The following is a 144,179-nucleotide window of genomic DNA, read 5'->3' as shown; positions in this document are numbered from 1 at the left end:
CAACTTCAACAGAGCTATCTGTCGAGTAACATGCATCTTAGTTTGATGTTCATTCTAGCTCAGAGAAATTTTACATTTCTGTCATGTTCTATTCACAGGACATTCTGCATCCAGAAGTGTTTCAGCAAGCCGTACAGAGACCAAAATGAAGTTAGTGGGGTAAGTAGTACACAGACTAAACCCCTCCTCATGAGTGCCCAGGGAAGCATCAGCAGTGCATTAAGTGACTGGTCATCAGAAGCTTGGCTGTAACACCTACCCTGATGCTGTCCTATACCACACCAGTATGAGCTGCCTGTGCTGTGGCTTTTGAATTGGAGCACTTACAGTTTACATGCCTTTCCCCACCCGCCCCGCTTCAGGCTAATATGAATAAGGCCAAAAGAATTCAGGTAATATAGCCAGGCAATTCCTTTAATCACAATGAGACTGCTTGTGAGAGTTGGCAACACCTGAAGAGTGGGAGTAGAATATGTCCCCAACAATTGAATATACAACAGGCTGCAATGGGAAGAAACTACTAAAATTGAGAAGTGAGTGAATATTCATAAGTTCTCATTAAAACTAAGATCACCTTTAGCAGTCCCTTTTCATATCAGCAAGTACTTTATCAGCCCACACAAAACTTCAGTCTCAAGCTCTGCAAGTTACCTCAACAATGGATATTCATATGTTCTAGTAGGGTACTTCTTTTTTAGTCTTAAAAATATTACCTTTACCTGAGGAAAATCTCAAGACAGGTATTTTACTTTGTTACTTTAAAAAAAAAAAAAAAAAGCCACACACACACAAAAACCCACACACAAACAAAAACACAACACCACACAACCAAAAAAACCCCATGGATCAAATAACAGTCCTGAATGAGCTGATGAGATCTAACAGAAGCATGCAGAAAATAGGATGAAGGGAAACAGGAATATTGCCTGGGTATATAGGGATGGTCCTAAGGAAGCTGAAGCTCTTCTGGAGCCAAAATTAGTGAAAGATGCAAGAGGCAACAGCAAGGCCTTCTCCTGGTACAGAATCAGCAATAGCAATTAAAAAAAAAAAAAAAACCACAACACACCAACACAAAACAACCAGCAAACAACCCCCCAAAAAACCCCACAACCCACATGGTTCTCTTGCTGAATGGGCTGGGGTACTTGGGGGTAACAGAAGCAGAAGAGGCCTTTACTGGTAAGGCTGGCTCTCAGACCTTTTTTGTTCCTCTACCTAGTGGAAGAGTCCAGGAGAACAGACGGTCTGGTCCTATGGGCTCATGTGACAAGTGAGGGCAATGAGATTGCTGGCCAGCACCACTGAGAGGCCAGTCTCAAGCACCTTTAAAGGTCATGGCAATTTTGGGAGGGCCCCCATAACTATAAAAAGGCAAAAATGTCACATTCCTCTTCAAGAAGGATGATCTTGGGAAACCACAAACTTAATCACAGTCCCTGGAAAGACTGTGGAGCAAGTCTTCAAAGCCATTTCTAAGCACACTGAGGATGAGAAGGTCATGGGGAACTGGCAACAGGGAGTTACCAAAAGAAAATACTGCTTGACTGACCTGATCTCCTTCCACAAAGAGATGGGTGACTGAACGAAGGAAGAGCAATGGATATTTACTTTGACTCTAGCAAAGTTTTCAGTCTCCCTCAGTATTCAGATTAGCCAAGTCAGAGATATGGACTGAATGGGTGGCATGTAAGGGAAGTGGAGAACTGTTGATCATTTTGCTGAAAGGGTCAGTCATCAAAAGCCCTTGGCTCTCTTGGGGGATGGAGATCAAAATAAGGAGGGCCAAAAACTATACCAGGCCGCCCATGGAGGTTGTAGAATCTCAGTCCTTTGAGATATTCATAACTTGACTGATCAAGGCTCTAAGCAACTGTACACAACTTCAGAGCTGGCTCTGCTTTGAGCAGAGAGTTGGACCAGGCATCCTACAAGAGTTTGATTTAATGATCTTGAGTGCCAGGACCAGGCTGTTCTTGTCCAGGGAACAAGACACACAAGTAAAACCTCATGTGAAGTTACTTCTTCCCTCCTTTAGGTGAAAGAAACTTGCAGTAGGATTTTCAGAGGCACTCAGTTCCCCCTACTTTCCATTTACTTTTAAGATGGAAAATTCCAGTCTCTTGGAGATTCTGAGCAGAATCCACAAACAGGCATAAGAGATTATAAACTGCCAAGTTTAAAAAGTAAACTATACAAACTACAGAACAGCTTGAACTCTTAGCTTTCCAACATTACAGATGTCTGCATGGTCAGGCTCTAGTTGCTCTGTTGAGCCAGCTTTGCAGGAAGTACCTACACATAAGCAAACAATAATAGCAGGAGAGGCAAGAGCCCGCCTATCCTATCATTTCAATAAGATCACCTCAAGATGGTCTCAGAACTATTTATGTGCAAGCCAGTCAAACAAATCCTTAACTTAAAAAAAGCATTTCAAGGAGCAGGGAAGAGACTTTCTACTTTCAGAACAGTTCTTTCCTGTGTAGGACAGAAAGACACCATGGCCTCTCTTCATCTATAGCAATCCTCACACAGTAACATTATTACCAAGTGCTGTGGCATAAGGCAGGTGGCTGTTTCAGTTAATTATTGCTTCAAGCTGCTGATAAATAATTTCCCAAGAGAGAGAGTGGAGCCACTGCACCTGCATGAATTCTCACAGACTACTAACACCTCTTTCCAGAGTCTGCAGCATTAGCATACAGCTAACAGAAGTGAGAATAATCCCCTACTTTCTTTTCTAGTACATTGTCTGGAACTCTCTTACCTGTTCCAGTCTCCAAAGGACAAAAACTATGAATAGAAAGGCTTCGGCATTGTTTTCTAAGGCATTTTAAGTTTACGGTTCAAAAAAATTTGCTATAATATTCAAAACACAGTACACCCATTGGAATGGGTCTAATTTAGATGACAGCACTAGGAAGCCTTAGAAGCCAGAGGTGACCATATATTTTGTTTCATTACCAGTGAGCTATGGTTGCATCCCAGTTCTGAAGGATGCTGGTCTCACATGAGGCTACATGGCACACGAGCATCTGGTCACTATACTCTGATGTTCCTCCTACTTTCCATCATCCTGTATTCATCTCCTTCCTATTCATCTGGTTTAAATTGCAAGGCTGAGTATTGACATTTTGGTCTGTGTTTGCATAGCCCTTTGCACAATGATGTGCAGGTCCATAAATGGGTCCTAAGCACAACATTCATACAAATTAGACCTATTAGTAGATGTAACTGGACGTGTATTGCTCCCATTACAAGAGTTCAACATACTTTCTTCAGTGATTCTGATTTGTTGTATAGCAAGAGTAATCCAACTGCTGTCCCAATTCTAAGAAAGAAGTTACCAGCAATATATCATGAATTTGCAGTAAAATGATATTCCCACACTCTCACACTCTACAACTGAACTCCTCTGTCTAAAAAAAAAAAAAAACCCACAAAAAAACCCCACCAACCCACAGACTGGCCAACCAAGGACAAGGGATTTCAGAGTCAGGAATCCTTTCTAAGGAAAGCTAGTCTTAGCCTTTACTAACCTGAGAGTCCTTCTGTTTAACTGTCTCCATCAATGTCAGCCATGGTTGCTTGTTAGTATTCCCAGTGCTCAACAAATTTGGTTAATAGCCTGAAGCTCCACCTGTGACAGGCAGCATTTACTTAACAAGGAGATAGCCCACAGGCTTCAGTGGGATTGCTTATTTCTGCTCATGCTGTAGCAGGCCCCAGACACTTTATACTGATTGAAAGAAAGGAGATAGGATCTGGTCTTCCTTAGCTTACATGAGGGTGTCTTTCTGCTAAGAGGGAATGGAACAAAAATCTGAGTCAACACACACTGAAATAAGTGAGAAGCCTCCCATCCTTTTCTACCTACTTCCCCCACCCCCTTTCAAATTCAAGGCTTGATCCAAGCATATGCAAATAAGTTAAAACATATCTTTCACTTTTGGCTGTATACATTGACTCAGACCTAGAACTTAAGTTTTGGCTTCTTCAGTTTAATTCATTTTCTTTTCCAAACCAGAGCAAGGTGACAATCAGTTTAATAGCTTTTATCGCTTGGCTGTATGTAGGTATTTCAGACACCTAGCTCAAAAAAAAAAAAAAAAAAAAATAGAAACAATGACAAAACATTCTTCAAACAACACCTCCTCTACACAAACACACACTTTGTTCATAATATTTCCAAGTTTGTTGCAAGAAAGCATCTTCCAGCACAATAGATTTAAACTTTTACTTTTAAAGGGTCTTAGCTAAATTGAGACTGTTCACAAGAAAATACATATAGTTTTTAAGATAAACACATTCTTACTAGAACATCCAATTAGAGTGTTACGGTAGTAACAGTAGTACATGCTTGTACATCCCAGCTAAGAAAAAATAAGAGGTCGACTATCAGGCAAGTGCTGAAGCAAAGTTCTCTGATCACATCCAAAAAGAAGTGGTCACATCAGCTGAGGTGGTATCAGGCAGTATGACCGACATTTCAGTAACTCACTCTGGTTTTCATTAAGTAAGGAACGCTGATTCATATATGCAGCTGCCAGGTTTAGCCAGCTAAGCTACTGCAGAATCATTTCCTCAACTTAAAACTGCCTGTGCACACAGTGCTGGGCACCATTAGCAGTCATTTGCATCAGGCAGAGCAACTAGGAGTCCAAGGCATCAGTCCAGAGCCTGTTGCACTTAGAGATGTACAGAAAAGAAAATTGACTTCTGAGGCAATCTGAAGTTCATCAGCAAAGACATGATATACTTTTACCTGTTCATCTGAAGGAAACAGTAATTAAAGTTAACTGTTTTAAGTACACTGACCAAGGAAGAGTGCGAAGCCCACCATTTTCCTAAAATCCAGCTGCATTACCTAGTTTCTTTCAGGCTCCTTACTGGCCTCACCTGCCTTTGAAACACACAGTGCTTGCCCTTTCTAGGGAAGACCTGAGCTATTACAGCTGCCTAAGCCAGTCCTGCAATATTGCTGAAAGGACTTTGCCTGCACCATGCCCTGGCATGTGCCATAAAGTATATGGTATGGGGGGAGGTGGACACCCTTTCATCCCAGGTGTGCCAGAGCCACTCCAAGAGCATTCCAGTGAGTGATAATCGAGTTGGTCAACAAACAAGGCTTTGAGATAAGCATCAAGTCCACTGTACACAGCCAGGGAGGCAAGCAGTGACAGTGGAACAGTAACATCAAGACAGTAACAGCTCAAGGGACCAAATCTGTGTAGTCACCACCTATGGCAGATTACAGCTTAAGGATGCTGGAGAGGAAAGACCTAACTTCTTAGGCAGTAACAAAGACTTCTCCATACGTGCAAGTGGCTATAGCCATGCCAACAGACACACCCGTACTGGTCCCATACACCTTCACAAACTGTAGAAAGAGAATTCCAGATAAACATTTTGTTTCAAGCAGAAGTGACAATCTTTCCTTCAAAATTAAACTTTTCTAACTGTTTATCACCATTAGTTTATATTATCAGATTCAGATTAGGTAGAATGAGAAAGACCCACTCAGATCACAGACATACCCAAGGTAGACTAGTAAAACTGGAAGGTCCTTCCTTATCTGCAACTTCACATTATGAGCAAAAGCATTTGTTGTGGTATAATGCTTTAACTTCACTTACCTCACCAGCATAATTATACCAGCACAAGCACTTATTCTGTTGTGATCAAGTCTACAACACCAGTACACGTAACAACATTGCCAAGGTATCATCCCGCATCAGTGCTTTGCCAGGTAAGGTTTCAGAGATGGAAGCACAAATCCCAGTACATAAGAGAAAAAAGAACAGATACAGAGATGTAACTACATCCTTTTTGGATCTGCCTTTTTAATAGCCCATATCCCCCACCAAAAAATGATTGCTGCAGAAAAGATTACAAAAAGAACAGGTATATGAAATACGAACAGTGCAGCTATAGGACTAAGAGCTGGGGACAGCAAGCAGAGAAGTCTCCCACGAGAAGGGGTGAGGGAAATATTCCCAAAGGCAGTACTGATCCCTTACATTTGATCTTATCCCCTCATCACAATCTACACATTGTTTTTTGGCAAGATGACAGGTAGCTGGAGAACAAGTTAACTTCTCTATCAGTGGGATGGTTTGGCATGGTACAAGAAGCACGTATCCTTACAACTACAAAGTCAGAAGGCTTAGCAGAACCACCCTGTTTACTTAAAGTGACGTAAGCCATACAACCACGCAAGCATAGCCTTTGTTCTTTCCTCCAGCTATCCCTGTTTTTCCTCAATGCCCTCCCACTAATTTCAAGCCTAGCAAAGCAGCCTGTAAACCCTAAAGCGGGTACTGCATCTTTTTAACATCCACGTATGGTCTGAGTAAGCACCAAGAGAGTACCTAATCATGATAAACCTGAAAATAATTATTGGCAACTAGAATGTTCCTAGAAATTCTGTTTATATATATGTTTTACCATTAATAAATTTTGCTTTAGGACATGCTTTGAAGAAATGGTCATGCTTCACAAAGTATATATGAACATCTCTTTGTACTAAGGAGTTACCAAACAATTAACAGATGGTGTTACACTATCATAAGTCCAATTCTTTATAGCGGTATATATAAAGATGGTGAAGCCTTCCATTGATGTGCTTAAGACATGCTACTCGTGTGTGTAACAAGATTGTGGCATCTATTAATCAATTCTATTGAGGATAAATTCCTAATTTATAAAGTGTGACAGAAAAACAATTGCCTAATACAATAGCAGACTAAGCAGAGCATAGCTCAACTGAACGGCAAGATATTTGCCTGTATATCACAAGACAGGCAATTAGGATAATAAAGAGAATCATACCAGTTTTTATTATTATATCTTAAGTCTCAGAAGGCTTGTTTTCAGTCATTTCAAGATATTTTGTCATTTCACTATCCCAAAGAGACACAGAAATCACAATGAAGTTGGCCAGATTTAAAAGCAAGTCACATCCCTTGGCCAAGACCTTTTTCACTTTTGATAACTGTCATGGTTTAACCCCAGCTGGCAACTAAGCACCACACAGCCACTTGCTCACTCGAGTGGAAGAGTAAAAGTGAGAAAACTCATGGGTTGAGATAAAAACAGTTTAACAGCTAAAGCAAAAGCCGCACACTCAAGCAAAGCAAGACAAGGGCTTAATTCACTGTTTCCCATTGGCAGGCAGCTGTTCAGCCATCTCCAGGAAAGCAGGGCTCCATCACACATAATGGTTACTTGGGAAGATAAAACACCATCACTCTGAACGTCCCCCCTTCCTTCTTATTCCCCCAGGTTTATACGCTGAGCACGATGTCATATGGTGTGGGATATCCCTTTGGTCAGCTGGGGTCAGCTGTCCCAGCTGTGTCCCCTCCCAGCTTCTTGTGCACCCCCAGCCTGCTCGCTGGTGGGGTGGGGTGAGAGGCAGAAAAGGCCTTGACTCTGTGTAAGCACTGCTCAGCAGTAACTAAAACATCCCTGTATTTCCAAAGCTGTTTCCAGCACAAATCCAAAACACAGGCCCCTACTAGATACTATGAAGAAAACTAACTCTATCCCAGCTGAAACCAGCACTGTAATGCAGCAGAACTTCATAATCTATCTGGTTTTGTCTAAATAAATATACAAAAAGCAGGACTGGACAAAAGGCTATGAGGGACCAAATATGAATTGTGATTATTTGTATTGATTAAACAACAAACACATTATTACTATTTTCCACGTGCAAGCCCTGGTTTCCAGCATGATACAAGCAGCACCACAGGAGGCAAGGAGGTAAGACCCAAGCTGGGGTCTGGCTGGGCAGGGGAAAGAGGGATGCTGTGGGCTGCAGGCAGTTCCCCTGGCTGGCAGCACTGCCAGGGAGGCTGGGGGAGCCTGCGGCATCTGACAGAAACAGCCCAAGCTCCTAGTGGTGTCACAACAAGGTGTTAATTTAGGAGGGAGTGAAGAGGCTGAAACTGCCTTAAGTACACACGCCTCCTTTAAACGCTAATAAATCCACACACAGGAAGCCAGACGATGGTTTACCATGAAAGAGGGAGCTTGTCTGCTTAAGTTCCAGTTTACATTCCAGTTTACGTAGTCACCAGAGTTGGAGATGCCTCAGCAGCAAGTCATCGGTTCCCATGGGTCAGAGGTGACCAGCAGGACAGACAGCTGATCTCAGCCAGAGCACCTCCTCACGGCACAGGGAGGGCAACCAAACCATTGAAGGCACCTTACAGGCAGCTATTTGGCCTGTTCAGAAGCCAAGATGCAGTAGCCTTCCAGTACACAGATATTTCCCAGCCCTGAGAGCGGCCACTGCTGTCTCTTGCCTTTCAGGCTACCCAGCCAGCAGGGGAAGGGAGGGAATGGCAAGGCTGTTGTGCTAGGGGAGATCAATTTCATCCTTCTTCCCAGTGTTCCTAGGTAATCTAAGTACTAATCCAAGAATTTCACAGACTGACAGTAGCCAACTCTGCCATTACTGCATCTTTAAAAGAGTTATTTATATTCATCTCAAAAGAAGCTAGAGCTCACCTCCTTCTGAAATGAAAATTTGAGCCAACCAAAAAGTGTTCCATTTCAAACATTCAATTCAAAAACATAGTTAAACTGGTAGTAAAAGTGATATTTGCTTCACTATCATCACAAGCTTTCATACATGTCTAAAATTCTCTAGCAAGAACTGAGTTGACCAAGACAATTTGAGAAGCTGTCAGCGGACAATATTACTTGAAAAGTTGAATAGGAAATTTGAAGACATCAGAATTTAATATGCAATATTGCTTAATACTTAAGTCAGGTATTGCATATGTTGAACAACCCCATACTAACTGAAGAAACAAAGGTTAAAGATAAGGTACCTAGGAATTACTTAAGCAAGCATGACATTTCTAGTGTATCATATCTTCCGCTACAAAACTGTTGGGAGAAACAAGAAGAGGGAGTGGTACCTATGCTTTTTCCTTTAAGATCAAGGCCTGCCTTTCTTATGGACCACATCAAGAAACAGCCAAGCAGACCAAGGTACTGTAGTATGACCCTCGGAGCAGACAGTTCCTTGTCCTCAGCCACCATGAGATCTCCAGGCTTTATTTGCCAGCCTTCAGAGACAGATCAAGTTCTCATCCTTCTGTCCTTGCAAGTTAGAAGAAAAAAAAAAAACCAACACAAAACTTAAACCCACACAAAACCAGAAAACACCACAAAAAACCCCAAACTGTTTTCCATCTCTTTGACAGTCATCGCATTTTGTAATTTACCTCACACACTTCCTAGTACCCCAGAAATTATCAAATGTAATAAGGGTTTTCACCTTCCGATTGCACTTTTTGCTTGCCAGATAGTTGTTTTGAAGCTTAAAGCAGACTTATAACATTATAGCCTACAATGTTTCCATGTTCTTCAGAAACAAGCTTGTATTTTGATCAATGAATTAGAGAGTGGATCACCATAAATAAGTATAGCAATTACATACTTACAAAATTTTCAGAAACTTAGAATCCTTGCTTTGAGACGGAAAAAAAAAAAAAAGACATCCGTACACTGTACAGTGATGTAACAGATGTGAATGTGTCAGAAAAATATGAAAACTGCAATAATAAAAAACCTTTGTAGATTAGGGCAGACACTGTTAAGAACGCAAGTTCACCTCTTACTTTTGCTTAAAGCAACTTCAAGCTTTTTATTTTGGTGATGGCAGCCAGTGAGACCAATGACACCTATCTAGGAATACTTTGGAGTCTGCAATTTTTTTTTTTTCCCAGCTTTTCAAAACAAACAAAAAAGTACCATTTTATTGAATTATGTTTTGTGCATGTTGTTATCACTTTGCAAACATCAAGGGTCTGATTTCACAATCCAGAATTCTTCAGCAGCAACAGCACTAATTTAAGGTATTGCCACCATTCAACTCCATCTTTTGAATCTCTGTACAGCCCCTTCCAGTTGTGCTGGCATGCCAGTCCAGCCAGCTGCAGTTTGAACTGATAAACTGGAAGATAACCCAGAAATTTTACTGAAGCCAGATCAGCTCACTTTAAGGGCCATAATACAGCTGCACAGGCAACTGTGCCAGCACAACTACAGGATACAAGGCAACATTTTTACTGAACACTTCATACCATAAAGATACAGCCAAAAAATTTAGCAATTTTTTTCTTTTTTTAAATCTTCTGCTTCATCCCATGAATATGAGAGTCAGAGATATGAGTCAGAGATTCCACTTTTAAAACAAATTCCAGCCTTAATATTGGAAGAGAGCTTGGTAAATAAATAGATAAACCATAAGCCAAAAAGGTTGAATAAAAACTCAAAGATACTGTTAAGGATCCTTAAAACAACTGATAAGAAAATGCTAATACTGGAAATAACATTCATAAGAGACTGCAAACTTTGGCTACAGGAAAGCCTTTATCCAGACAACATTGCTCTGGGAGAAGCAGCACACCACCAGATTATATCCCTTTCACTTAATGACAGAGAAGAAATTTAGAAGTTGTTCATACCTGGAAGACATAGAAAAGTTGTTAAGAGGAGACACTGAAGGAGCTTGCCATAACAAGACCAGGCACACACTACAAGCCACAGAAATAGCACTGTGTTTTGTTAAAGCACTAGGAGACACCAGACACCCCACCCTCCCACCATGGACAGGTGGTAGGGAACAGCAGACCCATCTCCCCCTCTCTTCCAAAGGATTCTGAGGCAACATCACACCAGCTACGTGTCCAGGGCTTGCAGAAGAGGAGGCAGCAGCCCCCTGTGGAGCTGCAGCATGAAATTATTATGCGACCATAAGCTGCAATGGGACCCACTGTTCATGGCAAGTCTCAGGCTTGACCCATCTCTGCATTTCCACCAAAGGAAGTGGTTTACTCCCTATTGATTATCAGAAGAAAAAAAAATAAAGGCAAAACAAACAAAAAAAAAGGCTGGGCCCTGCCTTATGTCTTCATCTGAACCCTTCCCAAAGCAAGAACAATTTATTCTAGTTTGCAAACACCCCCAGTGTAAGACCTGCATGGGGCTACTCTCCAGCTGCGCCTACCAAGGCTGGGCAGAAGCATTATACACATCCACCATGTCCCCAGCTTGTTGCAGCCCCTCACAATTGGCAGTCTTATCTCAAAAGCCTGACAAGGGCTGAGTACACAGGCTGGCCTCTCCCGCCCCTCCTGAGGTAGGACTGCTCTACAGCAGCAGAGGACTTTGAACTGCAGGGCTGCCTCCTCAAGCTGCAGCTGCACATGACTGCATACCAAGGCTGCACTCCAGGTATGTTGGCACAAGACTGCCAGGAGACCTGAAGCCTTGCTGAGGAGAGGAGGAAGGCAGGAGAGCCTGCTGATGCTGGCACCTCTGGGATATACCCTAGGACAGGGCTGCACCTCCAGTCTAGTCACCCAGAGGCAGGGGCTTCCTGAAAGTCACCGCTCCCCACGCTTTGCACTCCTTGTCCCCAGAAGAGAGCATGCCCATCTGTAATCAAGAGCCTCTCCAAACACCTAGCAGCCTGATAGTCACCAGTGAAAGTATCCAAATAGAATACAAAAGAGACATTCACTGCTTTTTCCATGCCAGCTTCAGCAAAAGATAGATCATTTCACCAAACCAGCACAAACTGGAACAGAGCGCCACGGTGCACAGAAAGGTAAGCATCAGCACCTGCCGCTGGCAGTGGTAACCACCCCACCACCAGTCCTTCAAGGAGACAGAAACATTACACTCATGTTCAACTCTTATCATCATGCAATAGCCTATGTCAAAGTCACATTAATTGCTTCCCCCAGGAGAGGTTTTACGAGCAGCGCAGCACATTTTGGAGCCCGTGGAGGTCAGACAAAGCCTCTGGCTCATCATGGAGAGGAGGACAATGTGGATGGTATTGCTCTGCAGGCCCAGAGACACCAACACTGATGGTTTCTAGCTCTGGACGCCACTGACAACTGACCAAAGAAATGCAGCAAAGGGCTCTTCAAACACAGTAACAACAAATTAGTCATTAGTCTCCCTATCAAAATATTTCTCAAGAGATCTTATCCTGTTTTTGCATTCCTTATGGAAGAGTAGCAAGGTTATTGCAATACCCTCAGTGTTCTCTTTGAGCTCATTTAAAGGCTAGAAAGAGGGAGAAAATTAAGCAGTCTGCTTCGATACAGGATCATTTGATCCACATCAGGATTTAGAGCAAGCTTTTCAGAATCACAGTACAGGACGCAAGTGCGAACATGCTAGAGTCCAACACTATTGCTGCAGGGACAGGAGTCTGGGATATAAGGGTGAGAAATACACAGATCGGATCCCCATTCACACTGAACTGCTATTGGCACTGTGAGAGGTTTTTAGTGCATAGGAAATGCACTGTTTTGGGGATTCCCACCACCAAGCTGTGTAAGGCAGACTACCAGAGCCCAAGTGAGCCTTGAGCTGCTAGAGCTTGTTGAAAGGAGGGTTCTCAGCTGCTAGCACACAAACCCTGGCTTTGCAACAAAAGTAACCTAGTACCTGTACCAACTCAGCATGCTGAATAAAAGGAGCTCTCCCATGTTTGCTGCCTAGTTCACCAGCCCTGTTCCAGAGGGTGTTCTAGGGGCTTTGCTGCTACAGGCCACTGAACTGAACAGCTTGATAGAAGTACCAGCATAGTTCACTTTGCACAAAGAAAAAACCAAACCCAACACCCACACCCCAAAACCAACAAAAAACACCCCACAAAAGAAAAAAAAAAATCCACCTCAAACACCAAAACCCACACACACAACACCCTTTTAAGTATTACTATTACCAAACAAAACCTGGAGTCACTTGTTTACCGAAGTTCATTTATTAGAAGGCAGTTATTAGGGCCAAATAAACAGAGAAAATTTTCTATAATTAAGTTTAACTTGTCACCTACCAGCTAGCATTTACAACTATGTTCAATAGCATTTTTTTTTTTTAATAGCTTCCAAACATACTTGTATTTTCTTGCAGACTGCATTTTTGGGTTTTCTTTTGTTTGTTTAAGTCTTTGTTCATACATCTCTACATTTCCATGTTGAATAACAATCACAGCAGACAAAAAAAAAAAAAATCAATAGCCCAACAAATAACATTACACATGTTAAAAGGAGATGAACACTTGTCAGGTTCCCATCCCAGGAACATGGAAACTCCTAACCACTCTGCCCCAAACATCCAAACATAGCCCTGTCAGTCCTCTAGTCCTCTGCAGGATCATACCCCTGCACCACCCTCCCCTTTGTCAGGACTCAAAACTCTCTGAATCTCAGCAAACTCAGCGCTAGTAAGTGGTTGCACTATGCTATGCATTATTAATTCACTGCCACAGGCCTGAGAAGCAATAGGTAAATGCTTTCTCTGTACTTCTGCGGTGGAAGAGAGAAAGCAAGCTAACAAGCACAATGCAGCTTTTCTGCAACAGTCTCAGTTCCAGCTTAGAAGTCTTCACAACCCTGGTTTAATCCACATAATACACAGAGTGAACAGGATGTTTACAGAAACAGATAATATCTGCTTTGGAGTCTACGTACAGTTATTTTCTCACTAGAGATAACTGATAGGACATCATAGCACCTGGTTTCACAGCAGAGATAACAAACCTTCAGGAGGTACACCCTTACTGTGCTTTCACATGATGATATGGTGATATAGGGGATGCAGATCTCTCACCAAGTCTAGCTTTCTTTTAAGATCAAACAATACCTCAACAAAACAAAGTCTCACGCTTTTCCCCAAGACTACAGAAATGCACAATATGCTCAGTGTAGTCATTCACTAAACACCAAAGCTCATAGCACCATACCTTAAGACCTCTACATTCTAGGTCTCTTCCTTCCTCTACTACACCTCCTAGCATTTCAGTTTAGCTTCCTAAAGAAATAAATGATACGTAATTTCACAGCATTGGTTGTAGTGGCTTTTGAACCCCTTTGACCAACAAAAAGTTTGACCATAATAGATACTTTAAAAGAAGTATTAAAACATTACAATTTTCACAACACAGGGACAAGAGAGCACCCTTTCCATACCCCCCTCTAAGTTAGGGTTTTCTTATCAGAAAGACTACCAGTTACTCATACCTTGTTAGAAGGAAACCTGAAGACACTAGAGCAGTTCATAATTTCCTCTGCTTACAGAGCTCCTTACTCATACCTTGTTTCTCTGCTCAGGTCACCCCTAAGTACCATGTAGCAAACTTTCTTTTCATAAATCTCTTTCATCCTCTAACAATTTCAGCCTGATTGCTGGTAGTCTTTCTATAGTCACAGGAGAGTGATTGCAACTCCCAACACTTGCAGAAGCAGGCACAGGTGTTGCTAGACTCAATTGCAGTATCAATGAGTAGGTGAGGATTTACTTACATGTTCAAAAAAGAAACGTAGAAGTTTACTATCTAAAAACTTTTATAGATGGCAGTTTTGTTGCACAATTCTACAGCCTTATCTCACTCCCACTGAATTAAATGAAAAAGCTACCTTTGCATACACAAGTAGTTTGACTGAACCATAAAACACTGTAAGAGGAAGTAATTTGGTTTACTGATTTCTCTAGTGAGAATATCTGGACTGTGAAATGTCGCGTTCACTCTAAGTAAAAGCTTTCACTTCACTTTTCCTTAATATATATTATTTAACATACCGGTCTTTATATTTTTCTTCTATGAACGGTGTGGTCATTGACCAGCACTCAGAAGCACTGGGGTGGCTTTGCTAAGGAAAAGCACTGCAAGAGCCTCTCAGCTGCTGTAGATTGACACAGATTTCAAATGGCAGACACCTGCATTTTCCAGCAGAGTAGCTGGCACAGATTTGGGGCTATCATTTAGGATATAAATATAGACAGTTGGAATAAAAGGCAGGTGCCTATATTTGAGTTAATTGGCTTAGGATTTCTGTAGAGAAGAGAAAGAAACAAGCCACACCACAGGGCAATTTATCTGACCTGCCTTAGATACCACTCCCAAACTAAGATGAATCATACCCTACACAAACACATTTATTTCCATTAACTGTAAAAAGATCTAGAGATGCCTAAATTGGGCAAGAATGTCTGATTTTTAGAGGTCTAATATTAGGTAAAATGAACCCTGACTGTTGTGCCTGTATTATATTGAAAACCCACAGCACTACTCCTGGGAGGTCATGATAGATGTGGCAAACTTTCCTTAGGGAGGTAAATGAAAAAGGGAAATCAGGTTGAGTGGATCCCAAACTTGATCCCAAACACTTGAAGTGAGTAAGGATCTTCCAACACAAAATAGATAATTATGGCCATCCCACTGAAAGTGGGAGTAGCTATTAGAAAGGAAGGAAAGAGAGGGGGAAAAAAAAGAGTGGGTTTGTGGGTGGGTTTTTTTTTTTTTTTTTTTTGTCTACATAGGGTTTGTGCCTTCTATAAAGGTGGCCAGGCAAAGTCAGAGTGAAGAGCATGTCTAGTCTTCTGAGCAGATCAACACTCCTTGGTTAGGATGTGCAAGAGCTGCTTTGTGCAGGCATGTACACACAGCTAAAATGAATGCAAAGAGAGGATAAAATATTGCAGATTCAAACAGCCAGATTCTATACCCGCTGTGCAGAGGCTTAAGTGAATCCATAAGGAAAAAGCCAGAAGTGATTTAGGTCAGACTAAAGCCATTATTAATACAGGATCCCTGTGTTAGTTCTACCTTTAAGAAAAAATGCTCTTCTATGCAAGAAGATACTATGCCCAGGCAAGCTATGCCCTTAGTAACCCTCAGGATAATCTCAGGGTTATCTAGATGGGGTGAGCAAACATTAAAAGATTCAGCACTTCTACTGAGACTAGAGCCTTCTCCAATTTTTTTTTTTTTTTTTTTTTTGATGGTTTAGAAAACAGCCTGGAAATTTTACAAGCACTGGCTTTTCCACAAGATAGAGAAAACCCTACATTTGATTTACTTTTATACATCACCACTGCTAAGAAAATGTGCTTAGCAAATGAGAGGATTTGAAATTATATATTAAAGAAACTAAGGAAAGATATATCCATGTTTCTGTCCTCTGTATATATCCAATCCTACAACTCTAACCTCATAGGAATAGCTCTGCTGACACTGATGAGCTAACTTCACTTGCTGTGAGTGAGCTCTGCAAGTTTGTGTGATGTATGCGCATGTATGCGCAACAAAAATGAATGCAAAGGGAGGATAAAATATTGCAGATTCAAACAGCCAGATTCTACACCCCCTGTGCAGAGGCTTAAGTGGATCCATAAGGGAAAAGCCAGAAGTGATTTAGGTAGGTGATTTTGTGTAGGTCTGATTTGTAAACACTAATGATTGCAACTGTTAACTTAAGACAAAATTTTCAAAGATTTCCATTTGGAACTATGAGTTCACACCATTTCATTTCAGTAAATAAAATTAACTTTGAGATAGAAAAGGCAGCAAACCACAATAAGCTTATTTTTCTTTTATTTACATTCCCCTCTAATATACTTTTTTATTTAGTGTGGTAAAAGGCGAAGTTAATACAGATGCCAAGTTTCAGACAAGTGTGAAATTTCAAGGCTTATTAGGTTATTAATCTTCTGAAATAAGGACTTATATTTATAAAAGAAGTGCTGACACAACCTGAACTCCGAGCAGTGGTAATGCCACCACAACAGCACAGTTCATATGCAGTGTGAACAGCCCAGATTACCTTATCCTAATAAAGCGAAAGATTTAAAACAGAGGAAATTATTTCAAAGAATCATATTTCTAGTGCTGTCATGTTTGCAGTCACATTTGGGTTTAAATGATGGGAAAACATGAATCTATTTATATATTCTCAAGTTACACCCATAAAACAGGATCTTGGAGAAATTCTCACAAACAGGGTTTGCAGGAATACAACAGAATTTTGTGTAGGTAGGTGCGTGTGCCTAGATGGATTATGTATGAAATCAACATGTAAAGCTCCATAATGCTGAAAATAATAAATTGTTGTGAATGTGTAAGGGTGGAAAGTGCATTTTACATGGATTATCTGCCCTAGTTCCTGTTCTTATTTTTGGAAAGCAATCAGCTCTTCGTGAGAACTCAGCACCACGCTGAGCCACCCTGGGGCTTTTCATGGCCCAGCCCTTCACTTTGCATTATCATCTGTTAGCAGCCACATCCTGTGCAGACTGATTCATTGCAGCCAAGAAAGGCAGAGACAACAGGAGACCCTCTGAATCCTGAGGTCTGAAATCACTATAACATACTTCTTTCACTGTACTATATAAAATAAAGCTATCTTTTCAAAGGAATTTCCAGCCATTTTTGTTACTGACTATTCCAAATAAAAGCTTATTTTAAGATAATGTGTTATTTTAACTCGAGATCTTTGCAAATTGCCTTTACTTTAAAACTTTCATATGCCTGATTTGGAAGACCATATATTCATCCCAATTTAATTCAAACATAAAATGGACTAATTTTGACTACTTTTGCTTAATAGCTATGGTCACATGCAGACAAAAATCAGGTACAGATGATCCGGTTTATACATATTTATTCACTGATGAATATGAACTACATTATTATTTTCAACTATGGTAATATTTTTGTTGTCTATGAAGCTGAAGCTCATGGGGTCAGAGATAATACAGTATGTTGTATTTTTAAACTCTCAAATGCGTTACTTTTGAAATGGTATGATTTCCTGATGTCTGACTATTGAACACAAATACATTACAAGTCAATTGACAAATCCAAGTTACTGTTACAGTCTTTCTGTTCCTTTCATTACGCTGTATTTCTGTAATATCTTAATATCTCACAGCACTTTTAAGCATGAATTTAAATGTAAGAGCAACTAAGAGATTCTTGCTTTACACGTAGATTAAGAGACTTCAGGGATAAAATGACCAGCACTTAGTGGCTGGGCTGGATGTACCACTCATCAGTCTTCAACTTCCAGCTTTTTCAGCATTAACTCCTGTATGTTAAAACTAAATTACATAGTTTGATGTATTTCTTTTGAAGTTGCAGTGTACAGCTGAGGCTTTGTACAGAATTTTTTCAAACTGTCCCCTACCATGATTACAGCAATAGCAGGACATAAGCAAACATTGTATATAAGCAAGTTATATGACAGTGGCAGAAATACAGTTGCTGAACCATATAGAAATAGTTTGCTGATACCAGTGCTGCCATAGGACACCATGAGGGATGTGTATTGATGTGGCAATAGGAGATCTGTCAAAAAGAATCAGTGTGGGCTCAGTCCATGAATCCCATTTGTCTCCAGTGTAACATGACTGATTACAGCTGAATTACAGTGACTTTAAATGTACAAGTCAATTTTCTAAGCTAATTAAAATCAGGGAGGCTGGTATTTCTAAGGTTAGTACAATTCAGGTCTTATACGAAATACAGTAGAATCAAGAAAAATGAAATATAGGTCTCTGATTCAAATAGAAACTCAATAGCTGGAGTTCAAGGGAAACAGTGTTACTAATAATCTGTAGATTGCCATTTTACTGTATCACTTATAACAGGAACCAAATAGGAATAAACTGTGTTTTCAGAGACATTGATACAATGATCACAAAGAATCAAAAATCTCTTTGAGAAACAAGATCGACCCGCAGAAGCACCTCAGGTAGGCAGCTAAAAACATACATTATGGATACATAAGTTCAGTATTACCATTTAAAACTGTAGAGACCTTACACTGATGGCCTACAGGCTGTTGAAGGCATCTTAGAGATCATCACGTAACTGGTGTCAAAAAAAGAGCAGGAGCCCATGCCTACAACAGCATCCAATAATTATAAGACCAGCGGAGTTCAGCTTATGTTAGAAACAAGAAGATATTTTTAGAAAATCTCCCTCTTACAGGTCATCTTTGTCCATGTTAAGCCAGCTTTACAAAAAGACTGGTTTTAGCTAACCAAGTCACTGCAGCAGAGGTGCACACTCTTTCCTGACCCTCTTCACTCATGAACTCATGCTTGTGACACCCAACTCAATAATGTTCCAATATAAAAACCTGTTAAAGCTTTCAGGGCAAATGACATTGGAATGGGAAAGGGATGAAAATGTTAGGCTCCAAAGGAAATTATTCTTATTTATCATTCATAAAGTGGTAACAGAAGAGAAGCAGTTATAGGGTTGGTGGTACCTCTGGACTGTGTGTGGTGTCTGAGGTATCAGGCTTCACACCTTTACCTTGCCTGACCTAAATTCTACCATGCTGCTATTTTTAGAAAAGACCTTGAAGTGCAGCAGCTTGTGTGCCAGCCAGGAGCCCTCAGCGTGTTTAACAAGGCTCAACACCCCTGCTAACCTTCTCCTTTGTCAGTGGACCTGGAGATTAATGTGGCGATTAGGTAGCTTGCTTAAATGAGGTATTGTTTCATTTCAGCAATAGGAAAACTACAGTGCATAAAACAATAAAGATTTTAAACCAATTAAGCAGCCTAAAAGCATATCTATTTCCCTTAGGGCTCAATGTGTCTTGAAAAGCTAGGAAAACGCAACAGTTTCAAATCCTCTCTCCCTCCACACACCCCACAGCCAACAACTGTACTTGACCTTCTCCTTTCTAACTATCCTGTCATCTTCAGCTCTTAATTCTGGTGGAGCAGCTGTGTAAATATAGCTGGAACTAAGAAATCATAATCTTCACAGCTCAGGGATTATCATCTCTTACCTTCCTGAGCTGTTTGCAAGCAGGTATTTAGTCTGGAAGCACTGTCTGGCCTTCCTGCTTGCTTTTTCTCCTCAGATTTTGGGTTTGCTTTTGAATAAAATCAGTATGTGAATACTCAATGACCGTGCCATTTGCCGGGCCCCGCAGCGAGGAGGCAGACTGCAGGCAGCATCCCCCAGCCACCTCACAGGTGCCTCAGATCACTCACAGCCAGCGCCAATAAAACAGGACACTGACAGGGAGAAAATACAAGTCCTTCATTTGCTGCTTGGGATTTTTTTCAGCTAGGTCTTTGAAACTGCATGGTTTTTTGCTTCTTTACAGCTGGTTTAAGACGACTGACTAATGCTTTAAAGAAGGGCAAGGTACCAGTTATGTATCACCCCTTTATTTTTTTCTCAGATAGGTAGGATGGCTGGGGGAGCCCATATGACAACCCCAGGCGTCACCCCGCTGTGAAGTCAGGCTGCGTTATTTCCCTTCAGTTCAAAAACACACGCACGAGTTTATCCACACAGCTCTGCAGTCTTGTACTGCTCCTAAAAATAATCACAGCCTGCAGAGCAGCGTGAGAGGGGCAGGCCTTCACATACCTATGTCAGTCAGGATTAAAAAAAAAAAAAAAAAAAGCTTTCCTCCTCCCTTATACTGAACAAACAGGAGACAATGCCCATTCACAGCCCCCTACACATCCCTTCCAGCAGCAACAAGAGTTATTTTGGCTCAGGGACACGAGGCTGTCGGCTGTCAGAGCAGGGCTCTAAGCTGTGACCCTCTCAAAATATGAGTCACCCAACAGCAAAGTGAAAACGCTGATCCAAAAAGCACTGATTCATGCCTAGATTTCTCTCTCAAAAGAAGTTAAAGGAAGATAGCATTATGAGTACACATTTGCTAGCCTTCATGCACTGCAGTCTGCACAGCTGAATCAAGATTGCATGTTAAGGTTGGTGCCCTATATATAGCGTATACAGATTGCCTACATTTTCCACACTCAGCCTTACCAAGTCCTTCTTTGAAGTATCAACACAGTATCTGAATCCTCCTCCAATGCCAAGAATGACACTCTCACAAAAAGTTTCAGCCAGACACTAATTAACACCCTGCTATCTGTAAACGAACGATCCAAGATGCAGATAACTCCCCCAAGAAGGCAAAGGTGCCTTCATGCAGACCTGCGGGGGTCCAGAAGGGCTTGCTAGCCCCCACCCGACCAGATGGCTTTCAGGTCCTCACTGCTCTGTGACCACCGGGTCCCAGGTAATAAATTCCTGCAGGACCGAAGTGCTGTGTAAAGGGGTACAGAAGCACCTCTCTAAATCAGGCTGGGAACCATGGACTGGCTGTGGGCACTGCTTTCCGCACATGAAGGATCAACCAGGATAGTATAAAACATTAAAATTTGAAGAAAGGTTTCACCTATCACCTGGCTGAAAATGAATATTTATATTTTTTTCAAATCTAAATGCACATTCAGCGCAACACAAAAGTGATGTCAAGAACTTGAAGGAGTCTCACCATCCTACAGTACTTTTTCTGTCATAAGCTAATACACAGCCACACAGCCAGAAAACAGAGACCAGATCCTGAAGGCTGGTTAACTTTAAACGATTGCAGAGGCACAAACAGCTGAGGCAATGCCATACCAACTTTTGTAAGCTAAGACAACAGTGATAAGGTTACAAGACCTTGTGGTTTGTTCGTTTTTAACAGTGCTGCACTGATTTAAATGCAATTCCATACCTCTTTAAAGTAGCAGCAGTTCAAGATAGTTAACTTACCTAGTGCCTTGAAGAACAGTGCCGTTTGTAGCCCATTTTAGCAAAAATTATTTTGAATTTTAAGTTGTGTAATTCCAGCACTGTAACAAAATTACACCTGCTTATTCAGCTCCTCTAAAGATTTTCTTACACATACCAGCATTTAGGCCAGAACTGTCACTTCATCATATGGAAGAGAGCGATCCCAGGCTGACAGAACTACGCCAGCAGAAACTCAACCAGCTAAGACAACAAATGCTCTACTGCAATCACCATTTGTTTATAGTTGAAGACTTTTGTCATAGTAATAGAAAACACAGTTTCAGAGGTACAGCTACATTTGTGTATTTTACTCAGAACAGTTACTGTAACATTCCAGCAAAACAGTTCTAGTACAGATACAGGTATAGCTTGAACGTAAAACTCATCCCCCCCCTTAGTTTTCTACTTCCAAGTCAGTATTAAACACCACAAGGTAACAACCATGACATTTTAGAAACACTACTCTCCACCTACTCTCACTTCTTCCTCCAGAGAGCTAGAGTACAGATCAGTCATGCCTTTGTAGTTAAAATCATTCACTGAAGTTTTTATACACAGAAGAGTTTAGGGAGACTGTCACTAGATAAACGCGAGCATGTTTAATATGCAGAACAAAATATCGTTGATTTTTTCAAGCAGGGTGCCTTTTCAACTATTGCCAAGAGAAGCCTCATGAATACTCGAAGCAATTACTACTTGGTATTGAACAGTTTGTTTACTGGGTGCAGAGGCAGCCTGTCATCTCACCTTCCTCACCCTAGTAGTACTGTGCACCCGGTAAGAAGGAAAACGTTAGCCAGAATATACCAGCTACACCCTAAATTCACAGGGCTCAGCATCACTAATACAGCTTTTTCTCAAGACTGACTGTTAGTAACCTACATTTTGATGTGCCAATATAACATTTTGTTATAGTTACATAAACAGAAATGAAAATATCCAGTTTGAGACATAGGTTTGGATATTCTTGTTCAAACTTAGCAATTTTGATTTGCAGGCTAAATGAAGTTTGTTTTGCCTATGTTTGGGTCCTGAAACTAATTAGAAGCTTCCCTATCTCTTGCCACATTCTACTCACTGCCGTAAAATCCAAGGAGAAAATTCACCCGAGGCTTAAGTACACGTGAATCCCTCAGACAGCTTCAGATATATGAGCCTGAAGATACTAAATTAAGTACCACCTGTGAGTACATGTGATAAATGCCCAACATCGCCTATTAAACATTGCACGTAACACAAAATAGGTTCAGCTATATAAAAGTTTTTTCAAATTATGCAATATCCATCACTTCAAAAAGGAGTCACTGCAGTTAATATTTCTTCTGTGAACATACAGACGTGCCATTGATTTAAAGTTTTTAATGAGATACCTGCAATTTATAACACAGTGACATTTATGAGTCTCACCACATTTATAAGACTTTGGTTTTCAACAGAAATAGCTCTCCTGTTACTAGAATCAATACGTGCACAGAGGTTGATGAGAACATAGTGCTGCAGTACAAGAAGTCAGACACCTTCTCTCTGCAGGCTTGTTTTGAATTGTTTATTAAGGTTTAAGAAGTCATCAACAGTTCTATAAATATAGACATTACTTGAGTAAGTGACTTACAATGTCACCAGTGCAGGTACATATATAACCAACATACAAAAGCTCCACTGGAAGCTACTTCAGTTTATTCAAAAAGGACCAAGATGTCATAAAAAAACCCAGCTGTCACTTTCAGTTATTGAAGACACTAAAGTGCATTTTTGGTTACCTCCTGGACAAACAGCTGCTGGTTAAAAAGTTTGATTATTTTTTTTGAACATATCTAAGTTACATTGACTGACATTCAGGTTTGTAGCTGTCATCCTCCTGATACATGGCAGCAGGTAAGAAAAACATATTACTTTCCTGGTTGAGTAAAAGGAGGAAATAGATTTTGCTCTTTTTTTTTTTTTTACTTTTTTTTTTATCCAGTATTTCCAACAAAAGTTTAAAGAGAATCTAACATTCTGATGAATTTTTACAGCACCACTAAGTTAATCTTAAAAATCCAGGCTCTGTTTTAGCCCTTTTAATTGCTAGCCAAGTATCTAAAGAGTCACTTGAAGCTCTGTACCAGTAAGAAAAACTACCCTCCCTTTTCCGTCAAGCACTATCCTGCCCAGTTAACACTGTTTGCACACTCTGTAAACAAGAACAGCTTAAAGCATAATTAAAGCAGAACACAGGCCCATCTTGAAAATCTTCTTCCCCCACTTCCCCCCCCCTCCCCCGCCCCCGGTAGTGTCAAATGTTTTGAGTGTATAAAGCATTATTACATTCCTAACCACAAAATACTTTAAGAGTCACAATAAAAAAAGCATACATTGAAAGTGACATAGCAATACCACTTTAATAAAATGGGGTACTTTGGGGAGATACAAGATGTGCTCTGCTAATTTTAACTCCATCTTTACTTCATTATAATTTTGTTTTATTGCCAGAAAACTCACCAGTAGCGCGAAGAACGCTGTACTGGTTAGAACCACAACAGCCAGAGTTGTTCTTTACAGCTCCTTTACTGCAATTGATTTACTTTTAACTTGATAGTAGGAGGACATAATACTCATAATTCAGAAATAAATTACTAATTTTGAGTAATAGTTTAAACCTGATTTGCACTGTATAATGATGAATGGCTACTTCTAAAAAATAAAAACCTTGCATACCAAAAACATGCTATATGTTGGGAAACCACTTTTCCATGCTCCAGCGTGTTGTTTACATTTTTTACTTGTCAAAGTCTTTCTTTTATCAGTTGAAGAATCCACAGCACTTAAATTTCAAGTATTCGAACTGAACATGATTCAATTTCAAAAAGTGCCAAATTAAAAAAAACCTACACATGTAGCCAAGCTTTCATAGAAAACCCCAAACAAGATAAAAACCAGCCTCTCTAAATAATGGGTTACTAGCTTCATACATGTTTTTAAAGCTGTATAATGTTCACCTAAACACTCCACTTACGAGCATTAGAAGTTTAAAAACACAGAACACCTTCAATGCAAATTGCTTGCAGAGGGCACCCTCAAACATGAATACAACACTAAGCAGAAACCCCTTATTTTATTTGGCTATTTAGACATCCATGTCACATATACCCACCCATCCATTTCCTGATAGTATTACATCACATATTAGGGCTTCTGAAATAATGCAGAGCCGTAAAACTCAGAAGAGACTAAATAAAAAAAAAAGTTCCATAACTGCACAGCCTTCCACACGGCAAGGTTATGCAACTGATTGTTTAACGTAACTAAGCTTAACGGCATCCAAACAAGCAGGCCTGGGTTTGGAAGCTGTTTCATGTCAAATTTTGACCATGTAACTACTCTAAAATAGAAAGGTCAAAATAGAACTCATCTCTTCTTTTTCTGCTGCCTCAACATTTTCCTTCGCTTAATTATCATATCATGTAGTTTCTCCAGTCCCTCTTTGAGTCCATCTCCAATGATTGCACAGGTAGGCTGCAAATGCCAGGGAGTCGAAGAACTCAGCTCGCTCATTGCTAACATTTTCTCAATTTCAGAAAGGGAGAGAGAGTTCCTCAAGTCCTGCTTGTTAGCAATGATAAGGACAGGCACTCCTTGATTCTCAGATATCCTAGTAATTTTGTGAAGTTCTGTTTTGGCCTCCTCCATTCTCTCAACATCGACAGAGTCCACCACAAACACAATGCCATCGGTGCACCTTGTGTACGACTTCCACAGCGGCCTTAGCTTCTCCTGGCCGCCCACATCCCAGAAGTGGAAAGTGACCGTTTTCGAGTTGCCCAGCGTCACTTTGATTTTCTCCGTATTAAATCCTTTAGTGGGGACAGTGTTGACGAACTCATTGAACTGCAGCCTGTAGAGCACGGTCGTCTTCCCAGCAGAGTCCAGTCCCAAGATGACGATGTGGAAACTCTGGAAAGAAGGCAGGCTGGAGAGGATCGGCGTCTGGTCCGAGAGTCCATTCCCCATTGCCAGAAGGGAAGGTGACAGCAGGCTGCCACGAGCAGAGGCCGGCTCCCACGGCTACGCTCGCCGCCGCGCTAGGCTCGGATCCTGCCAACGACACGAGCGGCGTTAGCCCACGGCCGAGCCCCCTCCGCCTCGCCCGGGGGTTTCGCGGCCACAGCGCACCGGCCAGCGCCGCCGCCCCAACTGCGGAGGCGGCCCGCGGGCAGCGCGACGCACAACGCCACACGTCCCCCGCCCCGACCCAGCGGGCTCTGCCGCCCCGCGGCGCGGCGCGGCGGCCGCTACCGACACTGCAGCTCGCCGGGCACCTGCGCCCCTCACCGCCACCGCGGCGGCCGCCGCCCCGCCAACCGCCGCCCGCCAACCGCCGCCCCTCGCCTACCGCTCGGCGCCGCCGGCCGTCACGTCCCTCAGCGCGGGGAGGCGACAGCAGCCCGCGACCCCATGCCCGCGCGCCGCGTCCGCCGCACGCGCCGCCGCCGCTACCGCCACCAGCGCTGCCGCCGCCGCTGCGACTCCCCCGCATCTGGCGGCGGGGGCGCCTCCCAGCCCGCGCCTAGCCCCGCGCGCCCCGCCCCGCGCCCCCCATTGGCCCCGCCGCGCGGCGGGGGCGGGGAGGAGGGCGGCCTCCGCCGCGCCTATTGGCCGGCGGCACCGGCCACTCATCGCAGAACCCGATTTTTACCGTCCGCAGCCGAACGCCCGGGGCCGAGCGCCGCCGGGGGCGAGGCCGCGGCCTCCGCAAGGGTGGGGGCGCGCCCCGCTCTCCGCCCACGCCCTGCCTGGGCGACCCCACCCTCCGGCCGCCCCCCCCCCCTCCGCCCCGCGCGGGGCGGAGTCGCTGCCTCACGCGGCCCCCTCGGGGAAAGCCGCCGCGCCCTCCGCCCACGGCGCGCGAGCCCGTTGCCCCACGGGCGGGCGGCGCCGGCAGCCTCTCGCCCCCTGCGGCGGCAGCGCCCCGCCGGCCTTCAGCGCCCCGCCCCGTCGCCGGAGGCGCGCGCGCTCATTGGATGTGGGCGCTGTCACTCTGGCCCCGCCTCTTCCGGGCCTGGCAGGCGGCGCGGCGGCGCCTCGCAGCGCACCTGCGCCGCTGCCGGGGCTGCGCGGCCCGCGGGGGGGCCGGCGGCGACGCCCTGCTCCGGCCGCCCTTTCCCGCTGAACGCTGCCCCCCGGGAAAGCCTCCCGGTGCGGGGCGGGGCGGCGAGGGGGCGTCGGTGGGGCCGCTCCGCTCGCCCGGCCGTTGCGTCATCCCGCCCCTACCACCGGCCGCTCCCGTAGGCGCCGCGCGCCCTCCCGTCGCCTAGCAACGCCCTTGACAGCGGCAGCTCGCGGGCCGCCTTCCCCCGGCGGCGGCCCTGCCCACGTGACCCGCCGCGCCCCGCCCCCCGCCGCGCTGAGGGCCGCCGCTATGGCGGGCCGGGCTTCGCCGTGGGGCCCCGGGAGCCGCTCTGGGGAGGCCCGGGCGCGGAGCACGGCCCCGGGAGGCGGCGGTGCCGCAGTGCGGTCGGTGCTGCTGTCGGAGCCTGGGTGGATTGCCGTACAGCTCCTCAGCTGGGGGCGTGACGCAGCACGTATCCCAGGCTCTAGGCCAGCGCCCCGCCTGAGCGGCTGTGGATAAAGCCCGCGGGCTGCCTTGCCCCCGCCGCCTGGGACGGCTGCAGGCACTGACAGGGGCGAAGCTGGGAGGGGAGTGCTGCGAGCGGGGTTTCTCGCATAAATCGGAGCGGGCCAAGGTCCGAGGCCTGGCCCTGTGTTCCTCCCGTGCGCTTCTTGCCTTTCTCTCCTCCCCATAAAACAGGAGACAAACAGTCCGGGAGGAGCTGAGGATAAATGAGTGGATGCAAGCATCCTGTTAGATGTGTGGTACGGAGAGATGGCGGCAGTACTGAGGTCTGAATGAACATAAATGTCACCTTGCTTAGTTACCGGGAAGGTTTCCCACGGCGCAAGGATATGTTAAGTAATTCTGCATTTTAATATCTAAGCCTGATTTGAGCAGTGAAGTCTTTCAAAGTCAGAACTAATTACTAGCGTCTGATAAGACATTTTTGTATGGTACTGTTCCCAGAGCATACAGGTTTTAGAGGAGGCCTGGAGGAGTATTTCGTCTTGGATATTCTTGCTGTCTCTCCATCGTTCTGTGCCTTCCCACTGCTCTCTTCACTTACTGTGTTTGCCACTAGTTTTCATAGAGCTGTGGCGATGTAAATAGCTACTTCTGTCTGTGTTCAATGTACACCAGCTCAGTGTAAAGTACCGATGGCACACAAAAGCATCAGATGTGCTGCCTTCAGAGCAGGGCATACGAGAAAAGTCTTCATCTATAACCCTTAGTTAGATAAAAATTAGACAAATCAAGCCTTTTGATAAAAGCATATATTTAACTGCTAACTAAAGCTGTTGTGCTACTGAAGTCTGCTGTTCCAAGTGTATGTTTTCTCTACTTTGTACTACAATTAGCCAAGTCTTTGACCAGCTAGGCTCCAGTAAAAGAGAAAAGGAGGCTTTTTCAATATTGACCTTGCATTTTTTCTAGATCAAATTTCTTGATGTGACTGATGAAAAAGGGATGAATTTTTAAGAATATTCTGGCAATCATATTTCTTTTTTTTTTCCCTTGAAAGGATTGTACTTCATATTTTAAACCACAAAGAACTATGATGTATAAAAGAGAAGTATTTTAATAGTAAAAGGACATTGTGTAGCAACAAAAATTCCCCAGTGTGCTGTAGGCAAGGTTTCATGTTATTAATGTGTTAAGATACCCATGGTAGTCCTACTAAAAATAGCAAAATTCTCATTTGCTTATATCTGAGATTAATGTTTCACTGCTTTCATCTTTGTTAGTTATTTACATCCTGATCTTGCAGATGAGTCTCTTTGGAGGAAGTGGCCTACATCTGTGGAAAAGTAGGGGTAAGTTACTACCCCTAAGGCCAACTAGTAAGGTTTCTGATTTGGCAGTATTTTACACTACTTTTGCATAGTATGAAGAACTGCACAGCATACAATGTAATAGAAAAGCATTTACAGTGGTGGTAAAAGTGGGCCTTAACCTTAATTATTTCATAGATGGTTTTCAGTAATTTAAAATTGGTGGAAACCAGATAGAAATACCTTGTTAGGGAATATTACTAGAGATAATAGATTTGTTCATAAGACTTGACAGGCTGAAATAAATCAAATTGACCTTTATCTCCACCTACAAAATTATGTATTCCCTATTTTAATGGCAAAAATAATCCTATTAGATATTACAGTCTTCTAAACGTTAATGTCTGATGGTTACCAAGATCTGTTCGCACTTCAACGCAGCTTTATAATAACATATTTTACAATTAATTCCATAAGGAAGGATATGGGCTAGCTCCTACTTTTATTAGAGGTATTTTAATTTTAAACATAAAATGGGGAAAGATTGCCTTTATCTCTTGCTCTGCTGAAAAGCAGTCAACACATAATAACAGATTTCGGTGCCCTTGAAAAGCAAGGGGTATAGAAGTGACGATTTTCTGGGGTATAGCATATCCAACACATTAGGTGGAGAAGGAATCTCATAGATCATGTGTTTCTTTGGAAGAAGAGTTTTATGACATCAGGGAGATCATTTTAAGATTAGAGAGAAATGAACATCTTCAGAAAAATGAGCATATCTGTATTTGTAAATACATACATGAGAATGATCCACACTGTCTAGAAAATGCTTGGAGAAGTAGATTCTTCTCTTTCCCTCCCTACAGTTAATTTATCTCATCCACCTGTTGTAACTTGCTATAAAGTGAATTATGAACTCTCTGGGGCAGGGACTATTTTTCATTGTAAGTCTTCTTAGTGTTTAGCACCTTGATCTTAATTAATGCCTGTAGGCATTTCTGCAAAACAGCTATTAAATAACAATCCAAGTTGAAGAACTCCTCCCATGTACTTCATGCTACTTTAGAAGTCAAACGTGCACACTGGGCAGGTGTTCCAGGTGTTATGAAGGGAGTAATGGTATCTAAATTAGTGGGAGTGTAAGAAAGCTGACACATTCAACCTCTGATAATTGAAGGTAAGGGTGAAGCAAGGCTTTGATTATCCTGCAGAAGCCTTGAATGAAGGAGATGTACAGCAAAAAGTATACTTACTTTCTTTTTAAGTATGTAGCTGGGGGCGGGGCACGTGCCTGTTATTAGATCACAGGTGACAATAACTGCAAGATGCATGTATTAGGAAATTGAATGGAAAAAGCTTCGAGCCATGTGCAGACTTTGTAGTGCAAAATAAGGAGGTGCCTAATCTCTCTGTTGGGGTTGTTTCGCCTACTGGTGCTTTTCTCATCCAATTTGTCTACATTTCTGAGTTCTTTCTGGCTCATCATTCCTTACCTCATGAAAACAACTGCAACTTCAGCTTCTCTGGGCTAAAACCCTTTTCCCCTTTCTTTGATACCAATTTATCAGGGTAAATGGTAATATATTATTTTCTACACATATTTCACACATACAGTCTACCTGTATTTTCCACACAGAAAAGGTAGCCTGGGACAAACCTTTGTTCTTTCAAGAAAAAGAAGCGGCACCTGCATAACGTGTGGCTTCTTCATTATGGTAAAATAAGGGGGTTTTTTATTCCTAAATGGCCCAGGAACAATTTTGGTTCAGCGCAGGTTAAAGCTGCAGCCTTTAACTACCTCTGTGAAACATAGATAGCCCTTATTAGGGATGTGGACCATGAAACTGATAATGGCGAGAGAGGGGTTGTAATGTTGCCAAGAAAGAATCGGCAAAGAGTGGAAAGAGAAGACTCTTGGAAATTTTAATACTATTACCCAACAGAGACTTAGGTTACCTTTTAATACATACCATCTCATGGGCTGCTGGAGCTATCTCACAGTGCAAGAGATCATCAAACTTGCAAGGCTGCACATGTACTTCACAAGAAATTGTCTTTCTTATGGAAATGGCAATTCATGGAAATTAAAAGTTAGGGGTTCGTGAGAGTTTCACTGTAGCAAGTTATTAAATTAGAGCTTTCACTTAGTGCTGCTCATTTTAAAGATAAATTCCATTCAAGTAGAGATGACTGTTGCTATACAAGCACATCTAGGGACGCAGCAGATGAGAAATCCTTTCCAAAGCAAAGCCAGTGGGCTTGAATTTCCTTGGCCAGATAAGCACAATATTCCTTTTGTTTTGGCTAAATACTATCATTCTGTAGAACAGGCTAATGACATTTGTTATCCAGTTCAGTAGCTAATCACCTTTGCAGTTATTTTTCAATAACACCACGTCTTGTGAGTAGCATGCAAATCAAATGAAAAGTGAAACATAAAGACAAATGAACCAAATCCCATATACTGCAGATGCAGAGGTATATGGCCAGAGCTATAGAACAGTAAAGGACAGAAGCAAATATGAGCAAATGCAGAAGGAGGGAGAGGAAGAAACCAGCTGCATTGTGGAGCTGAATTAGCTGTAAACCACAAAGGAATGAAGTCATGAGGAGAATGAAATTACTGCAAGGATGATGCACTGCCAGCTACAGGTAGCTGGCATATAGTGGTGGGATCCCAACACCTCTGTCTTCATGAGACAGACGTTAGCCACCTCACACCAACAATTGTTGCTGCTCCGTGCAGAAACCGAGCAGATTTCTCAATGTATATAACAGAGAAAATCAATTGCATTTCAGTACAATGACATGGCAGACCTAGGCTAGGGTAATATGTATTAATGAATGTGTAATAATAATAACAATAATGTTTATTACAGTAACCAACTGTAGCTTGGTTGTACATTTAAAAATTGAAGTTAATCCTCTTCAACTGTACCCTAGATCTAAGATTAGGGCTAAAAAAGCATTGCCTTCAGATGATGTTACATGGTTCTAAAAGAAGACCAAGTTCCTACATAAAATACTAAATACTATAGCAGTTTCACCATGGATTTTGAGAACCCCCTTGAAAATAAGCAGTAACAATGAAATCGCTGACAAATAGCAACACGTGAAGTTTTGCTCTTAAGACCGTCTCTTAAATTGACATACAAAATGTTTTGCACAAAGAAGCCTTTTATCATCTTTGCTATGTCTGCTGAATTCCTTTATGATAACTTCCATGATGCATGAATTATTTTGCTTTGATTATTAAAAAGTAGTCGGTGGTAGAAAAATCTAATTTATTTCCTCACAGTAAATAACAAAGCTTAGAGCAGTAGGAGATGGAGTCACTGTGTGTTACAATTTAAGTTACCACTCTGATTAGACCAGTTAATTAAACCTATTCTCATTTCATACATACCTTCACATGAAGTCTAACATTTACATTTTACTGCTTTCATTTTCATAAATAAACATTATGCCATATAGCAGGCTGACAAACAAAAAGCCTCATTCTTTGATACTGACAGTCACACTGAGTTGCATCTTGAATGCTATTAGCTGTGTTAGCTGAAAAAAAGTGGTACTAGCTCATAAATTTTCGTAGTCATACTGAGCAAGTGTTGTCTCAGGGTGCCTAAAATTATAATCTCCACCTTTCAAGTTCTGTGAATTCTGGTTGCTTCATCCTCTGATAGGGTGGCTGTAGTGGCAGCGACTCCAGGTTTGCAGAGCACAGGGAACAGTCTGACCGCTTTTGTACGTGCGGTTGTGTGAGTAGCACACCTTCTTCCTGAGATCAGGTGGAACAGCAGAACAGCCCATGTCTCCAACGGCATCTGTGTGTTAAGGACTTGTATCACAAAACTGCCTGCCATACTAATTGTTCATTTAATAACAGCATGTAATTAATGAAGGTTAAGCATAGATCCTGTCTTCATGTGATGCAAAGTTCATAGTCACAAAATCCAAACACAGATGTACTAGTTATGGGGCAGTTTTAAAGAGTAGAAGAAAGTGTTACTGTTGCAAGTACCTCTGGTTTCTGGTCTCCGTACCCCTACTTCAATAAGCAGCTGGTGCTAAAAAAATCCAGCAAAGATGTTTCTTTAATAAATGGAAAAATACCTACCTTAGTCCTTTGGTAAGTGAGGTGAGACTTCTGCACCATAAGAAATTCAAAAGTGTTCAATGTGTGTTACTACATATGAGCTTTACAGCCTTAGCTTGCATATTTTCTTCAATGGTTTTATACTTGTCAAAGACGTCTGTACTTACATTCACCACAGCACCAGGTTCCCCCCCTGCCCCAAGTTTGTGACACCATTTTTGTTTCTTTCTGGAACTACTGACTTGAGTCAAACACACTCTGTTGCTGAGAATGCTGGGCTACTCAATGCTACTATTTGAAAATCTTGCCACTTACAGCACTGGTTCCAAGAGCTTTATTTTTTTCCCCAGAAAAGCCAAAGGCACTTCAGAGCTTTTTTGTATGCCAGACTTATTCTGAATAGTTTAAAATTCTATCAAGTTGAGATGTCAATATCAGCTACCATCTCCTCACAGTCCTTCCTTTGAAGAGGGTTGCACGGTTTTTAAATATATCACTTTTCTTTAATATAATGGAAGCAGTTTGCAAGCAGATTAAAAGTACTACAGTTTCAAATACAAGGCAGTATCTGTTGTGTTGTGTTCCTGCATAGCTCGATTTAATATAGGAAGGTATTTTCCCCACTCTAGAATAATAATGGAAATAGTAGTAGTAAATCAGATCCTGCTGTTTGCTTTGCAATATTGCTAGCAGAGTAATGATGAAGAAAAGAGAAAAATACAATTAAATTTTTGCTTTTCTAAAGAACTTCCTAAATATTGTGTAAGTATTTAACATTTATAAGGGTGCTGAGATTTGCTGGAATTATGAAAGATTGGATAAACAAACAGACCTTGAACATCAGAACTAAGAAGGCTTATTTTTTGATGAATGTGTATCTCAGTTGATTGTAGTGGAAAAAGAGATGCAAGTTCCAACTGAGATTTCTGACTAAGTGTTTGTGGGATGAAACATTCATTTAAGCCAGTTATTTCATAATAATCCATCCACTTGCAACAGTTACTTGTTTAAAAGCTATGCTTTGTCCTTCAGGTGCTGCATATATCCAAAAGGAAGTGCAAGGACAGGAAGAAGCGTATAGCACTTAGTTCACCGAACAGGACTTAGCATACAGTTAATTAAATGCTTAAATGACAAGTACGATGCGCTGAAACCTGCTATGAGAGAATTTCAAAGATGGTCACAAAAGACAAAGTGCTGCAGCCCCACTAATTTGCAGGGACCAGCCTGTCCCTGCGGCTGGCAGGGGCAGGGAGCATGTGCCCGTATGGTGCGCGCACAGCTGGCTCCTGGATGTGTTGACCCTTACGGCCGTGGCTGAGTGGAGGTGCCTATCCAGTATACAGGGTCCACTGTAAAAACGAGCAGGCTGTTGATCTGTAATAACTTTGTGTAAATCAAGTTAAGTGCACACCTTGAAGAGGAAATTCAGTTGCTCATCTCTCCTAAAAAAGGCGTAGCAGCAATAGAAAAAGATTTCACAGAGATTACAGCGTACGGAAATAAAATTTTATGGGAGATGTGCCTAGACTCCCAGGAGGGCTGTGAAAAATCTAGTCTCCGCTTCAGTGTATAATGTTGTAGGTAGTACAGTGATAGTGTCACAGCTCCTTGAGCTTGGTGTTCAGAGGCAACAGCTGATATAAGTCCCTACTGAGACAATGAAATAGAGCACAAAGAATTTGTCTGATGTTCTCCAACCGCTGTTCTGTTGATTTATCAATGCTCCTAATAACAGGAGCTTGTGAGTGCTCCTTTTAACTCCTGGTCACCTACAGAACAAATATGTATGGAATATAGCTATACTCTGGCTTTCCAAAAGCATCTCGTTCTTAGATGAGTAAAAAGAAAGACCTGCTGGCTCCCTAGATAAGGGGCGGGGAGGGGGTGTATTTTTATTTTTTAAAGAAGGCAACAATTTGTTATGAATTTTAGTCAGATAACTGAGCTCAGGTGTAGTTGTAATTTATTTGATGATGTAATTAATAGATTAACAATGTTGCTGAAGATAAACACCACAATATATACTTTAACAGATAAATTACCTCGGTGTTTCGCAAACGATAGAAAACCGATAAAGTTCACTGAGCATCTGTGCAGTCAGCTAGTCTCATCCTCCATAGTGCTTGCTTCACTTCCTACCAGAAGTCTTTCGCAGTCGTTTCATTTTAGCACTGTAGTTGTGAGGCATTTGTGAGGAGTTTTCAAAAACTGTGTCACCGGACAGATCTTTTAGTCTGTCTTTTGATCAATAGGCGTCTGAAGTGCACAGGGGAAAATACTTAATCTGGTCTAGTGAAATAAAGCATAAATTTGCAGTCAGAATGGTATATGGCCCAATTCACTGCTTGCAAGGAAGGACAGACTTCTGACTGGCTTTTCATTTATGGATTTTCTGGGGACTAAGAGTTTTGAGCTAAGACTTATTTGCATTTTCCCCTCTTCGAAGCCAACAGCACCTCAAGGTGTAGCACACACAAACCATGATGTAGTAGCAGCAGTGCAGGTCTACAGGGTTTCCAGGTGTGTAGCAGTTGCATCCAGCCCCTGAACATGTTTGGATTTTGACCAATACATTAAATTCTGCTTTGGATCAGAAGGGTGTTAAAAAAAATATCAGCTTTACAGGAGGGAGTGGAAAGAGCAAATACTCCCTTGCTTTGATTTATAGCATTAAAAGTAGACTTCAGTCAGCAGAACATGAACCAGAGCTAAGCATTCTAGACTGGATTTTTCTCAAGCTTAAAGAGAGTTGTTTGGCTGCAGGTGATAAGAACTACAAAGTTTCAGTGCAACCAGAGGAGTTCTTTCCCCCAGGGTCATGGACAGTTTCACCAGCTAGCCTGCTGCATGAGGGTTTCAGTCTCTTACGTGGACACACAATGGGCGTCTGATACTTGTGTAGTACTGGATATTTGTTGCAGTTTCTAAAACTTCAGCAAAAAAAATTAACTATTCTTCTCAGTCGCAATACTTAAGAGTTTCAGTGAGAAATCTGAGCCTATGATTGTGTGCTATATGAACATAGCAAAAGGAAAACCAACCCTTATCCTAGGGAACTCACAGGCTTGTATTATGGTTAGGTGAAAAAAGGAGGAAGAAACAAACAAAAGGAAAGAGGAGGATGAAAGAACAAGGTTTCAGGGAAGACAAGTATTGTGTGGGTGGGGAGTAGTAATTTCAGCTCATTGCTCAGCTATAGTCTAGAATTTTTAAGTCTTATCAGCTCACCATGTCTTCTTTTTAAGTTAACAGTAAATTGCAAAATTATTTCAATGAATGCAAGGTTGGGCCTACTGTTTGAAAAAGTTTAAAAGCTGAGTCAATTGAAAATTGATTTGAAAGCTGCTCCTGAGTGTGCTAGGCAGAGAGGTTTCTTTTGCGCTCCTAGGTTTCAATTCTTGGATAGAAACAACAGTAAACTCACTTTGAAGACCTTATAAAAGCTGTCTCTGCAAAATCATTTTTGCTTTCATCTCACAGAGAATATGATTCAAACAAACCACATTATACATTCCAGTTTCATAATATTGAAAAAGTGTAGAAGTCTTTCAGAGAATCTGGCACCTAACAGCTGTTGCCGCTAGAGTTGTAAACTCTACTTATGTAAAAACCTGCCAAAATATTAATTTTTAAATGCATACATTTTTAAGCCTTATGTTGACATCACAGCTTTTTGTCAGGATATAGGTTTCCCCTGTTCTGGCTCTCATGGCCACACCGCACTACTTAGCAGGCTTTAAACAAAGTAAGGAAGGCAGATAAACAAACTTAGGGAGGAACACGTTGTTTAGCTGAGATTTTAATCACATCACTTAACTCCAGTGGACAGAGACAATGCTGCAAGAGTCAGTAATTCTGCAAGGGTAAGCTCTGCGGTTTTCATCTTGTCTTTGAAGGCCTTCCTTCTACCCTCTGCCAGGACAGGACAGAGAAAGAAGGTTAAGGAGGAGTCCAGGGAGGACTCTAGGAAGCAGAAGCAGGATACTATAAACATAATCTTTTTTTTTTTCCAATTTACTTATTCCATTTAAGGCCTCTCTGCTACTGGGATATAAAAGGAAAATAAAACAACTAATACCTCCTTATGTAAGGAAAAAATAAGAATGGACATACTGTAAGCAGAAAGGGCCTATTTAGGGAATTCTTCATGCTTTGAAGTCTTTGGATTTCAGATGGTGAGTAATATGATAGATATATGATGTATACAGTCCATGAGTGCATGCAACCCCAATCTGAATCTTCAAAGGAAGCATCAGAAAGCTTAAAAGAGGACAAATGGTTGCATCCCTTCCTCCTATATTAATGACGGAAGGCCTCTGAAACCGTAGGTCATTCTGCAAAAGCCTGTTATTAAGTCTTACAGATCCTACCTGCTGAGTCTCACTTCAGAGCCTGGCACTTTTGTTTAGGGATGCCGACATCTGCAGAGTCTTTCATCTCGACACAACTCTAGATAGAGGGTTTTTTAGGTGAGCACCACTGCACTCCCTTCAAATCCCTGATCTTTGAGTCCTTGCTGAGGACTGACTGAAGGCCCAGCAGTCTAGCACATAAATCATATACATCTTTCTGTGTTTTTCAGACCTGTGATAAATCAGAGTTGAGATAAAATGATAGCTATTAGCAGTCACCATGGAGTCCCTAACTCCAAGCTTTCAGTGTTACAGAACTATGAAATTCTTCCTTTTATGTGAAACCAATAGCAGCAGCCAGCAGACATTTCAAGAGTGGACATACCATTAAAATGCAAAACCAAAACCACAAAATGAACAAGATATTTGGCAGTTATCTTCATCCTTCCATCTGTAGTCAGCAGGCACTTTTTGGTCCTCTCAGTTCATATACTTTACCATGGAACAGGACTTCTCACGCTTAGCCTCTGGAGTGAAGCCATGTCAGCGGATGTCTGTTACCCAGTATAATGCAGTATTAAAAGAAGAAAGATCCAATAAATTATTAACAGCCACAGTCCTTGAGTCACCCAGAAAATACCACTTGCCAGAAACAAAATGAGCTGTACTGCAGAGAGGCCTTGTGACTTTAACAACAGCAGCAGAAAAATTTAAGGACATGGGAGATCAGACAAGTTGACATACCTTTTCAAAGCAAGTGTTCTCACTCTCCAGGTCAAAGTAGAGAGGCACCTATTCCTTTGTAAACACAGCAGAGCCTTGTCTTCCCCTCACACTTAGTATCCCCAGAGCAGCTGCTCCTGATCTGGAGAGGAATTCATATGGACCTGATGCAGATGCACCTATAGTTATGGCTTACAGAGTGGTCTGACAAAGCAACACTGAACTGTGCTGCTGGGGGGGGGGGGGGGGGAGTATTTTTGCTGATACTGTGTTATATTGTAAAAGCTTTACTTCTCCGCTGAGCTGGCTCCTGCCCTTTCTCTGCTGCCCCAATGCCACCATTGGAGGAGTTGCACCTGTGCTTCAGCAAGTCTCCAAGATGTGGCACTTGTCTCCAAGGCATGGCACTTATCTCCTTGTCTAATCCTGCTCTGAGCAAGTCCGTGTGCAGCTTGGCACTAATAACCCTGGCAGCTGCCTGGATTATGAGCAGTGCCTACAAGATGACAGTGTTGAGAAGTGACTTCATTAGGTCAAGCATTGTACAAACACATGGTAAAAGACAGCACAGCTAAAATAAACAGCGAAAGGATGGAAGAAATCCTCATTTAATAGGTAGAGAATAGAAACACTGGAATTCAGTGATTTACTTCAGGTTACACAAGAATGCACAGACCACAGGAAATGCAGGTTACCAGAATCCTTCTGTGCTGCTTTAAAGACGGGACAAATTTCCATCACCTTTCCTCACACAATCTTAAAAAAAAAGATTACTTGGAGCTTTGGGAATTCACATGTGGGATATTTAGTTAGTGGATGCTGGAGTGCATCTGCAAATGTTAGGATGTGACAGAGTCTGGCAGCAGAATATATCTATATTGCAAGATATCTACTGTTGACTGGGACTATCTAGCAAGAAAGTAGGGGGTTGTTAGAGAGGGCTTCTTGCCTGTTGTCCTTGCTGATAAGACATTTACTGCCACTGCTGTCTCTTCTCCCTGCTACAACAACTAACTTCTTGCCCAAGTCCAGTAGGAGAGCAGCTGGTTAGTGGTGGGAAGGACAGCAATCTTTGGCAGCAACAAAGGTAACTATAGCCTCACTCAGATGGTTAAATGGGGACTCAGCTGTGCTGCCATGCCTGTTACAGGAAACCTGTGACCTTTCTCAGCCACTTCTGTAAAAATCTAAGCCGAGAGGGAAATTTGTTTTAGGCTTCCCCTAGTAATGGTCTGTTTTAATCAGGATTGCTGCTGGTTCTTCTGTAGGAAGGTCATCAGACAACACAAAGCGTGGTGAATTGTCAGGTAAATGATGTTAAAATCACCTGATTGCATTCAGCCTTGATGTTAATATTGCCAACTGCTGTGAAATCACCCTGAGTCACCTCTGTGAAATCTGTTTAAGAGCAGGAGGGAGAGCTGTGCTTTTCTAACACTGGTCAAGAGGCTTTGTTAGAATAATCAAAGCATTATTGCTACTAAAGCAAACGTGACAATCTCTGGGCCTTGCGGTGGGTTGCTGTTCAGATTGTCACAGCCTTGCTACTTGGTTTCTTGATACATTCCCAAAGAAGCACTACATGTACCTTCACTGGCCCTGCTTGCCCCCATCCAGGTAATTTTCTGAGCAAATGATCTGTAGTCTACCAAACAATAAAAATTAATGTTTTTGCTTGATGCTTTCATTTCATTTGTGGGGGAGTCCACATTTCACTGCTGACTGATTAAATGTGGTGGTAAAAGGTACAATCTTGTGGATCTCAATACAGTCATAGCATCCTTTTGAGGAGAGCACACTTGCAGGGTGGAAGTGTGGATGCACTTAAGAAGCAGCTTGGTACAGGCTGATTCCCCTTCTATCTGCTCCCCTGGAATAACTCAGTTTGCTGTTACTTAGAAGAAAAATAAAAATCAGCTTATGTGTTCTATTTTGTAGGGATAGGTTTGTTGGGTTTTTTTTTTTTCCTGTTATGCAAATATGCTTTAATGTCAAGAGGAAAATGACATGCAGGGGAAGAAGGGCCAGAACAGTCGTCAACTAATTTTATGGCATGGCGGGCCTCCCAGTTCACATTGGTCTGTCCTTCTCCCTCTTGCACCTTGGAAGCATTAATTGAAGTGAGCGTAGTTTATTGATTTTTAGCATAAGGTGATGTGTTAATAGTCAGAGGAGGTCAAAGTAACTTTAGGCCAGTCTAGAGACGATGTAATGTGACATGAAGGACATGGAGTGGATTAAAGATCTGTGTTTTCAATGAAATCAGAAGTTCCTTTGGTTTTAGCAGCAAAAGTCCTAGCCATAAGAAGGGAAAAGTGTACTATTTCTTTATCTGAAGACAGAATTATTGTCTTTAAAAAAGAAAAAGCAAGGATTTGGAAAGTCAGCACACTAAAGTATTATCTAACTCTGGGTTTATGAGATAATAATTTTTTTTGTCTTATATACTTACATTTGGCTCAATTAAGCCATAAAAGCACAACTTAAGTGGGATGCTGAAGAAGCAATTGTATTCTAAAGCAAAGTTTGAAGGTTTTTTTCAAGCTTTCCTATAGAGGAGTGGACTCTGAAGAGCAACTTCCGTCCATAGAAAATAATAGGCTTGTTTTGGCTTTTTTTTTTTTTTTTTAGCCTTTTTAGGTCCAGTAAAAATGAAGACTACAAGCACTTTGAAAGTTTATAACAAGACATGTTCCTGTAGTCTGCAGAGATGTCTGAGAGTACCTCCTGCTATAGTCCAGGGAGCAAAATGTTTTCTCTATGATTCCTTAGTTCTCCTGAGGGATAATACCACAATCCCACTGTCTACCATCTTCATCATTTTCTTGTTGTTGTAGGTGAAGCCTGTGTGAGTCCGAACTGGCAAGAGATCAAACTGTTCAGTTGGATTTAGCTACATTTAACATAATCATTTCCAGCAGATCTGTTGCTATATAACACTATGTGCTATAGCCAAAATGGATATTTAGGGCAGTGATTCCAGAGGCTGGCTCTTTTCCTGTGTACAGTCTGTAGTTATATTCTAAGATTATGCTATTTGATGTAAAATACCAATACTATATAGTAGTATGATGTCCTGTTGGCTCTAAGGATTCCTAACATCTTTCTGTTGCAATGAAATTCTGTAAAACAAAGATGAAAAATGATGGCTGTATTTACAACGAACAGAACATATGAATGCTTGCTGTTTGATAGCATAATGCAACTGCTAACTCAGGGTGTAATTCTGCCATTACAAATAGAGTGAACGTACTATTACTGTGTGATAAGAATGCAAGATATAGCTTATTCTTGACTGAACTTGACTGTACTGTATACCTCTGCACAATTTTTTCTATTTATTCTGAAAAGAAGGCAGATAGGTTTGCTCTGTGTATTCATAAAGTTATGTGCTTAAATATTTTCTTGAAAACAGCTTAATCTTTAATATTTCCAAGCACTCATAGTCCATCCTGTCTGTCCTCCCTCACTCTCTCTCTTCCTCTTCAGAGAGAGAGGGAAATACATCTTTGTGTGTACTCCACATACATGTATGAAAAATAAACTTCCTCCCTAGCAAGTAAACCCAAGAACAATGTTGCTAGCAGCTGTTGCGCTTAAAACCCAGTTGAGAACACTGTTCCGTTATGAGCTCTCAATGCTCTTCTCAGTATCAGTAATCAACGTGCCAGGACAATGTATTGTAAACCCAAATGCCCAGGCCAGGAGACCACAAAAGCTCCTCTGTCTTGTGCGAGGGAACTGAAAAGAGGCTTTCACAGCGCTGCAGAATGTGCTGGCAGGCTGCGCCAGTTCAGAGCCCTCAGTGTTCCACAAGATGTTCATGTACAAGGAGGGCAAATCTTGTCTAATCCTTGGTTAAGAAGCTACTATAACTGTTATTTTTTAAAAATGGGAAGAATCATATGTATACATCGAAGACAACCGTCAGATAATTACAGGCTGCTCAGTGGCTGCATGAAGCGCAGTAGCTGAGGAACTGAAAAGGTCTTTGTGCTCCTTCCAGCAGGAGAAGGACATCTCCTTATCTGCTCTGACAAATAAAAAGCAAGACCTATCCTTTAAAAACAAACATACACCTATTTCCTCCTAGTTTATAAAATAGTCATTTCTATAGTCAATCATTTTTGCAAGCAGAAAGATACAAAGCTGAAGAATTTGGTAACAGCAATGGTAGTTTTTCTTAAAGACAAAGTCACAAGCTAATAAGCACCCAGTTCTTTGATTTTTCACTTAAGTTTGTAACTTTCAAGTTGTCAGGAACAGTTAAGCCTCTATTGGGTAAAATGGCACCAAAGTAAAGCCAAATAACTTCTCATTGCATTGTTCATCTAAAAAGGAGGGTACCTACTGGGTTTTTTACAAAGTTTTGCTAGATACCAGTGGAAGCACTGAGCAAAATATGTCAGAGAGAGGAAGATCAGCACAGAATATAGAATACTGTTTTTTTGTAATTTTATTTTAAACGAAATTACATTCAGATACAGCCCCATTATGTTAGCAGAGATTTAAGCAAATGTTTAAAACTAACAAACTCCTATAATTAATCTCTTAGCTTCACAGTTCTTTTGTCAAGGTATTGGGTTTGCATGAGAAGCTGCGAGAAGCTGCTAGAAGCTTCCCCTGCGTCCAACAGAGCTAATGCCAGCCGGCTCCGAGATGGACCTGCCGCTGGCCAAGGCCAAGCCAATCAGTGACAGTGGTAGCACCTCTGGGATAACATATTTAAGAAGGGGGGAAAAAAAAAAAAACCCAAAACACCAGGACACAAACTGCAGCTGAAGTGAGGAGTGAGAATATGTGAGAGGAACGCCTATGCAGACACCAAGGTCAGTGAAGGGGGAGGGGGAGGAGGTGCTCCAGGCACAGGAGCAGAGATTCCCCTGCAGCCCCTGGTGCAGCCCATGGTGAGGCAGGCTGTGCCCCTGCAGCCCATGGAGGTCCATGGTGGAGCAGATATCCACCTGCAGCCCGTGGAAGACCCCACGCCGGAGCAGGTGGATGTGCCCGAAGGAGGCTGTGACCCTGTGGGAAGCCCACGCTGGAGCAGGCTCCTGGCAGGACCTGTGGATCCATGGAGAGAGAGGAGCCCAGGCTGGAGCAGGTTTGCTGGCAGCACTTGTGACCCCGTGGGGGACCCACACTGGAGCCGTCTGCTCCCAAAGCACTGCACCCTGTGGAAGGGTGCTCCCACGCTGAGCAGTTTGTGAAGAACTGCAGCCTGTGGGAAGGACTCATGTTGGAGAAGTTCATGGAGGACTGTCTCCCGTGGGAGGGACCCCACACCGGGGCAGGGGAAGTGTGTGAGAAGTCCTCCCCTGAGGAGGAAGGAGCAGCAGAGACAATGCGTAATGAACTGACCGCAACTCCCATTCCCCATCCTCCCGGGGCTGCTCCGGGGGAGGAGGTAGAGAAAATTGTGAAGGAAGTTGAGCGCAGGAAGAAGGGATGGGTAGGTGGAAGGTGTTTTAAGATTTGGTTTTATTTCTCATTACCCTACTCAGTTTTGATTGGTAATAAATTAAACTGATTTTCCCCAAGTCGAGTCTGTTTTGCCCGTGACGGTAACTGGTCACTGATCTCCCTGTCCTTATTTTGACCCACGAGCTTTTTCATTATATTTCCTCTCCCCTGTCCAGTTGAGAAGGGGAATGATAGAGCGGCTTTGGTGGGCACTTGGCATCCAACCAGGGTCAAACAACCACAGTCATTGATACTGATCAGACCTTGGACTAAATTCACTCTTTTGCATTACCCAGATTCAAAATCACAATCATGTTAAAAAAATACAAAAATGTCTAAAATTTCACTTTCCAACCTAACTTGTAAGAATAATAAAACCGTTGCAATGCCTTCATTAAAAAGCCACGTTGACATGATTTACAGCTGTTAAAACTGTTGTTAAAAACAAGCATTATAGGATAAGTGATCAAAGCAGTGCAAAAGATTCGAAGCAGAATTTTCCTGCTGCCTTTACATAGACTTTTCTTGCTATATTACAAATAAAAAACACTTTGAAAATGTACTCTTAAATTCACCAGAATAAAAAAAGCCCGAGTAACTGTGTCTGAGAGAAAAGAGAAGGCCATATTCTGTGGTGTGTACTCACACTCCAAATTCCCAGGATGTGGAATGCTACTGAAACAAGGGGTTTCCTTGCGCTTGATGTACTTGATATTTGACTAAGACCTGCATAGAAAACGAGTAGAAACACATCCTGCACCTGACAAGCTTAGCAGTCTGCATACTGGAAAAGAACTGAGTACTGCTGAGTAAGGCAACTGAGATAGAGTATGGCTTAAGTGCAATCTGGTTAAGGCAGAGTATGTATTTTTGAAGCTGTTACTTCTTCTGCTTCCACTTAAAAACACTAGTGCACTAGAATGTATTTAAGAGCTTTGGTTAAAAAGACCCGGTGGAGCTGGAGGTGGTTCACAGAGATAAATTGTAGATACTCATTACAGTGAGCTAGACAGTCCCTCAAAAAAACCTTTGTTGACTTCATATTCTTACAGCCATTCAGTCCGAAGCTCCAAATACATGTACTGACAGGACAAACACGCTAAGCACAGCTTTCTCAAAATACCCATCCCTTATTTGCCCCCTGCAAGACACAGCTCCCACTCTGGATCAGGCATCATCTGAAATTTTACGTGAGTGAGTGTGGCAATATTTTGGCCTAGTAAGTAAATCATGTCCAGTCCTACGCTTGCAACAGATGCAGAATTAGTCCTTTATCAGGCCCAATTCTGCACAATGTTATGCTGACCTTAAACTAAAGGAATTTCTGTGACATTAGTTTGGGTTTTTAAGTGAAGGCAGAATTTGGCCCATTTTAGCACATTAAAATAAACTCATCCACAGCTTCTGTTTAAAGAATCAATAGATTATACAAAGTATTGGTAGCACTTTTCCATATTTACCACATGAAAAGCCCCACTCACCCCATTTGACCAATTTACAGTTACCATTTAGTCTTTCCAGTCCTAAGAATTTCTAGGTTATTCACACAAATGTATCAAAGCGTGGGGAAGTGTAACAACAGATGCATCATATTGTTGCATAAGCTTATGCTTAAAAATGCTAGCAAATAGTTGGGCTCTGATCATTCTTTGGCGTGAAGCTGAAGCCTCCTTGGATAGATCAGTTCTTCCATTTGTTGGAGTCCCAAGCCAGGAACCAGCCTGTGAATGTTGGGGGTTCGTGCCCTTGCTTCACGATTACAATGGGGGTCCCCTTATCTCTGCCAGAAGGATCTGTTTCAATATAGCGTTTGGCTAAAAACAGAGAGGAAATAAAACATATAATATATTAGTTCATTCCTTTTGATATAAAAAATACATTAAAAGCCCTAGTGAAAGAACCCAGGGCTACTATAATACCATATTCAATTAAATTATTTCAAATGCAATGAAATGATCAGGTAAGTGCTGATTTCTCCCAGCTGCCAGTGAAAGAGTTTTCCATGAGGTTAAAACAGAGGGATCAGTTTGTTGCCATACAGCTGGGTTTTGGCTCTTGAACAGGAGAGAGAATTTGCTGGTGCTGTGCAGATGCACAAGCTTCATTCCTGTTTTTCCTATGTAAAAGCCAGTGTAGTTTACCTTGACATCGCAATGTGACATCAATACATATTGGAAATACAGCTAGGTAACCCTAGCTGCTCCAGGGAAATATCTGCAAGTGTTTTTAGCACAAACTTTGTCAGAACGGCTCAGCTATGTGAAATCACACCAGAGATGATGTGATTTTTCAAGGAGGTGCACTGTACATGAGTTGTCTTGATTTGTTCTGCAATTGGAATTTCCTCCTCCAAATTTAACTCAGTGAAGGGTGGCAGTGCAAGGACTTGAGGATTTGTTGGCATTCCTTTGACTATATTACATTAGTGTAGGGTGCAGCTCAATAGGTGTCTCCTTTTAAATTCTCTTTTCAGTGCAGTTTCTTTTCAGAGAGCTCTCCTATAAATTCTTTAAAAAGTTCTGCAGCTTAGTAATGCTATTTTGATTAATTTTACCCTTCATAAACTTACAGATAAGAAAGATACAGTGAGTTTTAAAGCACATATAAAGGAGAAAATAATCTTAGAATCATAGAATCATTTAGGTCGGAAAAGACCTTTAAGATCATCCAGTCCAACCATTAACCTAACACTACCAAGTCCACCACTAAACCAGTTAAGGGTAGAGTAGTAATTTTATGTTTCCTGGCTTGGTAGCTGGATTATTTTTAATGAAAGTAAAAACTAGGAATCATTAAGGTTGGAAAGGACCTCTAAGATCATCAGTCCAACCATCAACCCAACACCACCATGGCTACTAAGCCATGTCCCAAAGTGCCACATCTACCCATTTTTTGAACACTTCCAGGGATGGTGACTCCACCACCTCTCTGGGCAGCCCGTTCCAGTGCTTGACCACTCTTTCTGTGAAGAAAGTTCTCCAGGATTAAATCCTAATAAGCTCAGTAACCCTTTTAAACACTGTAAACGTAACTAGATTTCTTCTACATCATCTTTTTCACTTCCTTAAGTAATACTGATGCCACTTGACTCAGAACTCTGTGAAATTGATTCAATATACCAGATTTAACAGATTCTTGTCGCTCAGTTTCATTAGCATCCTTCCCAATCCAGACAAAAACCTGCAAACAGAGAAGAGAAAGATACAGCTCCCATGTTGTTATAAGGATGCTGTGTACAGCAGGTAAAATACAAAGTAGTTGATTCCACTAGGACAAAGAATGCATGCTATGAAAAGACTGCAGAAATACACAGCTCTCACAAACCACAATTGATGGGGTTTTTTCGCCTTGCAAGACACTGTAGTTCGGTCCTCTGAAATCTCACTGCTCTCTTGACACTGGAAGCCCCGACCTTTATGCGCTCTGACGAAAGGAACCCTAATTGCCTCTTCCATGCATACCATTTACAATTTGTCAAGAAAATTGCACTTCAGGTGCAGGTAAAAACATAGAACAGGAGCTGTCTCTGGTTTGAGCTCTGCGTGCGCATCAACACTTGTGCCCTGTGATCAGTGCTACCCAGGGTGACTGCTAGATAACCCACTGAATAACCCAACAACCAGAGCCTCGATCTGCAATCCCAACTTTTTTTTTTTTTTTTCTTTCAAGGGTCCTTTTGGAAACCAGCTCCATGTCCTGGACATTTTTCCTTCTTACCTGAGTCAGTATGTCCCAATTACTTTCCATCCAGCTCTTCCACCCACCTTCCCCCATCACTCCTTCCCATATGGACCTTGGACGTTCCTTCTCATTTCCAAAAACCTCAGCCTTTTTTTCCTTAAGGGTTAGGCTGAAGAAGACAGAAAAAGCATGGGATCTGTGGCCTTCTCCCCCTTTCTCTCCAAGTGGAGAGGAAGGGTAGAGAGAATATACTGTGAGAAACAGATGTGCCCTCCACACCCACAGTAAGTTTGCCTGTCATCCAAAAAGCACTCAACATTTTCAGTTTTCAGTGAATCTGGGAAAATAATGGTGATTGTTTCTGTCACCCTCCACCCGGTTCTTCTGAAGACATCAGTGTAAGGGTCTAGTATTTGTCCCCTTCTCTAGTAAGACTTTTTGTAGCTGCTGCTGCTGCTACATGGATTTTGTGGCTTCTGAATACGTTTCATGCAATACCTTTCTTTTTTGAAATTAATAAATTTTAGCGATGAAGTCAAGAACATTATTGAGAGCCTTTCAGAATACTGCCGGGACTTAGACTCTTGCAGCCTCCATTGGTTTTAATGGGAAGTGCCTGCTGTGGTCTCACATTATGCTTGGAAATTCCATCATGTATGTTCACACTAGCACATCATATAGCACAAAAAATATATCTCCCTCTGGTATAATTTAAAGAAAACAAAACCTCTTCCATTCTCAAAGATGATTTTTCCTCCCATCTTATTATCTAAGTGGTTAAGAATAAATTATCCTTGTTACCACAAAAAGCAGTGGTCAAGTACACAGCTTACCTGCTCCCAAGCATCCAGCAACATGACATCATCTTCAGCCAAATCATCCTGAGTGAATTCTCCTGGGACCTCCTCAATCTAAAAAGGATATTATGTTTTGGGGTTTTTTGGTTTTTAATGATTTATCAAGATATTCTGATTTTTGCACAGACGAAAGATATTTTTAAAACAGTAAGTCCAGAAGCTTGTATGTAATTCTTTTAGCTCCTAAAGGTTCAGCCCCTAAACTGATTTGATGAATGCATCAAGGGTGTTTCACTGAAAGGAAACAAATCACATAATTGCATGTCCTGTAAAATCAGCTCTCAGTTTGTCAGAATTGATAGGATATCCTCAGGAGAGGCAGGCGTTTACATTGTGATTGTGACTATTGTTAAGTTGGGACTGAGGTCTACCAGAAGAAGGGGACAGGGAAATTTCCATAGAGCATCTTGTACCAAGCAAACTAAATCAATCGGCTGATATCAGCTGATATATTCATGCAGCTTACATTCATTAATAAGGAAAAGAAACTGCTTTGGTTTGCAGTGGGTGAGCTCACTGATGAAATACACACCCAAGCAAGCGTTCCAGTCACTTGACAATGGGACATTACAGTTGACTAAGCCATCAAGGATTAGTCCCCAAAGGAAAGGAAGACTGCTTGCTTCTTCCAAGGATGTGCAGGCAGACAGGAAAGCAGTTTATTGTTATTCTGTATGAGAAGGAGGGATAATAATGTAGCTAGTGGTCAGCCTCTACTTCTAAAGGACTGTCAAGGGTTTGGCTACGCTTGGTCATGTAGGAGTGCTAAAGGGACGATAAGCAGATGGTACAAAAGACATTCCTTTTCCCCACCCTGTGTTATGGTGGCCAGAAGGTCAGAGTGATCTGACCTACCTCTTCTGGTGAGCTCTAACAGTGGTGATTCTATCACTAAAGAAATGCTACAGGAAAGAGGGGATTTCACAGAATTTGGAGGGAATTTAAAACAAAAACCAAACAAGTGCATAGCTCCCAGCAGACTGTTATAGAGATGTTGGTTCCTATTACTGTATTTCACAGGAGTGTTTTAGAAGCTTGTTAGAAGAATACACTTTACTGCTCTCATAAGATTTTAAAGTCCTTATTAAAGGATCCTATTTGTTTTATCCCTCTCCAAATGCATGGGCTGTGCCTTAAGGAGACTGCAGAGATGGTAGCCAACTACGTCCCCTAGCTAAAAATTAGTGCATCTTTGCCAAACAGTGACACAGCATTGCCCTCCCAGAATACGCTAAGTAATTAAGCCTGAATCACAGGCTTAATACCCAGCACACAGCTCTGGGTATTTCTGCTAAGGAAATAGGTCTTCCTACCTCCTTGAGCAGAGGCCCATACCTTAGAGGCATAATTACATGTCTTAAATCTCTATGAAAATTTCAGACTGTGAGGGATATTTGACAAGGGACATTTCTTTTCCTCACCACCGCTATCAAACACGTAAGGGGCAAGGCACTGACCTGCACTTTCTCAGCGAAATGACAGCAGTCTGGCAATGCTCTGCAAGAACACAATTGCTTTTGACTGGGCAAACGCCTTATCTTTTTGCATCTGCAAGCCTCTAGTCCCAGGCTGGAGCAGGCTCTGCGTGCAAATGTCTGCAGTATTAATTCTTCTGTCTGTCCTTTGCATTTGGGTTGATTTAAAGCGCCAAACCTCAATTCTCTAGTTCTTGCCAAGCATGGCTAATTAAGCCAGATCCCCAAATTCGTTTAATGTCTGATGATTCCCAAGGCAAAATATACCAGAAAATATGTAATTAAACAGAGAGGAAAGTACCCCTTATATACTCACAATAAATCTGCCAGTCTTATTAGAACAACCATACAGGCGAGGGGGATGATCTTCAGCCTTTGTCAAGAGTCGTGATGAAGTCTGATATTCTTTTTTACCTCCAAGTGCTTTCCAGAATTCCTCTGAAATACACAATATATAATTTTTTCAGCAGTGGATTTAACACTTGATGTTTAGCTTGTTATATACTGTTTCAAGAATCCCCAAACAATATCTTCTTTTCTGTCTCAAAGATGGGTGCGTTTTCTTACAGTTCTTCCTGCAGTTTGTCAACATAACAATAAGGATAGCATTTGCAGACCTAGAAAGAGCAATGCACTATGTCTTTCTCTCCTCCTAGGCACTCAGGGTAAAGAAAGGACCACATTTCTCTGCAGCTCTTGCTACTGTCCTACAGACTTCTAGGGCATCACACTGCTTGTGCATTAGCCAGTTCTCGATAGATCTCCATGATAAAATGTCAGGTTGGCTTTTCAAAGGGAGAGAGTGAGCATATGCTTCTGCCTACAAAATATGTATGATTGCAAAAAACATTTAGGCTGTATTTCCATGCAGTGCTGTGTATTCTCAGCTGCCTATTAGCAACCACGTGGCCCCATACTAACCTGGTTCCTTGCCTTCATTAATCTTAGCAGTCTGGCATTTAAGAACGCTGGCAATGTATTGAGCTCCTTGTTCCTCTTCTTTGTTTGCTCCTTTTCCTACCCAGGTGTAGCCAGAGTTGTTTGGCAGTTTCAGAACAAAGACATCATTAGAGTTTAGGGATGTTGTGTCAACATCAACCTAGATCAAGAAAGAAATTGTTTTATTGTTCATATTTTCAAATAATGTGATCACTATTTTGCATGTTTATATAAAATGTATAGATATATGTTAATCAGCTATGTTTTTTTCTTCAACTTTTCCCTGGATTTTTACTGATATAAATTAGAGAAGAACTTAACTTGAGACAGGGAGCTGACTTGAAGGCAAAAGTTAGGACTATTTGGCAGTAGGAAAGAACTATGTCATAAGGGTTGCTGATTTCTTGTCTATTCTTTGTCAGCTGACTGTTCACTACACGTTTTCTTACAGTATCCTCTGAAAGATGTAGATTGGTTGCAGCCAGATACGGCATATTCTCTGTGATTTATTAGATGGGTTGGTCACATAGAGCAGTGGATTTGATTTGGAGTTCTGCATTGCTACCAGATGTGACTACCCAACAAGATTAGTCGGAGAGGCTCGTGGCAGCTATACCAATTCCCATGGGGAATAGTTGGTTTACTTAGCAGGTGATCTTACCTCTGCAATCCTGGTAATGGCTGCCAGGTTCCTGCGGATCTGGAAGAGCTGCGTGGGAGGAGCAGGTTTCTGACCTTGCTTTTTGGATGTCCCATCCTTGTAGACAATAAGCGGTTTGTTTTTGAACAAGCTCAGTAAATGTGCAGGCTCTTTGCCTTGGCTGACTCGGATCTGTACGTATGTAAAGAAATGCAATAAAAGAAACAAAAGGCTACAAGTAGTTATTTTTGGTCTTTGTTGAATGTTAGGGGATGTTAGCCAATAATGCTAAGTATGTTAGCAAGAATTAGAAGTGGCAAGCTGAGAAGATCTAAAAATATAGTTCCAGACACATTAAAGTTAGAGCATTTGTGAGATTTTTTTGTCAATCATGCTGACACAAAGACAAGATCCAAACTTCTAACATAATGTTTAGCTGATTAAAATGGCTGCTATCTACTGTAATAAGAAAATTACTCTTTTTCAAAAGAACTGTCATTTCATAGAGTTTTATGGAGTGACTTAATTCCCCTGAAAAACTATCTTGGAAGTTTAGGTGCCCTGTATTTAAGGAGAAGATAATGGTTATTCATCCTGTTCATTACTTCTATGTGTATTTTACCTGTAAGAGGATGAAAAAGATGAGCATAAATCTATCTTGCAGAGAATAACATGGATGACAAAAATGAACTTGCATTACAGATGCAAAAGATATTATTGCAATCTCAGAAAAACACTGAGCTATGAAGAACAACTATTTTTAGGTTAACGTTTGATAAAAGTTATTGGTATATAACCATTTGTTCTTCCTTTATAATAGTACCAGCCGCCAAGGTGGAGGGCTGCGACTTTCACTGCCGGAAAGAAAGCGGGGAAAGGGAATGAGGCATGCTGCACAGCTAGCAGAGGAGAAGTGGAGAGCCCCAGCCATTTTGCCCTGCCCGGTGAGGCTTGGGGCAGCTGGGAGCCGGGGCACCGAGGAGGGGCGGCTGCAGCCGGGCAGCCCGGGGTGTATGGCAGGGTGCAGGGCAGCCCGGGGTGCTGGGGTGGTGGTGGTCATGCTGGGCACCCGGAGCAGGTGCGTTTATTTATCTCACAGCTGGATAGACTGGTACAGTGGCCTGATAAGGATACCCTAGGACACACACACTTGTAGGTGCCAAACTGCGGCAGGATCTTACAAAAGCCAAAAAAACCCAAAAAACGCCAAAAAAACCCGAAACCAAACCAAACCAAACCAGAAGGGGAAAAAAAAAAAACCACAAACCAGACCTGCTGAGGGAAACATAGTCCTGCAAAATAAATAGGGGAACGACTTTTTAATAGTCATTTGTACTGTGGTGCCATCTAGTGACCACAAAATAGTACATTTAAACCTTTCAAATAATGCTAATACAGATGTTAAGCACAGGTAATATATTCTAGGTAGCCCTGTACATGCATACAAATGCACACATGCACATATACATACGTGTGTTTATATATACACAGACATATATATACACACATATATATATTCCTAAATTCATTGCAGGCTAAAAGGACTTTTAAGTATCATGTCCATTGCAGTGAGATGGAGCTCCTTCAGCTTTAATAAAAAGGCTTTTTAAGCACATTATTATTGCAGCTGTTAGCAGTAATATTATTACTACTGTAATATTAGTATTGGCCTTAGTTATGAGGCAGGACCATGTTGTGCTGAACTCTGTCCAAATACAGAACATGTGTTAGGAATACTTCAAGGAGTAATTACCTGGAAGTGTTCTAATCCTTCCTTAATGTAGTTTCAATCATAAATCATAACTGATTAAAAGCTAAAGTATAGTCTGACATCTAAATTAAGTGTACCTTGGTGGGTGGGGGAAGCCCTTTACTTTGGTAATTAAGAAATGGGAAGCACAGAATTATCTCCTGCTGCCTAGAAAATCTCTGCTTGTCCTTAGTCATCTTCCAGCTCTAGCCTTTCTGTGAAAAGAGGAGACCTCTCACCTCTCCAACTACCTGCCACTCCTCACTAGTGATGAAAAGAGAGCACACATTCTAGTCATGCTAGGACTAGCTCATCCCGTCACACCTTTTAGCTGCCAATGTCCTGTGCCTTGCCTTGCACACCCCGTTTCTGCAAGTGAGGATGTGTACCCTGCTTTCACGGAGCTTCAAGCACTATGGGATGGGAAAATCCAAGTTATATTCTTCACTATAGTAGAGACAACCCAGACCCTGCAGCACAGTTCCTGCAGGCTCTCCCCTTCCGGCTGTCGTATGGCTTTCATGTCTCCCAGTTTTGGCCCTCTAAAAGTCAGGCGTCTTGTCTGGGCAGAACATCACAACTTCCTACATAATCAAAAGGAGACAGGGGAGCTCACACAGGGCTATCGCCGTGTCAGACACCTGCTTCTGAGTGAGTTGCCCTGGGAGGATCTTATCCTTCGGTCTCCACTGACCATGTACAGAGTTTGTAAGGCTAGGCAAGACTAAAACCTAATTTTTAGACAGTGAAAGTCAAAGGAAAGAAAAGGCAGTTTTAGGCTGTGTTCTTTTGGACATCTACATTCAGAAAGGATGATTCAAATGGGAAATCTCCAGTGACTTTAAAAGGAGCCCATGGTGTTTGGCTCAGTAAGAGCATGAGCAGCTGATATTCCCAGTCTTCAAATGCTACCTACTGCCTCCTTTCAGTTCTCATTGGCATTTGCATATATTGCATGCTCTGTTGAATTTTATCCAAAAGACACTGACCTGCACAGCCTGACCATTCAATGACTGATCCAGCTGAACAGTCAGAAATGCAGACGCAGTCAGTTCATCTTTTGTAGCATGGGCTCCTTGCCTGAGGAAGACAAGGAGAAAGACAGTGGTTAAGTCCAGTTTCAAAATAATCCAGAGCTTATACTGCATGACAAGCACACAATAAACAACCTTGCATTTACACATGGTTCTACTCAAAAGGACATAAAGTCAGCATAAAATAATATCCACATGCTGGAGGTCTGTGCAAAGCCAACCAAACATACCATGTGTAGATGATCTGCCCTTTAGGGTAAGTGTAGAGGATAATGTAGCAGTCGCCACCATAGAACTGTCCATACGTCTCAGGTCCCACAGGAACTCTGCCACTGCTTTCCACACGCCAGATCTGGGGAAACAGAGGAATCACTGGAGAATGCTGAACTTCATCCTGAGACTCTTCAAGAAGCAATTTATTGTGTCATCCCTTGAGTGACCTTTGTTTTTGTTCCAAAGTGTTATGGAATAAAACCAGGAAGGATTCTTCATGAAGTAGACAGATACACCCTACGCCCAGTGAATGAATGAATAATGACCATCAACAAGCCATTGCAGTACACTATTCTTTGTCTTGATGCTTTAATGCCACGTGATCACCTCATAATGCTATGTTGAACTTACTTTCTTAACATCTTAAGATGATAATATGAGTGACACAACATTATGATTCATCATAGAACTATCATATCATTTGGGAGAGGCACACTGTAGTCGGATAACACACTGTTAGGCAGATTTCTTCCTATTTGATTCACTACAGCCCAGTTCAGTTTACAACTGCTCTCCAAAAACATACTGCTAAAATTATACAGCAAAAAATGCTTCAGATCTAAGCTGCTTTGCTCAAGCCTACAGACCATCCCAAGTATGAGGTTAGAAACCTAGAAAATATACCAATGAGACCGTAGGTATTTATCTTTTTCTTCCAGAACCCCAACATGCATACCTGCATGCAACAGGTTGTGTTGGTACAATGCCAAACCAGCCCTGTGTAGTCCAAAGATATTCCTGCAGTGGGATATGGATAGATCTAGGCTGTACAGTTAGTCATCTTTTTCTCTCTAAACCCAGGCTACCTGAGAGACACACTGGAGACAGAGAAGGTACCTCCAGAAAGCAGATTGGATACATACATAAGGAGGCAGAATGAATTTCTGACTCCAAGGACAAATTTTCCCATTCCAGATTTCAAGCTGATGTGAGCTAGAAGTTTTTCTTTAGGCTAAGGATGATATTTGAAGTATATCTTTAAGAAGTTTTGTGTAGAAGGGGAAATGTTTCTGCTGTTCGATTTTTATTGATGACTGGTACAACATCTTTCATAAGCACCAAAAAAACATGGCCCAGCATACAGCTGACAAAGAGATCTACCTTCTACTTCAAAGTACCTTTTTCTGATTGTAGAAGTAACACTGCCACTAATGTAGTGTTCCTCTACACAACAGTGAAAATGGCAAAACACAGAGTAGCAGCTTATCTTGTAACAGAATAAGCTAGGTAGGTAGAATACAATTTAATACAACACAAAAATTACCTCTGCTTTCCCTGAACCATCATCTACCATGTTATGCTGGGCAGCCATTTGTGGAGACTCATGTAACTTGGTAGCATCAAATTCAATCTGCTCAATTTTAGCCACTCTCTCTGTGACATATACTTTGCCAAAGCCATCACTTTGATCTTTATCCTTCCAGTCTTTGAAAAACTGTTTGAAGATTGGCGTTTCACCTCCTTCGGGAAGGACTTGAATCTGAAATGAAGCAAGACACATGAAATGGAAGGAAAACAAAACTGACACAGTTACTTGAACAGAAACTTTTCTGAATTATCTTAGTGAAACATTGCCCTTATGTCTTATAAGTCCTTAAAAATATTTTTTTGCTGATTTAAAAGCAAAGTCTTTAACAGAGCTCATGCTCTCCTGGTATTATCTCATAAATAGATCGCACCTGTGTGTTGGCAGGATAATTCATCTGCTGTATGAATTGTTCAGCATTCTTCATGGCAGCTTTTCTCTCTTGTGGGTTGGCATTTTTGCCTGGTTAAAACAGAAGGATAACAATACGTGGGAAAGGGCAATGAGCTCATAGATCCTGCAAAGGCAAGATGTCCTTGAGCTAGGTTCTCTTCGACATTGCTCTTGCGTCAGTCTTAAACAAGCACAAATGCTGGACATAACATGAGCAATAAGATTCACACAAAGTTGAATGGCCAAAACAGTACCTCAGTGGCTTTGAAAACAGCTAAAATAAAATAAAATTAAAAAAAAAAAAAAGAAAAGAGGGGGCACTGTTTTTTGCTTAGTGTGTGGTGTGTTTCTATCAAAAAATGCTGTTCATAATATCTGCTTTGTTCAAGCTACAAGAACGCCCGGTCTTTTCTCTGAATCTTCACTTGCTGGGCTGCAATGCAATGTGGTAAATAAAGCTGCTGTCCAGAACTGCCTTCACTTCTTCAGATAGTGCCACAGTCTGAGTAAAAGGAACTCCCATTTTGTCTGGCTGGGATGTGCAATTTACCACCACCCTTCCCCATCCATTGCCCCTTGTTCAGCCTTGCTGCGTTAGACATCTCTGAAAGTCTCTGTGGGATGATATTGTGTATGAGGTCTGTGTCCCAGCTGGCTGCCAGTGACTATACTCCAAAGACCTCTTAGTCTAATAAGATGCTCTGATAAGCTATTCATTGTATTCCATTTTGAATGAGACTATTAGCGAAGTAATTCACACTCCTCAGCTTAGTGGTCTGAAGATTTCCAGCAGAGATGATAACTGCAGCCTCCCTGTGCAAGGGTGAGACTCACGGACTAATGGGGTTTTTCCACACATTATTGTAACCAACAGTAGCAAAGTGAGGATGCACAGAGGAGAACATAGGGCCACATTCAAAGGGCCTAAATTTTATTTTATTTATATTATGCCTGATCATATTGGCTTGGTTCTTCTAGGAGCTGTCAGGTAGAGTGAAAACCAGGAATCAGGGAGTCAGGTAGACCATAGGCCATCTGAGCACAGTGCTCCCAAAATGCTCTCTTTTAAGGGATGATTCCCTAAATGCAAATGAAGTTTTCAAGTAAAATGCTTACAATGCTTCCTGGACTGACTTTAGCAGTTTGATGACTACATCGATTAATTATTTTCTATTGCACATGGTAAAAAGAAATGCAAATGCCACAGAATAATTAATACACTGCCTCGGACAAAAAAGGGAAGATACTCAGCACTGGATGCAATGGCAGCACCACAACAATCCAGCTACAAGGTATCCAGAACTAATTCCCCAGTAGTATTCTTCTCCTGGGAAATGTTCAGTCACAGTAATTGCAGACACTCCTGCAAGCACTGATGATACCACAGAGAAATATTTGCAAGAAAAAAAGAAGCATGAAAGTATTTGGAAGCTTATGCTTTTAGTTGATGGCTGGGACAGTCACCTTTCAATTTCACACCTCCTTGGAACAATGTATGAAAATATAATATCTATCCATTATCAAACTTTCAGTGTCCAGTTTTTGTCCCATAAGATAGGGATTTGATGACAATATACAGAACCTGTAGAATTCTTTATGTTTACTTTGTAACTGCCACTTAGATAAGCACGTAAGCACCCAAGGTTACAGATACCTCAAAACCAGCCAGGATCCTTAGACAAGACTTGGTCCTGAGGCCCTTACTCAAGTGAGCAATCCTTGTCCACTGACCGCACCAAGGAAGAACTGTGCGCAGGGTACTGTGTCCAGCCAATATTAAATCCTTGCTAGTGTCCTGAGGGTGTTGTGTCAACTCCTTAGATATGTCTGTGTAGCTTCTGCATTTGCAACAGAAGTGATCTCTTACCTTTCCACACAAAGATCTTCCTTGCAGCACCATTGTCCAAAATGAAGCACTCCTCAGACAGAAGCATAGCCATGGAGAAGGGGTTTTCCTCTGCTACCACAGATAGTTTCATGGATCCACTTGCATCTGACACCTAAGAAAGCAACCATTTCAAATTTAGATCAACTCTGGCTTTTGTAACCAAATTAATTTCTGCTCCCAAATTTACGATAAAAATCAGTTGCCTTTCCTATATAAATGTCTGTATGAAATTTGTGTGCTGCTGGAAAGTAAGGTAGGCTAATGATTATTTTTTTTGTTTCATTTCATTTTACATCCAATAGAGGGAGATGTAGCGTTAATTTTAGTGAGTTTGTTGGCTCTCTGTCTCAAAACTTCTTAAAATAAATCCGTTTGTCTTCCACTTTCAATTCAACTGCTCATAGAGTGAACACCTCACAGGTAAATATCCATGTTTTTTCAGCCCTTCCTATATGCTCAGCTGAACTGGTGGAGTCCCTAGGTGTTACCTTCTGCTACCAAGTAACCCACACTGAAGCCAAAGGTACACGTACATGCTGAACAGAAGCATTTGAAATTATAATAAAATAGTCCTACACTGATATTAAGAAGTGAAATACCTACATTTATAACCTACAGTTCTTTAATTGGAAACTGTAATATAAGACCTGCTGCAGAATCTGCTTTGTAACCTCTACCACCACTGTAAGTTCATGTAGACCTTTACAACCTTTTCAAATTCACTCCTGCATGGCTGAAAAGACCAGTTATTACTACTGAAAAGAAGTTATTACTATTGTAATAACTTTTCTAGGAGTCTTTATTTCCTTTCATAATTAAATATTAATTTCAAATACACCATTATATCTTATATTGTATATTATGGAAGCACAAGATGGAAACTACCACTGTATACAACAAATAAAAATCAAATATTATGCCTACTGTGTGGGCTCACCATAGACTTGTCTCCTGACTTTGACAATCACTGTTACATTGCAGCACATTTAAATTTAGCTAACAGAGCTCCGTTAGCAGGACCCGTGTACTTAGAGGAATTTATTAGATATCCACAGAATTTTCTGAGAGTTCTTAGGATTCCAGAATTCACTGCAAGCACTTTTCTATTCTCTAGTATTGTCTTGCTACAATGGTCCTGATCATACAAGCAGGCGTTCTTTGTCTTCCTTTTTTTTTTTCTTTGCTTTCTAAAACCCTGCTATAAAGATAAATATCTGCCAGATTTTTTGGCAAGAATGGAATGATTAATGGGAACTAAACACAGCACATAGACAACAAGGACTAAAATGGCCTTGTAATAATGATCACCTCATATAGGCTTCTTGTAAACGCCAGCCACACGTACGGGTAGGGGAGGAACCACCTAACAGGCAGGGAGAGAGGTGGCACCATCCTGCTGTGGTCTGTGGGGTGCAGGAGCTGCGGAGGGAGCGACGCACCCTCTCTCACACTTCACAGCAGCTTCGAAGCTACTGTAGATGGCACCTAAAAGGTCACACACATGGGGATCCAGGAACACTTAGTGCTGTCAGAGTGTTGCCACTCGGTGACCAAGCCCTTCTGGTTAAGTGACTGTGGGGAAGGGAAGAAAGTATATTGTATGCCAGTGAAAGATTCTTTTCTGTCACACAAGGCTCACTGCATGAGCCAGAGCACAAAGTGCCAAAGAGAAAGGTCCAGATCCCAATGCTAATGGGAGCTTGTAAAAAAAAAAATACCCTTCTTGCAGTCTTCAGGAGAAAATAATCTTTTTTTATTGGGAGGGGGGAGGATAAAGTCTTTTCTAGATTTCATTTAAAACGTCCCCCTTTTCCAAATACTTTCTCATTTCTTTTCTCAAGTGGGAGAAAGTGAAAGAAAGGGGAGCTGTGGAAAAAAAAGAAGAGAGAAAATGCAGGTCTGGAAATAGTTTGGGGATTTTTTTCAGAAAAAGAAAAAGAAATAGTTGTGTAGCCTTGTATATAGGTAAGATACTGTATTGTTAGTTCAAAGAACAAATTCCGTGCCTTTTCTAGAAAACAGCAGTATGCCTAGCATGACATGAGGAAAAATCATAATTTTACTGAATGTAATCATAAAACTCCTACTGATTTAAATGGAGAAAATATTTAATCCATTTTGTTTATACGTAATTTTTCTGGCAGTGGCACTGTCCTAGTCAGTATCAAGCCATGGCAGGTGAGGAAGGAGGAAAAAGGCATTGCAAAAGAAAGGAGTTTTGCATTCAAATTCCTTTGGATTTATACATAGAATATAACATAACTGTCCATCTCTCAAACTCTGCTAAGAATAACTAAATCATATATGACTACTAAAACTCTCACTGTAAAATCAAGAAGACAGGAAATATAGTTTGATTTAAGACCAGTTAATTCTTCTTTGACCTGCACTGAGTGGTTCATAGGCCATGCTTAACTTGTTTTCTGAGTAAACAGGACTGTAATCCATTTTTTTCCTCAAATTACCTGGGCTCTTTTGATTGACAACCTTTAAGAAACTTGTTCATTGGCTACAAATCAACTAACACAACTGCAGTTCTGTAACTGAAGCCAGAACTCCATATATGAGGGATGAATGAATGCATGAATACTGTTGAGCGTACCTAACTAAAATAAATAAAATAAATAACTTACCATATACAGTTTAGCGCTTCTCCTGTTTGTAATATCAGCCAGCTCATCATCATCATCACCACAGTCGGAAAGCGGTGGCTTTTTCCCTAAAACCTGTGCAACAGGAGAATAACAAATTCAATGCAGAGAGAGAGTAGGTGCTATAGTATAAACACATCAACACTGTAATGTGTTGTCCCAGTAATGGATTAATCTGGATCATCTTTACATATACTCGAATCTAAATCCAAACTCATGGGTGACTTGTTCACAAACATATGGATAATTTTAAATAACTGTGTCAGATCTCCAGCAGCTTTAGATCTACATGCTGTCTTTCCTGCAGGCCAACTTGCTGGTCGTCTATAGACTAGGATAGGAAATGCTATATAGAGAAAAGCTTCAAAGGATACATACACACACAAATACACAGAATAGAAAGGTTTATGTGATCCTATTCTATGTGTGTGTTTCTATGTCTGTCTTCTTTTCCTCCCAGTAACTTCTAAACTGTCAGCAAGCACGTCTTACAATTTTTGGAACGACATTACTCTTAAAATGTTTAACAATACTAAAATTAAAGCAGACCAAGTAAAATATATGAGTTGAAATTATCTTTTAAAATATTTTGATTGACAATATAAAGTATTATGATTCAAAAATCTTAAATATTACAGTTTCTTAATCCCATTTTAAGGGGGAAAAATTAGCTGAGGTCTTGAAAAAAATTTATGGGGTGAGACAAAAATTTTCTTGCTTCATCACCAGAATATCAATTTTAACACTGTGGTTATTCTACATTATAGTAGTTTTATACCATGGGTAATGTTATAACAACTATCACTACAAGAAATTTACAGAGGTTCGTCAAGGATATGTTATGGTCAGATAGTCATTATTAGATCCTAGTTCCTCTTTCTTAATTCTCTTTCCTTAATGATTCATATATGACCAGATCCAAATATTACTGTCCTGGTTTCAGCTGGGATAGAATTAATTTTCCTCCTAGTAGCAGGCACAGTGCTGTGTTTTGGATTTAGTAGGAGAAGAATGTTGATAACATGCTGATGTTTTAGTTGTTGCTGAGTACTGCTTATGCTAGTCAAGGACTTTTCAGCTTCCCATGCTCTGCCAGGGACACAAGAAACTGGGAGGGGGCACAGCCGGAAGAGTTGATCCAAACTGACCCAAGGGCTATTCCATACCATATGACGTCATGCTCAGTATATAAACTCGGGGGGGTTGGCCGGGGAGCAGAGATCACTGCTTGGGAACTGTCTGGGTATCGGTCAGCGGGTGGTGAGCAATTGCATTGTGCATCACTTGCTTTATATATTGTTATTATTATTATTATATTGTTACTATTATCATTACTATTTTACTTTATTCCAATTATTAAACTGTTCTTATCTCAACCCAGGAGTGTTTCTCACTCTTACTCCTTCCATTCTCTCCTCCATCCCATCGGGGCAGGGGGAGTGAGCGAGCGGCTGCATGGTGCTTAGTTGCTGGCTGGGGCTAAACCACGACAATTACATACAGAATATTATGGATTTCTATGAAATTATGTCCCAGAGTGAAGGTAGTAGTAATTGATACATCTGAGTAACTAAATATTAACATCAAATACAAGGGCAGGGCCAGCCTTCCCATCGATGCAGTGTATTTGAGTATCACATGGAGTCACATGCAAAACCACTGTAAATATTTGATAACAGGGAAGCCTGACAAAGCATACAGCTGCAAAGAATTTTGAAAAAAAACAATATAGCCTAAATATTTAATATAAGTCTGCCATCTGTGGAGTTTCCTGACCTGGTAAAGCCAGTAAAATAGTAAAAAAAAAAAAAAAAAGAAAGCCTTGCTAAGTGTGATTGCTGCAGTTTAAGCTAAAATATTTTACTTGTGACTCGTTGAAGACAAGAAAGTAATGCCCTGAGTGTTTAAGAGATGTTACCAGTAGCTCTTCAGTAGCTATCAGTCAGCATTTCCTGAATTTACACTACATGGCTGCAGATTTACTAATGTATAGGTCAAGTAGGGCAACATGTTCATAGCAGAGTGCCACCATGCTGGTGAACAGCTAAAAACAGTGGCCATATGTGGCATATCGTTACAAGGTTTCTCAAAATGTTTCCCTTCCTAGATTTTCACACTAACCAGCAGCCTACACACAAGCAGTAGAGCACCAAGAATAATGTTGTCTTTGTAAGGCAAGGGTTAGAAAATTGCCAAATAACAGGCATGCATCCTTACCTGAACAGACACTGAATAAGTTTGAGGGTTTTATAAGATTTGACTTTCAGTAACAATTAAGAGGGTAAAAGAGTCCTGTTAATAAAACTTCCAGAAGTCCATACTTACTAGTTTTCTGCTTAATTAGGTGTTTTCAGCAAAAAAAATATACAAAAATTGTGATTCCTGATACAGTTAAAGTCAGCATTTTCCCTTGCCATGCATATAGAATACCTGTGGCACCACAATTATTTTGCAGCTTTGTTGTAAGTCGCTTAAACTGATATAAAAAACCCTTCTCTTAACAGTTTCTGCTTGCCCAGGAGTCTTTGAAAATTATGCAAATACCACTGAATATTTTTAAACGAGGCTAAATAGCGTCTGTTGGTGTTTGTGAAAGCATCTTGACAGAAGCAGCCTCTCTATTCACTGCACTGTCTAGGCGCTCCACTCTGGTGGCAATTAAACCAAGCAGCCTCTGTAATTTAAAAACTGGGCTTTAAAATTAGCCCCAGCACAGTTTAGATTGCTGGCCTGGCCTGTTGGTGTCTTAAAACTACATGTAGAAATGTTTTTCTGAACTAGATAGAGAATTATTGTCAGACTCCCTTATCTTAGGAAATCTCAGTTCATCAGCACTGGCACAGAGAGAAGGGTCAAAACCTCCTTTGCAAAAGTGCAGTTACATGTATGAGATGAACTGCCCCGGAAAGGGCAAAGACATTCTGGTTCTGGGAAATCCATTCACAATTCACGAAACAGCAGCTTGCACGGTAGCTTCTCTGGCCAAAGCTAGCCCTGTGCTTCAACATAGGCGAGCAGAAAAGGAACATCACTCATTTTTGTAATTCTTCTGCAGTTCCTCAGAGGAGCTCAAAAATAAATGGAGAAGGGTCTTGAGGGTTCTCCCTTTTCCTGCATTTGAAGTCACAGTTGCTTGTAGATCCTGGCATTTTGGTGACCCTTGTTAAGAAGGGACAAGATGTGCTTCTCTTCCCACCAGATAAGAAAATCTGGGACTTGTGAGGAAGGCTGTGCAGCCAACACAGCCATTAGAATAAGCCTTGAGCTGAATCGCTAATGGGTATGTATACCTGTGTGTGTTGGTATCAAAACCAGAAGATGATACAAGGTTAAAATGACCTAAGACATGTGAAGACACCAGTTGTGAAGAGATGCAGCATGCGCTATATATACTCAATATATGAAGTGGTACAGTGTGAAATACATATAGTCAGTACACTTCTGTATTGCTAGGAACAACTTATGTCATTCCCGATATGTATTAATTTCAGCCAGTTTGTCTTATAGACTGGAGGATGAGACAGATCACGGAAGGAAAAATTGTGCTTGAACAGAAAGCAATCTATGCTGAAAAAAATGTGACGTTCTGTCCCAAAGAAATGCCTTCCAGAGAAGTTGTATTTCCTCCTCCTAAGGCAAACTCCCATGCTACAGCTGAGTCCACACACAGCCATCCATATGTCTGGATGTTATGACAACTGATAATTTTATCAATAAGATTACAAAGTATGTATTGAACAACAGCTAACTGCTATGCTGGAATTGAGTTGTATCATTACCTAAGCATATGGCTGACTGAGTTGCAGCTCTCCTTTATACAGATAATTCTCATGTGATGCATCAAAAAGAAAACAAATCATGCCAGCTGAGACTATAGTCAAAGGCTTCCAAAGCTTTTCAGCAAGGTTCCCCAATAAAATGACTTAAACCAACAGACAGTTTAAAGGATGTTGAGTCTTCTGATTTTTATCTACATATACTCTTAGTTTCACACAAATCCTGTGGTAGCTATATACACAGGACCTTGCTCATATAATTCTCCCTATACAGGCAGTCAGGCTGCTCCACTGGGTCTTTACGGCTCACGACTGAGTGTACTGACAGCCCTAGGCTGGCTCTCCTGGGCTGCTCTGAGTTTCGAGACCCTGACTCACAAACCTGCCAAGAATTCGGACCCACAAATCCACCCTACATGCCTGAAAATAGCAATGCTCTCTTGGGGACGCAAAACAGCCTAGCCACACTTTTCCCCAGACGTCAACCATATTGGCAACTTCAAACCATACTTCTCACAAATACACAGGTGCACACACAGGTTTTGAAACCACTTTTTAAATCATTGTTGTTGTTGTTATTATTATTATTTACTGCAGTAGAAATAACCTAAAGAATAATTAGGGGCCCTGAAAGCATACCCATGCCCCAGCTTCTTCATGCTTTGGGCTTAGCATCTTTCTTTGCAGCTGCTGATTTCCAAACGTTGGTTGTTTAACCACTTGAGGCATAATCTGCTTCACAGCTATTTCAGAATAAGACATGCCTATAGCTGGCTACAGCAGAGCCTACCTCGCTTTACATGGCTATAGCCTAATGCCAGCTTACCTCTCAATGAGAGCATCAGACTGCCGAGTAGCGTTGTTTTAGCAAAAGTATTCATTAACCGCACACCTTTAGATCCTGTCTATGGGGGGGCACAACAGGAAGTCAATCTGCATTAATTTTAAAAGTTTTCATTTTTTAAGTTCTGTTAAACCTTTGTGTTGACACTCTTACATTAGCGCAAGACTATCATAGTGGGAACCAATGGAACATCAGTTCCTCTATAACAATTGCCCAAGTTCACTCTTATCTTGTGGTAAATGCAATGTAGCCTATCCTGCCTGCAAAACCATAATCCCCTTTCATATCCTCATGTGCACAAGTTCTCCTCTGTAAATATCTGCACCCCCTCAGAGAAGTGCAAAATACAGAGCCAAAGCTTTTACTGACAGGTGAAATTCCACTTATTCTTAAAAAAGAATAGCATAAATCACAGACAAAAGGTTTCTAATCTGTAGGAATATGACAAGGTAAATAATTTAAAATAAACTCATCAAAAGAAGAAATTTAGCAAACCTTGTCTTCCTAATTGGAGAAGCCAGCTCTGCATCATAAAATAGTTGATATTGATTTAATGGGAGCAAGAAGTTTAAAGAGTTCAGTGAGGCTAAAAATCCAACTAGGAAAACAATACTTGAGGAGCACATCAGGTGAAGGTTAATTAAGAGGGAAAACCAGTTTTGTACAGTTTAACTTGTGTACACTAGCACTGTGTTTGTGTTTCTTATTATGCACAGACTGGGTTAGGTTTCTGGGTCTGAAACTAACCTATTTGTTGTGGCTGTGATCCCAAGTGTCAGATCTCAAAACCACTGAAATTCCCCTCCTTATATGCTAAGAACAATAGAAAGAAAAGCAAGACATTTACATAGCTTAAAGCTGTCTTGTGGGCCTGACATTTATTACTTAATACTTTCGGAAAACAATCAGGATTAGGAGCTTATCATTCACTTTCTTGCACGCTCTCACATAAGCAAGTATATCCTGCTCCCGCAAAGTCAAGGTACATGTGTAGGCCGTGACAGAGAATAAATCCTCCGTGCAGGACAATAGGTCTGAACTATAGGCACAGCGTGAACTCACTGGTAGATAAAGGCTTAGATTTTTATTAACCTTCAAAGCAGAGAAAAATATTGCAAGGAATGTCTCTCTGAAATAAATATTGCCTCAAATATCTACTCCAGTACCCAGTAAAAGGAAAAAATCCAGCAGACAGGGGAAGGGATGAACATGCATCAGGAATAGTGTGGCCAGCAGGAGCAGGGAGGTGATTGTCCCCCTGTACTCGGCGCTGGTGAGACCGCAACTCAAATACTGTGTCCAGTTTTGGGCCCCTCAATACAAGAAAGACATTGAGGTGCTGGAGCGTGTCCAGAGAAGGGCAACAAAGCTGGTGAAGGGTCTGGAGCACAGGCCTTATGAGGAGCGGCTGAGGGAGCTGGGGTTGTTTAGTCTGGAGAAGAGGAGGCTGAGGGGAGACCTTATCGCTCTCTACAACTACCTGAAAGGAGGTTGTAGCGAGGTGGGTGTTGGTCTCTTCTCCCAAGTAGCTAGCAATAGGACGAGAGGAAATGGCCTCAAGCTGCATCAGGGGAGGTTTAGGTTGGATATTAGGAAAAATTTCTTCACGGAAAGGGTGGTCAAGCATTGGAACAGGCTGCCCAGAGAGGTGGTGGAGTCACCATCCCTGGAAGCGTTCAAAAAACGGGTAGATGTGGCACTTTGGGACATGATTTAGTGGACATGGTGGTGTTGAGTTTATGGTTGGACTGATGATCTTAGAGGTCCTTTCCAACCTTAATGATTCCTAGTTTTTACTTTCATTAAAAAATAATCCAGCCACCAAGCCAGGAAACATGAAATTATTACTCTACCCTTAACTGGTTTAGTGGTGGACTTGGTAGTGTTAGGTTAATGGTTGGACTGGATGATCTTAAAGGTATTTTCCAACCTAAATGATTCTATGATTCTATGATTCTATGATGCAGGCTGGTAACCACCTGACTGACCCTGGGTACCAGTGCAGACGTACGCCCAGAGGACCATCAGGCAAAGGTGGCTTTAGGGCTTTGCTGCTAAAGTAGCTGGCCACATTTTAATTTCTAATCATTTTGGCTTACTGATTCTCCTGCCAGAGCACAACCACTGCAGAGGATATTCTGGTCCCGACGAAAACGACTTTTGACATTGGTCAGATTATGAGTAGCCGAATATGCTTATTTCACTGGTTACTGTAACCTGGAACTCTTTCCATCAATCTAAGCAAACATTCGTAGTCTTACAATTACACTCCTGACAGGAAAAAAAAATCCTTTCACTAAACTGCTGCCAGGCAGCTAGCAGGATTTCTGCCTTAAATTGCCTCTCACTAGCAATTCCAGCAACAACAGATGTCATTACATGCTCACCTTGAGCAGAAGACCTCCCACCTGCCTTAACAGAGACTGAAAATAAGATGGAAACAGCCATAACGTACTGAGAACCGGACACAAGGATGTTTTATACTAATGAACAGTTCTGGCATATTGTTAATTTTGTTGGGTTTTACCATGTAATTTACGAAAAGGACTTTCTGGTACTAAGGTCTAAACCTGATCTGTATGCATCTGGCTTGCTATAAAATAGCAAAACGCATCAGTTCCTCATGGCACTTTTGATGCACAAATTATGGCCTACATTTTTTAGCCATTTTCTGTTGTCTCAGGAATTTCAAATGCAAATCATAATTTTATTCATAGCTCTACACTTAACTTCCTAAAAATAGTGCATTAGGCTTTGGCAGTTTTCCATACAATATTTGCAACTTTGCATATCTGTCTGCAATAATTTGAATATAAGCCTTTACTGGTATGATAATGATATTCTAACATTAATTTTCTGCTCTGTGAAACAGGCCATGGATAACAAGTTCTCAAAAAAAGTATCTAGATCAGTCCTGAGAGTACAAATTCAATGTTTTTCAATAGTTTGCCTCCAGGGTAAAACAAGCTACCTTCTGTCCTGCTGGGACTGCACAGCTGGCAGTATCTAAGCTAGCTATTTACACTGAGATTGGGTATGCATGAAATGAGTTGAGAAAACCCCCAGCCTACATTATCTTCAAATGTCTGGCTTTAGGATGTCTCCAAGATGAACAGTGACCCACGCTAAAGAAACCAGGAGGGTGAATGGCAGTAACTATGCAAACACAGCAGACTTTTTGTAACCATTACTGCTGCTGAACATGGAGAATCGAGCTGTTCAGCAACCTGCCTACCTGTAGCATTATTAAAAATACAGTAAGTAATCACCCCTACATCATTTTTGCATTTATACTAAACCTTTCTACCTCATTTTTTTAATCTTACTCCTTTGTTACATCCTCCTCTGACACCAGAAGTATTAGAAATGAGACCCAAATCCTGCAGAGACTTGCACATATGCTTGAGATGCCTGTTTTTTCTGCTTTATTGGGACATAAATTTAGGCACATACTGAAGTTTTTGTAGCTTTGCAGATCTCGGTTTGAAAGCCTTGTGGATAAAACAACTTATGTGCTGCATGACAGTGCATGCTTAAGTGTTGGAAAATAATGGAAATAAATCAGTAACTAATGCCAACAGGGAGCCTCAGACACAAAGAGTATTTATCTGCTGAAACCCACAAACTCCCAGCTTTTTGTTCCTTAAGTGCCTCCACTTTTGCAGCAGGGCATTTGCAGTGCCACCACGCAGGCTGGTCCCGAGGCTGTGGCAGGCTGGACCATATCAATATTGGGGTAAAAAGAGGAGTATGGCAAATACTCTGTGAAGCTTGAAGCAGCAGGGGATGAGCTGGAGGCAGCAGCAGGTGACGAGCAGCCAGCGACCCTGCCAGAAAACCAGTGTTCCCAGGGGATGTATAGTGGCTGGAGGGAGAGGCAGGCAGCCGTGGTGCACAGCAGCATTAGGGTGAGCAGAGGGAGCTGCAGCAAGGTGTTTCAGCACTCAGTTCCTGAGATGGAAAGGTGGAAAAAGCTACTCAGGGCACTGAAATATTTTCCCAGTGCACTACTGGCTGTATTCACAAGCGCAGAATTACCAATCCCATACACCCTGATAGATCAGGTATGCCAGGGGATCCTCTCTGGTATGACACCCAAACTCTTGCATCCAAGACAGAGCACAGATTTGGACTCTAATGTTTAAGAAAGCAAATCAGACAGTATTTTGATAGATTTTCTCTAATTCCTCCTGCTGAATCTTGAAGTAAATTAAATATTTATTAGGACAGAAAAAGAGAGAGAGCAAGAATGTTTCTTTCACCTGGTTGTATAGGAGATACATCCTGCTTAGCTCTTTGAAAATAATTTTCTCCTGCTAGTTTAGGTGCCCTCCACTAACTGATTTCTGTTTTTAAGTTCCTACATCTCCGCAAATTTTGTGTAAAGGAGCCAAAATGTTCAACAAAGGGACTATGATTTACAGCTCTTAAAAATCAGAAGTTGCAGCATTGATTACTGCAATATTTAAACCCATCTTATGTAATTTTATCTACCTCTTATTTTTACAGGCAAAGCCAGGTAGTATCAAAGTCATAGGCAGTTACATAAGCAAAAAACCTGGCCCTAATAACCTGCTTTGCAGTAAACACAATAATTATATTTACATATTTCTTCAGCGTTACACACTCGGTGGTGGTGGAAATAGTGAACTGATCCCACAACAGGGGGAACAGTTTCTTCTGTACAGCTGTTCTTCACTCTTGCCCAGATGTGAGAGGACTTTTACTCCAGTGTTACATGGCCTGGATAGGGAACACCAATCTGTGCATATGCAGACTCCTCTGAAAAAACACTACAAAGTTTTCTTCCCTGAGCCCTTCCTGCACTGCAGAACTTTCACTAAAGAAAATTCAAAGGCAACCTTGAGCAGAGATGCCTTGTGAGTCGCTCTGCACAGGGGTTGGGATGAGGCAGACCTGGTTAAAAAAAAAGCAAAAAGAAAACAAATTTCCTTTCAAGGTGTATTAGTCTTGGGATGATGTGGGATTCCAGGAACAGCATCTCTCTGAGCTTTTTATACACCAAGGAAACTCTGCCCTTTCAGTTCTTCTCCATGAAATCTCCCTGTTGCTCGAAAGTACATGGAAATAACTGCTAACAACTCCATGTGGAGACAACTGCTAACAACTCTTTTTTTTTGGCCTTGTCTTCTTAATTATGCTAATTTAATAACTGAAAATTATAGTGGTTTTTCATCAATAGATTTCTCGATAGTCTAGCACAGAAAGGAAAAAAAGCCATTACAAATGCCATTAATATTCTAACATGTAATTATAAGATTATAATCGACTAACATGGTAACCCTGCAAGTGCTACAGCTGAAGAAGAAAACAGACCAAAGATGAGTGGTTTTATCACCCACAAGAATGCAGACTAGATACATTATAATTTAATTGCAAGCACTTCCAGAAATTCATTATGATTTTAGAAATTCACTAAAATACCTGGTATAGAAGCATCTTTCCTAGCATAAGAAATTAGGTTTTCAACCATCTATTATTAGAGCTGTTCATAAACGATATGCCTGAACATTTTCCGAAGTAAATTTCTAGTGCAGGCACTGAAATTCATATTTAGAGACCTAATTAAAAGCCTGAATTTCAGATGTACCTGCCACCTGCAGCTCCTATTCAGTTCACTGTCATTTAAGTACCTGGCTTCAGGCAGCCAAGATTGGAAACTGCAGCTTGAAGAACACTATGGATAACTCACAGTGTTGCTGAAGAGTCCTCCTACTACCCTCTGCTGTTCTCGGGCAAAACCCCTGCTGATTTTCTACCTGGGCCTGGGGAAAAACCTGGGCCAAATGCTCAGCTGGTGCAAAGCAGCTAAGCTATACTGAAATACAAGCCATGCATGTTTTGTCTGAGTACAGGTTGCATAATTAAGTCCTTTAAATGGAAATTTGCATCAAGAAAAAGGACTGTCCTTAATGAAGGAGATACACTCAGTAATTAGAAAGAAAACAGGAGGCCCGGTTTTGACAGCTTGAAACTGGCTCCCTGCAGAGCCAGGGGTTTGTACTTTGTATCCACATTCATAGCCCATCAAAAATTTTAATTAAACAGTGTAATGATTAATAAACTTCCACTCCTCAGATTGGACAGATGTTGCTGTGAAACGCACATGCGCATGTGTAGTATTTTTCCCCCCCGGACTATTTTGAGTTTGCATCCTACAAACTCTTACTGTTCAAAATGTGAAGACCCTCATTGTGTTTTTGCTGACACCTGCAAATATCCAAAACCATCCCAGGGAAGAAGCGTGTTTGTTTTCCCGAGTGGTAAATTTGACCTGTAGTTTCAAAGCAGCCTGAGAAAGTTGTCAGTTCATCTTGAGTAGCTTATGCAACTATAGCCAGTAACTACAGCTAGTAGTTTTGCTATTTTCTGCCCATTAGGTTTCTTAAGTCTTTGCATTCTCATGAAAATGTAGTTAACATCTCTGTGTGCGTCTGTCTGTGTAGCTGAGTCTTTATGCTGGGAACTGGTACAATTGCAATTGTCCTCACCCCTCTCAATGCATTAATTTTTCTTTGTACGTGACTGTTCAATACTGCCTCTGGCCTGGGACTGAAATTAATTTCTAGTATTTATTTCACAAAACTCTCTGGAAGCTTGTCCATTTTTTCCAACTGCCTCGATTTAGATAATAAAAGATACTACTTTGGCTTACATATTCCCAAAGCCATGCATATTTTGGCCTAATGTGACTTCATTAATGTATTTTCATATTGGGCATTTTCTTGCTAGTGAACAGGTCAGGCTGGACCATAATAGTTACATGCTATTCATAGCATATTAATTCATAGCATTTGAGTAAAACTATGTACAAGCTACACGATTAAACAACTGTTTAATCCCTAACAAATGCCTGGAATTACCCCTCCTACTCTTCCTCTTGCATCGCCCTCACCCCACTGTTCCTCCACCCCTCTGTATACAAAACAAATAAACCTCTCCTTAGCATGACTTGACCTCATAATACAACCAAAAGGAAGGGAATAAGAAGAAATGCAAATGTTATGAGAGCAGCAATAGCAATTTTTGCTTTTACAGAGTTGTGATGGCAGATCCTCCTCTTGCTGGCTCTGGGAAAGGAGCAGGTACCAAACCGGTGGGGCACGCGCCGCTCTTCGAGCCTTATGCAATGATTCATGTGACAGGACCAGAGACTGCAGGAACCTGCCTAGCTCCTTCAGAGAAGCATGCCCTTGCACTGTCAAACCCATTTATGCTAGTCACAAGTCACAGCAAGCCTTAGTTTTTCCCAGCTACCTCACTGTGCTCTGCGCTGCCCTTGGAAATTATCTTTGTTCCATAGCAAATAATTTTTAGGGGCTTGAATTTAACAAGAAAGGAGGGGGTGGTCCTGGGGGTGGTCCTGCTCTTGTATCCTTATGCCCAGACACTTACCCAGCTAATTTAAGGTTAACTGGAGCTTGACATTGTGGTGACATTTGCATTATTTGGGTCTCTAGAGAAGCAGCCTCTGTAACTTGCATTTGCAATGGGCTCTTCTTATTTTCTGTGCTCTTGAGATTTCATCCACGACTGAGCACTCAGCAGTAGTGCTAACCAGTCCCTTTCCAGTTACAGAGACAGAAAGGTGTGACGGGCTGTAATATGATCAAACCATTCCCATACCTCTGTGCGTAGTATTTATTCACACCACAGCCAAAACCGATCATCGCTGAACACAATGGCATTCGGGAATTCTCAGGATTAAGCATTTCTTAGGAGCTTGAAAGCAAAAGGAGGGAGGAGAAAGGCTGCATTATCAGAAAGAAGGAAGAGGTTCCCTCTGTTGTTTGGTATTTAAACTAGCTGAATATTTACACAAGTATTTTATGAGAAGTGAGTTTGCACTCACCTGCTGTAAGGCCACTAGAACTCTAACCAAACCAGGCAAATGCCGAGTAAACAGAAGTCATGGCATTTTTTGCTTAACAGCAGAAGAGTAATTTCAAACATGTGTACTAACATGATCCTTCATTTTCTTATGGTTTTAGACCTCAGCAGTCACGTTTCTCAGGTTTCATTGTTTCACCCATGACATCAAAAACCTTTACAAAAATGAAACGAAAGCCTCAGCAGTAAAACCTGCAGCAACCACAGGCTACCAAGAGCTGCAGTTTTAAGGGAGTCATTTGTGGGGAAACCATGAAACCGTCCTAAGAATCAGACAGTTTTGACTGCGTAGAAAACAAGAACCATCCTGGAAAGTGTTAGCTGAACACTTCATGATTAAGTAGAAGGGACAGATGCAGGCTCAGTATTTAGTTTAGTTAAAACTCAATTTATCTTACTTTTTCATTGGCTCTTATACCCTGCAGACAGACTGTCACAGCTGCCTGAGATACTTAAAATCTATCATGGGGAGATGAGTCTATGTAGTCAGGACAGTACTGTCAATCTAAAAATCTTTAGGGTATCTAATATTTCAAATTACACAAATATGGTAAAACAAACATACTAAGACTCTCTCTTCCTCTCCTACTTCATCTCTAGAGGTTTGACACCAGATCAAGGTGTTGGTGTGCTACGTATGGAGGATTGGATGCTTTGCATTTTTGCCTTGGGTGACTCAACTGAATTTCTGTGTTCCCTGCATTGCTGCAATCAGCTTCATCTTGCTGAATGACTAGAAAACTTCACAAAACTAGACACTTCCAATTCCTTGTTTCTCCAATTTGCCATTACTCTGAAAGCAGAGGCACAGCTTACACGTTCATTTGCCAAATGGTGGACAATAACTTCACTGGAGAAAGGAAACAGGCTACCTCACTCATTCACTCATCCCACTCACCACTTCCCACAATGCTGAATAATAAGATCATGAAAAATTATTTTTAAAATTTAGTTTCCCCAGTTCGGTCCTCTCTTCAGAATTAGAGCAGAGATTCCAACTACAATTAGAAAATTGTCTGTCCTGAGCACAGCTACCTGTTACTGTGGCTGCTTTCTCAGACCTCGGTGATCTCAGTGATCGCTTGGGCATACAAACACGGTGCTGTGAGATCTCTGCTTACCAGTGCAAGCAGTCAGAGGGACAAGCATCAGCATCAGCGCAGTCAGCCCAAGGGGGTTTCTGACAGAGCTAAGAACTGACCCTAGAAGACTTTGGTCCCAGGTTAGCTTTGAAACTATATATTTAGTGTTCCTTTTGGTTAAAGGAAAAAAAAGAAGTGTCGTTAGCTCTAACCCTAACGTGGTCACTCTGGAGCGACCAAACTGACTCAAGCATTGCTAAGACCTATTTTTGGATTGGTCCCATGCAGATGAAAAACTTCCTGTAACACAATTTGAACATTCAGGCCTAAGATTCAGCGGAATGAGTAACTCTATTCAGCTGTTTATGTGTGAAAATCAGAGCAGAGTTGGCATTTGGTGAATTTTACTATGGGCAGCTGCGACTGTGCAGACTAGTCACCAAGCAGCAACAGCAGCAATTTTTCCATGGTGGTCAGTTTATTTTTTAGATTTCCAAGGCAGCAACCCTATAGAGCACTGCTTATTTAAAGCTGCCAGTCAGTACCTCACTTAAAGTGCAAACACAGAGGTGAAACTGCGTAGATTAAATACCTTTAACATGCTTGCACAGAAAGTTTCTGCCTCGTCTTCCCAGTTGAAGAGCTCTAGTGATTCCTGCAGCATCTTATGAGACCTCCTGGGCACCCACTGCAGCTCTGAGCTTTCCAGACATGCTGTGTTTCTGGATCGCAAGCACGGGACAGTCACTGTGGCCCCTGGTCACTACAGCAGATGAAAAAAGGGCTTGCCGCTGTCAAAACTACTCGCATACCCAGCTTCTAGGCCCTCTCCTTTCCTAGGGCGAGTGAGCTGTATCATGCTGGCCTGCCACAGCAATTCATCCAGCCCTACGGCATGCTCCAGACAGCTCTCTCCCATGGGCAACTTGTTCAAGCACTGCCATCCTGTTCCCAGGTCCTTGCTAAAAATGGTAGCTGGGAGCAGGCAATCGCCCTTGTCAGACTAGTTCACCTCACCCGCAGCTCCCCAGCTCCCAGTGGGAACACGGGCTGGCCAGGAAACACCAGCCCAGCACGGCCACTGCAGCCTCTGCTAGTCCCATAGCGGGAGAGAAGTCTGGCAGGGTTTGTTGAATCAGCCTCTGTGTCTTGCCTCGGTGGTGGGGTGTAGTCTTCCTTTACCAGCTGGGAGTCGCGACTCTGTGTTATGGAGCAGGGATAAGATCACTATTGGCTCTTCACGTTGGTACTAGTGGCGGGGACGTCAGCCCCTGCCTGGTGAACGCTTTTCTAGCAGCACTGCACAAGCAAGTTAAGCCACTGATATGGAAGCAGATGTATTTCTAGCTCACAGGCGGTGAATTCATTCCTGACATTTATCAGAGGAGACAATTTTAGGAAATCTCATTCTGATTTCAGTGACATACCAGGTGACAAAATGAATATGAAAAGTACATAATTCTTTTCGCTAGAAAATAAATCAACATTTTTCTAAGAAAGCTGGAGATGGCAAAAATCCATCCTTCCTGATAGGGAGGGAAGAAACAAGCACAATGCTAGTTTCACAGCAGGCAGCCTGGGCAAGTCCTGCAGCAAGTCAGAGACAATCTTGTGGCAGCAATGAGATATCAAAAGGAAGAACACCAGGAACTGGACGCAATTTGAGCAGGAATAGGGATTAACAGATTTTATATGTTTGTGAAGTTAACTACCCTCCTGGCTTTAATAAGCTGCTTATTAAATAGTTGCTGCTAATGCAGCACATTTCAGAGCTTGGACTGGGATGGCCATGGCTGAGCTGCAGACCCGATTATGTGAGTAGTGCTTCCAGAAGCCAGACTACCCAGCACAATGCAGGCTAGAAGGTAAGCCCTGGCTGCTGACAATCTCATGCAAATCAGGCTCATTACAGTGGTGGCAATAAAAGCCATGAACCTACTTGCATCGAACTACACATTTTTCTGCCCTCTATATTCACAATCTAAAAGGAAAAGCAGAAACTTCTTCATACACTGCTGAGCAAGTGAAGAAAAGATTTATTGCCTGATATAATAACAATGCACTACAGGATCAAAATGCAGCCTTGGCATTTTTCCTGCTCTTAATCATGTGTCAAGGTTGCTACAAAAGGACTGTTGCACACAGCTGAGTAAGTCTGGCAAACAGATGCAGGGGCAAGGCCAGCATATCCCTGCCGCTCATAGCCTGTCAGGGGGAGGAGGCGGCCAGCCTGCTGACAACCATTCCTGCGGTGGGCCCACGCCCTTGCTGCGGTGGCACAGAAGTCTGACTTTGCATCTGTACTTTAGTCAGATAAGAGGTGCAAAGTGTCCCTGTTCTGATCAATGCTCCCAACTCACACGTGAGCTTATCGGAAACCCCGTGCAGAGCCTTGAGCAGTAACCCCGGGATGGGCTTGGCAGTTGGAGGCTGCTGCCAGGGGACCATGCCAGCAGGTTCCCATGGTGCCACCCAGCCGCGGTCCACAGCGGACTGCAACCCAATACCATGATTCCAATAAGGAGCAGGAGGCTGGGCTCTAATTGTCAGCCTGCGCTCTTTTCATAACAGTTATATGTGTAAAATATGCGCCACGTCAGAGCTGGTGTGAGAAGTCTGGACAAGGAAGTAAAAAGCCAGATAGAGCGACTGGGTTTTTTTTCCTTCAAAAATCTCCGGTGCACTGGGTACCACCTCCCCTACTTCTGAGCACAGTCACATCTGTATTCACACCCACAGGCAAAAGATCTTTTGCAAGCAGACGGACAGATCATCCAAAGGCGTTACCACAGCTAGCATGGCCCACAGGCTGGTGGCTCAGCACCTGGCATGTTTTGCTGCTTAGGCAATAACTAGTTATACTCCATGTGACAAAACCGAATGTAAGCACCATCAAAAATAATGCATACGTTCATGCACCAGCATTCCTTCCTAAAGTTAGTGTGAAGTACAAGTAAATATTCTAATTGTGCATTTTCCATTTTATTGAAGCACTGCTTTATAACCCTGCTTCCCCCTTGCTTCTTTTTAGAACGAAAAAAGCTTAATTTAGCATGCAAATGCCAAGTGACAATGCTTTTATTTGTATGTGGCCTCCAACAACTCAGTGCTTGATAATTTTTTCAAGATCTGAAAACTCCATAAATTGGGAAATTTTTTTTGCACTCTATTTTGATCAGCTCGGTTCTGAAATCTGAATTCTGTTTTTTGAATAAATGGTTAAACTTTCTAAACATACAAGGAACGGGCTCACTAGGGTTACTAGAGGCTTAGGCGCATAAGAGTTTGTAGTAGAAGCGGTGCAAAGCAGTGTGCTTGGCCCCATGCATCTCCATGCAATTTGCTACATTTGTTGATATCTGAGACATAGTAATTCTGTGTACTTTCTCTCGTTTGGTGCTGTCCCACTTTGATGCTGCTCTTTCCTCATACAGAGCAGCAGGTAGTGTGGTTCACATATGAGCTCTGCTGTTAATTCAGTCACCCTACAGCTAAGAAACATTTAGTTCTTAAAAAAGTATTCTCAGACAATTGATTATCTCAGACTTTACTTCCCAATAAACTTAATACTGCTTGGATAAGGAGGGAAAAGAAGTATAAACTGGCCTACCATAACCTAAATCTGAGTTCCTGGACCCCTTGAAGAACATAAAGTTTGAGCCCAATCCTATTTAGTTCCTGAGGTATAAATGCATTTTATTCACAGCTATGTCAGTAACTGGTACACATATTACAATACCTGTATGAGCTCGCCTGGTTCATGCCCTTCTTCCACGGTAATTAATGTAGACCTTCCATTTCGTTCATTGTCCCGAATGCCAACAGCAACTTGAGTAGCCTTCAGCCGCTCGTATTTATTGCATGATGAGCCACACCACTGATAGATTTTCTAAAATAATCAAAAGCACACACATTAGCAATAAGATTCAACACTGAACAAAATTATGAAATTAATATTTTATTAATAATTATCTTACTGGATCTAAACCACCAGAACATCAGTGAAGCTACATCTTTCAGAAATACTTTCCAGAAGAGATTTGCTAAGTGACCTAGATATTTGTAAAATGCAAGATATTTATGTAATGTAATTTAGCATCCACATATTAGGAGATCGCTCTATCTCAGAATAGTCAGAGTTTTGGTTTGACCGAGTTTTATCCCAAAACCAGATATATTTTCAGCTATCTAAAGAACATGAAACTCCTAAATTTGCTACTGCAAATTGTTTTTATTTTACATCTGGCAGTTCTTCTTCTATGCTACTTCAGCAGTGCTGGTTCACATTTGTGGCAAGAAACAAAGTAATTTCAAAATCTCAAGGAAAACCCTGACCGTATCTGCTACTCAAAGGTAAAGTTAGATCTTTCAATCCAGTTTTTATTTTGGTGACTTTTTGCTGTATAATGATATTTGTCATGCACTCTGCTGCATCAAACCACAAAACCAGCTCAAGTGCAAATGGATGACAGGTGTTTTCAATAAAAAGTCTTCTTCACTGGAAGATTCTTCCTCAGTGCACAGCTGATCCAGTGCTCATAAAAGTTTATTAACCTCAGATTAATGCAAGCCCTTACAACTGTAGTTATCACAAATGTCTTCATAAATTACTTCTAAAGATTTACAGATCAGGAATACACAGTTTTTCTGGTCAGTTAAGCCATCAAATTTCTCCCCAGCAGAAGATGGACATATAGCTGGTCTCCCATCCTGCCTCAGGAACCGACTAAAATAAAGACAAGAGACACATCTGTAAAAGATGCCTCCATTTAGGAAACGCAGCAGCTAGGAGTAAGCTGCTGCCCCAGGGGCAATCCACCCCATTGTGGCTGCCACCTTTACAAAGTGCTCCTCAGACACTGCAGCAGCAGCTCCTTGTGTTGATGAGTGAGCACTCTGGTGGCAGTAGCCCACTCCTAGATATCATCTTATGGGCCTTCAAGGCCTTCCTCTCCTTTGTCTGGAGGTAGTGAACAGGTATGCCCTGCACATGATTGGGAAAGTGCAATTCAACTAGAATGAAGCATGTTCCCAAGGCACCTCTCAGGAAGGAGTGCCACCAGAACTAGCCTCCCAACAGAACAGGTCACCTAATCCAGTCACATCACAGACCAAGGACCACCAGTTTTGGCAAGTCCCATTATTCATCCTGAATGCAAAGCATTTCAGAATAAAGACTTTAGATTTCAGTCTTGATGAAAATTAGTAAGAAGCAGCAGAACATAAGCTGCAGAGCCAGAGGCTGAGCTGGAAGGACCTAGTCAAAGGAAATTAATTTTTTTTCCCCCCCTCCATTCTTCTGAAAGAAAGGTATCTTCACATGGTTCTATCAAATTGCCCAAATAGTACAGTAATAAAGGTACACAGTCATTTTCAACTTCAAAAAAGGATGAACTGGTTTGTGTTCATCTACAATGCAAATAACAAGGATTTAATCAGAGCTCTCACTGAGTAAATTACTGGGGTCTTAGATTTGCAATGTATATACAACTGTATAAAACTTAGATTTCAGATGAAAACCTGTTTCATTCAAAAAAAGCTTTTTAAGCTATTTCTCCTGACCACTATTGTTATTTAATAGTACTTGAAATGGTGGCTTGAGACAAGTGAGAGATGAAGTACAGCTTCTCAGTACTAGCAGATGCAGACTTTCAGCAGATAGCTAATGTTCATGCCATCTGCATGCGAAACAGCACTAGTAACTTCTGATATTTACTTTTCACCAGCTTGGACACAAAAAAAACCCAAACTCAGTGATCTCACAGCCAAGTTCCCTTCCCTTCCCTTTGGAAGCATCCTTCAAAGACAAAATTTTAAGCTTACATCAGGATTACACAGATTCCCAGAACTGAATCCCTTTCAACTTGCAGATGTTGTGCAATGAAAGCTGTGAGGTTTTCAGCTTGCCTTTATCAACTTGACTGTAGGCTTAAGGCAAGAAAAAAAAAATTTTCTTCCAAGTTCTGGTTTAAATACTGTCAGCTTACTAAGTATCCAGAATCTGGAGACATACTTGGCTTCAGGTCTGAACCTTATCCTAAATCTGACTTTTGATGTTTCCTCAGGAAAAGAAAATATCCGTGCATACTCAGGGAAACAGAATTTTCTAAAGAGCTAATGAAGGACTGCCTTGAGCATGTAGAAAGTAAAAAGTTTCAATTTGGGCAGATTTTTTAATATAGTTGTTATAGCCATGCACTGCTTCAGCCATCTTCTCCCAAATTTTGGGAGACTTCCCAAAACACAGACTCCTCCCAGCTTCTTGTGCACCTTCAGCCTCTTGACTGGCAGGGCAGTATGAGAAGCTGAAAAGTCCTTGACTCAGTCTAAGCACTGCTGAGCAACAACTAAAACATCAGTGTGTTATCAAAATTATTCTCATCCTAAATCCAAAACACAGCACTATACCAGCTACTAGGAAGAAAATTAACTCTATGCCAGCCAAAACCAGGACAATATCCACCCCTTATTCTATACCATCTATGTCACACCCAGGTCCCATATTTTCCAATACATCCCAATTAATCACCACCACCATTCCTGTCTTTTGATATATACACACAGATACCATTCCCTAAGTCTATGGGCCATCCCTCTAAAATGTCCATTGAGTTAATTTAGTCTATGACTTGGGGCTCCATCTGTCATAACAGTCCTTCAGGGCAGGAGAGATGGTTTGTGGTGTTGCATTGTTGCATGCTGAAGCCAGTTCTGGTTCTATCACCACTAGGAGTCAACCTCAAGTCTCCCCTGGTGCTTTCTGCCAGAGGCTCCAGGTAGGACCATTCTCCCCAGCTGAGGTGTAGAGCACATTCTTTACATCTTGTCCTGCCCAGACTGGGCCAAGGGCTACTACATGAACTATCTCTCATTTAATTTGTTCAAAGGCTTGTCGTTGCTCAGGGCCCCATTTGAAATTGTTCTTCTTCTGGGTCACTTGATAGAGAGGGCTTACAATCAGACTGTAATATGGAATATGCATTCTCCAAAAACCCACAACGCCTAAGAAAGCTTGTGTTTCCTTTTTGCTAGTTGGTGGGGACATGGCTGTTATTTTCCTGATCACATCCATTGGGATCTGATGACATCCATCTTGCCATTTTATTCCTAAAAACTGGATCTCCTGTGAAGGTCGCTTGACCTTACTTTGTTTTATGGCAAAACCAGCTTTCAGAAGGATTTGGACTATTTTCTTCCCTTTCTCAAAAACCTCTTCTGCTGTGCTGCCCCATATGATGATGTCATCAATGTACTGCAGGTGTTCTGGAGCCTCACCCTGTTCCAGTGCCAGCTGGATCAGTCCATGGCAAATGGTAGGTCTGTGTTTCCACCTCTGGGGCAGTCGGTTCCAGGTGTACTGAACACCCCTCCAAGTGAAAGCAAACTGGGGCCTACACTCTGCTGCCAAAGGGATTGAGAATGAGCGACAACACATGAGCGATATCAGTTGTGGCATACCACCTGGCTGCCTTTGACTCCAGTTTGTATTGAAGTTCTAGCATGTGTGGCACGGCAGCACTCAGCAGTGGCATGACTTCATTCAGACCACAATAGTCTACTGTTAGTCTCCACTCTCCATTAGACTTTTGCACTGGCCATATGGGACTGTTAAAGGGTGAGCGAGTCTTGCTTATCTCTCCTTGGCTCTCCAGTTGACGAATCAGCTTATGATGGGAATCACGGAGTCTCGGTGCAATACTGCCGCCAGTGCACCGCTGTGGTAGTGATTGGCACCCATTGTTCTTTGACCCTCAGCAACCCCACAATGGAAGGGTCCCTTGAGAGACCGGGCAAGGTAGGCAGCTGTTTAATTTCCTCTGTCTCCAAGGCAGCTATACCAAAAGCCCACCAGTACCCTTTTGGGTCCTTGAAATACCCTCTCCTGAGGTAGTCTATGCTAAGGATGCACGGAGCATCTGGGCCAGTCACAAGGGGGTGCTTCTGCCACTCATTCCCAGTTAGGCTCACTTCAGCTTCCAGTACAGTTAGCTGTTGGGATCCCCCTGTCACTCCAGAAATACAAATGGGTTCTGCCCCTCTATAGTTTGATGGCATTAGGGTACACTGTGCACCAGTGTCCACCAGAGCCTTATACTCCTGTGGGTCTGACATTCCAGGCCATCGAATCCACAGAGTCCAGTAAACCCAGTTGTCCCTTTCCTCCACCTGGCTGGAGGCAGGCCCCCTCTAGTCCTGGTCATAGTATTTGTTACTTGCTTCTTGTAAACACAAATCAGAAGTCCCTTGATTAAGATCAGAAGTAAAATTAGCCCTCTTACTCTGTCTGGGGAACTGCCCACTTTTCTGTCCTATTAAACTGTCTTTCTCTCAACCCATGAGTTTTCTCACTTTTACTCTTCTGATTCTCTCCCCCATCCCAGCGGGAGGGAGCAAGCAAGCAGCTTGATTTTCTGGAGCAGCAATTTTCCTGGAAGAACCCTTTTTGTGATTGTTTTTTCCTTGCAACTCATGTACCCATGCCTCTAGGGTGGAGGTAGGCTTTCTATCCCACTTCCTCATGTCTTCTCCATGGTCACACAGGTAAAACCACAGGGTGGCCCGTGGTGTGTACCCACTATATCCTCTCTTTTGAGCAGAGGAACGCTTACTCCTAATAGCTGAGATACTGGTCCATACAGGTGGGGAGTAGGGCATATCCTCTTTGAGTTGCTGGAACTCTTGGGACAGTTTCTCTACAGCCAAGATGCAGGCCCATAGGGAAGAAGAGGGACTTTCTTCTTATTGCCGGAGTTGGCCAGCCAATTAATCCACTGTTTGTCTCGCTCTGTCTTTCCAGTTGAGTTGGCATATGATGATGGTGTGCTCCGTACAAACTTCTGACACATGGGTCATGTGCATTTGACTTCACCTGGATCTTTGGGTAACTGCTCATTGTCCAGATCACCATAAATCACCTCCAGCATGGCTAATTCCCTCAGGTACTGGATACCTCTCTCTATGGTGGTCCATTTGCCTGGGTGACATACAACATCTTCCTGAAAGGGACTCCTTTCCCTCATGCCTGGCAGGAGTCATCTCCAAAGGCTGAGGGCTTGTGCCCCTTTTCCAATCGCTTTGTCAATGCCCCTTCCCTAGAAAGGGATCCCAGCTGCTTGGCTTCGCTGCCCTCTAATTCCAGACTACTGGCACCATTATCCCAGTATCACAGCAGCCAGGTGACAATGTGCTCACCTGGACAACGACTGAAATGTTTTCGCATATCTTGTAGCTCACTTGGGGATAGGGATCATAGAATACAATCACAGAATCATTTAGGTTGGAAAAGACCTTTAAGATCATCAAGTCCAACCATTAACCTAGCACTGCCAAGTCCACCCCTAATCCATGTCCCTAAGCACCACATCTACACATCTTTTAAATACCTCCAGGGACGGTGACTCCACCACTTCCCTGGGCAGCCTGTTCCAATGCTTGACAACCCTTTCAGTGAAGAAATTTTACCTAATACCCAATCTAAACCTTCCCTGGTGCAACTTGAGGCCATTTCCTTTTGCCCTATCACTTGATATTTGGGAGAAGAGACTGACATCCACCTCACTTGGGTGGTTACTGCCTCATAAATGAGTTCTGCCTCTTCCTCCTCCTCTTCTCATGATAGCCCTGCTTTGAGTAGCCTGCCTCTCCACTCCTTCCTCCTTCCCCTTCTTAGTAGGAGTTTCTTCCCTTACTAAACAAGCTGACTTTTGCATCCAATATTTCTTCTTGTGTATAGGGGCAACTGATACCAGCACAGGTTAGTTCTCTGGTTCAGCCACAGTGCCTGTCATGGGGGTTGGAGTAGCCACAGTGCCTGTTGTTTTGTTGTCAGATCCAGAGATCTTCCCTTCCCCTTGAGGGTTCTGAATAGTGTTGAACAGGGGTCGGTAGGCATGGGCCAGGCCCCAGCATGTTGCAGTGATTTGTGTCTCTCTGGAATTGCCAGGGTGGCAGCATACTTTTCCCAAGTATTTTACTAGTTTTTCAGGATTCTGCACTTGTTCAGGGGTGAAGTTCCAAAACATTGGAGATGACCACTGTCCTAGGTACTTGCCCATACTATCCCACACACTCTACCGCTCATAACTATCCAGCCTCGGGGCACATCTCTGGGTGGTATTCTTAAGTAGTTGTTTAACCTTAAACAAGACTTGAAACACATTCAGGAGACATAGCAATGGGAACATGCTGGTCTGAATATCCCAAGGATATTCAAAATTCTCAAGAGCTATTGTAGTTAGCCTGGAGAAGGGGAAGCTGAACGAGGCGGGGGAAAGTGTCCCTCCTTGTCTCCCCCATAGATTGGTTCTCCGAGAAAAAAAGGTAAAGAGAATAGTTTCCAAGAGGTGGCTCCTGAGGTATGGAGATGATGGCAATGCTGAGTACAAATACCAGATTACTCTCACGACTAGTAATTTTATCATATCATAAGCCAGTGTTACAGAGTACAACAAAATGATAACCTTGATCCTGCTCCCAGAGGTGATAAACAGCACAACAGGGAATATATACTGCAAGTAAGGTGTTACAAAGCACAACTCTGAGAACAAGCACAACAACTCAGAGCAGATAATTCAGCATTGTGACCAGCAACTATTAACCTTATAATGAATGCTTATCGCAAATTTGTTTTAACACGCTTTGGTCAGTTCTGCAGTTATCTCAACCCTTCGAGCCCCACACTGGGCACCAAAAAGGACTGTCGTGGTTTAACCCAGCGGGCAGCTAAACATCACAGAGCTGCTTGCTTGCTCTCCCCTGCTGGGATGGGGAAGAGAATCAGAAGAGTAAAAGTGAGAACACTCATGGGTTGAGATAAAGACAGTTTAATAGGACAGAAAAGGAAGGGAAAATAAGAATAATTAAAAAAGAATACACAAAACAAGTGATGCACAGGGCCGTTGCTCATCACCTGCTGACTGATGCTCAGCCAGTTCCCAGACAGCAGCCCCAGCACCCTCGCCAGCCTCCCCAGGGGGAGTTCAGTTTTGGTCATACATGTCAGCCTTCTCTTGGTCTTCTGGTAACTGGCCATGCAACCTCAAACAAGTATTCTCATCTGTAAAATTATTAGTATTTACTGTACTGACCACAAAGGATACTGTGAGACTTAAAATATCACTGCAAATTACAAAGACCTTTACTTCTCAGGCAATAAATTCACATTTTCTTTCAAATTACAAAGACCTTTACTTCTCAGGCAATAAATTCACATTTTCTTTTCTTAGCATCTCCTAAAGGTCCCAACTGCACGGTTCATCCTAGCTACCCCGCATTCACAGCATATTGTCCCAGTTTGCCTTCAGTCAGCAAGCAACTAAACTGAGCTCTCCTACAGTGCACTGGTTCTAGGCTTCAAATCAGCCTGAGGCAGGAGAAAGACCTTGAAAACTCTACAGTAATGGATTTCAGATTTTTTCATTTGCAGACTTCATTAGTTTCCTTATGGAGTCCACATTCCTAAACTACAGAAACTTTCCTACAAAATAATGTGGCCTAAATATTTTTGTCCTAAACTAAAATAAATAAATATGAGATTTTGTTAGCTGTAACCTTGAGAAACCTTGTGTGGTAAGGTGTTCTCCTGCTGCATGAAAAAAAAAAAAACTTGAATCAACAAGCAGTGTCTGAAAACATCCTTGATCTGGAGTTCACATGGACAAGCCACACCATCCCTATAAGCTCCATCTTCCCTGGTTATTTAAAAAATACTGATCTTAAAAGCTAGAGAAACAAGAATCTGACTCTTTTTAGCACTAGAGAATAAAAACACTATTCTTTATTAAAACCCTGAAAGCTAAACTTCACATACTGTGTAATCTAATAGAAGGAAGTGAGCAGCCACAAGTCATGAGAGTGTCCCAAAGTATATAATATTTTACTGTATGTGCTATGAGCACTAAATAATGTTTTAAGCATTCAGTGCTGCAAGCTTTCAGGAGCTTAGATTTAGTTAATTTTCTTTTCTGAAGTAAAATCATCTCAACTATTTTTAAATGCATCTAATTTTGAGGCCTCATGGTAGAAGTTCAGCTGGATATTTACCAGTTTGTCCTGATACAACTTACCCATTTCAATCTCTAGGCAGATTGGGTTTTTAACAATTTAAAGCCAGAAAAAGAGATTTTTCAAAGTTAAAGCCACTTCTTGACAAGGCTGATATTTAGATTTGGATTTACCAGAAACACAGTCAGCTAGTTATCTAACCATGTCCAACAGACCAGTGAGTTTTTGGCTTGTATTTTATTATTTATGTATTTATTTTTAGACATTATATAGAGAGAGATATAAAAGAAGTGCTCAGCTAGGGCCATAATATGGTATTTAGCTTTAGCTCACTCAGTGCTTTCACAATTTCTTAGCTGCACTACACCATCACTATTTTTAGGCTTGTTTTGCTAACCTTCTTTTGAATCGGTGGGCTGACAAAAAAAGTTTCCATTAAAATGAAAATAGACTTCAAGTGTTCACTCCCCTCAAAAAAAAAAAAAAAAAAGAGGAACTTCATTCATCAGTAATTCCTGTGCCAAGCCCAATTTATTTTCAGAAGTTTATACTAGCAGTATTTTTTTTTTTCTCTTTTTAACAGAGTTTGAGAGAGATGCTATGGAAGAGAGTTATTCTGCTACCTGAAATTAATGGTTGTTGATATCAATGTATCTTGTCTGATCGCAGTGGGACAATTAGCAGCTGAGGGTGACAAAATGTTATCTTGAGTAATTGCAGTGACCACCCTAGAGCTCCTGAGTGAGGTTGGGAAGGCAAACCGGGTCTGTGCCATGCATGCTGCGGTCGTAGCAAGGTCTCTCCTCGTTTGCATGTTTTGGGGACACAGTTGGTCTTCTAGTTATAGAGTAGCAGGATTCACTGCTTTTATTTCTGAGAGCTTCTGGCCTGCAGAGTGACCTTGAGCAAGCCACATGAGATTTCTACAGCACATTAAAAATGACCAACATTTAGCTTCTATCCAGAAGTGTGCGGCAGGATGATTATGCATGGCTCGTGTAACTCTGAGTAAAAGTACCTGGCACTTTTCCCTGTATGGAGGGGGATTGTGAAAGTACACCTCTTGCCTTCCTGCTCCCGCCCCAAATGGCATGTAAGAAGGAAAAACAAACAAAGAATTTGCTTATTTCAGAAGTGACATAAAAACAAATTTTCCCTTCTAACACATAGCCACCTCTGTTTTCAACTGGCAGCCTGCTCAGTTTGGAGGCAAATGAAAGTATACTTTGCATCCTAGTGTCTTTTCTGTGAATCTTAGCCAGGACAATAAAAGCAAAAGCCAAGAAGCTTAAATCTGTGAAGAACTCACAGTTTTGTTCTAGTTACAAACATGTCCTGAACATACAACTGTTTTAAAACTATGTCTTTGTTGAAATATCTAGTAATTTCCAAGCCCATGCTGTAATTGCTGATTTGCATTCTCTTACATGAAGAGACATTAAAAAGCTAAACAAATTAATTAGGTTTCAAAATTCTAATTTGAAGCAAATTTCTTGTGAAACTTCAATTTTTGTAGAAAACAACAGTCAAGTGTTTAAGAGATTAAGTCTCACTAGTCTTATAATAAAAATTTAAGCTTTCATTAAGGAAAGACTTCAAGCCAAGTATCACAAGGTGGTGTGCCTCCATTCTTTCTTGGCAGGCCCTGATGAACCCTAAACCTCTCCACTTTTGCCTGCATCTACACCAGAACATGCTCCCACAATGTAATTGCACCTCAATTAAAAAAAAATACCACTCTTAGTTGAGAGTCAGCTAAATCTATAGCGTGAATCCTATCACGTCAACATGACGTAACTTATGCTGACAAGGTGTGTCAGTCAGGATGTTGTCTTCTGTTCCTGTAAACCACAACATTAGGTACATATCTGCAGCTATGAAGCAGAGGGGCTTAGCGCAAAAAAAAGGCCTTCAGCTACACCTGCTCACTCATGTGAAACACCATACTATGTTGTTTTTACCCCTACAACTCATACAAAAGGGCTAAAAGCAAGAAAAGAAGGCTTGTAAAGTTATTACTGCCTTAATTCCTCTCTTCTCTTAGGCTTAGCTGCTTTTGTTTATTAGATAGAAGCAGATCAGAGCCTGGGCAAACAACCACATCGCAGAAAGCCACTGCAGTGGTTTCACAGTGGGTAGCTAGAAGAAAGGCTGATGAGACTTGTAAAGAAAGGTGCATCAGGAGAAGAGGAGCTGCGATGCAGGGGTGCCAAAGGAGCCTGCACTCCTAATGCTCACATGTGAGTGAACCTGAGATACCACTTCTTGAGGGAAGTAGAAAAAAAACTAGCAAAGCTAGAGGCAGATTGAACACGCATGAATATTGGCAAAGCTTTTGTACATATCTTAGCATGCTGCTGTCAAAATAATTGGCATGCCCTCAGCTTAGGCTCCATTCATTCTCTTCATGGTCATTAATAAACAGCTGTTCTGATAAGGCAAGAGTTCATTTTAGCTGCAACTGTTCTTTGTTAAAGTTTAGTCTCTTTAATTAAAGTTAACAGATTTAAAGGAAAAATGCCAATACAAAATAGAAATAGACTTGGAAAAAAGTTTTTATACAAACTGCAAACAACAGAAGTGCTTCCAATGACTTCAGTTCTCAGTATTTGTAAAACAAATGCACATTACTTTGGTGTTTGTAATTCAAACACCAAGTTTTCGGAAATAAAACAGAGCGCCCTAAAGAAAGAATGTGGATATTTTTTTTTTTAAAGTAAAAAAAGAGTGCTAAATCAAGAAAACAACGTCCAGATGGTGGGGAAAATAACTGAAAACTGAATAAAAGTGACTAGGATACAGCACTTTTTGTCAGTTCACTGACATTCAGGTTTTTTTAGGAACTGACATATATATTAAGAAGAATGTTTGGATTGAACCAAGTTAATATAGGCTTCTGAAGACATTTTTCTCCTTAAATTATTCAATGTTTTTTCCTGTCTTGACTATTGAATCCTTGATATAGGCAGGGAAAAGAAAAAAAAAAATCGTTTCACATATTCATCAAATCTGCCTTTTACATTTGTTGAAACTGTAATACAGTGAACCATTGAAAGTTGTGGAGTTTTGATAATCCAAAACAAACTCTGAATTCATTCAGCCAGAATGCTGCTGAGGCCACCATGAGCCTGGCCCTGGTATAATTACAATAGTGTCTTTGTAACTGGTCTTGGAGTCTCCCATTTGATTCAACTGGAACAAATTGTCAGAATAAAAATGTCAGATGTACCACAGTCATAGACTTACTAAATTCATTTTTCCTGTCACACCTGTTTTGCTAGTATATTCTAAGAATAGCTGTTGCTATACCACAGTGCATGAAAGGGCGAGTACCAGGAGGATATTCATTCTAAGTAACAGCATCTCAAGCAGCAAAACATCTGGATTTCCTACAGCATCAGGAAAAGTAACCTGAATCCTGTATGCCCTGTCCACCTGAAGTTTTAATGACAGTCTCTGTTTCAGCCACTTTTCTGCATACAAGTGGGAGCTAGGGGAAGCTTTCCAGTCCATAGAGTATGAAGGAAAACTATATACCCTGCATACTCTAATTGACGGCGGCGGGGGGTGGGGGGCGGGAGGCTTAATATTCTCCATCTGATGACTTTGGAACTATTAAAATTTCCAGAATGCTAGAGTTACACTACTGGAGCTGTAAAAATAATTGGTTCACAGATTTACAAAAAAATTAGATGCTTGCATACTAAGATACACTGTGCATAGAACTAACCACATTTTTAAGCTGTTAGTAAGTCCATAAAGTTAATAAAGAACTAAAGCGGTTTAGTTCTTCAAGTTCTGCTACTTGTTTGGCAACTTACTGCTACAGCATGAGCAATAGTTTAACTCTCAGCTGGGGGAAACTGGGGAAGAGGTTAGTTGTAGGAGAAACACGTGAATGAAAAGCATGGAAAAAGGACGACTAGTCAGTTGTGAGTGCCAGGGAAAGCAACTAGAAAGAGAAACTTACAGTGATGAACTCCAACATGCAAGAATCTGCTCTTCCAGTCCTGTTTATACCCAAACACCCAAAGGTGACTTTATTAAAGCGATTAATATGCTGATTGTGAACTGGTTTCTCTAAAGGAAGAGAATAAAGAGCCACCAAGAAGAGATAGTGCAGGCAAAAAGGCAGGGAGATTACAGAAGCAAGCAAAACTACAACTGTGCAATGTGATGCTGAATCATACCCCATAGTCATAATCATAAAGCAAGTATCTGTCTTCTTGGTCTTTTACTGTTAAAAAGCAGTAGTTAATTTTCTTCTTGTAAACATCATTTAATCTACAGCAAGTCAACAGTTTTTATGAAAAGCAACTGTAATTAAAAAGCCAGCCTTTTTGCTTGATGTGTTTTTTCTAGTGTCTTTGTGCAAGACAGCAATCTTTTTCCTCTTGACATACCTGTTATGTCAGGAGTTCAAGTAGGAGCATACTGACAGATACATGATCACAACAGCTTTATTTAGTCTCACGCTTTTGAGTTCTAACATGATAATTTTCACTTGTGATTCATGGAGCCCTTGAGAAGTACTTACACTGATTGCTGAATGGCACAACAAATTGTTTTTAAGCACAACGCAGGTTCTTAAATTTCAAACCAGCAACCTCTTGGCTGTTTATAAAGCAGTTTATAAGCACCACTGTAGGAATGGGAAGGATGGACAACTGAGTGCAGTTTACCTTCAGTCTTCACTTGAGATACAGTTATCACCTCACCATCTGCATTCTTCCTTTGGGAAGAAGGGTAACATTTCGTTAGCAGAACTTTGATTGTACTGACAAAACTTTCCAGTTTCCATCAGGCCGAAGCTCAGAACTGCTTGGTACTTATCACAGATCCCCCCGCCTTATTTTAACAACTGTCTCCTAATTTTTTCCAGGAAGCTGAGTGGTACACAGCCCTTTCCCTGACCTCTGCGGTCACTTGGCTCATAGCACTGCTGCTGCCTACCATCAAGAGGGAAGTCAGCCAAAGAGAACCAAGTCTTACCTTTTACAAATCTCTATCTGAACAAATGTGTAGAGAATATTTTTGCTGGTCACTAAGGATACAACTTTAGACAGCCTTCATACAGCAGAGCTTCCCAAACTGAGTTGAGAAGCTTTCAATAAAATCAGCTGATCACTTCATGTAGTTTTACTACTCCTATTACTTCTGCTCCATGTTTTGATAGCTACCCAAATTATCAACACATCTCAACATTCATGTTTTGTACATCACCAATGTACACCAATGTGCGTAGGGTGAACTTCACAATACTGACAAGTTTCCTTCCCACTTTAAACCAATCACTAAGAAAATTGACAAAAGAGATGAAAGTCTTCAGCACATCTTATCAGAAATATACATATATAAGCTATATTAACATATGCATCTGGATAACACTAAAATAGCCTGGGAAACAGTGTGTATGTTATTCACTGAATGGCACAGTGCTTAATCTTTTTCCTTCCCTTCCATGGTCATTTTCCATGCCCCCTCATGCTCCTTGCTGTTCTGAGAATTTGTCTTGGTAATAGAGGAAGAAAGAGGGATGTGGCTAAGGGGAGGTGGCTGGAAAATGGGGTGATGCAGGGAGAGCTGCATCTGGAGGTAGAGGGGACAGCACAGAGCATGCCAGACAGTTTAGGACCACCAAGAACTACCAGACCCATCCTGGTAGTCTCAGGTGGGACACCAGGAAGAGCTCAGCACCCTCCAGCCAAAAGGGCGGGATGGGAAGTGTGGCAGAAGACCATGGCTTCTGGGAGGGCTTCAGCACAGCTATGCCAGGACAGGATGGGCTATGCAGCACCTGACAAGGTAAGGTGTGCTGTACTCCAGGCCTGTACAAAGCCTTCTCAGCAACTGCCTTGCACTTGTCTTGCCTGCCCTGTCCCAAAGGCTCCCTTACAGGGAGATTCCCAGGTTCATCAAGGAGGTGTCATGGAAATACCTTGTAGGAAAAAAAAAGAAAAAAAAAAAAATCAGGGTCTGGCACCCCAGGCACCCTCCTGGATCATTCATTGCACTGGAACATCAGTCTGGTGGTCACAGAGCTCATGTCATGGTCTTACGGAAGGCTCTTTGAATAAAAGGTCTTTGCACATTACCCACAGCTAATGACTCCCCTCATATCAAAGACAGTGTTTTCTCTGCCATCTGCAGCTCTTTGCTGTTCCAGCCTAGAGAGTTCAAAGGAGGCAAGATAAGACCTGGGCAGGATATTTGAAGTGCTGCAAATGTGGGTTAGTAACATATCTAGGTATGAGGTAACCATCAGAACCTGAACTGTAAATAGGTGAACCTAGCTGGAAATGCACACAAACACTTTTTACTTAAGGCATTATCACCGGGAGGGAAACCTTAGTGACTTTAATGATTATATTCCTGATAATTATTACCTTTCTTAATTTTCCCTTATCTGTTCAAACCACAGGTTTAAAATACTGCTGTAATTGAGCTCAGTGGGAAAACAGAAATGATTTTTCATTATATTAGATAAGTGGCTTGATAAAATGTAACAGGAAATGGACTGCACAAGCAGTTTTGCAGTGACATGGGAACCATCCTTCTGGTTAGCTAAGACTGGGGGAAGTAAGTCTTGGAAATTCATCTTATTTGACATGCTACAATAATTTGATATTAAAAGCACTGACCATAAGCTCATTATTTTACACAATTATTGCCCATTATTCTCAGAAAATGACTCAGTAGTGCCCTGCAATAAATCCCAAAACTCAAGAGCAACCCTATTTAAGATTCATTTTATTTCAATTATTAAGTAAAAGAATCTACTTGAGCCAAAATCCTTTTTTTTTTTTTTTCTTATTTTTAAAGGACCCCTAAATTCAATTAAGAGCTCCTTTAAAGACTCACCCATTTACAATGGACCTCTAGACATGGAAAATTTAAATCTGAAATACAGTTATTTCAGCTTGAAATATAGTTCTTATAAAGCTTGCTCAAGATTTCCACTGTGACAGCGTATTTTCTACCACACCTATTTCTCTATAGGCACTTCACTAGACTTACGTATCTTCATCTTGAAGTATGTCACACATCGCCTTTTCATCTCCCACAAGAAAGGTCTGGTTTACATAATAACCTGTGATGAAATTACTACAAATGTCTGGATGCTGAAACACATTTTTCCTTAACTTGTTAATACACCCAAGAAAACCCCTCCCTGGTATACCACTGACATGGCAAGACCAAGAACTGTTATTAGGCATGTAGTTTGACTGACATTTCCCATAGCATGGTAAAGAAGAGATCTATATGTTCACATCTAGTCTTTCTTCCCACAAAGGCACAGGGCTGCTTTGCTGTCTGACCTCTATCTTGTTAAACAGGAAATAAGAAACCAGAGTGATGCTATACTAAAAAGAAAAAGGCTCACAAGGTACATTCAGTATTAGAAATCCAGACTCTAAAGCCATATTACTTTTAAATTGCTTAGTGACAGCGCTCTTGTCTCCACAAGTCTCATCAAAAGGCATGAACCCCAAGCTGTACACGTAACACCAGTATATACCCATAGTGCATTTCATCAGTGTCACTGCCATGTCTGCACTGTGACCTGAGTAATCACTTTAGGTGCACTGGGTAACTGTGCACAATAAGGGTCAGACCAAGTCAAATGCATGGAGTACACCCAGCTCCACAGGGTATCCGTGGGAGGTTAACTCCAAAAGAGAAAACTCAAGCCCTGTGACAGCCTGATGGCAAAACCAGCACTTTCTATCTAGTTTAGTTCCAACTTTCCCATCTCCCATGGGATAATTCTGAAAGGGAATAGATGATTTGAGTCTTCTATGCATCCTAAATACAAAGTGACATTGAGAGCTAGCTGTTTGGATACTGATCACTTGGCTGTTTCAGATGATTAGACCACAGTGCTGTAACAGGAATAGGATAATGTTAGGAAAACACTGGTTGTTGTTCTATCTGTAGGCTGCTAAGCATGATGAAATTCTAACTGATATAATCATTACAGCTACTTGATACCAATATCTTCAATAACACATCAGGGGACGCTTTTCAGAAGAAACAGCCAAACTCATAACATGAGTTCAGAATAGCTCCTTTTTTAAACAGGTCAGGGAACTCTTCTCTGAAATCTTGATGAAGTAGCTGACCACTTCCTTGTGAAGCACTACAGTTAAGACCAGCTGCAGTTGCTGCCTTGCAGATAAACTATTTTCTTTCATATGCGCTTAATTTTATACGTGTTAGCCTATCAGGCATGGGAATAATTTCAAACTGATAACTAGCATCTAACTAGCCTGAACTACATCCCAGCTGCTAGTTTTAGAATTCATTTTAAGAATTTTTGATACTAAGGTGACAGCACTATACTTTAAGTCATCTGAAGCAAGCAAAATTATCTTATCTGTCCATATGCTTCTGGGCCAAGTCTCTCTACGTGCTTTCAGCAGAAAACGTCGAAGTATGGGATTGCTTATCAAGTGATCTCTTGAAACACTCAAGTAGTTTTACAACACATTGTATGACAAGTTTATTACGACAACTTCTTTTGCAGCTCCTTCATTGGGGTGAATTATCATGATCAAAATTTTATGAATACGAAGAAATGCTCTTAAGAGAAAGGTCCAATCTGTGTTCCAATCTGTGTTCTGCTCTGAACCCTAGCACTGATCCCATTCGGCTGGTAGACAGTGTCAAAGTCATAGAATCATAGAATCATAGAATCGTTTAGGTTGGAAAAGACCTTTAAGATCATCCAGTCCAACCATTAACCTACACTACCAAGTCCACACTAAACCAATCAAGGGTAGACTAGACTAAACCATGTCCCAAAGTGCCACGTCTACCCGTTTTTTGAACGCTTCCAGGGATGGTGACTCCACCACCTCTCTGGGCAGCCTGTTCCAATGTTTGACTACCCTTTCCGTGAAGAAAGTTTTCCTAATATCCAACCTAAACCTCCCCTGGTGCAGCTTGAGCCCATTTCCTCCCGTCCTATCGCTAACTACGTGGGAGAAGAGACCAACACCCACCTCACTACAACCTCCTTTCAGGTAGTTGTAGAGAGCGATAAGGTCTCCCCTCAGCCTCCTCTTCTCCAGGCTAAACAACCCCAGTTCCCTCAGCCGCTCCTCATAAGGCCTGTGCTCCAGACCCTTCACCAGCTTCTTGTGGTGCCCTTCTCTGAACATGCTCCAGCACCTCAATGTCTTTCTTGTATTGAGGGGCTCAAAACTGAACACAGTATTTGGGGTGTGGCCTCACCAGTGCCGAGTACAGGGGGACAATCACTTCTGTAGTCCTGCTGGCCATGCTATTTCTGACACAAGCCAGGATGCTGTTGGCCTTCTTGGCCACCTGGGCACAACGCTGGCTCATGTTCAGCCAGCTGTCAACCAACACCCCCAGGTCCTTTTCAGCCCGGCAGCTTTCCAGCCACAGTCAGACAGGACTTACTGTGAACAGCTTAAGGTTCAAACATCAGCAGTAAAAAATCCCAATGCCTTGAGTGGGAAAGCGAACTGTTTCCTGAAGGATAATCTGTGCATACTTCAGAAAACATTTAGGGCAGTTTTGAACCTTCAAAGTGCCATGACACTAAAACTGATTTTCTAAAGCAGATTCTTTCTGTCAGTTTGCGTGAGTGACAAAATCAGTTGTGCATTTTAGGGGATGATTGAGACCTTAGAAGGGATGCTGCATCTCTTACTTTTCAGTGTGTTTTGCTCTAGGAAAGACTTACAGCTCCAAGGTCAATAATGAAACAATCTCCTCTGTTGAAGCTGGTCCAAGCCAAGGGGACTTCTGTGGCTCTTACAACTCTCCGGCCCTTGACATGCAGAAGCCTCTGAGCACGCAGATCATTGGTAACAGCATGTTTAAATCCAGAGGCAACACCACCTGCCTGAATAAAACAAAACAGCAAAGCAGCAAGCTTTATTTCAGTTTGATTTCTGCAAATTTACCTTTTTGCTACAGCTGAGGAGCTAGCAGGGGAAAAAAACAGTTTACGCAGTGAGAGGTGAGCCGAAATTAGACACTGTTTAACAGTGCTGACCACAGACCAGACAGACTTGGGGAACACTGCTGCTGCTGAACTCTCAGGTGTGAGCCTTTATCTGAGGGAGCAGATGTCACCCTGCTTCAAAGGGTTTTCAGATGAATGGGAAAAGGGAAAGCACAGGATTTACTGTGATTTTCTGCATCATCCAGAGGATAAGATAATGCTGAACCACACTGTTATGACAAAAATCAGTAGGTTATCAAATAAGGACTGAGGAAAAGCGGAGGAATACACAGCTCCTGTACAAGTTTTCACAACTTCCTTAAATTTCAAGGTCTGGGTGTTTTTAGTGCCTGGTTATACATAGCGAGAGGAGTCATTCCACAGCAGCTCTGTAATTTTCTGAAAAGAATATTTGCAACTTAGCAGGCAACCTAGCAAATAGCACCAAACTGGGAGACGCAAGACCAAACTATTGATTTACAATCTATAAAGTGTAAGTGTTTAAGCCTAATTTATTCCTGTAAACTGGCTTGGCTGCCTGCCTCTGTGAGGCGGCATCCTCCACTCCTCCAGGAGACCCAGATCTTGGGGTGGAATAGAAAGCATCTTTTGAAATTACAAAGAAAAAAAAAATGTAAAAGAGTGGGCAGGTCACTGTCAAGCTCTCTTACACAAGCAGAGTTAAAAGCTTCAAACTGGTTGTGTAGACTGTGACAAGTTACAAACCTCCATAACTGGAAACAGGCTAACTGAGCAATGGTTCCCAGAGCTCCTACTACAAGGACATTCTCAGGAGATACATTAGTTTATTCTTAAAAAACACAGATCTCAAGAAATTTCCTTCCAAAGATTCTGCTTCTGGAAGTGACACAACAAGGAGGCTGACACTACAGGTTTTTAAAATTTTCATGAAAAGTATTTGGGAGTTTTTTTATGTCCCTCAAAGGAAAAAACTGCAGTAGGATTGCAAAAGCACCATTTTTAGACTAAAGTGAGGTTTTGGTCTTTTCCAGTCTGCTCATGTTTTTAACCACTTAAGCACATTGGGTTCTGTGCTTGAACAAAATGATTCAGTCTACAACATAGAAATGGTTTCTGTGAAATTTACTGCCTCCCAAACACAGAGAGTCCCTAATGTGAGCGCCCTTAGACACACAAGTATGAAATCTCAGGATAGCTTGATTTGGGGCAGAGGGGTGTGGGGGATAAATCGCTGGGACAGGTTTTCAGTTATCAGAAGGGACACTGGTAAACAAGCTGCTGCTTTCTGTACAAGTACCAGGACTGCTATAGTGTAGGATAGGTAGTTCAGATCTAAACCAACTAAACATTAAGAAACAATTTTTAAACTTTCAGTAACAGATACAAAGCAAAAGATTGGATTTTACTTGGGGGACAATGTCACATATATTTTTAGAGTATATTTTTGAAAGCTGGCTCTTTACCTTGTATTTAATTCCTCCTTTGAAGTAGCCCACAAACTCAGTAGACTCATATCCTTGAATTTCTCTACTCTGCACAGGCTTTCCTCCTAAATAATCATCCATTTGAACAGTGAGGATAGCTGCAGCTGTGCTTTCATCCTGGGTACATTCTTTCCCTGAAATAAGATGAAATATTATGTCTAGAAAGCACTAATATAACTTTGAATTCTGTTGGAGAAATTGTTTCTGTAACAACCAGGCACTGCCTTCAGCGGGTTATACAGCCCATGTATATGTTGCAACAAAGCACTACATCATAACCTTGTTCACCACCAAATGCATGACCATCCAGACCATTTCTTAACCACTTGTAGAACTGCATTCGTCAGGAAAAAAGAAAAAAATAAGTGAAAAATAGCCAAGTTTGTCTTCTCTCAGCCTCTTTGAACAATAGAACATTTTAATAGAGTGTAGCATGACAATTGTCTATAGCTGTGATTTTTAGACTTTGAGTTGAAGTGCAAAGACCAAGGAAGGTTATGTCAAAGGACTGATTAGATGGTAAACCATATATTTATGCTAAGAGCAACTCGCCAAGCCATAAAGTTAAAATAAGTCAAGAGCAGTCCTATTGACACTATAATGCAAGCAAAGGGTATTTTGCTTAGATACCTTTTATTAGATTGCCTGGTACAGTTGGGAGAAAGAAAAGCAGCTTTGGGGCTCAGATATGTGCTTCATGAGGTCACACTAGTTTGTACCTTTCAGAGATTAGCCTCTTCTGAGGACTGTGGTAAAATGGTTTCCTTAACCCGTGTGTTGATGGCCTCATCACACTGCAAAGTAGGCTGTATATTAAAGCAAAACTTTTCACATGGGCCCATACATTTTTTATGAACATTTTCAGCAGTTTTGATTGTTTCAAGAAGAGTGCAAGCAGGATCAAGTCTCAAAAAACTGGCTTCTCAAGAACTTCTGAAGAGTAAGGAAAGGCGAGGTTTTCCATTTAGTTTTTATTTTTTCTTTCTAAGTAAGAGGGAGATGCTGGTATACAAGCAATAGTTCTCAAAAGCAGCTTCTCACTTACATTAACCATTTCCTTGCTTCTAGGTGACTGAGTGGAAAAATACCATAGACCTCCCGAGAGTCCAGACAGAGATACCTCTCCAGACAGAGATACCTCTCACAGGCTGTGGGAGAAGGGGAATTGTGTAGTGAGGTCTTGGTGTCACCTCATGGTGTAGTGAGTCACTGGTATCACAGGAAGCCTGTTGGTAAGTTATTAGGAAAGAATAAAGCATGGGAGAGGGAGGACAAGGATACCTAAGGTCATCACTGACCTAGCTCCTCTCTTAGGGAGAACGAGTGCCCTATTCATGTCCCAGCAGTGCAAATGCCACAAGACACCTCCCCTCCGCCCACCAACAACTGTGCTTCTCCCAGGAGCACTGTCACCACTGCCACCACCACAGCTTTTGTGGGGACACAGGTGCAATGGAAGCCTCCAGAAAGCAGCAAGGGTGAAACAAGGAAGGGAATCAAAGAACAATGGAGGCATAGGGAAGAAAAGAGCATGAGGCCTGCGCAAAGAAGGTAAAAAACATTACTGAAAGCAGGACATAACACAAGGACCTCTGGGAAAAAAAAAAAAACCATCCCCATCACTCAGTGATAGAAGAACCTGCTATGTGGCAATATGCTTCCTCAGACCTGGATACCACCTTAAAGTTGGTGGTAAAGTTTTCGGGTTTGTTTTTTTTTAAATAGGGTTATTCATGTGCATTAGGACTAGATCCTTCAGACTTACTGCTTGCAATTACACAACAGGGTTCAGGGCTGAAGAAAACTGGTTTTGGAACAGTTAGACATAAGAGCCACTACTAGGCTCAGTCTCACAGCTGCTCTGCAATAAAATACTCAGTGAAACCCTGTTTAAAGAAAAAAAAAGTGAGCATCAATCCAAGTGTAGGTTATTCAAGCTTGTATGAAATTTACCTTATAGTCTGAGGCACAAGCAGCTATAAATAAGCCAGAGTGTACAGGAAAAAGAACACAATTTTTTACCAGACTAGATACTGGTTCACATGGACAGGTCTTATCATTTAATCTCTGGGGAAAAGGATTAAAAATAGTTAAGAAACACCATGCATGATTTTATTAAAGATACTAAGTGGGGTATAGCCAGTCTTACTCCCACAAGTAGCTGCATACTGGCATAGCACATGCATTTTCCACTAGTGACAGTTTCAAGTTGAGACAGCTCCCTAAGGATTAGTAGTTTAGCTATTAAGACATCCCTCAAGTGCCAGTGCAGACAAGCGCTCCAGGATCTCTGAGCAAAGTTAAAAATGGACACAGGTATCACGACACAGTTCCACATTGATTTCTCGGCCATGCCAACATCATTGCAGCACCTGAGTTAGCTTGGTCAGAAATTATCTGACCTGGACAGCACTTCACCGTATGTGAGATATTTAGTAAAACTGGCTTTTGCATAGGAAGCTTCAGCCTGATAGAACAACTGTTTGGTCACTTTAACCCTAGGATCCCAGTCACAGGACAAGACTGTCAGCACATCAAGTCACAGACCATCCTCCCGTGGTCTAGACCTCCTTCTAACCCCTTGGGTATGCCCAAGCAAGCTATCAGGAGGAAGTTTGCCACTATATAATACAAAAATTCAATGCTCTGCTTTTATTCTGAATTTGGGGTCTTTTTTGGTGAAGTCAGAATCCATTTAGGCTCAAAGCCACTGTATGAGGCCCACACAATAACACATGCCGTGAATGGCAGGCAGGAGTAGGACCGCATCACCAAATGGCAAGGCCCCTATAAGTATCTAAGACCAAAGCCTCTAGGGTTTCCACCAATCTAATTTCACAATAGTTCTTTCCATCCCAAAGTCTGACTGATAATGACTGCTGTAACTGTGCAGAGACAGCTTATGGCAAGTCTTCAGAAAGACTCTACTGAGGTCTTCCTTGCCCACAGGTTATACAGCCTTTGCTCAGGAGGGAAAAGATTGGTGTACATAACAGTGGTAAGAATCAGTCAGCAAAGATACCAAAATGGTTCAAACTCTTGCCCTGGGCATGACTGCCCTTCCCCATACACCCTGTATGAAGTTCTGGTCTCCTGTTGCTATTAGACTTGCAGCAGTGTTTGAGCATCTCCACCCCACTACTGGAGCATCTTGCAAGCAGGAAGCGATTTCCCAGCAGTTAGCCACGCTGCTGCCAACCTGCCAGCTGCATAAGAACAATGTGTGCCCAGATCACCTGAAGCTATTTACAATATCTGGATATCACCACATCAGCACGAGATGTGCATCAGCGTGTACAGCTAAAGGTCTTTAGCCAACAAAGAGGTTTTAATTAGTGCAAATGTCAGTCACCGTTTTGACTTCACTACCAGTTGCAAAGAGGCCTTGCATCTGTCCCTGGGAAGTGTCTTCTATACCATAACTACTACATAAATAGTTCTAACTTCATTAACAAAGGACTAAATAGCCAAACCCTGCTAGCAGTGCTGTTGACATAAGAACATCTGCCAGAAATTCATTTACACTGCCATCTATGATTATACTGAGAGACAAACACTATCCCGCATGCCAGCTGGATAACTCATAACACATGCAGAACTAAACAAGCTTCAAACTTTTATGCAGAAACAATCCCAGCTTTATTTGCTATTCTTTTTCAATCCATCCCAAAGTACAACGAGAACCACGGCAACTCGAACACATTAATGTTAATACACATTGATCCGTCTTTATGTGCATTCAGCGAGATGATTGCCTACAAACACAAACCTTGTGATGGTAAAAAGGAACAAAGCAATAGATTTTGGCCAGCAACACCGCAACCACTGTAGTCAGATGATTTGGTGACGAGACAAGAAAGTCTCAATAAACCTCCAGAAAATGAGGAAGTCATCTAAAATGCATCCTTATGTCAGACTTCTATTTTGCTGCAAACACTGTGCTAGTCAGGGTTGAAGGCAAAAGACATCAGCCCGATTCCAGTGTTCCCAGTTGCTTCAGGAGGGGCTTTACTAGGCTGTCAGACTGATATTAAAGAGAAGAGGTTTTACAGAAAACCTGGTGACTTTGCCTCCAATCTCTGTATCATCAGAAAGCAAAATTAGTCTGGCTGACAAAGACAACATCCGGACACAAAGCAGTGCCACAGGGAGATGGCTGAGATGAAATTTTGGTCCTAGTGGAAACAAAGGCAAGAAAACTCTTCATCTGAGCGAAGGCAGGATGTCACTTGTGAATCTCGGTTGCGTACAGCCAAGACTTGACTTCAACCCTTCAGCACTTTTCCAAACCAACATCACAAAGGAAGCAAATATTCACCTTTCTGTCATACCCCACTTTCTCATCCCCGGAGCCCCTCAGCACCTCCGCATCAGAAGCGGTGAGGCTTGGCATCGCCCAGACCCTTGGCCGCAGCCCTACTTCTCACGCGCCTCAACCTGGAAGCATCACGCACGCAACACTTCTGAAAAGGGGGTGGGGGGGGTGGGACGGAAACCTCAGCTCCCCATCCCATGGAGCCCAGCGAAGGCTCCAGAAACTTCAGCAGCAGCCACGGGCCCCCCTCACCGCCGGCTCAGGCCGCCCCCCGGCCCCGGGACCCCCGCGTCGCCCCGCTGCCTACCGAGCCAGTAGTGGAGGCGGTAGGCGGTGGCGGCGCCGCGGCGGAGGGTGCGCAGCACCAGGTAGGCGTCCCCCACGAAGAACTCGCCGTGGAGGTTGGGGGGCACCGGCACCAGCTTCAGCTGCTCGACGCGCCAGACCTGCAGCCCGCTCTGCTGCCCGGCCTCGGCGAAGGCCGGCGGGAACCTGTCGGAGGCCATGGCGGGGAGCGGAGGGCAAGGAGCCGAGAGCAAGGAGCGGGGAGCAAGGAGCGGGGAGCAAGGAGCGGGGAGCGCAGAGGCAGCGCCGCCGCCTCGCCCGCAGCGCCTTTAGAGCGCTCGGCCCGGCCCCCCGGGCGGAGCGGGGCCAGCCCCGCCCGGCAGCCGCCCGCGGTGGGAGCCCGCTGCGGGGAGCGGCCGGGCCCCGCAGGGCAGCGGCGGGGTGCGCCTTCCCTCCCGGGCTCCCGCTGGCGGCCACCGCGCAGGCTGCCTGAGTTTTTGGTTTCTTTATTAGTTTTTAACACGCCTACGAAACTCACCCGGCGTACCTTTTCTTTCTGTGCCCCGAAGCCGTTGCAGGGGTCTTATAAATAAGCAGCATCCCTTGCTGCAAACGGATGATTTTTCTCTATTCTAAAATGAGAAGAAAAAAATAAAAAAAGTCAAGAAAGCAAAGCACAACCAGCCTAACTCAGTAGCTACGGGTGTTAACAGTGCTGCGCATTTTGCTTATCCAGTTATCACATCTGCCTTGGTTTTGTAAGCTGCTCGTATCAGAAGGCAAAGAGATTTTATAGCTTGCACCTACTGCTGGGCTCTTTTTACCCCAGATTGGAATGGCAGAGCACAGCTCTCATTCTCCATCCAGTAATTTCATTTTCTTTGTCCAATATTGCCAAGAATCTTTTTGTACGGGGAAAAATCCTGTATCTTTTTGAAGATTCCAGATGAAGCCCAGATTCCTTATTATATATAATATATATTATAACTATATAAATTTCCCTTTCTTAGAAAATAGAAAGCATCGTGGTGGTGTTTTTCCAACACCCTGCAACAACAACCCAAAAGGGTTAAACCCACTTCCCTACTTGTCCTTTATAAACGGTTGGTACGTCGTTCTGGCAGGTCATTACAACATGAAAATTATAGCAAAGCACTGCTTTCATCTGATGTTGATCGGAGGCAGATTAATCTGGATAGGATACGGATAGGTACAGCTCAAGCTGTCAGTATATCAAAAGATACATTTCAGAGAGGGTTGTGTTTAGGTCCATTATCTTATCCACCTGGCATTAATTTTGAGGCTCGTGATTTCCCTACTAGTTTGTTTAAGCAAGTTAATACAAGCAGAGTGCAAGTATCCACCTGCAGATGGATCGGTGCTACCTCAATAAGGAGGGAGAGGCACAGCTAAATGCAACAGAGCAGCTGGAGAGCATCTTCTCTGGCAAAAAGTTTAAAAAAAAGCACCACATCTAAGAAATCCTTTTAACTATCTTCTCTGTCTTCTTTTCATACTGTCTGGTGTACAGTGTAGCTGTTGAGGGAAAGATGCTGTTAGACAATGTGTACCTACTACCACCTTCCATTTTGGTGAGCATCCTGTCATCAGCTTGCCAGACAGAGGCACCCTAAGCTCTATCCCCACTGTTTAAAAAAGGAACCTGTGGGTGCTCTGCTTTGTCCAAGGCCCAGCTGAACATGTTACAGTGCATCTTCACCAGTTCCCAGCCAAGCATTTTATCCCTCATTCTGCCAGGGCTGAGGACTTGGTGAGGCTGAGCCTGCTTGGTAAAGCACTATGCCTCCCAAATGAAATACTTTTCTCCAGACTGTTTGCCATGTGAAGAAGAAAAAAACTTTAGAAAGAACAGCCAAAAAAATCCAGCAGTTCCAGTTTCAGTATGGTATCAGATGTTTCGAAATATTCGTAAATAGTTTCTCAGATTTACCCTTCCATCTATGCCAATTGTTCTTATTTTCACTTTTACTCTCTTCATTACACCAAGCAGTTTTTCTTCTTCTCATTGCATGCCTTCTTGCATTCTTGTGCATTAGTTAGCTTTAGTCAGTGCAGGTAGAACTTACCACATACTCTGTAATTGTATGGATTTACTAGTTCTTCTGAAGTTGGCAAGTTGCACTTACTTTGGAACTGTGCTGGGTTTTGTCCATACATGAGCTCAAATGAGCCCAGTGTTATGCAGCCTCATGTCTCCTACCTGTTCTGCCTGTCTTGCCAAACTAAGATTGTTTGTGCACAGATTGCGCAGGCCAGTTGACACAAATTCACATCTCCTTATTCTAGCTTTAAATTTTCAATCAACAGACCAAATACTACTCTCAGCAGTATATCCCCGTTGCTCTCACGAGACACATGCTAATGTTATTTGTTCAGCATTGACCGTGCCCAGTATCACACACCAATGGACAAAGGTTAAAGACACAAGAAAAGTTCAATTGTTTTGTCTTGGAGTCTGTGGCACTACTCAGACACAAAGGATGTTAGTACTGACGGCAGAGTTTTCTCATGCCCAAGTTTGTCTTGCTAGGATTACATACTATGTAATCACTTACTGGCTACTAGCAAAGAAAACCTTGGATTGAAGTTTGTATTGTAATTGCCAGGATATTTGTTTGTACTCTTCAACATTAATTTTTGTCTGTTTGCAAATCTTGCTTTTGCAATCTCACTCCTTATGAAAGTTGTACTGTCTTTTGTCTTGATCCATTTCCACCTATTTTTTGGAGCAAAAATAAGCACTGACATTGTTAACATTACACAGATTTTCATAACATTTTAAAAAATCAAAAGCTTCCTAACATGCATTTATTCAAAAGTGAAATTTTGGAGAAAAAAATGAGAAGTATCCTAGGATTTGCACATTCAGAAAGAATATTTAAAATTATTTTTTATGTGCTTTTGCATGTTTTTTGATGTAGTAACTGAAGTGGAGAGGATGACAGAACAACATTGTTTTTGTGACTCAGAAGTCCCGGGTCAAACTGTAATTGCTACACTCATTAGGAATTGCACTGAAATGGAATTTCCAGCTACCTTAACTTTTCAAAGAATTCTGTTCTAATTTCCTAAAGATTATATTTTGCTGATAAGCTTGGCTTTCTCAGAAGGATGGCAAAGGCCTAGTGCTGTTTTAACTTTGAGGTAACAAAGGGAAATAATTTTGCCTCACACCCTTTCCTCAGTGGGAGGGGGGATATAGCAGTAGGCTGCTGTTGCAGACCAGGAGCACAGTCATGGAGTAACGATGCACAGATTTCTACCTGGTTAACGGCACCATCTGAGATGTGGCCATCTTTAAAAGCCTGCTTTTCTTCCATGTCCTGAGTGCAGTTCTCTAATAAGTCAGACAGGAGTGTCAGGTGTTCCTGCTCTTCATCTAGTCCTTAAAACAGCAGAGATTCAAACTTGTATTGAGTTTAAAGCTTTGATCTGACTCAGAGAATTCGAGGATTTATGAAAAACTTTGCCATTTAATTTTGCGACTTTACTTCCAAAGTCTTTTGTTATATAGATTAAGGGATCTTTTTCCCTTAAAGTATTGTTGTCATATAGTGCATTGTCATGGTTTTGGCTGGGATAGAGTTAATTTTCTTCCTAGCAGCAGGCATAGTGCTGTGTTTTGAATAAAGTTGATAACACACTGATGTTTTAGTTGTTGCTAAGTAGTGCTTACCCTAGTCAAGGACTTTTTCAGCTTCCCATGCTCTGCCAGGTGCACAAGAAACTGGGAGGGGGCACAGCCAGAAGAGTTGATCCAAACTGACCCAAGGGCTATTCCATACCATGTGACGTCATGCTCAGTATAGAAACTGGGGGGAGTTGGCCAGGAGGCTGCAATTGCTGCTCAGGAACTGTCTGGGTATCGGTCATCAGGTGGTGAGCAATTGCATTGTGCATCAATTATTTTATATTATTATTTATTATTATTGTTATTGTTATTTTCCCTTCCTTTTCTGTCCTATTAAACTGTCTTTATCTCAACCCACAAATTTAACTTTTTTTTCTGATTCTGTCCCCCATCCCACTGGGGAGGGGGATAGTGAGCGAACAGCTGTGTGGTGTTTAGCTCCCTGCCAGGTTAAACCACAACAGTCCTTTCTGGTGCCCAGTGTGGGGCATGAAGTGTTCAAGATAACAACAGATCTGACCAGAGCATGTTAAAGCACATTGGTGATAAGCATTCATTATATTAGTTTAATAGTCACCGGTCGCCATGTTGATTCATTTGCTCTTAGAGTTGTTGTACTTGCTCTCAGACTTGTGCTATGTAACACCTTACTTGCCATATGCGTTTCCTGTGGTGCTGTTTATCACCTCTGGGAGCTGGATTAAAGTTATCGCTTTGCTGTACTGTGTAACACTGGTTTATGGTTTAATAAAATTATCCGTCATGAGATAGTACTCAGCACTGCCATCATACCCGTACTTTGGGAGTTTTGGGAGCCATTTCTCGGCAACTATTAATAATTACACTTTTTACCTCTTCTCCTTGGAGAAGCTATCTATTGGGGAGGCAGAGGGGGACAATTCCCCACTCCTTCACCATCCCTTTCTCCTTCAGGCTAGTTACAACAGCTCTTGAGAATTTTGAATATCCTTGGGATATTCAAATGAGCATCCTCCTACTGCTAAGTCTCCTGAATGCACTTTGGGTCTTGTTTAGGGTTTGTATTTGCAGAGTATTTTCAAATGTCACAAGTGTTTCCTCTACAAAGCTTATTTTTTCTTCACCACTTATGCCAAATTCCCTCCCGAACATTATTACCCTACCTCAACAATGGGATTACAGATATTTAACTTTTCCTCCAGTTTCACATTACATAGTTTGCTGTACACAGAGTATGTGTGTCAAAAGCACACTCTTGTCCAAACAGTTGCAGAGGCCAACCCCTGTTCTCATCTCTCTGTTGCTGAATTACAAATCAATAGTTATTTCAGATTTACCCCAATACACTAAGTAAGTTCACAGATCCAAGCTAAATTCTTATTTCCAATATATTGAAAAAAAAAAAAATCACTCCATACTATATGAGCAGAAGCCGAATTAGACCATACAGCTTTAAAAGCCAAGTTATCAAAACCAGGCTATAGAATTATGTTACCACTTGGTAATTCTCTCCATTCTCTCATCATCCCTCAAACCATCTTGCTTGGTAGCCCAGCTTTGACAGGAGAGGCTTTAGCCAAACCAGAACATGCTGAAGAGAAACTGAAACCTAGCTTTCTTCCTTACCAGCAAAGTTTGAGTCACGAGGATACCAGATGAGAGGTATGTAGAATCCCAACCAGTCCCCTGACATAAAAGTAGTAAGTCCTCCTTTACCTTCAAGAGAGGCGTCTGGTTTTAATCCTCCAAGCCCAGAGCAAATAAAGGGCCTTAGTGTGTAGCTTTGAGGCAGGTATGTAAGGCATAGAGAGGGTAGGATCACAGCTGCGCTATGCACTCCGCTTGCAACTGGCTGGCTCCTACCTGCGTCCTGCTCTGCCTGCATGAGCGCTCACTCACTCTCTATGATAGTGTCTGTGCTCCCTGTCCAGGCAATGAGGCACCCACCGCTCTCAGCTGTGCAGGTAAGGACAGCACATGCCCAGCAGCTGAGCAGCTGTGTCCAAATTAATTCTTCAGCAATGGTGCTGCCTAAGTAGGGCATGCAGAGGAAGGAATCTGAATATTGGCTTCAGTCAAAGAATCTAGGAAAACATTTTTGGCACTGAGCTAGTGAGAAGTGAAGTGTTAATTATTAAGTATGTCACAGCTCCCTGCATTTTTCTTATGTTCTTCCCCTGAAATATTCAATGAGCAGCATAAAAGTTTAATCAAGAAATTCTGATTATGTGTTCATCCCAAGACACAGTATATTATATCTCAAGGAGTCAGAGAGAGGGAACTGGAGCACTCCTTCAGCAATCCCCTATCTTCCAAGAGATGGAAGGTCTCCTTTATGTTTACATAACATGGCATTTCATTGCATGGTCATGGGAGTAGACAAGATTCAGAAAAACATTCTTAGACTCATCATTTTACCCACCTTGGCTATCTAGACAGAGAAATACTGTCATTATTCACGTTAATGATTTATCAGCCTGTCCATGTTTCCTGCTCATTTGGTGTACCATAGGAATAAATCATGTTGTTCTGTATGGATACACAGCTCCATAAGTTTCACCAAAATCATCCCACTGATCCTTAAGTTTGCTTCCTTATATTCAGAAATAGTGGTCTCAAGTCTGATGGGGAAAATCTGCAGCTCTTTGCAAAGAGTTCAAGTTCAGGTTTTCAGTGTATCTTGGTTGTAAATAGAAAAATGGAAAGGCCATTCTTTATTAAGAAAGATTCAGAGGTATTGGCCAAAAATTATTACTCCAAAAGTTTTAATTAAAACAAGGCTATTTTATATCAGTTGATAACTGTGATTATTGCTATGAAACCTCTTTCACTCACTTTTATCAATTTCCACAGTATTGCTGGGATTCAACTGCACACTGCTTTATGAAACAAGACGCCCCATGAAAAATGGTTGGTTCCATTCCTGTCATTCACATGGTGTGCTAAAGGTTATACCCTGTCATAAGGCACAAGTCAGTATCAGCTGATTGCTTCAGCTCTTCCATTTGTTTCCCATAAATGGAAGTGGCAATGCGTTAGATTGGTGCCATTTTCCCCTTTACGAAAGATGAAATGACATCGCTTTACATTACAGAGGATGGCAGGCAATAGGGAATTAAACCCTGATTTCTTTCTTTCTTTCCTCTGTAAAGTTCAAATACATAGCCTAAAGGGGCTATGTATGTGGTAGTTACAGAATTTGTCTGCGTAGACTGACATTCTGTAAGTGTCAGAGTGATGTTTATCCATTTTGAATTTGAAAATACTGTAATTTTGGTCTGACTACAATTTCAGAATGATCTTTTGAGTGTCAGGAAATGATAAATGAAGTTTCTTATGTGTATGTTGCAGCATACAGGTTTTGATGGTGGTTTAAGTTATTTTTGAATTCTTGGAAAAGAGGAACAAGAAAACTGCCACATTCCCATTTACCATCAGTGCAATAATTAGAGTTAAAAGCATCTAAGTAAAACTGAGGAAAAGAGGTTTACCCAAACACAAGATATCAGCAACAATTGAAAGAAAGCACAATCATCTTCTGGACCCATTAATTAAACATGCAACATCCGTTAGGCTCATAGATCAAGTCTCCAACAAGATATCCTTAAATCTGTGGAAGGAGGGCCTGAAGTATTGGATATGACAAGCAGGGGAGTGGAGAGCACCCAGAGAAAACATCCTTCTCCATCTGCGTAAACCAGTGGCTCTTCTAGACATCTACTCAGAAAGGAGAAAGGGAGAACAATCAAATCTGTAGAAAAATGGTAAAAAGCAAAACTGCTGGTAGTTACCTAAACTGAGGTAGGATTTCAGTTTAATTTTCTCAGTTGCATTCATCAAATGGTAAATGTTTCCTTCATTAATTCCTTGATACTAATTCATCTGAGAGGGTTACTAAATATAAAAAGGAACAATCTTTGTGAGACATTAAACTAAGATGATAAGGAAAGGATATTTTTGCCAGGATTCTAATTGCAGGTGTATTTTGAAACAAAGTTATTCTGAGATAGCTTCTTCTCCTGAATGAAGATAATATGTCAGTGCCTTTATGCATTTAAAGGCAGTGTGTGTGAAAAGCAGAGTACTCAAAGAATGTGCATCTCCTACCCCTGTTTAGCAAGTAGTGCGTCTAAATTCTCAGAGAAGGAATAAACTCATTCATTGTAGCTGATTTCAGTGGTAGATATCCACAGAGTAGGCCAGATTCTCTGTTCCAGGTAAAACAGTTGTAAGATTAAATTAACTATGAATAAAAACAGGATTTAAGGTTCTTTACATTTTCAGAATAACACAGATCACTGTAGTGGTATGTTTGCTTTTTAAATACAGAGTAGCTCCTCATTAATAGATAATTGCAAGTATTGAGCTGAGTACTTAAAATTACATTTTTCATCATATCTCACATATGAACTTATTCTGGATTTGGAAACCATGTATTGAAACTATTTTTTTTCAAAACATTCATGGACCTTCACATAAAGTTTGAGACACCTAACAATTTTTTCAGTTTTTAATTCACTGACCCTGGATAATTAAATCATTCAAATTTCTGAAACAGAAAAGAAGGGGAGGGAAATGTGGAAGAGGAAGACTTTCTGTTTTCTGACTTTCTGAAAAAAGTCTGTTTGAAGGTTTCTTGAATTTGGTACACCAACCTGGGAAAATAAACATTCTCTAGATTGTTCAAAACATCCAGTTGTTACCAAGCTCATATAGGAAAGTATTTATGTGTCCCATTTGTTTTCTTAAAGCACAAGTGTATTGTTATACTTCAACTAATGAAAGGCTAAGGCAGTTTCAAACTCTCCGAGAATAACACATTTGAGAATTACGAATTTTGTTACTGTATGTCAGCTTTTATGTATTAACCAAGTCTAATTATACCAGCACAAAACACTAAGATCACTAACAAGAGTCCTGTCACAGCATTTAGGCTGCCCAGAGAGGTGGTGGAGTCACCACCCCTGGAAGCGTTCAAAAAACGGGTAGATGTGGCACTTTAGGACATGGCTTAGTAGCCATGGTGGTGTTGGGTTGATGGTTGGACTGATGATCTTAGAGGTCCTTTCCAACCTTAATGATTCCTAGTTTTACTTTCATTAAAAAAATAATCCAGCCACCAAGCCAGGAAACATGAAATTACTAGTCTACCTTTAATTGGTTTAGTGGTGGACTTGGTAGTGTTAGGTTAATGGTTGGACTGGATGATCTTAAAGGTCTCTTCCAACCTAAACGAATCTATGATTCTATGATTTATAAATTAGTACTCTCAGCATTGCTTCAGTTTGAAGAGGGCATGAAAGTTTCCTTGATGAACCTTCTCAAATGAAGTGAGTAGTTTTTAAGATCATTGACATTTATTGGGGATCTGCTCATTGAGTTTAGCAGATCTAAAAGCAAAGCTATCTGAAGGAGAACAAAGGCATCCATGAATTTGTTTCTACAACAGGGTCACCAGATTTATAAAATTAACGTCTTCCTTTTCTCTGAAATATTGAAAGTATATTAATTTGCTAAAAAGCTGCTGAGATCTGCAAACCTGCTGGAGGCAGCTTCTAAAATAGTTATCTTTTGGTAGCACATGTTCAAGATAGGCTCTTGATGTTGCTCAATACGTCTACAGAAAGATCTATTTTAAATCAAAGCTTGGGACTGGTTCCTGTTTCAAGAATCTGACACATACTGGAAAAGGACCAAATCTCTGCTTTCTGATTAGCACTATGCACAGAAAGCATGGAGGTGCCTCAACATTAAGAGTTGTACTGTCAACATAACACTTATTTCAAAGTTGATTTCATATATCTAAGTGACAAGGAAAGACACGGAGCAATATTTTGTTAGGGTTTTTTGCCACTCATCGGGAACAAGTTTTTTTCATGAGAAAGTCTGAAGAACACATATTTCATATCAACTCATCTCAAACTAGCAAATCATGCAACTCCCTCAGCCCTGGACTCCAAGGCAAAAATCAGTCTTATGGGAATCGATACATTTTCTTGATGCCTTGTGTTAAGGAGCCTATTATTCTCGTGAAGGCATGTCCTCAGGCACACAAGAATATTATCTTTGCAGACCCTGGTCTTCTGACTACTCTTCCAATCTGATTGTCCACTGACAAAGAGCAGATACCAAATAAAATAAAGTGTGAGGTAAAATGCATAACTGATGCGAGACAGATTATTTACACGCCCTCAATTCTAGCTAGCATTAGGCATAGTTCCCAGAACAAAGGAATCCTCTGACTGTAAAAAAAACAGAGCTAATGTCTCCAATATTTATCATCCCCTCATTTCCTTTGTGTCAATATTACTCTATGTACTTGTGCTCCCAAACAGAACTACAGCATTCACTCCTTCCAGAATAAAACAGTTGAGCAGCTACAAAGCACCCTGTAGCTTCTCCCCCAAATCAGTAGTTTAGGTGCCTCTTTTCCCTGGGTCTCCAGTTTATCCTGCTAAGTTAAATCACATCCCACCATCCTGGTGCAATGCTCTGAGGTCTGTGGCACTCTGCTGTCCCATGTTTCCAAGCTCTGCTCCTGAGCCTTCTTGACTAGATCTGTCTAGAAGCCAAATTTAAATGATATCTCTATCCCAACCATTCCCCTTTCCTTGCTTTATATATATTTGACTGCTGGGAGTACATTTCTCAAATTTCTACTTTTAAAAATAAAATCCTGAAACAGCACCACAAAACACTGGAGGATGCCCACTCTTACAGGGCCTACAATGTTGTGAAACTGCGATAAACTGTGGTGCTACAAAAAAAAAAAAACAAACCAAAAAAGCCCAGATCGATAAAGACAATAAATAAATTTAATATACTTCATGCTCTTTTTTCTTCAATGACACAGCGACACAGCAACACAGCACTATGCACATGGACTGTGTGCTTGAAATTCCAGATCTGGAAGTCAGTTAAGGCTTTGCCCAACTCTTCCTGGATTCAAGAGAAACTTTTTCCTTACTCAGTGCAAGGTAGTCAACATTATGTGCCAGCCAGCTTTTAGAGACATGATCAGAGGGAAGGGTACATATTGATACATTATTTGAAATACACCTGGCCATTATATTCCTTTACCTTCCTCGCCTTTTCCACAAGGCCAGAAAATTTCCTCTTTTGGGAAAAGAAAAATCCCTTTGGTGTCCTTGGACTTTCTCTGTTTCTAGTTATTTTCACTAGTAACACTGTTCGTTATTTACTTTCAAAGGTACATAACCATCAACAAGAACAATTATCCTCTCAGGAAAACACGTACGGGAACGCATCTGTTTATGGCTCCATGTTTTGACTTTCCACTGGCTGCCAGGTGACTGCTGTTTTCTTATCCACGTCTTGAGATGAACATTCAAGGGATATCACCACTACTTAGCGACTGTCTTCTTCAACTGTGCAGGAAGCAAGTGAAAATAAACTGGTTTTCTTCACAAAGTAGAAGATGATAGGTAAAGTCAGCTGAGGAACTTGCTATTACAGATAAGTTTATTGTGCTAAGTATAATTTTAGTACAACCTACATGACAGATGCTTCCTTGTTTTATTTTTCCAAGAAAAGGCCTCTGTGGAGGAAAAGTAGCACTTCAATGTTTATAAAGCTTTGTGTTTTAAACAGTTACAGAATGGACCTTGTGTGTTTCACGTGCTGACTGTTGGTTTGTAACTTGAGGAAATCCCATGGTACTAAAACTAAACTGGCTCTTTCCAGCTGCACACATCCCGCTGCCTCCTCCGAGGCCCTCTCCCTATGGCTCCCAACCCCCCTTCTCTCTGGCCGCCTCTCTGCTTCTTGCCCTTTGCCACAGTGCACACAAAATTCAGCAAGAACATTCCCAGCACTTCCTGAGCTGTTACAGCGGTTGGTGGTGAAGTAAGAGAGGGTATTAGTCTTATCTAAATGAAAAGAGGCACCCCAGAACATTTTTCATTTAGGCTTCACTCCTTTATTTAGGACAGCTCTCCTATGTGTCTGTTTCCATCCAGTTAGTGCTTTTTTAAAAACAGTCCCTTATTTAAAACAAATTGATATTTTTCTTCCTTATATGAACTAAACAGCACATGTCTGTATAGTGTTAGCTAACTGAAATTGTGTTATTAAGGTAATAAAATTACCCTACTGCTATCACTGTAACATGATAAGGTATAATGCAATACTCAAAGCAATGTTTAATGGAGCAGAGAAGTTATCTGGCAGAAAATTATTCTTTACATTTTTTCCAGTAGGTTAATTTTAATTGTGGTCAATATGAGATTTTTTAATTGCAAACAAATCTGCTATGTTTACCAGTTTTTGTAAATCAGGCCTCGGAAAAATCTTAATGAATTAATAATAATTCTTTAAACTTTAGATTGTTAGTCTATTGTTAGTCAGGTTGATTGTTTCATGTCTTTTTATGATTTTGTTCCACAGGAAAGGCATAAAATTTGGTATTTCAAAGGCTTAGTGTGGCAAGGATGTTAACACTTTCAGCATGAAGTGTGATCCTGGGACCATTTACAGTACCTAAATTTTGCTGACCACCTGAATACTACATGTGTATGTGCTTAATTTTTCAAACGTACGGGTTTGTGATGGAGGGAGGATATGGAGAAGTGTCTTTAGTTGAACTTGGGCATAAAATCATGGCAAATAAAATATAAACAGAGTTATAGAAATGTTGACACATCTTAGATTAGAATTAGGAGTCCTGTGTATAATTCAAACACTCAGCATGGTAATCATTCATGTGAGTAGGATCTCAGTTCAAGAAATCACAGGACACATGGCTAAATCTAGCCCAAAGTACAACATCTTAAGAGATAACATTGAATTTGAAGTATATGGGGGGGTGGGCAGGGCAGAGGATGTCCTGAACAGAGACCTTGAAATCTTTCTGTTTGTTTAATAATAAAGATACGTAAGGTAAGTTCTATACATATGCAAAATATTAGTATTAGTATTAATAAGTTACAGAATCTACTGATTTGTCTTCATAGAGTTAGTATGCGTGGGTGGCAGATCTGAACGTACTTTTGTGTAACGCTTGCTTCTTCTGGTCATTTATGAGATCACAGTGTCTACAGTTAACCTGTAAGCCTATGTCTTCCTCTTAGTACTTCAGAAAGTATCCAAATTCACTCTCTGCATTTATATAAGCTGTAGAGGTTTTTATAAAGCAATTCTAAAGGAACAATCCAATAGTGCTGCCTAAAACAAAAGAATTCACCTCCATAAGCCTGTTCCAAAGTACACCAAAGTCAATGGAAAAATACTGATGGGACCAGATTTTAGATCAGCACCATTTCTGGCAATGGATACTGGTCGTTTCTCGTACGCTGTGCTAAGAGGTGTCCATGCTGCAGTTGACTGTGTGCCCAAATGGCTGACATAGCTGTCAGCAAGATTTACAGTGCATTTGCACCCGCACAATGACAGTGCAAAAGTAAAAAGGATGAAGAGATTTTGCATGTATCTCCAACTGCTGAGGCATGAGAACACCGCTTTAGCCAGTCCTTGATACAAAGCCAATGCTTCACTTTCTCTGAGGTTTAACAGCTTTGTGACACATGTCGGGGGAGATGGAGATCAGCCTGAATGGCACATATCTCTGAGGCGGAATCTCAGGCCCTCTTTGGGCTCTGAAAGAACTTGGGCATGCAATAGAGGAACAAAGAGATGCTAAGCTGGGGCTAGCATGAAGAGCCGCCACAGCACTCTGCCTGGGTGAGCGCTTCTTCCATGTGTGCCTATGAACCATTACAATCAGCAATGGTGTGTAGAGATGCAGCAAAAGGCTGGTGATGCTGCACTCCTGCTGGGCTCTGCTGGATGCTGGAGTGCACCAAGCTGACATTGCAGCCAAGGCAGAACCGCTCTCCAGAGAGCACCTAAATCTCCGTGTTGTATGGCAGCATCGCTAGCTTCTTCAGACCAAGCCACTGCGTTGCACTGGTAAGCCTGGTGGGGTGAGGGGGGCTGCTGGCTGTACAGCTGGCTGGCGGTAATACTTCTGCCTTTCACAGGAGCTACAGCTGGGTGTCACACCCCTGTGGGAATTTGGAAGCAAGATATCTGTCCTGTCAGTAGCAATAATGCTCTTTAAGCTGCTTCCTAGCAAGGATGGGGTGTTGAAGAAAAAGAAAACTTTATACTTCTTCATAGTGTTCTTAAAAGGAACGGTTGGGGTTTTTATTACTTTTATATGTTGCATATCATAAATACGTATAGTATATGTAATTACTACATCAAAGTAGGCGAACAAACTAAGCCAGCATTTTCAAGTAACTCTTAGGTTCACAACTTTCAGGCTTGATTCTTAGGATATCTCTTACAGTATACTTGGCAGGAAAGAGCATTATCCGTGCATAGATTTATTGCAGGTACCTTAGTTTCCTTAATAGCCTTTGTACCCCAGAGGCTCTAGCAACTTGCACTCTCCTCACTGCAGAGCAGCCCTGTGTTTTTTTCCTGATTCCTCTAATGAAAGAGTTGAAGTTGCCCAAACTAGGAAACGAGTGCCTGTAACATGCCATTGTGTGCCTCACACCCCACTACAAGCAAGCACAAGGGGCTACCTCCATCTTGTTGGTCAGAGTGAAGATATACCTCTGTCATACACATTTTTAAAGATGAGGTGTCATGCATGGAGGGTAAGGGCAAGTTCATACCCCTTTTCCTCAGAAACACTGGAACAGTCTCCACATGTGTTATAAGAGATTAAGTTTGCCTGAGTGAGTTTTTCTGAAACTGACTTTTCCTGCATGCTTTTGGGGCAATTAATTTACCTGCTCTGTGCCTCCTTTTTCCCGTATGTAAAAAGACCAAGTCGCTAGCATTCCTTGGAAGGACAACTGCTACGTGCACCACTTCATTACACTGTCACCCCTACTACTGTGGGAAGGCCCACCTAAAATTTTATCATTATCCATGATTAGCATAGATACAATGCTATTATATTATGATTTTGTCTACCAGAAGAGGTCCAGATCCTAACAACTTCTTAAATTGAATTTGTCCTAAGTCTTTCATTTGCCATGCATGGAGAAAACGCCGTTCACTGGGCTGGGTTTGCCTGACATTCAGAAAATAGGGAATTTCCAGGCAGACTGGGGACTTCATTCTTTCCAAACTCAAATTTGGGGAACCCCAGTTTTCAAACAAGTGTCTGGAGATGCAATGCAATTGCTCCCTGTCTGGTAGAAAGCTGTCTTTAACAAAAAATATGCCATTTTTTAGTGTTAACATCTTACACGATTTTTCTTTTCACTAAGGGTTGCATCTGGGAAATCCTGGAGAAATGCCCAACTCCACAACAGTGCACATAGAGCTATGAGATCATTGCTTAAGGGATTCTTAGCAGTGTCCCAAGCTTCCCACAGTGGTGTGTAGCTACTGTCTTTTGGAAAGGAAAATGTTGCAACACTGACTTTCACTGGAATAGCTTGTGCTTCTTGGAAAAATAAACTTGCCTGAGCAGAGTCCTCTGCTGCTATAGCCAGGATAGTCTGTATTTCCACTTATCAAATCTCTTGAATGAGATTACTCTTGGGGAGTAACCCCCACTCAAAGAAGGGCCATGTTGGGTGGCATCTAAGGCAGGTGAAAAGTAGGACTGCTTTTTAATGTGTTAGGAGACAATTTTTCAGCTTCCAACACACCTCTCCTTCAATGTTCCTGGGCTGCTGACACTTTACAGTTCCCTGCAATACAATCCCCATGCCTAGCTGCCAGAGTCCTGGAAAGAGAAAAATGTCTACAAAATACACTATTTTCTGCTTCCATCTTGTCTAGAACAAACTTCTCATGGGGGAAAATCTTGATCTTCTCGCTGATGAAAACAGTTTGCTCTAAAACTGCATTTTCTCCCATCATGTTTGATACTAGCGCGATGTGACCTTATAGGGTGATGACTGTATTTAAATGACAATGCCTTTCCTTTCACAGGAATCCCAGCCTAAACAGCACAGTGCTGAGGAGAAAGCAATATGATATGGACTCCACACCATTATCCACACTAATATACCAAACTTCTGGTCCCAAGAAATGTGTTCACCTGCACATGCTATGGAAGACACGAGTGGTCCTGAGCTGTGTCTTGTGTATATCCTGTGAGGTCAGGTATAAGCTCTCTGAGAGCCCTGGCCCGCTGTATCAAAGCAGGCCTAGGTCCTTCAAACAGTACAAAAACTGGCACAGAGAGCCCCCTTTATCAATGATGTTCAAATATTTTAGCAAAATATCTGTTGTTTACTCTAAATACCAGCATGGAACATGAACACACTAAACGCATTTTGTCTGGTTTATTAGCGAGTATTTGACCTCTTTCCCTTAGGTCCTGATTTCTGAAATAGCATAGAAGGCAGCATTATTTTTTCTTTCTACTTAATACATTCCTCTCTCTGTATTGCTAAAACTTACTTACTGACTCTTGCAATTCATTAACTTCTTTCTCTAACCAGTCCCTCAGTCATCTGAAGGTAAAAGAAATGGCACAGCCCATCACACTCCTAAGAACTAGAGAGGCTGAGTGCCATCATTGGCTTACTTTGGAAACTGCCTGTCCTCTCCACCCCAGAGCTGGTGATCAGCAGACTGCCAAAATGAACTCTCCCATACTTCCTCTTTCTTCAGAAGGAACAGCTGCCTTGCTCTTGACTCTAATTACTAGAAATTGACTGCTGAAAGGTCAACACAGTCAGGTAGCTTCAATTCCTTTTATAAACAGTGTGGCAGGGTGTTGAGTGTAACTGGGGGAAGAACTTTTTAGTCATAGTCTGCATTGCTGAGGGCTTTGGGGCATATCCAGAGCTAGATTTGGACTCAAATCTCTGGCTTTAAACTGTAAGTAAGCTGCACAGTAAATGCACCCCAGGTAGTGATTTTGCATAAGAAAATTGCATATCAGATTCATCTCACTCAGATCATCAACACTATAGCGCAGACTCTGAGACAATGCTGCATTGCCTGCATGGATAAACTGAGCCCATGTAAACCAGGGTCATCCTGGATGCTGCAAGGATCTCACTTGATAGTAACCTCTCCCTAGTGCAAGCCAGCATGAGGAAAGGCCAGCCAAGCTATCTGCATGGTTTTTGCTCTGGACTCAAAGAAAAGCTTGGGTCTATTCATTTTAATTGGGTGTCAGTGTCCTCCTGTCACTCTCAAATAATGGAATTATGGATTCTGCCAGCACCCATCAATCCTTTCTCATCTAAGACCACAGGAGTGCAAAACAGTGTTTTCCCTCTGGATGAGACTAGATCCAGTGTCCCTACTCTAGCAGAATGAACACTCACATCTCTGCTTGCCTTTCCCTGTTGCAGCCAGCACAGCTTTTCCTCCACACTATCCAAGAACACAGTGATTTGGTGGAGTCACCATCCCTGGAGGTGTTCAAAAAATGGGTAGACGTGTGTCCTGGTTTCAGCTGGGATAGAGTTAATTTTCTTCCTAGTAGCAGGCACAGTGCTGTGTTTTGGATTTAGTAGGAGAAGAATGTTGATAACACACTGATGTTTTTAGTTGTTGCTGAGTACTGCTTATGCTAGTCAAGGACTTTTCAGCTTCCCATGCTCTGCCAGGTGCACAAGAAACTGGGAGGGGGCACAGCCAGGAGAGTTGATCCAAACTGACCAAAGGGCTATTCCATACCATATGACACCATGCTCAGTATATAAACTGGGGGGGGGTTGGCCGGGGAGCAGCGATTGCTGCTTGGGAGCTGTCTGGGTATTGGTCAGCGGGTGGTGAGCAATTGCATTGTGCATCACTTGCTTTGTATATTGTTATTATTATTATCATTATTATACTGTTATTATTATCATTACTATTTTACTTTATTCCAATTATTAAACTGTTCTTATCTCAACCCAGGAGTGTTTCTCACTCTTACTCCTCCAATTCTCTCCCCCATCCCATTGGGGTAGGGGGAGTGAGTGAGAGGCTGCGTGGTGCTGAGTTGCTGGCTGCGGCTAAACCATGACAACGTGGCACTTTGGGACATGGCTTAGTAGCCATGGTGGTGTTGGGTTGATGGATGGACTGATGATCTTAGAGGTCCTTTCCAACCTTAATGATTCCTAGTTTTACTTTCATTAAAAAATAATCCAGCCACCAAGCCAGGAAACATGAAATTAATTATTACTCTACCCTTAATTGGTTTAGTGGTGGACTTGGTAGTGTTAGGTTAATGGTTGGACTGGATGATCTTAAAGGTCTTTTCCAACCTAAACGATTCTATGGTTCTATGATTCTATGATTCTAAGTAGAAGTACATCAGAGCTACAAAATGAAACAGGAGTGGCTGTCATGAGAATGAGTGGTTCATCAAAGAACTCATCCTCAGACATGTTTCAGACTTGAATCAGAGTAATAGTAATTAATGGTAATAGTAATAATAATAATAATAATAATAAAAAATTTTAAAAAGCTTTTGATGCAGAGAAAACAGAAAGTTGTCTTTTAATCTGACTAACTGTAAATGAAGCAGATTTAGGTGGCCAAGGATTCTTTGGTAGTGGCAGCTGTGGATCCCATTTGCTTTCACAAGGCTGGTTTGTAGGAAATCTCATATCAGAGTACTTTTGCTTTTGTTTCTGTGGTTCAAGTCCAGGAACTGAAAATACTAAGCAAACAGTATTTATAAGCTATGGGAGAAACTCTCTGGACTCTAGGATTTGAAAAGCTATGCTTATTGTTAATCAGATAGGATTCCAAAAAAAGGAGCACCCAGAGATATATGGTAAAGATTACAAGAAAAAAATTATTCTGTCCATAGCCTTGCTGTGAATGTACAAAGTAGTGTTTTATGCTACATGGTAGGTACATGTGTGTACTTTAACCAGTGTGTAGTTAATTATTTTCAAATAAGCTATCCTTATGAGAGATGAAGCTGTAGAAACTACACTAAAGGGCAGACATTCCATTATCACTATCCACCACAGTAGGAATGCAGGTATGGACTATTGTATCTACAACGAGGATTGCAGACATTGGACTTGATTCAGTTGTCTGGGAAGAAACCACCATTACAAGGTTAAAATTGCAGTCTTATCAGCAAATCTACATTAGCAAACACATTTTTGAGCTAATAATCTTGCTTATATTGGGTATCCTTAAAACTGAGTGTCTTTGCATGAGTGAACTAGTGTATTTTCTGTGATCTGAGTCTGTTATCTAGAGGTAGGAAGCAGACTTTCTCTAATATTGAAACTTAGGGGAAAACATTGTTTGGTCCTTAAGCTTCATCTGAGGCCACTTCAGCCAGCTACATGGCAGTAGAAGGGTTCTATGCTCTTACTCCTGCTCCCTACCATTCATGTACTGATTCCTAATTTCTTTAACACAATGAATGTGCATGTTGTCAAGGACTTACCTCTGTTTAAATGCTCTGATTTTAACTTCAGATTTAAAGGATCGCTGGAATAACAAGATTTGGTAAATTAGCTTCATACTGCACTTGAAAGGAAAATACATTGTAACATCAGATAAGCCATTACGTCTAGCACCAAGAACATTGAAGTTAACTGTAGAGGAAACTTTGTATGTTGGATTTAGGTAAGGTAAAAAATATACCAGTAACCTTTCTGTTCAAAAAATTGCAAGATTTAGGAGATTTAATTCATTTGTTAATTAACATGTTAACAAGTCAAGCTGTTGAGTTGACAAGAGTTATGGTTTTCCATTACCTTAAAGTTCTTTATTTACACAACTCCTATCACCATGGTCCCAATCTGAAATGAGTCCAGTGGCCTCCTATTACAATACAGATGACGAATAATAACAGAAACAGAACACCCTTCTAGAGAAAGGAGCTGTGATACTAAAAACACAAGGGACGCAATTTCTTGGAATAAATATGTTGCATGCTTTGGAGTTATTTGCATTATTTTTCAAACCTTTTCAGTTAATTTAATTAATCATTAACATGCCCTGCAGTCATCTGCATTACAATAAGCTTAAGAGCTTTCTGTTGCTGGAGAACTTATGAGAGCAAAGCTGAAACAACGGGGTCATTTAAATTCAATGACATATTTTTTAGTTATGTATTCTCATTGTTTGGAAGCAAAAGTGATTTTGCATTCAAACTGGATAGGATTTTAAATTACTGGTAATGTTTTCTGCCAGTTACAAGAGGAAATTGTAAGTTTGGCTGCTGGTAGTGCTACTCTTCACCAAACCACATTTTGCAGTGTCAGATAAGTGTAGGACAAGATATGACACCAGCACATTGATCTTAAAATCTTTCTGAGACAAGGTATCTTAAAAGGGTGAGTTTGCATCATCAGCCCATTCTTGACAAGCAATTCACTTCTTCATGTAGATCACTTATATTAGACTACATTGCTAGGTACACGGATTTGACTGACAATTTTCCCTGATCTTCACAGGTTGAAATGGGTATCATAAAACAGCTGATTTCTTGTGAGTTACAAGATAGAAAATCAATAAGCATGATGTTCTGGAGGTATCAGTATCATCTGCATGAATAGGAAGCTATGTTTCTTTGATTAACTGAACAAGATAAAATCAAAATTGTGGGGTTAAGCAGCAGGATGACTACGCTGTGAAATCAGTGAGGGCATATAAATGGTGTGTGAAGTTACATGCTGAAAGCTTGATGGTAATGAATGTTTAACTGTGGATTGATGGGTATGATGCATATCAGACGTGTATAGGAGAGAATGCCACAAGGAGAAGGAAACACCATACACTAGTAATTTACATGTCTTACTTGTTGCCTTTCTCTTAATACACACCTTTTCTAATTTTTTTTGTGACTGAGTTCTGTTTTCCATTTAATGAAGCATTTCCCATAGGCCTGAATGGTGAAAATTCATGAATGGTCCCCATCTAAGTGAACACAGAAATTGCCTTTTTTGTTTGTTTGTTTTAAGATCAAGTCTATACTTAAGAATTTTGGACCAGTGCAGCTAATCCTTAGGTACATTTTTTTATTTAGAGATCTTGCACTGAGATTGCTCATTTCCTTTTAAACTCCTGACAATATATCATTAGGGGTTCTCCCCAGGAGACATTTTAGTGGAGAAAAAAAAAAAGTAGAATTCCTCGTATAGGTAAGTCCTTAGTTCTACTGAATTTGCATCACTGTATAGCCTACAGCCTGCTAGAACTAAGTAGCCTGAAGTTTCAGTTGGCTGAAAAATTATGTCAAAGCAATTAGACAGTATGCACTATTTTCATCCAAACCTCAGAGTAGAGATCCCCTCTACCTCTGGACCAAGTCCTGAGGAGAGTCTGAGGATGTTTTGTTGCTATGAGGAAATTAATCGGGAATTTGGGGTTTGTCGTGGTTTAGCCCCAGCCAGCAACTAAGCACCACGCAGCCGCTCGCTCACTCCCCCTACCCCGATGGGATGGGGGAGAGAATTGGAGGAGTAAGAGTGAGAAACACTCCTGGGTTGAGATAAGAACAGTTTAATAATTGAAATAAAGTAAAATAGTAATGCTAATAGTAACAGTATAATAGTGATAATAATAATAATGATACACGAAGCAAGTGATGCACAATGCAATTGCTCACCACCCGCCGAACGATACCCAGACATTTCCCGAGCAGCGATCGCTGCTCCCTGGCCACCCCCCCCAGTTTATATACTGAGCATGATGTCATATGGTATGGAATAGCCCTTGGGTCAGTTTGGATCAACTATTCTGGCTGTGCCCCCTCCCAGTTTCTTGTGCGCCTGGCAGAGCATGGGAAGCTGAAAAAGTCCTTGACTAGCATAAGCAGTACTCAGCAACAACTAAAAACATCAGTGTGTTATCAACATTCTTCTCCTACTAAATCCAAAACACAGCACTATGCCTGCTGCTAGGAAGAAAATTAACTCTATCCCAGCCGAAACCAGGACAGGTTACAACTTCCTTTTTTGCCTTTTCATTATTTCTTTTTAGACATGCTGACTTGTAATTGCTTGTTTTACTTAGGTAGAATTTCACCAAAGAAAACCATCAGTCCTGAGATTAGAACACTGACTGGTGACGCTGAAATCCCCAAACAAAGTGCCTGATTCGTAACAAGGACCTTGTGGTGGTTTGACCCGGGCTGGATGTCAAGTGCCCACCAAAGCCGTTCTGTCACTCCCCTTCTCAACTGGACAGGGGAGAGAAAATGTGATGAAAAAGCTTGTGGCTTGAGATAAGGACAGGGAGATCAGTGACCAGTTACCGTCACGGGCAAAACAGACTCGACTTGGGGAAAATCAGTTTAATTTATTGCCAATCAAAACTGCGTAGGAGAGAGGAGTGAGAACATGTGTAGGGTAATGAGAAATAAAACCAAATCTTAAAACACCTTCCCCCCACCCATCCCTTCTTCCCAGGCTCAACTTCACTCCCAATTTTCTCTACCTCTTCCCTCTGTGCAGTGCAGGGGGATAGGGAATGGGGGTTGTGGTCAGTTCATCACAAGTTGTCTCTGCTGCTCCTTCCTCCTCTGGGGGAGGACTCCTCACACTCTTCCCCTGCTCTGGTGTGAGGTCCCTCCCACGGGAGACAGTCCTCCATGAACTTCTCCAACGTGGGTCCTTCCCACAGGCTGCAGTTCTTCACAAACTGCTCAGCGTGGGTCCCTTCCATGGGGTGCAGTCCTTTGGGAGCAGACTGCTCCAGTGTGGGTCCCCCACGGGGTCACAAGTCCTGCCAGCAAACCTGCTCCAGCCTGGGCTCCTCTCTCTCCATGGATCCACAGGTCCTGCCAGGAGCCTGCTCCAGCGTGGGCTTCCCACAGGGTCACAGCCTCCTTCGGGCACACCCACCTGCTCTGGCGTGGGCTCCTCCACGGGCTGCAGGTGGATATCTGCTCCACCATGGACCTCCATGGGCTGCAGGGGCACAGCCTGCCTCACCATGGTCTTCACCAGGGGCTGCAGGGGAATCTCTGCTCCTGTGCCTGGAGCACCTCCTCCCCCTCCTTCTTCACTGACCTTGGTGTCTGCATAGGCGTTCCTCTCACATATTCTCACTCCTCACTCTAGCAGCAGTTTGTGTCCTGGGCCTTTTTTTTTGTTTGTTTCCCTTTCTTAAATATGTAATCACAGAGGTGCTACCACTGTCACTGATGGGCTTGGCCTTGGCCAGTGACAGGTCCATCTTGGAGCCGGCTGGCATTGGCTCTATCAGACATAGGGGAAGCTTCCAGCAGCTTCTCACGGAAGCCACCCCTGTAGCCCCCCCGCCGCTACTGAAACCTTGCCACACAAACCCAAGACAGACCTGAAATCTGATTTCACACTGACAGCTAAATACCTTGGTCATGCAGTTATGGGACTTTCTGGAATTAGCTTTTGGAGCCAGTCAAATTATTAAAGCATTAGTTTTCTCCTGATATCAAACAGGGAAGGTTCTAAAACCTTGAGAACTTTTCCTAAGATACGGATGCTATAGATTATCTTGCCATAGTCAGGTCCTCTGAAGTGGTGGCCTTGGAAAGCACAACATTAGAGTTGTGGGACAAGCATGCTTCTTTTTTCCCTTCCACTGGTTTTGCAAATTTACATTACTGGTCCAAACTTGAGAAAAAATAAGACACATTTACTTAAAGAGAAAGGTTTTGTTTAGCAGGTGTTAAGAGAAACTAGCATTTAATTACTATTATGGAAACTTTATCATCTTGAAATAAAGTAAATTTTCCTTGAGACAGAATATTCTTGGACAAATTTCTTTTGGCCATAATAGCTAACTAGACGTTTGTTTTTAATTACCTTAGGTAAACTCAAAAACACGGAAGTTCAATTCCTGCTATAGCAGCTTGGCAAATAAATGAAGACATGATTTATAATCTCATGAAGACAGAAGGAGGAAAAAAATATTGTTTTCCATGGAAATGTAACCTTGGCTATATGCCATTTATGTGGTCCTTCAGTAAACTACAAGTCCAGGTATAAATGTTTGCTTTGGAGAACAGAAAGGGTTTTGTTTACTGTCTCAGTTTTGTTTCTTATTTTAGAAACAGTAAGTTTGCTGAATTGCTCTTTGAGCAAGATTCTTTGAAGGGCTCAGAGGAGAGCAGATAGGAAGGTTTGTAATTAAAAGCTAATTGAATATGGATCTAATACTAAATCTTAATAAAAGATTCTTCTTTCTGTTTTTATAGCATCTGTTTTTAAAAGACAAAAAAGAAAAAACAAACAAACAAACAAACAAACAAACAAAAACCCCAAAGAATGAGTGCCCAAAAGAAAAAAAAAAATTCTGAACAAAACCATTTGGATTGAAGATTTCTCTTCTTTAGCAGTTTTAATCTTAAATGCACTGATTTGGGAGGAATGCACTGATCCAAGTTGTATCTTGGATTTTTAAATTTTCCTTGCAACTATTTTGTACATAACTTGATTTTCAGCTGTTGTGAAAAAAGGACAGTTTCTTGCCATGTTTTGAACAGCAGCTAGCACAATGAGATGCTGGTCTCAGTTAGGGCTGCTAAATGGAAAAATTACCATAAAATACTTCCATCCAGCATGTCAAGCAATTCAGCTGCTACCTATTAATCTGGGGAAAGCAGAAAGTACATGCAGACGTGTCACTGAGAGCAAAGTAAAGATGAACTGATTAGCCCTGATGTCCATATTTCAATCTGCTCTGCCAAAATGAAAACCATCTTGTCAGCTACAAAGCACATTAAAACACAGAGCTCCAAACCTGGATTCATCAGGTTTCCCTATGTAAGTCTTTTTGGCAAATGATTCCTGATTACAACAGAGTTATCTATCAAAGTTAGATCCCAACTGCAGTACTAAGTGCTGTGTTTTTTGGTTTGGTGGTTTTTGTTGTTGGGTTGTTTTTTTTTTTGCTAGTGAGACTGACATCTAGTGGCTCCATTTACTTCATTCCCCAAGCATGCTCTTGCTTTATAAAAGTGTGGGAGCCAGATACTTTATCTGCCTGTAATCATGCAGTTTGGGGTCCTCATACACACCAGTCTTATATCTGCCATTCTTCACAAACAGTATTTTGGCCTCGTAAGAGCTGATACATGAAAAGCGAGTGACAGGCTGAGAAAAGACCCTTTTCTTTTTTGAGAGAGGAAGCAGCAGGTTAGACCTAAGTCTGGAAGCTGTTGCAGAGGTCATTTTTGGCTTCAGTTCCCTTTTCCCCTTTCCTCATGGCTTCTGAGAAGGGCTGGATGATCTATAGAGCCAGTAGCTAAAATCAGAAGGCTGCTTTAGGCGTACATCTGTATTGGCTTTGCGTTGCTGCACTACAGTTTGTTGCCAGGAGAAAGACCAATCAAGGTTCACAGAAAATTTTGTCTGACTTTCAAATAGAAATTGTTGCTCGTCTTGGTGGAGGTTGAACATAGTGGCATGGTGATGGATTTTTTCTTCTCAGATATTGTAATCCCTGGCAAAAAGAAAAAGGAAAAAAACCCAATACACACACATATGCAACAGAATTTTTATTATTGTTACTTGCAGTCTGGCTAGCCCTGTCAGTATAACCCAGTACATTCATTGAAGATAAATGTGTACTTGTACTTCAATATTATTTTGTACCTGTGCTTAGGTGAAGAACTATTACTTCTCGATTCCCTCTTTCTCCCAGTTCTGCAAAGTAACCTGAAGAAGCAAACTCCTAACCCTAGAGAAAGCCCATCTGAAGCCAAAGGCATGGATGTTCAGGAATTCACATGTTCATACCAGCCTGTAGGAACAGGAGGTCTGGTTTTTATTTTGCCTGAAATACCCATCACTAAGTAGGAACACAAATACATCCTCTCCTTCAAGATTTATTCTTGTCTCATTAAACAGTACATCCTTGAGGGGAGACTAAACCTCTGCACATGTAGCGCAGCACAGCAGGGATTTGGTGTTAGCTGGGCAGAGCTGGATACACACCAGCCTCACTTCGCACGAGCTGGAGTAACAAAACAAACCTCAAATTAGGGAACTGCTGAAACTCCAGTATCCACCCTTCCTGATGCATTTTCATGTTTTTCTGCATTCCTGGGCCCCCCCAGGCCACAACATTAATTAGAGCTGCCCCATTGCTATCCTAATATGTGCCCAGCTGTTATGTCCTGCCGTGGGCTATCTCATCAGCAAGTGCCACTTGAGCTTCACCTTTTCCCCCAGGGGGAGAGGGAGGCCCTTTCATATACCCACGGATGACTCTGGGCAGGGTGAAAGTCCACTGGAGCAGCATTAAAGCTCTAATAGGCAGTAAAATATTTAGCTCTGTGCATGAGGTAGATACTACGTTATCTCTGTTCTGTCTCTCGCTGATCTTAAAGACACTCCCAGACTCTGTTACCTTTCTTACACTATATCTGTAATAGCAACCTTAAAGAGCTCCTTGGATGTCCTGCAAAATCTGGAAGAAACACATCGATTGTAAGGGTATTGCAACACAATACAAACCATTTTTCCTACTTCCTTTAATATTCAATGCTTGGGAAACCTGAAGGAAAGCTATAACCTTACAACTTTCTCTTCTTTGTGCTTATTCATTCTGAGGACGGAATGTTTTTTTGTAAGAGAAGACGGTGGTCCATTGAAGGATAAGGGCAAATGGAAATGTGTTCTTACCAACAAAACTGTGTTTCTGAACGAGGATTTGGGTAGGCAGCTTGCTGGAGATAAAGTAAGTTCCCACAAACTGGTTTTGGAAGGTCACATTTCTGTGCTCTCTTTTTCAGGTTATTTTGGTTCCCAAGCCATGCTCAGCTGCACTGTGCTGTCAAGCCAGGCTCCTTCCAGTCCAGGACCCCACTGGCTGGAGCACTGCCAGCTGCAGCAGGGCCCCACTGCAGGACAGCCTCCGGCAAGGGGCCAAAACTCACAGTCCCCACCCCACAAGTTATTCTCAGGCTATCCAAACACTCAAGCACACCCTGGCCCTGTTCCTGCTTGGGAGGAGGTGAGAAGGCTTGGGCGGGCTTGGGTGGGCACCCTGCTTTTGTCCTCCAAGGTGGCCCAGGCTTCCCATCAAGTGTGGGGGGCAGTCTACAGGCAAGCCAGCTGTCCCACCACAACCAGCTACTGTGCTTACCTCATCATTTAATAAATTGAGGATAAAAACTGATAGCTGACAATTTATACATTTAAAGCAGCCTTTTCTTGTTTTGTAACTAAACAGAGATACTGGCAGACTCACCAGGCTGGCTTTAGGTACAGGTAAGATAGGGAGCTGCCAAAGTCAGCAACCAGTTGCGTGAATGAACAGCAAAGGCACTTCTGCTTTTCTAGCCTGTGCCAAAACTGTAATAACCTAGGCTTTGCATTGCTGCTGCTGCCATCATGAAAAGGGTATGTATGCACTTGCCCCTCCACAGGTGTCAGGAGCAGAAATGTTCCACCCTGCGGAGCCGTATGTCCTTCTCTGTCACCCTCCCTCTTCCTAGCACTCCTCCCTCCTCATGGCAATATCAGTCCCACAGCCTGGAGACAGCAAAATTTGAATTTTGCCTATATTGCCAGGAAGTCTCAAAGCCATGCAACCCTTTGCAGATATGGTGTTGAAAGGGCAATGCTTCTCCTTTTCATACACTGGATAACACACACTGCTAATTTATTAGTTGCATGAATACCCACTTCCTCTTTACCTCTCAATCCCTGTTTCTCCAGCCCCAGGTTTTTTCCTAAAACCAAGGTTTTTCATCCAGAGGAAGTTTCTAAAGCTATGCAATTCTACGATTCTCCATTAATTTCACCAAAGCAAAAAGTCTGTATATTTTCACACATCCCACCTCTACCAGCTTTGTTACCATTGATTTTCCACACATATATTTGTATCCTAGAAACTCACTGATCCAAAGTACCTACAGATCCATACACACAGTGTGACGAATAAGGACCCCAAAGAGATGCAGTGAACAGAAAAGACAGAGATACCACTCACCACTCTGCAAAAACAGGGACTTCCTGACAAACTTCATATGCTGTATCACAGAAGACTTCTCTTTCCTCTCTTCTAGGGGAAGTTAAGCAAAGGGGTGAACTTGCAGCACACCCTTATTCAGGGAGTTGTTTATTCTTCCATTGTACAAAAGAGCTGGAATATACAGTCTACCCATCTGTGTTGCTAAGAAACAGAGCCCTGTTGCCTTGGGACTTGATTCAGAATTCAAAACCAAAAACAGTGTCTCAGTATACTGCATAAATGCAGCTTGAAACCTAGCAACAAGGCCACAAGTTCAATGTGATTCTCTTACATGTTAGAAAACAAGGGTATTAGAAGGAAAATATGACTGAGGAAAAGAAAACAGTAATTTGAAAACAAAACAGCTGTTGTATCACTAATTATCCTAAGGGATGGAACTATCTTTTACTGAACATACTTTTGTGACCTATAAGATCTGATGCTTTGCTACCGTGTGCTTTGAGCAGGTTTGTATTTACTAGAACAAGTGAATACAAAGCCTCATTGGTATTTACACCAGTATTTCCCGACTATTCAGCTTGTGCGGTATAAGTGACAACACAAGGCTCAGGATAGCAGGATTAATTTCCAGTTTGTATTTCAGTTTTCAAGCACTCTGCCAACAGAATAATTTAATAGTTGCTACACACACCTTGAAATGATCACTCTTAAAATGGCATGGATTGTATAACTGGGAGCAATTACCTAACCACATACACATAAACTGTTTTCTATATTTGCTTATGTGCAAGTGAAATATAAATAAGAACACGGCACATGTATAAAATTATAAATATGTTATAGCACCCTTTCACCTTAACAGTCAGACATTATGTGCTGTTGGAAATTACATTGGTTCAATCAGCTGTTTCACTGTAAAATCTGTTCTCTCTGGTTGCAGGACTTCATTACACAGCTGAAACTTGGGCCAGCACTCCAGCAGAGTAGGCCAAGTTTGAACGGTTAGAGTTCTCAGCTGAGTAAACAGGGCTCAGATGTTTGTTTTTCTTTTTTGACATTTCATCATAAAATCATAAAGAGCTATTCTTCAGCTGTGTGATATGACTGTGCACATAGTGTATTTAACTGGGGATGAAGGAGGAAGCAGAATTCAGTGGTGACAAATTACCTAGACCCATGTGAACAGTTTTCACATTCATTTCTCCTTGGTTTTCTTTTTGTAAGCATACTATTTCCAAAAGAAAAGGAAAAAAGCTTTTTTCCTTAGATGGTTCTAAGTTTGCAGCACTTCCATGTAGTTTCTTCAACATTTATATTGCTGCAACTGCTCAGAGTCAGGGCCATAAGGGTATCTGGGAAAACACCTTTGCTTTTTGTTTGTTTGGTTTTGAACAACATTCAGAACCCTTTGAGAGGGTACACTGATACAATACATTTTTCTGTATTTTTAAGCAACTTAACATTTCTTCAGGCTTTCAGCTGAAAAGGAAATTGGAGGTTGTAGCTGAGATTTGTGATAAGACTTTGTATTAGTACAAATACAGAAAGATCTCACAATGATTCTAAGGTAAATGATAAGATATGATTGGATGATCCTTTGCAATTTTATGCTGCTGAGATACCTACAGTTTTACTGAAAAGAAAATATCAAACAAAATTCCTTAAAATCACTTGAAGACATAAAATCACGTCTCATTGCCAGTAGATGGCAGCATGTTACTTATTTTACAAGGTAAAGGAGTTTTAAACCCCAGGAAAGCTAAGGAGTAAATCTTTTTGCTCTACCGCAGCATAGCAAGAGGGCTTGAAATTTTCCTACACAAAACCACCTCATGTTTTCAGCTAAATATAAGCCCTTTGTCGACTTAAATAAGATTAAGGAGACCTTAAGAGTACAAGCTAGAAAAAGCAGTAAAGCTAGTCAGGATCCTAGTCTGAGCTGCAGAATCTTCTTAGGGACAAGAAAGCACAGATGGAATATCATACCCAGATTTAACCTTGAAAACCATAGCCAATGGTATCTATACTTTACCTTGAGAGAAGATATTTCAGAAAAAAAAAAAAGAGAGAAAAAAAAAGAAAAAGAAAACCTGCTTATTCACTAGGTATAAATGGTAAAGGAAAAGAAAATGGGACAAAAAATATTTTGTTCAATCACCATATGATACAGAAGTATGATTAGTCAAAACCCAGACTATTAGAAAAACACATCACTTGACGGGACCATTAGCCTGACCTTTTGAGCATGTTGTGTTCTTCAATATTTTTTACGATTTTTTAAACTTGAATTGTTCTATGCTGTATTGATCCTAAAGAGTCAAAAACAAAAAAAGGAAAAAAGGAAAAAGAAAAAAATATTTACTTTTGATTTTGAAAACAGACAAACAATTCTTATCACCAGTTTCCAGCCTGTGTTAGAAATAGAATCTTTCCTTTCCTTAGGCTTTCAGCTTTTTGGGATTGTGACCTACTTTTTTCCTGTATTTCTGTGGCAGCTAAGCCAAATAGGTTCAGAGCCCTTGTTTGGGATATACCATAGAAATGCTCCAGTGATAACTCAAGAAATTCAGGAAGATGTCATTAGGTGTTTGTAGTTCTGATTTAGTTCTTACACTCATGCAGAATCTGAGTATGTCCACTGAAGTTGGTGTAAAAGCAGTGTGAATCAGAATCAACTATTTAAAACCACTGCTGGAGCAACAGAAAGAAAGATTAAATTACAGAAGTTTGCATTACTGTTTAAAACGCTGATCAATATGTGATAACAGGGTAATATTTCATTTTTCCTTAACTAGGATATAGAGTGGTGTTTGAGGGCAAATGGTGGCTTAGTGTTCCCTTCCTATAACTCATGTAAGTAAGGAACAAGCCTACAGATTTCATAAATCCACTTCTTACTTCTGAAATCTTATTAGAGACTGAGTAGAATAAATCCTGGTTTACAGTAAAATAACTGTTTCATTTCCCTTATTCTGAGCAGTTGTTCATCAAGCCCAGGAATTAAAGGCATGTCTACCCCATGCAGTGCAACTCTGAAATATCCCAGCTAACTCCAGGATCAATGCCTACAGGTCCAGGTCAAGCTAACACATCCATCACCGCTAATTAGTCTTTGTATTCAGCATCATGCAAACATAAATCTATTGCATTCAAGTGCTGGAGTTAAGAAATGCAAGCCAGCTCAGAGCTATTCTAGGCTTCTCTGCACTATACAAGGAGTTGTGAGGATAATTCCTTACCAGCATTCCTTCCACAGAGATGAAGGGAAAAGAGAATTGTCTCAAAGACTAGGCAGGGGCAATTCCTATTTCTTAAAAATGCCATAGACAGGAAAAACAGCTGGGATACCTAGAATAACAAAACAAACAAAAACCAAAACCAAAACCTGAAAACTAGCTCCCATACTTGTCAAATTTGAGTCCTTATAAATCTCTCCTTTTATCTGGTTATGCCTGCAAAACATCTCCATTATAGTTTACCTTCAGATATTGTATGACACAAAACTAAAAGCCTCACCTGTTTTTGCTGTGAGAATTACCACAAAATTATTTTTTATGGAAAATCTAGAAAGTGACTGATTAAAAATAAAATCGTAAGAAAAATTATTTTCTCTTTTCTAATCCATTCTGATAGCAGACTTTCATTCTGCTGTTTCCAAACCACATAGAACTGAAGAGAAGATGAACACACAACAAAGAGTAGTTGGAAGTAGAAATGACAGCACAAAGCTCTCTTATGATTTGCAATGTCCTTCTAAAGCAAAATTAAGCCAGACAGCAATTTTCTCCCCCTCATATATCTCCTTTTCCAGTAAGAACCACAAATGTAAGTGTGTGTATGTGTATAAAATGAGCTTGTAAATATTTGGTATTCCTACACCTAAAAAGAATTACCACCCCATAGTCTCGGTCTAAGCCAAGTTATGGCCTTAGCCTTTATCACCAAGTTCTAAATTCCTCACTAACAGGATTTAATTTACCAATGTTTTTTTTTTTTTCCTGACAAATTAAAACAGGGAATCTACACTGCTGTGGATTTGAGTCATTACATTAGTTGCTGCTGAAGTAACGATGTTCCCTTTTCCAAATTTGAGTCCAGTGGGATTGGATTCCCTGAATTTTGAATTAATCAAAATCTAGAAACTATAACAGATAGGCATAGTGGCTCAACATATATAGATTACTTTTATTTGGTTAAATAATTCAACATTTTTCTTATGAGCTAGCTAACTTTATCATCATACATTTGGCTTTTATTTGCCTGGTCCCACTCTTTAAGGTTTTTAGTTTTAGTCCTGCTTTTTCTTAAATCAGCCTTTTCCAGAAATTTCTGTAATCTCCATAAGGCTGGAAACCATCCACGTAACAGGCTGGAAAATAACCACCAGAACTAGGGTCTTTATATCCGTGTAGATGATACACAAGGGATAAAGTATCGCAGTTGAAGGCACTGACACATCCAATGTCTGCTAGGGGAAAATAAGGATATTCACAAATTATTTTCTAAATAACTTGCACAAGACTGTTTCTGTCATGAATGACAATTTTGAGTGGCTATAATTCCATTTCATCACACTGATAATGTTGTTTGGAGTCAAAAAGTCATAGAAATGATACCTAAAAATAAATATTTACCATTAGCTGTTTATTGCTACATTGTTTAAAGCATTTCAGTCTTCCAGCTGGGGTGCATAAATTCTCCCAACAAGGACATGCCTTTTTATTCTGTACTTGTACAGTTCCTACCAACAAAATCCTGCTTCAGGACTGCAGCCTTTATGCTCTACTAAATCGTAGGCAAATACCTACCTCACACGAGCAGAGAAGCAGGAAATTGAAACATTTGAAGTTAGCTATCTGAAGTTACCAAGTCAGATCATTCAGTCAGTGGAAACTGTCTGGAGAAAATGTATGTTTCTCATTAAAGAAGGGCTGGAAGAGTTCACTTAGGAAAAGGTCTTGACTGAGGAAGAAGGTTTCACAGAGATATAGGAGGAAAACCGCTAGAAATGGTTTCTTTCGGGAAAAGAAGAGGGCTAGAGGTAGAATATTGCAATGTGTTCTTAATTGTGTGTCCTAGGAAAATTCACACTGCTGTTTCTTACCTTTTTCCCCTCACTCCTGTGCCTGTCTGCCTTTTCTGCCCTTTCTTAAATATGTTTTCCCAGAGGCGCCACCATCTTGGCTGAGGGGCTCGGGCGGCTCTGCTGCAGAGCCGGCTGGAACCGGCTGGAACCGGCTGGAACCGGCTGTGACCGGCACGGGGCAGCCCTGGCCTCTCCTCACAGAGGCCGCCCGCAGCCCCGGCCGCCAGCGCCTTGCCACCCGCAGCCAGTACAGCTTTTTGTATAAAAACTCACATGTTCTAATGATCTCGGGCCTAACAGCAAAACGTACGATGTAATCCAGCACGCCAAAATACACCAAAAGTCTGCCTTGCAGCCGAATGCTAGCAAGCCATAAACTGAACTCAGGTAGATAATTTTTTCATTAAGATAGCCATAGAAAATGTATGCTCTGTTTCAGTCATACACTGGAGAATATCTGCCATAAATTAATCAGTACCATAAATCTGGGATCCTGCAGTTTCCACATTTCTGTTCTTAGAAGACCGCTTGATGGATGAGAGATGAGGATTCAACCTTCATCGCAACATTCATAGAATCATAGAATCACAGAATGCTTTGGGTTGGAAGGGACCTTTAGAGGTCATCTAGCCCAACCCCCCTGCAGTGAGCAGGGACAGCTTTAACCAGATCAGGTTGCTCAGAGCCCCAGCCAACCTGACCTTGAATGTTGCCAGGGTTGGGGCCTCCACCACCTCTCTGGGCAACCTGTGCCAGTGCTTCACCACACTCATTGTAAAAAACTTCTTTCTAATGTCTAGTCTAAATCTATTCTTCTTTAGTTTAAATCCGTTATTCCTTGTCCTATCACAACAGGCCTTATTAAAAAGATTCTCCCCATCTTTCCTTTAGGCCCCCTTTAAGTATTGGAAGGTCGCAATAAGGTCTCCTCGCAGCCTTCTCTTCTCCAGGCTGAACAACCCCAACTCCCTCAGCCTGGCCTCATAGGAGAGGTGCTCCAGCCCTCAGATCATTTTGGTGGCCCTCTTCTGGACCTGCTCCAGCAGGTCCATGTCCTTCTTGTGCTGAGTGCCCCAGAGCTGGATGCAGTGCTCCAGGTGGGGTCTCACCAGAGCAGAGCAGAGGGGCAGAATCACCTCCCTCAACCTGCTGGCCACACTTCTTTTGATGCAGCCCAGGATACGGTTGGCTTTCTGGGCTGCGAGCGCACATTGCTGGCTCATGTCCAGCTTTTCATCCACCAGTACCCCCAAGTCCTTCTCCACAGGGCTGCTCTCAATCTCTTCATCCCCCAACCTGTACTGATACCGGGGGTTGCCCCGTCCCAGGTGCAGGACCTTGTACTTGGCCTTGTTGAACCTCATGAGGTTCACACAGGCCCACCTCTCCAGCTTGTCCAGGTCCCTCTGGATGACATCTCGTCCTCCTGGTGTGTCAACCGCACCACTCAGCTTGGTGTCATCTGCAAACTTGCTGAGGGTGCACTCAATCCCACATTCCTACACAACGAATAGTTGAACAAGTTCAAGCACAACATATGAACTGTGTGTAAAACATAATAAATGTTCTGAAAGCCTGCTGTTCTATGAGGGTAAAAAATGGTAAATCCTGTTTCTTGAATTAAGTGTTCATACAACCCACTGGATAGTTGCAAATTGAATCCTGGGTATCTAACTCTCCTCATTCAATATGCTCTATCTCAGTCTTGCGAATTACTTTTATAGCCAGGTACATAACCTGGAGGCATTATAGCGGTATGCAGTATGGTTCCTAAAACATTATTTTGGATGCATCCTGCTGACTCCTCAATATTCATGAAACATATATAATAATATTTTCCTACATCCACAAAGGTATGCAGTTTTGATGGAGGGGTGTCTGAATACCAAGTCCTACGACAGGGACACATGATGGTGTCCTTACCAGTACCTTTAACAGGCTGTAAACTGGGGAGAGGAAAGAGTGAGTTGCAAGAGAAGGGAGGGTGGATGGACTAGTCCCAGAGAGCATCATAGGCATAGACATATGGTATGGAAGGAGGAACTGAGACCAGTCTCGATTAGCACTGCATTTAGACTTCTTGCAGACGGTGAACAAGAGAAAACCTACTGGTTCTGTCCACTGTGAATAAGTAGGGACCTAATAAATGTTCTATGCAAATTGTCTTTGAAAGACAGTTTCAAATCATTACCTTGTCCTCATTTGCTAAATACAGATGAAAGTAGTCATTTTCTGCAGGATGTTTTTCCTACTAGGAAACTCATTTCTTAAACAGCAGACAAAATTTACTACAATTCAATAATTGCTTAATAAAGACAATTCTTTAATTATATAATAAGACCTTTCTCTTTCAAATTAATTTTCCAGTAATCCACATATTTCTCTAACAGATGAGAATAATTATATTGGCTCTGCTGAATAACCTTAAGCCACTACATTCCTTTAGCTAAGCATAGTTTTATGAAACAGCCAAATGAACATTGTCTTTATAAAGAAGATACGTAATCCTGAATGCTTTGTAGTCTAAATACAAAATTCTACTATTAGAGGATGGATATTACCTCAATCAGACAGGACTCTTTCACGTAAATTGACTAATCATTTTCTAACACACTCAATTGTAAACTGTACAATAAGGAGTTAAAAGTTCTCCATTCCCAAGCTGCTTTGTTCAGTGTTTCAGAAGCCAAATCAAGTATAATTTGCATTACTACAAAGGTGCTAATAAATATACACTGCTTCCAAAGGCTTAATATCAACTCAAATAGATTGCGTATATGCGCAGCTCTAAATCACTGATTCATTTATAAATTGAAATCATTAATTCAACCACTATATTACAATAATGTGTCACATTGTAGGACTTACAATATATTCACATGAAGGTAGATGGAGTTTGCTTTCATTATTCAATATGCTTACCCCCCAAAAATAAATGGAAAACCATAATGAGTCAGATTGATGTAGGTAGATCAGTGCATGAAGAAGCCTGGCTTTTATTTATTTAGTAATAAAATATATTTAAAAAGAAAATACTTACCTAACAACACTCAGATTTTCTTTTTGTTCTCTTAAATATCTCTTTGCCTTATACTCACAATCTTTTTTCTTGTGAAGAATGTTTGGTGAAAGCACCTTCACATTTGTGAACTAGACCTTTGTACTGGAGTTCCCTTGTGACAGAACCATGAAAACAGATAGCCTCTACCATCCTTTGCTGAAATACCAGTTTTGACCTGTTTCTATATTCATTCTTTATGTTTTTCTTTTTCCTTCTCTCTTAGTTTTAGGCCCTTGGTTTTTTCTCCTTCTACTTTATCCTCTCCCACCACAGGCCTGGTAAGGTGGTGTAGCATCTGTTGGTGGCTCTGCAGAGGTTGGGCACCTTTATTCTTGGCTAAGCTGAATGTTGAGAAATTAGATGTACAGCTTTGTCTAGTGAACTGCTCCTGAGTGCATGTCTTTATGGCCCACTGTTGCAGATGCAGGAAGGGAAAGCGAGTTTCAGGAAGCTGAAACACATTTGTACTTTGTCCTATTCAAAACATTTTTTCACAGAAAATCCCAGATCCTACAATTCTCCCAAATGAACTTTGTTCTCTGTCTGAAACTCTTCAATTCTGATCCTTTCTTGTATCATCTCAAAGATGTTGATGTCACATGGGACTGGTAGATACTGCTTTGTACACAAATCTGTGCATCTACTACACCTTCATGTTGTATTTCTGTCCTCCTGACTTTGCTCATTCAAATGTCTCAAGTTAGCTGCCTGGTTTTCATTGAAAGGAGGAACCACCTGTTAGAGTGATCTGTAATTTGATTATAACAGCAACACACTCAAAGACTTTGTTACTATCCACTGTTTTATCTAAGGCTCGTTCAGCAATTAGTCAATAATTTGAAAAAGGAGATATCAACCCCATTGCTTGGTGAAATGTAAGCATGTATTTAAGACATTCTCTGAATAAGTAAAATTACACACATAAGAGCCTTATTGAATCGAATTGCTTGCCCTAAAACATGAACCTGTGCAGTATATTATTAAAACCTAACAGTGCCCAGTATTTGGTGTGCCAAATCTGATAAGAGGATTCTGTACATGGTATCTGTGTGCATGCTCTGGTTCCAAACGTAACTCTTCTAATGCAAGTGCAACAACATCTATCAGGGCTTGACTCTTTATCGTCTTGGCCAAAAGGTAGTGAAAAAATCACAAGAAAGAGCTGTCCAGTGAGCATATTTATTTCTACAATTTTATGACAGCTATTTAAATAAAAATAAATTAGGACATCACCTTTGGTGCTCATGACACTGCATATTTCTAGTCCAAAAAGTAAAGATAAAATCTGCCACTGCAAACTGAGTGGTGATACATGTTCATGCTAACAGAGATGAAAAAAAAATCAAGATCCTTTTGTAGCAAGAAGGTTTAGATCTTATACAGTTGACTGAGAGACAAACTCCCTTTAATAAGGGTTGATGTAGAGGGTTAGATGTTAAAAGCCAGAGCAGTGCAGCAGAGTTCAGTGAAAGCTTAGGAGTGAAACCACAGAGAGTAAGTCCTAAATCCAGACTGGGATCTGTCATCTGGCAGGCAAGGTTTATCCGAGTGTATATCCCTCACTAGACATAATTTGAGCTGCTGTTCTTTAAGCAAGAGATCAGCTACAAATATCCCTTACTTTAAAAGACAAACAATCCCTGTTCTGGGAGGCTTCAAATGATGTTCCCCAGTTAGCAGATATTCTGGAATATTTCCCCAGTGCTGCATCTTGAAAAAACAGGTGGTAAAACTAGCAAAGGATGAAGTCACTACATATCAATAATCATCGGGAAATTCATTAAAGGCTTTATGCAGAACTTCTGTAACAGTGATTGGTATAGCAGAGAACGCTGCCCAATGCCTCCCTGAGTTCAAAGTGCTTTGAAACAGTACAGTTGAATGTACAGGTGGATGAACTATTGTCAGAGCTTTGAAGAAAAAGACTAGATGCTTCCTTCTTGAAATGGAGTGGAAACACTCACTATCATTATCATAAAGTAAAAGAGAGACTGGAGGCTAGCAAAGTTTAAAGTGCTCCTTTATGGACTGCTGTGCTGAGGTTTCTTCAACTGAATGAACTACTCTTCATCTGCACAGTGTGCCTGCAGAGAGAGCTGGCTAAAAAAAGCTCTGAATATGGCCATGTGGAAAAGTGTTGCCAGAATAAATACTAATACCTGAAAGCCTCATTTTTATTTTTAGTTCACTTTCCCAAGAATAGTGGTGTTCACTTTCTGAGAGGAAAAATGCATTGCATAATCAGAGGGAACTGACACTGAAGAACAGTAGAGACACCAGAGAGTTAGAAATTAGAAATCTTTATGGAAGACAATACAGAGATAGGTTACGTATCACAGATCTGAAGGATGCAGAAAAGTCCAGATTTCTTTTGGATGATAACTTTGTAGGGCATAGAAATATTATAAACATTCATAAGAAATGTGCTGCCTAAATTGGCTGCTGTCATGATGCCATCCTGGAAAAATTCAGATCCCCCAGAATAGCCAGGATAAAGTCACAGGAAAATCTTTTTTGTCTCTTAATCTGCATAACTCATAATGACAACAAATTCATTTGCTGACATGACTGATATTGATTTAATTTAAGAATGTTCAGATAGAGTATATTTCCACCTCAGGAAATTCCTTTTACTGATTGGTCAATGAAGTATGCCTGAGGATCTCCTTCAGACAGCCTGACTGAAAGACACTTTGCTCTGCATGGTATCACTCTGCCTCCAGCTGCCACTGCTGGCATTTTCCTTACAGGGAACAACAGAGACTTTTTTCCTTATCTGTAGATACTGAAGAACAAACTACAGATGGACTGAGTTTCCAAATCAGCTGCTGCCATTTCAGGAGAGGCACCAAAAAGGCCTTGTAATCACTTCCCATCTCTGTTTGTTTGTTGGTAGTAAAATACCTGCTTTCTGCCCAATTTCCAGCTTTGGTGTCTAGGTTTCAGAACATAATTCTGACCTTTAACAAAACTGGAAAAAAGTCAACAGATTAAAACAAATGTTACTTCACTTTGGGGTAAGAGTATTCTCTCACTTCCCCACCCCAAGTAAGCTGCAGAATGCGCAGGCCTGGAGACGTATTTTATTGGGATGCTGAGATATGTGAAGAGGATTGTAAAACTGTGCTTAAGTCTCTGGAAAGGTCAGAGCCCTTTAGCTTGTTTAATTAATTTCATTCACACCTGGCTCTGTGCCAGGTTCAGCTCAAGACACAAGTGCAACTGCAGATGTGATGTTGACTTGCAAATAAAGAACAAATGCAGCATCCACCAAAGAACTTGTTATGCACCCTTTTTGTTTGGAAGGGAGGGAAGAAGGGCAGAGCTGAAGCCATAGTTCCTAATTCTTAGAGAAGTCCTTCATGGGAAGGCAGCAGGACAACTCTTTGTAACTTCTCCTAGTGAAGCTGGACCACTGAGAAATCAGGAATGGAAGAGCCAGGAATTAGAGAATGAAAAGTAGCGGGCTGACTCCATCACTCAGTGAAGGTCACTGTCCTGGGAGAACTGTGGGTCCTCTTATGGAGACCGTTTCTCCATATGAGTCATTGGAGTCATCTGTTTCCTATGCTTATTACTCAGCCTCACTAGACAGCACAACTCCCCCTGTGCTCTTCCTGTTGTTTCTGCCCAAACCAGGCATGCAAGTGCCATAAAATGAACATGGGATAAGTAACTGAAGCTCTCTACATATTTGTGCTTAAGCAAAACTAGTTTATTCCTCATACAAGGCCTAAGACCTTGTGTTACATCTAAGTCAAATGTGCTTCCCACATGATTACTCAGTGATAGACACGAATCAAATAAGATAGCCTATCAGATCCCACAAACAGCTGTCTTGACACAACTGAAGAGAGAGGAACTTCTTAAATCAACATATCATGAAATTATGGTTTACCATGTCAGGAATTAATAGGATTACTCTAAAAAAGAGCACAACTTGTTTCCTGTCACACAGGTCTTGCAGCTTCCATTCTATTGACTAATAAATCCAGAATTTCATACATAATGTATTTCAGTTGAATACTCACATGAACAAGTTACATGCATACAGCTGGGTAGGATTGTGCTCTTCAGTTCTGTGGCAAAACCCAAGTCCTGAAAGATACATTAATCAAGCTTGAAATCACAATACAATCTTTATGTTCCTTTTAAATTCATAACAGGCTTTACACTATGAGAATTTAATTGAAAATTTTGAAATAGATCAACTATCCATCCCCCTTTCAAAGCTAGAAAGTTTTCTAGGTGTATCATGATCACTGGAATAGTCAAAGCTTCCCTATGTCAAAGACCTTAAAATTAATTAATTTTGTTAAAAGATTTATGACAGGTCACTGGTTCACAACTGACTTCACAGCTGAATAGTTCCTGTTCTTGCATATCTGTGTACATAGCTGAAATCCACATAACTAAGCCTTGTGAACATTAGAAAGCTTTTTACAGCTCCATAGCAAAGGGCACTTCAAAAATTAGTTCTCAGTAACCAACACCCCTGGCTGTTCTGACCTGGAACACCTGTGAAAATGAACTTAGTTTGTGATGATAATGATGTATCTGTTATTTGCTTTTTCAACTTCCTGAGGCCACTTTTTGATTTGTTAACAAAGTTGCAGACAGATAGTATGCCAAGAAAAAATATGGTTTAAGATATAAAATAGTCATATTTAGTTTTTTATAAAACAATTAGTAATTTACTGAAAAATAGTCTTTGATATATCCCTAATTCTATCCTAATTATGTAGCGTAACAATATATTTTGCTTTTTCTAATGGCTATTTTTCCAACTTTGTTTACAAAATTTATCTATGCAAATATTTTAACACAAGGAGAAGCCACTCTGATTTGACCTGTTACATAAATAGGTCTCAAGAACTTCCTTGATTTCTTACTGCCTATTAAACAAAGGGTTAATAAAATTATTTTACACTGCTTGTAATTTTCTGTTAGAGAATTTTGGTGTTTGCTATAAGGTGAGCTGCCTTAAAAAACATAGTATCGTCCTTTATAAATGGTGTAAATAAAGTAAATAAAATACAGATCAGAGTAACATAAGTTCATGTAGCAAGTCTGAGAAAGAACTGGGAATTTTAAATTTAGTTTTTGAGATGAAAACAGCTGTTTGCTTTTAAGACTAAATGGCACATTGTAGAGGGAGCACAGATGCCTGACTTACCAGCACAAATAACTAGATTGAGCAGAGTATCACACTAATGCCACTGCAGGGTTTCCAGAACTAGACTCACTCATTTTCAGTTTTGTCTATTATTTCAACACATGGACATTTCTAATGCCTCAGTAAGACATCTACTATCAAAAGTCATTGCGATTAAAATCTGCACTTTCTCACCAAAGCTCATCTCAGGCAAAGCCTGGATCCCTACTAGCATAAACCCATAACAGCAGCTGTATGAGGTCGTTCATTCACTCTTTGGTGTTTCCATCTGTAGTGTCTGACTGTCTTACACCTTATTGTCATAAGATGCCCCAAAATCAGGGTATAACAGCCTACATTTTGCATAAAAGCATTTGAGACATAGAATGTCTTGGCCAGATAATGTAATCCTTCCAACCTTCCTCCCTTCCAACCCAAATCATTCTATGAGTCTACGTTAAAGCTGTCCCTGCTCACTGCAGGGGGGTTGGCCTAGATGACTTCTAAAGGTCCCTTCCAACCCAAAGCATTCTGTGATTCTATGATTCTAATTAGAAGCATACATTGACGTTAAGTCTAAAGTAAGTTTTCAGCAAAATTGGGGATATATGCAGAAAAATCTTGTTTCTAGCAGGAATAATAAGTTGTATTTAAAAAAAACAAAGTGAAAGAATGGGATGAGTCTAAACTGTCCCTTTCCTTGGTATATCCTCCTAGTTTTGACAGTCTTAACATTGGGTGCTGCAGATGTCTTTCAAATCTCCATCTTTAACAGTCTATCTTTGGTGAATTTCTAAACTTCATTTTTTGAACTATTTAAACATTTGGTATGCCAAACATTCATTTTAATTATGCAGTTTGAAAAAAACCTTTTTTTTTTTTAAACTGGAAACTTGATTATTTGACCAAATGCTCTCTAGTCCTTCTTTTATGAGATATAATTTTGTTTTCTTCACCCGCTCAAGTTTGATAAGCCCCTATCATATTCCTCACCTGAGTCACTTTTTCTCCAAGCAGAAGAGTCCTGGCTTCACAGGGACTCTCCCCTGACCTGGAATCCATTCTTTACCATGAGTATCTTTACCACCCTTCACTGTATATGAATGCACACAGACTCTGAACATGTGGGCACCCCACAGACTCATGCAGGCTCATACCAATGTTTTCTGTTCCTTTCCCAAGAAAGCTAACCATTCTGCTGGCTACTTTGTGACTGCAGCTGAGCATTAGAAGTATGTTTTCAGAGAACCATCTACAATAACATGTTCTCTTTTCTGAGTGGCAATAACTAATAAGAGCCTTTCATATACAGTTAAGATTATTGCCTTATCCCATGTTCATTATTTGCATTTATCAAAGCAAAATTTCATCTGCCAGTTTACCACCCAGCTATTCCCTATACTTCTTCATGGTCCATTTTATTTTGACTACCCTGAATTACTTGGATCATCAGCAAATTGTCATCTTCCCATTCACTTTTTTTCCCAGCCTATTTATGCCTATATTGAAACCTGTGCTAGAGGTGCAGATTTCCATGTTTCTTACTGATAACCTCTCTCTTATAATAACTAGTAATTGCTGTCCAGTGCTTTTTCAAATATTTTAAACAGTTGTTATCCCATAAAAACTCGATTTGTGCAGGAACATCTGGAGCTAAGACCAGAATGTCAATCACAAGAACCCCATGCTCAGCTTCAATTGCCACATACTCCTAGGTGCCTGAGAAACTTTGAACAGCAATAAGCCTACAAACTTATGTCAGCATTTTCCCAGTCCTTTTGGAAATGAACAGCTGGGCTTCCAAATCACATCATCAGAGTCCAGAAACACAGAACCATTACACCTAAGATACCAGTAGGCTTTATCTGCTGGATACTCTTGCATGTGCCTAATAAGCTTCTATGACATGGTTCCCTTTAAAATTCAGTAGCAGCTTCCACTTTCCTTTAG

General features: G+C 41.4%; 2 protein-coding genes across 2 annotated transcripts; both read right to left on the bottom strand.

Moving 5' to 3' along the window:
* Nucleotides 1–23,792: 23,792 nt before the first annotated feature.
* ARL4A (ARF like GTPase 4A) lies at nt 23,793–25,501 on the bottom strand. Its single transcript, XM_009486273.2, has one exon. It carries the CDS (start codon nt 25,418–25,420, stop codon nt 24,818–24,820), a length of 603 nt encoding a protein of 200 aa, XP_009484548.1. The 5' UTR covers nt 25,421–25,501; the 3' UTR covers nt 23,793–24,817.
* A 19,110-nt stretch (nt 25,502–44,611) lies between these two features.
* On the bottom strand, nt 44,612–101,700 carry SCIN (scinderin). The gene is made up of 16 exons (XM_075728247.1): nt 101,502–101,700; nt 96,859–97,013; nt 95,150–95,311; nt 77,171–77,320; nt 59,801–59,893; nt 57,147–57,279; nt 55,260–55,348; nt 54,845–55,060; nt 53,538–53,659; nt 53,263–53,353; nt 50,545–50,715; nt 49,866–50,043; nt 49,261–49,382; nt 47,446–47,523; nt 46,051–46,111; nt 44,612–44,745 (listed from the first exon to the last, which is right to left on the bottom strand). The coding sequence occupies exons 1-16, from the start codon at nt 101,698–101,700 to the stop codon at nt 44,612–44,614; spliced, it is 2,154 nt and encodes a 717-aa protein (XP_075584362.1).
* Nucleotides 101,701–144,179: the final 42,479 nt, after the last annotated feature.

Source organism: Pelecanus crispus, chromosome 2, assembly GCF_030463565.1.
Source record: "Pelecanus crispus isolate bPelCri1 chromosome 2, bPelCri1.pri, whole genome shotgun sequence".
NCBI lineage: Eukaryota > Metazoa > Chordata > Aves > Pelecaniformes > Pelecanidae > Pelecanus > Pelecanus crispus.
Note: the sequence above shows the minus strand (reverse complement) of the source record. Positions and strands in the feature narration are given on the sequence as shown.

Excerpts from the sequence above, each read along its gene's own strand:
- ARL4A (XM_009486273.2), bottom strand. The coding sequence starts at position 25,420 with ATGGGGAATGGACTCTCGGACCAGACGCCGATCCTCTCCAGCCTGCCT.
- SCIN (XM_075728247.1), bottom strand. The coding sequence starts at position 101,700 with ATGGCCTCCGACAGGTTCCCGCCGGCCTTCGCCGAGGCCGGGCAGCAG. Across the intron at positions 95,312-96,858 it reads AAGGAGGAATTAAATACAAG|GCAGGTGGTGTTGCCTCTGG; the intron begins GTAAAGAGCCAG and ends TGTTTTATTCAG. Across the intron at positions 53,354-53,537 it reads GGGCAGATCATCTACACATG|GCAAGGAGCCCATGCTACAA; the intron begins GTATGTTTGGTT and ends TGTCTTCCTCAG.